The 144,179-nt window shown below is 29.4% G+C and overlaps 14 protein-coding genes and 1 long non-coding RNA gene across 27 annotated transcripts; 5 read left to right on the top strand and 10 right to left on the bottom strand.

The window, feature by feature from the left end:
• The first annotated feature begins 6,626 nt into the window (after window positions 1–6,626).
• LOC114170592 (glycosyl hydrolase 5 family protein-like) lies at window positions 6,627–10,237 on the top strand. The gene is made up of 4 exons (XM_028056102.1): window positions 6,627–7,094; window positions 8,144–8,391; window positions 8,531–9,051; window positions 9,128–10,237. Exons 1-4 carry the CDS (start codon window positions 6,696–6,698, stop codon window positions 9,550–9,552), a joined length of 1,593 nt encoding a protein of 530 aa, XP_027911903.1. The 5' UTR covers window positions 6,627–6,695; the 3' UTR covers window positions 9,553–10,237.
• Window positions 10,238–24,361: 14,124 nt separating this feature from the next.
• LOC114170073 (NDR1/HIN1-like protein 1) lies at window positions 24,362–25,247 on the top strand. The gene has a single exon (XM_028055554.1). The coding sequence runs from the start codon at window positions 24,443–24,445 to the stop codon at window positions 25,064–25,066; it is 624 nt and encodes a 207-aa protein (XP_027911355.1). The 5' UTR covers window positions 24,362–24,442; the 3' UTR covers window positions 25,067–25,247.
• Window positions 25,248–31,530: 6,283 nt separating this feature from the next.
• LOC114168252 lies at window positions 31,531–34,646 on the bottom strand. Its single transcript, XR_003600647.1, has 4 exons — window positions 34,412–34,646; window positions 34,058–34,284; window positions 33,302–33,476; window positions 31,531–31,832 (listed from the first exon to the last, which is right to left on the bottom strand). It is a non-coding gene; the product is annotated as an uncharacterized LOC114168252 (long non-coding RNA).
• On the top strand, window positions 34,113–40,791 carry LOC114168251 (5'-3' exoribonuclease 3-like). 4 transcript variants are annotated; one of them, XM_028053002.1, is made up of 24 exons: window positions 34,113–34,308; window positions 35,001–35,211; window positions 35,299–35,404; window positions 35,642–35,718; window positions 35,800–35,991; window positions 36,140–36,259; window positions 36,350–36,412; window positions 36,697–36,744; window positions 36,825–36,995; window positions 37,087–37,164; window positions 37,288–37,437; window positions 37,527–37,664; window positions 37,764–37,859; window positions 38,062–38,157; window positions 38,293–38,363; window positions 38,471–38,599; window positions 38,751–38,827; window positions 38,919–38,959; window positions 39,063–39,137; window positions 39,248–39,378; window positions 39,586–39,678; window positions 39,776–39,851; window positions 39,926–39,993; window positions 40,189–40,791. In XM_028053002.1, the coding sequence occupies exons 2-24, from the start codon at window positions 35,044–35,046 to the stop codon at window positions 40,580–40,582; spliced, it is 2,658 nt and encodes an 885-aa protein (XP_027908803.1). In that variant the 5' UTR covers window positions 34,113–34,308; window positions 35,001–35,043; the 3' UTR covers window positions 40,583–40,791. The 4 variants fall into 4 exon arrangements, with proteins under 4 accessions (XP_027908803.1, XP_027908801.1, XP_027908804.1 ...); XM_028053000.1 differs by lacking the exon at window positions 34,113–34,308 and adding an exon at window positions 34,498–34,767; XM_028053003.1 differs by lacking the exon at window positions 34,113–34,308 and adding an exon at window positions 34,498–34,767 and having other exon boundaries at window positions 39,589–39,678.
• A 2,002-nt stretch (window positions 40,792–42,793) lies between these two features.
• On the top strand, window positions 42,794–48,606 carry LOC114169500 (transcription factor E2FB-like). The gene is made up of 14 exons (XM_028054674.1): window positions 42,794–43,198; window positions 44,390–44,579; window positions 44,764–44,823; window positions 45,940–46,025; window positions 46,110–46,198; window positions 46,290–46,344; window positions 46,693–46,745; window positions 46,845–46,895; window positions 46,998–47,046; window positions 47,131–47,196; window positions 47,288–47,364; window positions 47,515–47,731; window positions 47,889–47,955; window positions 48,104–48,606. Exons 1-14 carry the CDS (start codon window positions 43,001–43,003, stop codon window positions 48,232–48,234), a joined length of 1,389 nt encoding a protein of 462 aa, XP_027910475.1. The 5' UTR covers window positions 42,794–43,000; the 3' UTR covers window positions 48,235–48,606.
• Window positions 48,607–48,785: 179 nt separating this feature from the next.
• LOC114169501 lies at window positions 48,786–50,437 on the bottom strand. The gene is made up of 3 exons (XM_028054675.1): window positions 50,009–50,437; window positions 49,205–49,396; window positions 48,786–49,112 (listed from the first exon to the last, which is right to left on the bottom strand). The coding sequence occupies exons 1-3, from the start codon at window positions 50,234–50,236 to the stop codon at window positions 48,954–48,956; spliced, it is 579 nt and encodes a 192-aa protein (XP_027910476.1). The 5' UTR covers window positions 50,237–50,437; the 3' UTR covers window positions 48,786–48,953.
• An 8,368-nt stretch (window positions 50,438–58,805) lies between these two features.
• LOC114169159 (transcription repressor OFP6-like) lies at window positions 58,806–60,143 on the top strand. The gene has a single exon (XM_028054198.1). The coding sequence runs from the start codon at window positions 59,388–59,390 to the stop codon at window positions 59,967–59,969; it is 582 nt and encodes a 193-aa protein (XP_027909999.1). The 5' UTR covers window positions 58,806–59,387; the 3' UTR covers window positions 59,970–60,143.
• Window positions 60,144–64,980: 4,837 nt separating this feature from the next.
• On the bottom strand, window positions 64,981–67,504 carry LOC114169437 (probable CCR4-associated factor 1 homolog 9). 10 transcript variants are annotated; one of them, XR_003600935.1, is made up of 4 exons: window positions 66,568–67,503; window positions 66,228–66,250; window positions 66,047–66,129; window positions 64,981–65,343 (listed from the first exon to the last, which is right to left on the bottom strand). XR_003600935.1 is itself a non-coding variant. In XM_028054582.1 (3 exons), the coding sequence occupies exons 1-2, from the start codon at window positions 67,373–67,375 to the stop codon at window positions 66,234–66,236; spliced, it is 825 nt and encodes a 274-aa protein (XP_027910383.1). In that variant the 5' UTR covers window positions 67,376–67,503; the 3' UTR covers window positions 64,981–66,129; window positions 66,228–66,233. The 10 variants fall into 10 exon arrangements, 5 of the variants coding, with proteins under 5 accessions (XP_027910383.1, XP_027910385.1, XP_027910381.1 ...); XR_003600936.1 differs by having other exon boundaries at window positions 66,228–66,265; XR_003600933.1 differs by lacking the exon at window positions 66,228–66,250 and having other exon boundaries at window positions 66,568–67,504.
• Window positions 67,505–81,150: 13,646 nt separating this feature from the next.
• Window positions 81,151–81,946, bottom strand: LOC114170635. Its single transcript, XM_028056157.1, has one exon. It carries the CDS (start codon window positions 81,675–81,677, stop codon window positions 81,360–81,362), a length of 318 nt encoding a protein of 105 aa, XP_027911958.1. The 5' UTR covers window positions 81,678–81,946; the 3' UTR covers window positions 81,151–81,359.
• A 20,303-nt stretch (window positions 81,947–102,249) lies between these two features.
• LOC114168982 (secoisolariciresinol dehydrogenase-like) lies at window positions 102,250–103,363 on the bottom strand. Its single transcript, XM_028053987.1, has 2 exons — window positions 103,249–103,363; window positions 102,250–103,144 (listed from the first exon to the last, which is right to left on the bottom strand). The coding sequence occupies exons 1-2, from the start codon at window positions 103,287–103,289 to the stop codon at window positions 102,373–102,375; spliced, it is 813 nt and encodes a 270-aa protein (XP_027909788.1). The 5' UTR covers window positions 103,290–103,363; the 3' UTR covers window positions 102,250–102,372.
• Window positions 103,364–108,104: 4,741 nt separating this feature from the next.
• Window positions 108,105–109,230, bottom strand: LOC114168984 (secoisolariciresinol dehydrogenase-like). Its single transcript, XM_028053988.1, has 2 exons — window positions 109,143–109,230; window positions 108,105–109,028 (listed from the first exon to the last, which is right to left on the bottom strand). Exons 1-2 carry the CDS (start codon window positions 109,181–109,183, stop codon window positions 108,257–108,259), a joined length of 813 nt encoding a protein of 270 aa, XP_027909789.1. The 5' UTR covers window positions 109,184–109,230; the 3' UTR covers window positions 108,105–108,256.
• Window positions 109,231–116,576: 7,346 nt separating this feature from the next.
• LOC114168608 (secoisolariciresinol dehydrogenase-like) lies at window positions 116,577–117,831 on the bottom strand. Its single transcript, XM_028053494.1, has 2 exons — window positions 117,620–117,831; window positions 116,577–117,505 (listed from the first exon to the last, which is right to left on the bottom strand). The coding sequence occupies exons 1-2, from the start codon at window positions 117,658–117,660 to the stop codon at window positions 116,734–116,736; spliced, it is 813 nt and encodes a 270-aa protein (XP_027909295.1). The 5' UTR covers window positions 117,661–117,831; the 3' UTR covers window positions 116,577–116,733.
• A 10,758-nt stretch (window positions 117,832–128,589) lies between these two features.
• LOC114168853 (secoisolariciresinol dehydrogenase-like) lies at window positions 128,590–129,889 on the bottom strand. The gene is made up of 2 exons (XM_028053820.1): window positions 129,579–129,889; window positions 128,590–129,501 (listed from the first exon to the last, which is right to left on the bottom strand). The coding sequence occupies exons 1-2, from the start codon at window positions 129,614–129,616 to the stop codon at window positions 128,730–128,732; spliced, it is 810 nt and encodes a 269-aa protein (XP_027909621.1). The 5' UTR covers window positions 129,617–129,889; the 3' UTR covers window positions 128,590–128,729.
• A 2,894-nt stretch (window positions 129,890–132,783) lies between these two features.
• Window positions 132,784–134,352, bottom strand: LOC114169054 (secoisolariciresinol dehydrogenase-like). Its single transcript, XM_028054071.1, has 2 exons — window positions 134,232–134,352; window positions 132,784–133,755 (listed from the first exon to the last, which is right to left on the bottom strand). The coding sequence occupies exons 1-2, from the start codon at window positions 134,267–134,269 to the stop codon at window positions 132,990–132,992; spliced, it is 804 nt and encodes a 267-aa protein (XP_027909872.1). The 5' UTR covers window positions 134,270–134,352; the 3' UTR covers window positions 132,784–132,989.
• A 6,147-nt stretch (window positions 134,353–140,499) lies between these two features.
• LOC114168943 (secoisolariciresinol dehydrogenase-like) lies at window positions 140,500–141,806 on the bottom strand. The gene is made up of 2 exons (XM_028053929.1): window positions 141,674–141,806; window positions 140,500–141,568 (listed from the first exon to the last, which is right to left on the bottom strand). The coding sequence occupies exons 1-2, from the start codon at window positions 141,709–141,711 to the stop codon at window positions 140,800–140,802; spliced, it is 807 nt and encodes a 268-aa protein (XP_027909730.1). The 5' UTR covers window positions 141,712–141,806; the 3' UTR covers window positions 140,500–140,799.
• Window positions 141,807–144,179: the final 2,373 nt, after the last annotated feature.

The following is a 144,179-nucleotide window of genomic DNA, read 5'->3' on the forward strand; positions in this document are numbered from 1 at the left end:
CTTCATTCTTGAAGAAAAAAAAATCGAAGCAAAGAGAAGAAGAAGATGAACAAACAAAAAGAAAAAAAAAAGAGAAAAGGAAAAAAATTAAAACTTTCAGAATTTGATAAATGATTTATGTCTCCTTGTTTTGAGCACAATTAGGTCTTATATGCACTCTAAAATCTAAAACAAACGTGGGCCTAATCATGGGTTCTATTCACGTCTAAAGGTCTAATTATAAAGGTTTAAGCTACCGCAAACAAAAAGTTAATCCATAGGATTCCTTTACAAGATTTTCAAATATGTCTAAACTTCTAAGAATAGTAGAAATAGTAAAGGAGTCTTAATCTAGAAAACCATATGTTTCTTTTGAAACTCTATAAATTTAGAATCCAATCCAACTATAATTAGCCAAAAATAATATCTACATAAAAAGTTATGACCAAAATGGTGAACAAAGGTTAAATAAGTTAAAAATACAAAATTAAAGCAAATATGTACAATGAATCCAATTGATTAACCAATGAAACAAAATGTCTTAAGAATTGAAAATAAAACATATGAAAAGTGAAAGTACTTTACAATAAAGTTATAAATATGTGTACAAAATGTGTCATCATTCATCACTATTAAAATGTCTAGTTAGATAACCCTTATAATCCGAAAACAACCTACTCTTAAGTAAGAGGTGGTAAAGTGAATTAAGTCCGATCTTACCGAATATCTTTCTTTTATGAAGTGGTGCAACAAAGAAATATTTGTCTTTAAATAAATATAAGCAGTAACTTCCTACCTTTTGGAATAGTATATAAATGAATAATTACCTTCTTTTCAAAATCTTCTAAAATGCAATGTGTTGTACATTGGGTTCAATAAAGCACCTTCCTTTTCGTCATTATCAACTCTCCATTTGCATTATAATTAGCAACATTGTATGTTAGAATTTGGATAATATTTTCCTCAACGACTTCTTTAATCATCCAATATATTACAAATGTTATCAACTATTTTTTATATGGTAAATGCATCAATAGATTTTAGAAAAGTTTTCTTTGGATTGTTAACTAAAAAGTTCAATATAGTCATTCCTTCTCCTCTTTTTGGTTCATCCTAAGGATGTCAAAAAAATATGTACCTACGGATATCTGCGGATAAAACCCATAATGGATAGGAAATAAATATTGTAAATGGATACCTACGGGTAACAGATACGAGTATTTTTAATACCTGCATGTTAATGGGGCAGGTACAGGTATCATAGTATCTGTACCGATACCCGTACTCCTGGATACCCGTACCCGCTATACATTAATTTACATTAAAAAAATAAATTAAAAAACATGGTTAAAATAATAACATATTGATTTTGAATGAGTCTTTTTTTTATCAATTAGTTTTAAAAAAAAATATTTCTTTGTAAATTATCATTCAACACTATTTAAATGGGTTAGTTGAACTTTGTTTAAAATTTATGGATATTATATATTGTATTTTATTTGAATTTACGATTAAAATATGTTGTTAAATATTTTTTTATTTTTTTGTAAATACTGCAGGTACCCGTAAATATCCGTGGATATTAAAAAATTAAGTTGGTATCCGCATAATGGATACCCGACAGTTATGGATACGGGTAAGTAGGATACGGGGGGAACTACTACCTGTACCCCACCCATTAATCATTATTATGCAACTTGTTTTCCTCCATGCAATTCTTTCAAGTTCCAAAGTATCTTTTGTTACCATAACTTATTCTTTCATGCACTTTACTCTTATATATGGTATGAAGGTGGCTTAAATCATGGGTCATAATTTGAAACTAAATTAAGAATTCTCCTAAATCTTTGCTTCTTGATACATTAAATGATATGGTATTTTCATAGAAAAACTTTAGTACATCTCTACAAATACTTCCTCTTTTATCCTTCTTGAATAATTAATTAATTGTGGTACGTGAGCCTATTGCCGCCCTCTTCTTAAAAAGATTTATGTATTGTTGTCCACATCCTCCTTTCCCATCTTATTCTTTTTTCTTAGATTTTACATATCGCCAAAAATCTCTTTAATTCAATGTTTGTCTTCGCTATTTTCAATTTTCAAATTCCTATCAACTAAACACACCTTTTACTTTTCCGTATTCCACAAAAACAGAGATAATTGGTAGTATCATACGTCCAAATTTCAAAAACTTATAACTTAAATGATAAAATTAACGTATTTATAAGAATTAAAATAACAATAAACAATTAAATTTAAAAATTAAAGTGCCTTCATATGAATTTATATAATTTTTCAGTTCTAAAGACTAATAATATTTTACACTTTTAAGAGCTAAAATATTATTTACACGTACTATTGACGCGAACTTGTTGATTTTCCATTTTGTCTTTCACCAATTGGTTTGGTGTATATGGACCTCCACAGAGTCTTTGAATACGTGTGGGGACAAGGGATTCAATTAATTATTAAATGGACTGGTCGACCCTCTCCCAATTTTTCTGTGAATAAAGCCCTTCTTTAAAGAGCCATTTCAGTAGGTTTTAAATTTAGTCATTAGAGGAAAGGAATAGCAGACCGTGGAAAGTAAGCTACTCTCTCTAAACTAAATGACTAAGTTATACTTTATTTTTTAAAATTAAATATGAGGAGCGATATGTTTGGTTACATGTTTTATATTAAATTATTGAGAATATTTTTTTGTTTATTTGATATTTTGTTTGAAATTTACTAAATTATAACTTTTATTATTATTTGCAACTAATTATTATATAATATATCTTTTGTAAACAATATTACTTGTTTTGTATTTTTGTTTTTTAAGAAAACTATTTAGTAAATATTTGAACAAGTACGAAAAATATGGGTGTCTGTTTTGTCCCAATCTGTCTTTGGTTCGTTAAAAATGGGTCGGGCCAAACTCACCCGTCAAATAGAAACGGATCAATAATCATAACTCGTTTCCTACAGGACGGGTTAACGGATTGGATCGGACTAGTCCGTCAGATATTTTCTTTTTTTAAAATCTTTTAATTTGTTATAATTTTTTAAAAAAATTTGTTTATATATACATTTAAATTAATATTAGAGGCATATTTAATCAAATAAAATAATTTTTAATTTTTAATTGATTAGTTAATGTTTTTAATTAGATAAATTAAAATAATTATTATATTTATACGTTAAATTACTCAATTATAACTATTAATTGAATCTTAATTTGTATGTATTAATTATTTAATTTACAATACTATTATATATTTACACATTAAAAGAATATAATATAAAAAATTAATTTTTTAATTATTTTTATTTTGTTTTGTTTTTTAAAAACTGGCCAATAGGTCTGGATGCACTAGCTCGTATTTTGACCTGTCAAATTGATGGATTGGACGGGACGGGTCAGAACGGGCTCACAGGTTGAAATCTTCAACTCAACCCGTCCCTTTTAACACAGGCTAATGGATTTGCCCGTTAGACCTAACCCATTTTGTCACCCCTAATGGAAATGAATATACTCAATAATTAAAAAAATGAAAAATAAAAAATTAATTTTATACTCGAATATAGGTATAGCTTTTTTGTTTTGGGATAAAAATGTATATAGTTGAACTCACATTTACATTGTATTGTCCTCATCAATGCGGGGAAGGCTTTTGGCCACAATTATTTTTTATGTTTGGCCTCGGTACCATATCTGAGGCATATTTAGTCGAGGTAAAAAAGGATGATCTTTTGGTCGTGATTGTCAACTAAAGTCAAAAAGTCAACTTTCTGCTTCAATTCACATGAAAATCGAAACCAAAAACTCAACCATCAATATTTTTCCATTGCATTGAATTAGCTAGATGACTAAGTAGTCTGTCACATCTTCTCTTATCTACATGTCATCTAAAGGTTTTAGCATCTTTTGAATTTGCATACAAACGCTTAAGTCTGGGCACGATTGGAAGGTACTAGACTACTTTCAAGGTGAGACTTTCCTTTTCTATTTTACCATTATCTTCACTGTTGGTTTTCTGCTTGTATCGTGATAAATCGCACTTTGGACATTTTTTCAAATCTTCAAATTGTTTCCTGTATAATATGCAATCATTAGGACATGCATGTATTCTTTTATACTCCATACCCATCAGACAAAGAATTTTCTTAGCATCATAATTACGAGTGGGTAGTGTATTTCCATATGGAAGCATTTCATTCAAGAATACCAACAATTATGTGAAACTCTTATTCGTTCACCTATTGGTCACTCTCAAATTCATAAATCTTAACATCATTGACAACTGCATGAACTTAGTTGAATCGACATACAACAGAGTCTTCGCATAAGTAAACATCGTCTGATACACATGCTCTTATGTAAAACCTTCTGCGCCAACATCTTGGATCACGTCCTTTAATTTGTCTTCTTTCAGTTGGTCTTCCATGGTGGAATCGACAATATGTTTTGTTCGGGAGGGAAAAAAAATTGCTTGAATCGTTATCATTGTTCAGTTCAATGTTGTAGATGTACGAAAAAAGAAAGTAGAAACGTGCACATATAATTTGAAAAGTGCACATGAGATTACGGTGCTCCAATCCAATCAATTAAGTTGCAATTTGAACATAAAAATTGAATAATTTCAATTTGGATTTTAAAGTATTTCAATACCTTCTTATTTAAAATGAGAAATGGGAATAATTGCATGAAGATACACTATAGAGGAGTTGAACAAGAGTCCAACAAGGAACTTAGATTGCAAGATAGTAGTTCAATATTTCATTTTATTTTTCATTTGAAAATGTGTTTATTATACTTTAATTTATTTTAAATCAAAAATAAAAAAAAATATATAATGTAATTAATTATTTAGATATGTTGCATTTTTAAATTTTACACAATTTTTTTATATCATTTCCAATTTTTTAAAATATTTTTTTCAAGTAATTATCTTTCATCTTTAATTTATATTCATTGTAATTAAAATTAAACGAGGAATATATGATAATTCATAATATTAGTTAATTAATTATAGTTTCTTCTTAGATTGCATCAATTAAATTTATTATAAATTATTTACTCATTTTTCTCCATTTGTAATATCTTTCTCCAATTCAAAAAAACAATATCACTTTTTTACTAACTTCTCTCTCTCTTCTTCCACCCTATGCAAAAGTATTATTAGTCTTCGATTCAGACTAATTTGTTATTCGCAGGTGACGGTGAAAACTGACTTGATCCCATGAATATTTGTGAAATGAATGGTATATGACCTATGATGCACATCGGATACAATACATATCTGATATGTCGATACGTTTATTTTTAAAATAATAGGATACGATACGTGATATATGAATAATAAAAAATGTAAAATAATTCTTACAAACATAATAAATGTATGACTGTTAATGTGTGAATCTAAATTTTCTAATTAAAGACCAATTATTTTGGTAGTCAAAACCTTGTAACTACTGTTAGTGACCAATTTAAAAATTAATTCATCATTGAAACTATTTTAACTATCAATTTAGAGACCAATTATAATTTTTTTGAAACTATTTTAGTTGTCAATTTGGTCACTATATAGTGACTAATTATTTGTTGTCACTAAAATTGGTCACTATTTAAAGATTTTATTGTAGTGTACTACTATTTTATAAATTAAATACTTCATTCATAAGTATCGTTAAAGTATCTTAAAGTATCGGACACAATACGTGTCAGATACGGATACGTGACCCAAATTGAAGTATCGGTGTATCATAGTATATGACAAAGAAGAGTAGTTGGAAATAATACCAACCATAGCTAATTAAAGAGCAAGAAATTAGTGTATATTCAGAAAAAAAAGAAAAAAGAAACATTACTGGGATAGATATTTATATACTGTGAAAGATTTTACTGTAGTATAAAAAAAAATATTTGAATCTGTCTTTTATTATCTATAACATTACTGAGATAGATATTTATATACGAAGAAGAAAGAATGTGTCCTAAAAATACTAATTAAGGAATTATTAATATGCATTAATATCATTATTTTTACATTGAAAATTAAAATAATTAAATACATTAATTAAAATAATATAATTACAAATTTTTTTAAAGACAAAAATATTGTGTTCTTAGGATAAAAATTTAGTTAATATCACACTTAATTATATATTTTTGTAGGATTATGTGTATATTAACTATCTTTAACCAATATTTTGAGGACACGGGTTAGTAAGAGTCTTTATATATAATAATATATCTAAATTAAAGAAGAAGATTTAATTACAGGAAAATTACAAAAAATTAATAAATTATAAAAAATTAATTAGCTTAATTTTAGTATAGTAATTTCAAATTTAATGACAATAAATTAGATTAATTACATAATAATTATTTTGATTTAGGACAATGATATGTTGATAACCAAATTTTGATAACTTTTTTTTACAATTTTAGATACCATTTTCTAATTGGTTTAGAAATATAAAAATTTGAGAATGAAAAATGAGAGATCACTTAAAAAATAACACACATCTAATTGTAAGAAAAAGTTGTCCAAATTTAATTGTTAAAAAATTATTTTCTTTTTATTTATGAGCTAGTTCTTTGGGAAAATAAAAGAGTCACGAGACACTTTTAATACACAATGTGTTCAGATTTGCAAAGAGAAAAACGGTGGTTCTGATACTTGTGAGTGCGGAAGATCTTTCACACCGATACATTGATATCAAAGAACATGAACCCAATGGTAACAACAATAGCAGTAACAGTGGTGCTATATGTGACAGTTCTTGAAAGTGTGAAGGGATTTCTGCTACACACGAATGATAGGTGGATTGTGGATGAAAATGGGAAGAGGGTGAAGCTAGCATGTGTGAACTGGGTGTCCCATTTGGATGCTGCTGTTGCAGAGGGTTTAAATCAGCAACCTTTGGATATGATTTCCAAGAGTATCAAGTCTATGGGCTTCAACTGTGTGAGACTCACATGGCCACTTCTCTTGCTCACCAATCACTCTCTTGCTTCTCTCACTGTCAGAAACTCTTTCCAAAACCTTGGCCTTCTTCAATCCATCAATGATGTTCAAGCCCTCAACCCCTCCATCATTGATCTTCCCATCATCAAAGCTTACCAGGTACTGCATTGCTATCTTATATGCTCTCTTACCTACTTCATTGTTGTTAGAAGAGTTATTGCTAGTTTCTCTATCATAAATGTTATACATTGATTTTGTTAAGAAGTTCTTAAAAACATTTTTAATAATTTGTGAACTGTTAAAATTGGTTAAAACTCGTTACTCAACTTGATTTATTATAAAGTATAATTGAGTTAAAAAAAATTACAAATTTTAATATGGGATAAAAATGGATCTGGTCTATTAAAAATCCGGCTCACCACACAGTTGATTTAGATTGAACTCGTAGTGTATCGAATTGACTCATCGACCCACCTATAATTATAAATATTAAATTATATTAGAAAAAGAAAACTCTAATGCTTTTGGTGGAGCTTTTAGATGGTAAATTTGTTGGGACTTTTAAATTGTATTAAATTCATATGGTGAATTTTGTTTGGATTTTAAATTCTAATGAAAGTTCATTTAGTACATAATGAATCAGAAATCTTTTCTATATATGATGTTTCATATTTATATGAATGAGATGAATAAATTTTGGACGGTCAAGATTAAATGTTAATCAATATATAGATGAATTTGTAAAAAAAGTTTATATTTTATTTTTTGGTATTAAAGAAAAAAATAATATATTTTTAATTAAATTAGATAGTTCATTTAACCCAACAACCTCTATTGTATCACATTAATATTAAATTTTTAGAACTCACTTTAATTAGGTTGGTTCACTAATTACTCAACAAGACAGGATAACTCGTTTTTACAGCTACGGCATCCGAACCAAAGACATTCTCAATTAATGTCTGAGGGTTTAAATATTATATTTAATTAAGCAACTAATGTCCCCTTTGTCATAATGATATTCATTAATTTCATCACCTAATTAACTCTGTCAAAGTAGAGTCTCCTTGGTGGTGGCCAAGTTAATTAAGTGTCTGAAATTGAATGCAAGTGCATTCAGTGGTTAGAAGTTGGAATCATGATGAAGGTTTGAATGCAGTTGCAGTAATTGTTATTAAAGCATAACGAGCATTATCTGTGTGGAGCAGGAAGTGGTGAAGAGCTTAGGAGACAACGATGTAATGGTGATCTTGGACAATCACGTGACACAACCAGGATGGTGCTGCGGTAACATGGATGGCAATGGCTTCTTTGGGGACCAATATTTTGATCCTGACCTTTGGATTATGGGTCTTACCAATATGGCTACACTTTTCAAAGGAGTGAGTAATGTGGTCGGCATGAGCTTGAGGAATGAGTTACGAGGTCCCAAACAAAATGTCAACCAATGGTACAGGTAAATTGGAACATCCCCCAAGAACTCTGCATTAATTCTTAATTGAAAAGAGTTTCCCTTTTCTTATTCTTTAATCATACGAATGTCTTTTTTGAAAAGTATCATTTGATTGAAAGCATAGCCTTGATTATATACATAGGTATATGCCAAAGGGAGCAGAAGCAGTGCATGCAGCAAATCCAGAAGTTCTTGTGATTCTTTCTGGTCTAAACTTTGACACTGACCTATCATTCATGAAAGAGGGAGCAGTGAAACTGAGCTTCAATGAAAAACTGGTGTTGGAACTGCACTGGTACAGCTTCAGTGAGGGTCAACCACGGGCCTCAAGGAATGCAAACCAAATGTGTGGGGAAGTCACAGCAAATGTGATGAGAAGGGCAGGCTTCTTATTGGGCCAAGGCCTGCCATTGTTTGTCAGTGAGTTTGGGCTGGACTTGAGAGGCTTAGATGCCAATGACAATACCTACCTAAACTGCTTCATGGCATTTGCAGCCCAATTTGACTTGGACTGGGCCTTGTGGACACTTGGTGGGAGTTACTACATAAGACAAGGAGTTGTTGGAATGAATGAGTATTATGGTGTTCTCAATTCAGATTGGAGTGAGGTTAGAAACCTCAGTTTCTTGCAGAGAATCTCAGCTATTCAAATCCCCTTTCAAGGTATCACAAAATCACAAACAATCATAGTCATTTTTCGTTTTTCATTTTCTAAACCATACAGTGTGACATATTTCAGGGCCAGGTTTATCAGAAGCAAAACCATACAAAGTGATTTTTCACCCTTTGACAGGTTTTTGCATCTTAAGAAAATCACAGGTTGAGGCTTTGAGGTTGGGATCTTGTTCTGATTCTGATGAATGGGAGTACACAGACCAAAACACACTATCGATAAAGGGTACCAATTTCTGTTTACAAGCAGAGGGAGAAGGGAAACAAGCGAAAATTGGGAATATATGTTCAACTCTTAATTCAAGATGGGAAATGCTCTCTGATTCAAAGATGCATCTATCAACTCAGATCAATAACTCTTCTGGAATGTGTCTTGATGTAGACACCAATAACATCATTGTCACCAACACTTGCAAATGTCTAACCAAAGATAACAACACTTGTGAACCTGCAAGCCAATGGTTCAAACTTGTTGACAGCACAAGGAATTAAGTCACAGACTCAACTACTTGTTCAGCTTCTTGCAAAACGATATTTCTAAAAATTAACCATTGTGTTCAAGTGCTCAACACAGAAAGTTGAACTTAGCAGTATTAAATGTAGATTGATTTATGATGTTGTGCATGTTCGTTCCTCTCCTTTGGCTAGTTCTTGTTCTTTTTAAAAAATTCAGTGAATTCACAAAGGGCAACTGAATCATGAAAGAATGCTATCGTTTTACTGAATCAAATGAAATGTACAAATAAAACTTTGATCGAGCTATTTACTGACATTGGAGGGTACCACGAGAATGGATACACACTAATTGAAACTTGAAATCCATGAGAAAATACAAAAACCATATACAAGAAAAGTTGAAAGTGGAATCAAGATTCAAAGCAAGAGAACTGCTCAACGAGTAGTGGAACTGGCGCTGCACTGACAAGAAGAAGGATCAACAACAGTAACACACCGAGCCTGATCTTGTGAACCAAGGCACTGTAAACATCACACGATGCAAGAAAGGATGGTGAGGCATTGGTGGCGTCGTAGGAACTGCATAGTTCAAACTTCACTTCACCACAATGGCCTTGCAGCTTGTCCCTCTCGGCATCAACGCTGAACCACAAGTCCAAGTACGAAAAACCACACGATGATGCTCCGACAGCACCACCCCATTCATCAACTGTCAACGACACATTGTGAAACTTGGCCTGTAGTGTTGGCGGTGGTGCGTGTTGGTGGAGAGAGAAAGTGGAGAGTCTTTTGTGGCGGTGGAAGAGGGAGGCGTTGAAAGAAGCGTAGTTGATGGTGCCACCTAAGGAGTTGGTGTTGTCGACGAAGAAACTCACTCCCAAGTTGGCTGTGAAGTTGTTTTGGAATGTTGTGGTTTTGAGAACGGAAATGGAGGTTGATTGAAGAGTGAAGGAAGAGGTGAGGGGAATGAAGAACAAGGCTATTGAAAAGGTGATGAACAAGATCATCCATTCGCCAAGAAATGCAAAGAAAGTAGTGGCTGCGGTGTAGCTGCTTTTGGACGTGAAATCTTCAAAGTAGTGTAGATTTGATTCATTTTTTTCATCGTCCATTAGAAAGATTGGTGCAAGAACCACAAGAGACGATAATTGCATACAAGAAGTTCTCAAAATGCAAGATGAAAGATGAAGATATATGCACTAAACTGTTTGAAATATACGGAAGTATTCAAATATATCATCTGGTGTTTTAAAATATCTCAAATGATATTTTAGAATTTTTTCTATTTTATATTTTGATTTGTTTACTTGTATATGAGTTATAAATTCCTAATATGCTTTTTTTTAAAAAATATTGCAATGTGTGTTTTTCTAAAGAACTGTATTGAGAATAAATTTTGTTTCAAATTGGTGACTCTTTGTAATTCGATGAGATTTTCATTGGAAAGAAGAATTTACACGCAAGAATTAGAATGGCTTGAGTAATTATCACATGACCATATCCCATATAGAGATTCAATGGTATCACTTAAAGTATTATATATATATATATATATATATATATATGTTTTTTTAAAATATATCTTTTAGTTTTTCAAAATTTTAATATAAAATTAAAATATATTTATGTTTCAAACTTTGATACAGTACTGTCTTTAACTTTAAAAATAAAATATAATTTTTTTAATCTATGCACTAGTGCAAAATTCCCATTTTACCTCGCCTTATATGTTTTGGTTGGCCAGGAACCGAAGCATATAATGGCGCGGTGGCATTTCTGCAATTAGAGCCAAGTTTTAGGCCTCGGTTCTCCAAATACCCGAAGCCAAAGAGGGGTATAGGCCGCGGTTCGCTCAAAACCGGTGCCAAAGAGGGGTATAGGCCTCGGTCCAGTAGGACCCGAAGCCAAAAAGTGGCTGGAAGTCAGGGTATAGGCCTCGGTCCAATAGGACCCGAAGCCAAAAGGGGGTCAATGGCTTTGGTTCTTCTAACAACCGAAGCCATATGGTTTATTTAGGGTTCGAAAATCACGAACCCTTCTTCCTCCCCTCGCCAGCCTCTGCAATTCCTCTCTCTTTCTCCGCTGCCTCTCTCTCTCCGCTGCACCCACTGCCACCACACCCTCCGGCCACCGTCGACCATCTCCGGCCACCTGCGACCACCTCCGGCCAGTGCAACCACCACGCGCGAGCCCCCTCCATTTCGCGTCTCTCTCTGTCGCTGTCTCTCTCAGGCGGTCTCTCTTCCTCCGTTGCACCCACTGCCACCACACCCTCCGGCCACCGTCGACCACCTCCGGCCACCTGCGACCACTTCTCAATTTTTTTCCGGCAATTGTAGTACTGCCATTCCTCCAAGGTAAGTTTCTAACTCGTTTTTGTTTCATTTTCTATTTTGTATATATTATTTTTGAATTTCGATTATTTCAAGTATTGATTTTCTTTGGAATTGAAATTGTTTGGATTGTTTGTATATACTATGAGTTAGCCTTAGTTTCCCGTTTGAGATTCAATACGAAAATTATGTATTGTCCCCAAATTTTCATTTTGACGAAACTACTTATTTTTTAATTAGATAAAAGGGGATACAATACTAATAATTTAAATGTATTGAATCTTGAATTGTCCAATTGGACAGTTTAAGAAGATAAATCACTTTTTAGTAGTTTATTAGTGCATATATATTTTAAAATACATATCTTAAAATTCATGAATATTTGTCAATTGTGTTTTGTATTGATCTTCAGGTGCATATTTGATTGTGGTTTATAATCACTTTCATTTCGTGTATCCTGAAGGCCAATGCGAAATGCTGACAAAATTTCGTGAAATTTAATATATGTATTTTAAAAATAATATGTACCAATAAAATAAAGAAAGTGAATCTTCTTAAATGGGATAGGGTCACACCTTGATTACGACGTGAGCATTGATTCAAAGATTACTGAAATTGTTCACGCGATTTCAGTATGGATCGAGATTGGATTAATTTACCACGTATCAGCGCTGAGTATGAGAATGGAGTAGAAGAATTTATAAAATTTGCGCAACGTTATGAGGGGAGAAGTGATGATGAGGTGAAGTTCAGATGTCCTTGTGTCAACTGTTTGAATGGAAGAAAATTGAATGCAACTCAAGTTAGGGAACATCTTATTTGTGATGGTTTCCTTAAAAGTTATACAATATGGACATGGCACGGCGAATTAATACACATTCCAACTGTTTCTCGAACTGAATATCTTGCCAATTCCTCATTGAAAGAGCGAAGAGAAGAGCTACGGGAAGAGCGATGTGAAGAGCGAGTAGAAGAAGACAATATGGAGGACATGATACGGGGTGTCGGCGCAGAAGCTTTTGCACAAGCGCATGTGTATGAGACGATGTCCGCTGATGCGGAAACTCCGTTGTATGTTGGTTCAACTAAGTTCACGCGATTATCAACGGTTTTAAGACTTATGAATTTGAAAGCAACCAATGGTTGGACAGATAAAAGCTTCACAGAATTGCTCGTGCTATTGAATGAAATGCTTCCCGAAGGAAATACTCTACCCACTCAAAACTATGACGCCAAGAAAATTCTTTGTCCGATGGGTATGGAGTATAAAAGGATACACGCATGTCCTAATGATTGCATATTATACAGAAAAGAATTTGAAGATTTGAAAAAATGTCCAAAGTGTGGGTCATCACGGTACAAGCAGAAAAGAAACAGTGAAGATAATGGTCAAATAGAGAAGGAATGATCTGCTTTGAAAGTAGTCTGGTACCTTCCAATCGTGCCAAGACTTAAGCGTTTGTTTGCAAATCCTAAAGACGCTAAAAACCTTAGATGGCATGCAACTGAGAGAAGATGTGACGGACTCCTTCGTCATCCAGCTGATTCAATGCAATGGAAAAATATTGATCAGGAATTTCCCAAGTTCGGTGAAGAATGTAGAAATATTCATTTTGGCTTAGCTACCGATGGAATGAATCCATTTGGTAATTTAAGTACAAACCACAGTTGTTGGCCTGTTATATTATTCATTTACAACTTATCTCCTGGACTCTGCATGAAGAGAAAATACATGATGTTGTCTATGATGATATCTGGTCCAAAGCAGCCTAGAAATGACATAGATGTATATCTTAATCCTCTAGTTGAAGACTTGAAGTTGTTGTGGGTTGATGGTGTTGAAGTATTTGATGTTGTTGCTTCTGAAACTTTCATGATGCATGCAATGTTATTTTGCACCATTAATGACTTTCCAGCTTATGGTAATTTGTCAGGGTACAGTGTCAAGGGTCATAAAGCATGTCCTATATGTGAAGAAAACACTGCATCTCATCAATTGAAAAACGGAAGGAAGACCGTGTATCTGCGCCATCGAAGGTTTTTACAAGCTAATCATCCTTATCAAAGGTTAAAGAAAGCATTCAATGGACATCAAGAGAATGACAAAGCACCGACTCCATTAACTGGCATTCAAATTCATGAAAAAGTTAATAAAGTACATCATGTATTTGGTAAAACGTCCAAGAAGTCATCTGCATCGAGCCCTTGGAAGAAAAAATAAATATTCTTTGACCTTCCATAACAATAAATTTATTTTCTTCTCAGACATCATTGGCAATTACTTGTGGTTTCCCTAAGGGAGAACCTTGCTGTGTGGTTTTGCTCTTTGCACCGCCCTCCCCCCAACCATCTTAGACAAGTGATAGATTGGTAAGAAACCTAATCTCAATCTTATGAAAATGACATGTTATATAAAAGTATCCTAACTTATTCCCTTTATCATAGTTCAATTATTGGACATAACATGTTGTCAGGGAGATCAACGGCTAAGGCAAAATGTCTTGCATGGTGTTCCCTCCAGGTTTGATATTTCTATCCATATATTTATAATTGTTTGATTTGATTTTCTTCATTAATTGATTTTAATGTTGTTGATATAATGCAGTGTAATAGACAAACCGGCTCATATGAGTGCGGTTACTATATAATGCAATGGATGACAACAATTGTGCGTGCTCATATTACAACTAATTGGGACACGGTAATATATTTTTGAATTAAAACAATTACTTTGCAATATTCTAAAGTTTGGTATACTAAAGTTGTCTTTCTATATACTAACTTAATGTCTTATTTTGCAGACATTCAAGAGTCTTTTGCCAATTCCCGCGAAGTCCATAAAGTTTGGTAGGATAGCATGTGCAAAATTCATAATTCAAATGTACAATAGTATTGATTAGGATATATGTATTTCGATTGTGTACATTTCAATTATCTTTTAAATGTTTTTGGATTATGGATGTTTGAGAAAATATTCTATTATGGTTGTGCTGTTGTCTGAAAATTATATGAATGTGGGAATATATATAAAACAGGAATTTTTTTTTTTTTAAAAAAAGCAGGGGAATATGCCTCGGTTCTTACCAAGACCGAGGCAAAAAACTCACATATGGCCTCAGTTCCAACCATAACCGAGGCCAAAAAGCCTGCGAAAATTTGAATTAAAAAAAATATTTATCACCTATGGCCTCGGTCCTAACTGACCCGAGGCAGAAAGCTGTGTATATGGCACCGGTTTCAAAACAACCGAGGCATAAAACTGGATCTATGGCTTTGGGTGACAACCGAGGCCAAAAGGTGTACCTTTTGGCCTCGCTCCAATATGCCTCGGTTCCAGACCCGAGGCAAATTGTGGAAAATAACCGGGACAAAAAGCCCTTACTGCACTGGTGATGTTAAAAAAAATTACGAGCTAAATAACGTCTTAAAGTGAAATTTGAGTTATTTACACTTTTTTACAAGTTACAGTTTTAATATTAGTATGAAATATTGTTTAACAAATAAAAAAATTAATGACATTGGATTTTTTTATTAAAATATATTAAAGTTTGAAATTATATTCTAATTTTCCATCAAACACAAATTTTAATAATACCTGTTTTAACATACAAATTTAGAATTATTTCTCTTGTTATATATTATTACAAGAAAATATCTTATTAACAATTATTTTTAATGAATAAAAGTCGTTAATCATTATAGTAACCAATTTAGATACCAATTTACAAAATAAAAAATATTAGTTACTAAAATAGTCATTGTTATGAATAAAAAATTATAATTGATCACTAATTAATTAGAAACTAATTTAGAAACCAATTTTTTTATACCAAAACAAAAATTTAGGTAATTAATGTTTAATGACAATTTTTCCTTTGGTAACTAAAGTTTGGATAAAGTTTGGATAACATTTAGTGTCAATTATAAATTTTTTATTTATAATAGTGTATATTTTAGTAATTAATAATTTTTTATTTTATAATTTAATTTTTAAATTGATCAATAATTTTTTATCATTAAAATTTATTATTTATAAAGGATTTTTTGTCCTGTACTGTTACGAGACAATCTTTCAAAGTCTAAATAATTCCAATACAGATAATTATAACTACATAAAATACCTTTTCTCTTAGATTCTATTGAGGACTTAACAACTAATGACTACTTGATCAGAGGGGTAAAGAAAAAAAAATATATTTCTGGTATTCTCTTTAATTTTAAGTTGCTACAGTTCAATCTCATATCCCATGGGTGCAATTACTTACCTCTGTTATTTATGATCCAACATCAACGTAATGTTCTTTCGATTTCTTCAAGACTATATTTGATGAAAGATATTTTTCTTTTCAAATGGAATAACATATATGTGATAAAAAAAAAGCTCTTCAAATATTAAACTCAAATTCAAACTCAAGACTATATATTAAATTGAAAATAGTAATTTTTTCAGTAGTTTTTTGAGAGTAGTAATTTTCTCCTTTGCTAAGGAATCCAAATATAAAACTTTTTTGTTTCATTAATTACAATTACGACAATGGTATTTTACTTAATTTCATTTATTAATATATTTCAATTTATTTTTATTTCATAGTTATTATTTATATATTTTTAACCTTTTCTATAGTTTAAAAATATAGTAATATATATATATATATATATATATATATATATATATATAAACCAAACAATATGTCAAAGTAAGATTATAAAATACCCATTTAGAAATATCTTTATTTTTATAAAGTTATCTTCACAAGTTATAATAAAAAGAATGTTTCAATGATTTTAGATGTTTATATATTTCGATATTGCTAATACTTAAATTTATTTCATATATAAGGTTAATAATCAAACTCTTTCAGATTTTCTTAAAAAATTAAATATTTATTTGATTTGATATATTTGAGTGTCCCATAAATGTATACTGATTTTTTATTTCCTTAATTATGTTAATTCCTCTTATTACAAACTTTGGTTCCTTCACAGTATACACCCAACATCGCATACAAATACAAAAATCTTAAAATGTTAAAGATTTTTGGATTGAAAATATTCTTTACCTTCTCTTTTATCATAAGCTTTTCCTTCCCTCCATTGGAATCTCACATGAATGAATGTGTGAGAAAGGGTATCATGTGACTGTGTTTTGCTTTATTCCAATATGGCTTTTGTATTTTGTCTGTTCCCTTTAATTTTGAATCATTTTGTGAAGAAAAAAAGATCCGTTATCTTTTTGTTGTGTTATGGGATATACAAAGTGTAGGATCCAAGAAAATTCCATTTCCCCTTTTCTTTATTTGTAAGATTGAAAGACATTCATAAACAAAAGAAAAAAAAAATAGGCACAAGAAGATAAATATGATGCATATATCAAAATATTGAACTTTGTTTGTTTGTTCTGGAGGCATATCCTTAGCTTGTGTGAGCCAAAAGGCCTTCATCTTTTTTTATTCGATATATAATGGAGTTAAAAAATAATAGTTTCCAAGAAATTGAGCGTATCTTAGGACACATGAGTGAATAAATGCTGCAGATACATGTTTGAGTTGCATGTTTATGGAAGTGACACTGGAAATATAGAAAATGTCGAAGCAGTGGGTGAAAATTTTTGAAGTCAGACAAAAGAGAAGTACTTGTTTGTTTTGTGATTTCTTTTGGAAGTTAAAACTTATACATTAAGGCAAAGAAATAGATTTAAAATAGTTGGAGATTTTGTTGAGTAATCTTATATTATCTCCTTGTCTTTTATTAATTTTATTTTATTTGATTTGACATTTAATTCTTACAAATTAAAGCACATGTGTACTTTGCACGTCTGCATACGTAGAAGTTTCTCGATGAACGTAATGGGTGTTGTGTCTGAGTGTGTGTGAGTGTCTAGGTACCGGTTATATAATTGATATTGGTGTTGTGAATGTGTCATACAGTGTTGTGTGTGCACGTGATGAGTATTAGGGATGTTAACGGAGTGGGTAGGGTATGAGTAGTAGCTTTTTTGCATTCTATTTGTTGGTTATCTCGTACCCGTACTCATTTTCGTCGGGTATCCGTTATATAGGTACCCGTCTATTTTTTTCATATCTGCGGGTATTCATGGGTACCCGAGGTATTTATAAAATTATTTAAAATATAAATATTTAATTATAAATTCAAATAAAATAAAATAAAATACATCACTATCATAAATCTTAAATAAAGTTCAAGCAAACTCAAGTTCATACAAGTCCAAATAATCATAAAAATAAATATAAGATGACATTCAATAAATTTTAAATAAAGTTCAAACAAACTCAAGTTCATACAAGTCCAAATAATCATAAAAATAAATATAAGATGACATTCAACGCAATGAAAATTTTTTAATTAATGCTTTGATCAACAAGCTCACTTTCTCCGATTGATTTTTGAGAAAAAATTAGGTCAAAATATTTTTACTAATATATATATAAAGGTATTTTTGTGAATTAAAGTTTAGCGGGTATGGGTATCCAGTGATACGAATACTTTAATACCCGTACCCGCCCCGTTAACATACGGGTATTAAAAATACTCATTCCCACGGATAACGAGTATCCATTTTTAATATCCGTTTCCTACCCATTGCGGGTTTTATCCGTGGATATCCGCGAGTATGGATGTAACGTCCCATTTAATTATTAAGCGAAATTAAAAGAAACGTCACACAAAGATAGTACAACAGCGCAGTCCTGGGATCCTTAACACAACCCCTACAAAACTAGGCACACCACGATGCCAACGGGAAACCAGATAAAAGTCTAACAGATGAGAGTAGAGTAGTAAAGCATAAGGAAATACATGGGTCATAGCCCTAAAGAAAACCCATTAAGAAAAAAATAAAGTCCAGCCCATGGAGACTATGCGGCGGAACCATCACCTCCCTGTTGCCCGCGGGTGTTCCTCGCATTTGCTCACATCAACAAGTTGATGATCATCGCAAAAGAGAGTACCACGTAGCAGAACACACACCAATAAAAGTAGGGTAAGCTAAAGCACAAAAGATTTCATTCATCCAATCAGATATAATTTCACAATATCATATACTCATATCAACCAAGCATGTTATGACTTTTCAAACAATACACTACGACACGACTCGACTCATCCGGATACGTATAACCTGGTCAGATTCAGCGGATGCTTGCATTTGTGGTGGATACCTCTGCTCACCCCCGAGCTGCTCACCCCCGAGCTGTGTTACAAGTGTTACAATGAATCAATTTCCCTCACCACAAGATTAGCCCTTAATGAATTTCAGACCTCCTGCTACTCTCACCACAGGAGTCAGTCAGCTCTAGGTGAGACTAACTGACTCCTTAGAGTGTCAGAATGCAACCTTACCTTGAATCCTTACCTAGTTATACAGATGGGGCACCACCATGGACACCCACTAACAGGGGCCATGGAATTACGTCCCGACCACTGAAGCGCGACCTTGAGACCCCACCTAAAGATCTCAAGGATTTACGCACTGACACGGACCAAGCATATCAGTCAATAAATTAATCATTTTCATGCACAGGACTCTCATGCCACTCTTCATAACAAAATTCCTCATTCACATTTCATGTCGAATACCATTCCAGCTCATCCATCCTTAATCATAAATATAGCATTTCACCTTACACTGATATCGTGCCATTTTGATACCAACCATCTCATGTTCATCACATTTCAAGCATTACTCAAAACTCATTATTCATAACCCATACACCCTCCCCCTCATGATACTCATTCCCCCTATGCCATCATATAATAGTATAATAAAATACAGATCAACCATCAAAGGACAAGAAGAACACCAAGTTGAAACGCATTCTCGCCCAGCTTCTCGCTCAGGCTAAAGAGCCTCGCTCAGGCTGAAGAGCCTCGCCCAGGCGAGAGACTCTCGCTCAGGCGAGCTCCCTTCGCCTAGGCGAGAGTTCGAGAATATGGAACAGTGGCCTCTGCACGTTCTCGCTTAGGCGAGACTCGCCTCGCCTGAGTGAGACGCTCGCTTGCTCAAAACTGAGCGGGTCGCCTGGGCGACCATTTGCGCGAAAAGGCCTGGGTGAGCCTCTGCTCACCTCGCCTAGGCGAGATAAGCTCGCTTGGACGAGTTTATCAGTCGCCTCCACTATCCGTACCTGCAGCAGTCGTATTTTTCACATACCAACGACAACACCAACCATTTCATGCATTCACAGGAACATACCAGTTCAAGGATCATAAAAATATGGCAAAACAACTCGCAATCACATTAAACAAAGAGGTTCTAGCTTCCCGTACCTGGAATAAGCTAGAGCAAGACCTCAATGGTAGACACGGACGCAACAGAACGAGGAGTACGCTTAGGAGCTGGAAAAACCACGGAACATAACACAAGGTAAGCTCATCACAGAGGCTTAGTTGGGTAAAACACGAAAAGATACCAAGAAATGGGTGGCACGAGATGTAGGAAGACTTACGTGGAGTAGGAACAGCTTGAGCGAACTTGAAAGCGGTGAGGAGGCAAACCCTAGCAGAGAGTGCGGCTGCTCAAAGAGGCACAAGGGTTTCTGTTTTACGAAAAAAGAGCACAGGATTAGGATTGAGACATATTAGGTCTGATCCTTCCCCTTTGGGCCTGCCCTTAGGCCCACAAGATGGGGCAGCCCTTAAAGTAAAAGGAACATAATGAAAAGTGGGCCTTACAATGGATATTTTTAACATCCTTAATGATTATTTTATTCGAGTTAAATTTATTATTTTTTATTATTTTTAATTTTATTTTTTTATCACATCAAATTATAAAAAAAAATTATCACAAAACTACTAATATTGTCTTAATTAGTATGTAATGCAATTTTGGAAGAGAAAGCTAGGGATTTTACAAATCCACCGACTGAATAGTTGAAATGAAGTCGCACGAAGTCCGGTCTATTCCAAATTATAACAATGGCTCTTTACTGTTCTCCAAATTTCTAAGTATAGTACTTCTATTAATGCACATCAACACATATGGCATAATAATTAATGAAACCATCTAACACCCTTATATCACATGCCACAGACAACTTCTGACAACTATTTACTCATAAATGTTCCAACAGTAAAACAATGCAACTCTCTAGTTATATCAACTTCACACAACTGAATCATATTTTCAGAATCTCTCTGGCTTATAGCATAGCCTATACCTATATTAATAATTTTCAAATACAATTATATTATATTTCTTTTAACCACCCATTGTTAAAAAAAATAATAATTAAAAGATAAAAAATTTATTTTAATTTTTTTAGGAACTTCTCATAGTCAAAAATACCTTCAAACAAATTTTAATAAATTGATTTGTCTAATATTATTCATCTTTTAGGTCTATTTATTTCTCAAATCTAATGATGTACAATTTTGACATTTTCATTATATTCTTTTGTACAAATTTATTGTGCAAAAGAATTAGGAAACGAAAAAATAACGTGTAAATTTTGTGTTTTTCTGGAAGTAAGAGAGGGTGATAACAAACGATGATTAGCGGAATTCTTTCTGAATGTCATTTCGTTAAATATGATGAGATCTGAGGGTGACGTAGTTAAATTTACTAAATTACTCTCATCATATGTTTTGTTTTCTTGCACATGGTGAAGAGACCATGTTGTTGTTGTGCTAGTGAAATGTGATGGAGTCCATATGAAGAAGACAGAGAAGACTAACCATGAAACGATTCTCTTAGAGCATTGGAACGATTCCATGTGGTGGCGCTTGAAATGATTTCACTACATTGGAACAATTTTATGTGTGTTGCATGTGTTGCTTAAAACAATTTCACGTTTGCTTCGAATGATTTCACATTGTTTGGAACAATTCCACCAACAATCACACATAGAGAGGAACCATTATGCATGAATGGAACGATTCCTCCACCACACTATAATACAAATTTATTACTTCTAAAATTAGTATTAAAAACAAAATTAAATATCCATGTAAATAAATTATTTCCAACCTAAACATATAAATATAAATGTTAAAATTAATTTCATACCAAATATATTGTATTATTTATTTTTTTATAAATATTTTTTTTATAATTTTATTCATTCAATAAAATAATTGTAAATTAGGTATACATCATTTTATATTACTTTTAACATCAGAGACAATATTGTAATTTAATTTTTTTATCCATTAATTTTTTTTAATATGTCACGAACTTCATTCCCTAATCCACTCCAAAATGATCTCCAAATTCCTTAAAAAGAAACAACCAACTTCACCCTCCAATCTATCCAATTTCTCCCTCTCCCTCTCCCCGAAATCAATCTATAAAAAAGAACACACAGTTTATGTGTTAGCAATAGAATTAACATATTTTATCCACTATAATTCTTTCATATTCAACAAAATCATAAAGAAGATCATTCTTCATTATGAACCCTTTAATCAATTTTTGCATTTCAAAATTTCCATCTTGGTTAATATTATTATTCATATTTAAATTTGCAATATTTTTGTATGCATAACATACCAATTTAAATAGGAAATATTTATTTATAATTTAGGATTTTTGCCAATTTTATAATACTAGTAGATAATCAAAATTGATATTTAAATCATAAAATCGTAAGATCTTACGATTTTACATCGTATTTACGAGTTAGATTTCATATATAATCTTAACATAGTAGTATGAGTAAGATTGTCGTACAAAATTGTAAGATTATATAAATTTAATTCAAATTTTCTATTACACTGCCTCTTACCTTTTCGAGTAAATGAATTCATCTTATGTATGTTGTTACCACATTTCATCCAATTAAACATTAATATAATTCTTGTTAAAATTCATTTTCCAGAAATTAATATAATTAATTATGTTTCCTTTATAATTTCATTTCAATTCTTTTCGTATCTCCATATTTTATTATCTAAATTTTAAAGATTAAAATGGGATTAACTTATACTCCCACTCAAAATAAATAATTGTTTTATTAGTAAAACATTAGTTATTTTTCACTCACAAAGTAAAAACAATTCTAACATAGTTTTTTCTCCTTGACTTTGTTTACTGAAAAACATTGTCTCTTCCATTTTTTTTCCTTCTCCATGTTTACTGAAAAACATTGTCTCTTCCATATTTGTCTCTTTGAATTCATTTGTGTCTCCTCCTTCAAACATTCATATATTCATTTTATTTACAAAACAAAATGCAAAATCACGGTTAATATTTGAATTGTGCATTTCCTATAATGTAAGTGCTTGAAATGGTAGATTATGATTATAAGCCAACCATTAATCTTAAATGGAGTGGATGAACATTTGGTTAAAGGTCAAACCTATAAGATCGTGAAGAATATGATGTTCTTGTTATCCCACCTTTAAATATAGACGAAGATAATGTTCTTATTAAGGTGATTCATGGAAGAGATGGAGCTAATGAAAATCCTTTTAGTTTTTGTTTTAATTTGAATGATTTATATGAGATGAATTAAGTTTAATGAAATATTGAGAGAGTAATGAATTTTATAATTTTAAGTTTGATTAAGTACTAGATTAATTTTATTTTCATGGATGTTTGTTGTGATATATATATATATATATATATATATATATATATATATATATATATATATATATTTTATGTCTGTGTAAGAACTAAAATCTATAATTCATTTTACGATCTCACAGTTTTATAATTATATGAACCTTTCACGATTATGATCTCGATTTTAACAACCTTATTTCACACTATTAACAAAAACATTTTCCAATGTCATTTTTTTTCTTTTGATTCTAAATATTTACTTATGTGGTAATTTCACATTATACAAGTTATTGCTCTTTTGAGTGAACCATAAAAATTTATTCTTATATAATCTTTTTTCTCTCAGGCACATCATTTATCTTTATCCATATATGCAAGTGAATCAAAATTTTAAGCAATATAGCAGAAAGTGTCCTCTTCACCTTATACCATCAGAATATCGAAGAATATCACTAATTTGAGATGGGTCAAACCCTTCTTCATGAGCTTACTCATGTTTTCCACCTCAAAAAGTAAGTAATTAAACATTGTGAGGAAAACATGTTCCGAGGAAATAAAACTAAATCTTCAAATCTAGCTACAAATACAAAGAGAGAAAGATACATCTTGTGAAGAAATCTTAAGCCAACTGGTGCCCTTCACAATTCTCTCTTTTTTTTTTTTCTTCTACTACTTTTGTTAGACAATTCAAACATTATTGGTCAGTATTAACTTTCATTAACTATACTTATTTAATATTTTATAGAAAAAAAAATACTAATGCAATAGTACTGAGTTTTAAGTTCTTACATACTCTTAGAACAGGTTACACACGTACTTCTCTTTCCTCACTCTTCTCTGGCTAGCTAGGTCTTCACCAATCAAAATAATTTCTCTTTCTCTGAAATCGGCATAGCAGAGTGTACCCCATAAGCAACACCTACATTTTGCATTATTATTATTATTATTATTATTATTATTATTATTATTATTATTATTATTTGCATTACATATATACTTACTCACTCATATTCTCACACACGTCCCCCTCCAACCCATTATTCCTCCAAGTAATTCTCCAACAACCACCATGTCCACCAAGGACTGCGGCCACCACCACTCTTCGAGCCGCCGTCTCCTCCGCCTCATTCTCATCGGCGTCGCCGCCTTCATCCTCCTTATCCTCTTCCTTGTCTTCCTCATATGGGTCATCCTCCGCCCAACCAAACCACGCTTCACGCTCCAAGACGCCACCCTCTTCACCTTCAACCTCTCTTCCCCCATCCCCAACACCCTCTCCCTCACCATGCAGGTCAGCCTCTCCGCCCACAACCCCAACTCCCGCATCGGCGTTTACTACCACGCGCTCCGCCTCCACGCCTCCTACCGTAGCCAGCAGATCTCCCTCCCCACCGCCCTCCCCGACACCTACCAGGGCCACCACGACTTCACCGTCTGGTCACCCTTCCTCTACGGTAACACCGTCCCCGTCGCGCCGTTTGTTCTCGCCTCCCTGCAGCAGGACCAGAATGCCGGCACCGTTATGGTCAACGTTAAGATCAACGGGAGGGTCAAGTGGAAGGTTGGAACTTGGGTCTCTGGAAGGTACCACATTTATGTTAACTGTCCCGCGTATATTAGCTTCGCCGGAGATCGGAGCAATGCCGCAGGAGTGAAGTTCCACCTCTTGCAAAGTTGCAGTGTTGATGTGTAGAAGAGGTTTTCAGGTTTTGCTCTGCTGCTTCAACCATCTTTTCACCAGTGTTTTATCTTTTTTTTTTTTTTTCTCTCTTCTCTTTGTTCTTAGTTTTGTATTTAAATTTTTTAGGAGTGATTACTTGGATAAAGTTTACTTAGGTTTTTTTATGAAATAACTATTCTATTTTCTACGTCAATTTCCACTATTTTTGTTTTCTTTTTTAGTGTCAAGAGAGAAAAAATTACATATGATTTCGGATCAAACATTTTAGTCAATTTTTACACTATACGCACACAAGTTTTTCTATTTAATAAAGTTAATAAGCGGCGTAATTATGGATAATAAACTTATTTTAGGTGTCTATGAGTGTTTAAACTTATTTAACTAATTAATTAATTAGTTAATCGTTGAGCTTAGTTTTGGATTCCCACGAGTTATTTTTGAGAATCCTATAGGAAAACCACGACCTAAAATGGATATTTTCTTATTTTAAATAAAATAATTAATTAATTTATAAGTAAGGTCTATTGACTTGAAATCCATGGAAATTTTTTGTCGTGTATTATATGTGCACTTGACCATGGTTCTCTTGAAGTTCGAGATTGCATCTTGGATCCTTCTACGATTCTGTTTTATGTCTATCGACAATAGATTAGAATTTCATGAAAATAAGAAAAAAAACAAGGGAGTACCCATTTTTCTGACATATTTAATTGTACTTCGAATTTGTTTCATCAATGTTTCCATAGCTTTAGGATCATGTCCTCTGTTTACGCAACACATAGAAAATGATCACATTCCATAACCTAGTATTTAATTTAAGTTTAGAGCGACAACACGTGCCTCACTAGTTCATTTTAATCTTTCTTTTTACTAATACCAAGTGTAGATCAAATTTCTTCATTTCCACCGTTTCCCAAGAATTCATTTCACGATCTTAATTTTCAGAAAAAGACAAACACAAAATTAATTTTTTTTCCTTTGGTGGACCTCATATGCATGTGGAAATAAAATAATGAAAGGAATCACTGTTGAAAGACAAGTGTTTTGTTTTTTATTTTTTATTTTTTCATTAATTTTTTCAAATCCATCATAGACTAATTATAACTTGTATGAGTGAAAGAAGTGTAAGCATGATTAAATGCATATGAAATGAAGGAAAAATAGTTATGGTGGGTTCAACTTTGTGGAAAGTAAGTTGAAGAGATTCTAAAAGGAAAAATGAATTAACCAGTTCCACCAACTTTCACTACCTCAAGGTGTGGTGGGTCTTAGTTGCAAAGATGGAGGTTGGAACTTTAAAGCATTCTCCATTCCCTTTTAAATGCATCATCATTTATTCATCATCTACCTCCCTCTTTTCATCTTAACTTCTTTTCAAATCTAAGTCTTTTCATTGTGAACATTCATAGAATAAACAACATCATTGTACATGGCACTAGAAGCTTGACAGTTACAAGTTATTCCAATAGTCTAATTATTGGATATAATCATATAAGACAAAGTGTTCTTTTGTTTTGCAGATGAATGCATTAGCTTCTTAGAATATATTCTATAAAATTGATAAAAAAAATTAGAGATAAATTCGTGTGTATACGAAGAAATTATATATATATATATATATATATATATATATATATATATTAGTAGATTAGTGTTTAGTCAAACATTGATTCAAACCACAGAAAATTGAGAGAATAAGAAATAAAAATTTGAAAATATTTGTAACTAGATAAGAGGTTAGAAGAAATTGAATTGATATAATTTAATAACTTGATATTATTTTTTCAAGATTGACCAAAGTAAGACCTGTAACCTGTTGAACCGGTTTTCGAATGACCGGTTACCTATAGTCTGGGTCACCTGGTGACGTGTCTGTATTTGGACGTTTTTTTATCAAAAAGAAAATTATATTAAACCGAATATTTAAGATATACACACCGCCGACCCGTGTATGACGAAGTTTTATTTTGTCCTTGTTATCGTATGCAATTACTTATACACCTCACACACTGTAATATTATATATAAATAAGGGTAAAGTTGGTAAAAAGTTATGTATTTTAGTAGTTAATACAAAGATGAATCCTCTTTCAATACTGAGATGAAAAATGAATTTTTCCTCCTAAGTTTAAGTTGGTCTTTATTTTAAAGAAGAATCTCATATTGATCCATTATAAGTATATATAAGTAGGGCTAATACTTGATTTTTTAAATTGGAAACGCAGACAGAAATGGATAGTACATATTTATCTTGTTTTCATACTTATTTAAATTTTTGTTTTGATTTAAATTATTAAAATATTTATAATTTATTATATATATATATATATATATATATATATATATATATATATATATATATATATATATATATATTTCTTTTAGTTCCTAGTTTCGTAATAATTCTTTTGTATGTTTTATATCTACTTCATATCACAAATATACTTTTCCTCCTAACACAATCGTGATTATAAATTTCTTCTTTGTATGCAATCATGTTAAAGTGGTGTATTTTTTTATATTTTTATTAAATCAAATAATTTCTTGGTCATATTTTTTTATTATATCTACTCATTTTTAATATTTTTATTTATGATTTATTTATTTTCACACGAAATTTTAAGTTTTCAATTGTATAAATTTTTTATTGACCAAGTAACTTTATTTATTATTATCCTTAATTTTTGTTTTATTTAAATAGTATTTGTTTTGCTAAAAAAATATTGTCTCTCAACATTTATCTAATTTTTTATTAGATCTTTAAAATACCTTTTCTCTTATTATATTATATATTTAATTATACATTTCTTTGTGCCAGTTCCTTCGGTGTGTAACAAATTGTATTTAGAAAATACATTTGATTTTTATAATTTTTTTAATAATTTTATTCTTTGTTTATTTTATGATGTAAAATATTATTTCAGTGATTTTTGATATATATTTTTTTATAATTTATTCTCATAAGTGTAATTTTGTCACCACAATTATATAAAAATGTTCATTTTATTATAATATAGTAATTAATTGTCATAAATATTTTTATCGGTATCCATCATTTATCAAAATTAATATTTATGTATAAATTTGAATTATTATTATTTTCCTATCTGGTGTCCAAATATGTTTCCAAAGTTTAGCTTTTAAATAAAAATAAAAATAAAAGTAATTATTTCATCAATACTATTTTTGAAGTGATCCTTTGTTTAAATTTGACCATTTTCTCAAATTTAACTACTTTTTAATTAAAAATTACTACAAATAAATAAATACTACTTACAATAAAATTATTTATATTTAATTTTATAATTATAATAATAACAATAATAATGATTTTATTATTATTTTTTATTATCATGAAAAAATAAACACATACACATGGTTAGTATAAAAAAGATTCTCGTGATAAAGGAAGTAACAAAAACATTTGAAATATTTTTAACTTTTTGTTCTATAATTTTTTAAAATTAAGTTTGACTTTATTAACTTTATTTGATTTGTTATTCTTTTATCTTTTATAATTTGGTGAGAAAATTAATATTGAAGATCAAGATTTACAACAACAAATTCTACAATCTTAACAACAATCAACTCCCTTCTAAGGTATTTGGAATCTATGTTGTTGATATTTGGAAGGATTAGAATGAGTACATGTGTGGATAAATATATAATGTTATCTGGTAGGATGAGAAAAATAATATATATCTATGTGTATAGAAATAATTTTTTGACAAGACGAAATAATCAAATATACTCAAATATACATCCACCTCATTCCATTGCTATCTTTAATTAATAGTTATAAACAACAAAATAGTTTTTATTACTATGTTGCGTTAATATGGCTGCGAGCCCATTTAAAAAAAAAAATAGATGTTTAGAACAAATAGTCCAATTCTACTTATACTTCCTTTTTTACCAATACACACCTCCCATTTTTTTTCAAAAACTATTCGTTAATATAACTTTTCCCATTGTTTAATTGTTCTTCCTCATGTTTAACCCTCTTCCAAAAATAAAACACAGTCATGAATATTTTTCTATGGCAATTATCTTCCAAAAATACTTCAATGTTTAATTATCATATGGTTAATTTTGGGACCCGTTCTTCAATACGCACGAAAAATATGATTTCTTTTATTTTTGGTAGAAAAACACACGTCAAAAGGATTAATTAATGAAAGAAGTTTATTTCATGGTGATAATTTGAGAAAAAGAAGTTTATTTATTAATGACCAAAATCACTTAATAATCATCAAAATTTGTTAAAAAATCATAATTACCATCGACTTATCGACAACAAAAATTTTTGTCAATAAAATACTCAATAAATTTTATCAACGATAGAAAAATATGTTAGTGAATACCAACAAATTTTGGTCGTCGATAAATATTACAATTTAGTCTTATTCTTATTCTTCTTTTTACTCATCCTCAACCGTCATCGTTAGTACTACATTTGTTATTGTGGTGTTGTACTTGTCATTGTTACCACACCATGTCTATCATTGCTCTTGTGTCATGTCCTTTTATCTTCGTGTTTGCTTCCACCATCCATCCTCCTCCTTCTCCTCCTTCATCATCATTGTCATTGTCACCGCCTCTCTTGCTATTGGCGTCACCGTCACCATCACCATCACCTCCTCTTCCTCTCCCTTTTTCTCATCCATCTTTAATTAATTTATAACAAATATATATTTTGTTAAATTTGAAAGGAAAATTGACGCTCATTTTACCAACGAAGTTACCAACAATATTTTTAAAAATATATTTAGAAATATATTAACCAATCATATTTAAAAAAATTGAATTACTTGCATATTTATCCATAAATTTTCAAAAAATTCAATACTGACAACTCTATTGACGAATCTAAAAAGAAACTCATTGTCATGAATTCACTAACAAATTTTACTATAACATGATAAAAGGTAAAAATAAGAACTTTGTCGTCAATTTTATCGATGAATATTTCATTTATAATCGATATCCACATTTTTTTAGTCAATAAAATTATGTAGTAATTATATATTTTTTTGGAGCAATTAATGTTGAATCTCTCTAATAAAATTCTCTTAAAAGCCATAAAATAATTAAAATTAAATGAAATATTGAAAAAAGAGTTACTTATCCTATCACTTTGTGACGTTTAGGTTGACTAAATGATAAATTTATCTCAATATTTAACTTCAATGGCCAAATCTTAAGAAACCTCGAATGTATTTTAAATGTTTCCTTGTTCTATTTTGTTATTTTGCATTATAAACTTAATATGCTTTGTTAAATAATGATTTATCCATAAGTTTAAATTTGACGTGATATTTTGTGAAATTTACATTTTTCTATTTTTCTTGGTTTTCTACGGACTGTTAATAGGTTATGGGATGATATATCGTTCATTCTCTTTTTCAATGATTATATTAGTCTTGCTTACAATTTTTAACCTATTAATTGTCTTTTGGGAAAACCTTTCTCATTGATTATGAACGAAAAACATGTTAGCACTGCATTTATCCTCACTAAATATATCAATAAATTAAACATAGTTAAATTAATGCCAATATTACCCTAATATCTGTCTATGCAATAACGTCCTCATCATTAATTTAACTTAAAAAATTACATTGCCTCGTTTATAAAAGAATCAAACAAAAAATGTTCAACGTAATGAGCTTTCTTATGGTAATAATAATTCTATTGTAATCAAGATTACAAAGGAAAATAATAAGTGGAGTAAAAAACACAATAAATTATTATCCTTTACTTATTTTTTTATTATGTTCACTTTATCTTACGCTTTTTTGGAACAAAATGGAAGTTGTAAGTACACTTCATTCTCATCATGGTTCTCGACTTTTCGGTAACTGTATCATAATAATGACAATGCTTCAGTTACCTTTCTCATTCTTTATTTTCTTTCTCATTTTTTTGCTTTGGTGGTTTCTGTAAAACAACACAGTGCAAGTCAAGATCGAAAGAGCCAATTTTATCTTTTTTTTCTTCCTTTGAAACTGTTTACGTCTTACAACTAATACATTTTTTTTATGTGTTTCTTTAATATTTTCTTAATTATTGGTGAAAATATCAGGATTAAAATTATATTCTTGAAGCTTTCTTGAAATTATATATAACTTGTTTCACTAAAAAAATTAATATTTAGTGGAGGTTTTTTTTTCGATCTGCGGGGGTTTTCACCCTCCACAAATTAATTTGCGGAGGTTTTTTAGACTTCTACAATTAGAGTCCCCACAAGTTATTTGCAGAGATTTTGAACAGTCCCTAGTATCCGAATTATATTGTGAAGGGTTTTAACCTCTTCTATTGCTAACTATTATTTTGTAAAGGTTTGAAACCTCCTTTATTTGTAATTACCCACCCGTATTTATAATTTATTAATTTAATGGAATTATTTTTATAATAAAAAATATAAAAAATATATAAATTCGTAAATTACACAAAAATTAACCAAAGTTACTTTTATTGATGATTTTATAAAGTATTATCAATTACAATGTAAATCTAAAAAACGAAAACACATGATGTTGAAAACTGTATGAGCACCAAGCTTTATTAGAAGCAGCAAGCTGAGATATGAAGGTACAATGCTTCATAGCTGCTGAGACAAACTCTTCATCAGAATTGTGTACTAGCCCATCTAATACAATCTTCATCAACAACTCAAACATGTGGACCAACTCTTTTGGCCCTCTGCTTTTATTGCCCCTCTGCTTCTATCTTGTTCAGTGCCTAGATAATTGTTAAATTCGAATAAATTCAAGAACCTGCAGAAAAACCAAATTAAAGTTTGAAAGATCTAACATTTATCACAATGTAGAACATCTTAATAATAGCATTAGCTTAATAGATTTCATAGATCAATCAATTGCAACAGCCACAAATTGGTATGCATATTGAAGAATTGCAATAAGATGCATGGGATGGTTCTCCTCTTAATTTAATTTTGACAAGACATGTAACAAAGTTCACTTAAATGATAGTCATCATTGCAGTTCAAGATTTAAAGATTATTCTCTCAATACTACACATCCATCATGGTTTCATCCTTCTTATCTCAACTATCCTTATTTGTTTTCAGAATTTCTTGTTGCTGCCAATTTTAATTTTCAGTTTTCATATGTTGCAGTAGCATTATTTTAGGCATATAGTGATTTGTTGCAATCAAATTTCCATTATGTAAATACTTGCTTAAGTAGTTTAGTTTGACGCATGAAAGCTTGTTTAGTTGTTAAATATAGTGATATAAGTAATGCTAGTTCTGTTTCAGTTTTGCATGGCTCCATAGTACTTTAGAGTTAGATAGATTTTAGGTTCATAGGTGAAAACTAGAATTCTACATAATTCTCTTCATTTCTCTTTATTGCTAGTCTTAGTTGTTTGAAACTTGTCAGAATTAGGTTAGGTAGTTTTTAATTGTTGTTTTAAGATTAGAGTAGACTATTGTCCTGTTTTTTCTATTTTTAGCTAAGTTTCTTAGGTTCATAGGGTCATATATTAGATTTCATGCTTTCTTAAGTAGATAGGAATATAGTTAGCTTAGTTTTATGATTTTAAAGTTGTGTGCAGAGTTACTTTTCAATTTTCGCTTTCTGTCTAATGTAGTCCATAGTTGTCCTTAGTCTAACATACATTTTAAGGTTTAAATATGTGGTTTTTGTTGTTTGTAGTAGATAGACCATTTTTTAGTGCTCTTTTATCATGTAAAACTTGTTGGCATAGTTAATTTTCTGTTTTCATAAGTTTTAGCTTGAGAATTCATATTAAGTTGCATGAAAACGTAATTCTGACAGTTTTGAACACCTTTGCTTGTCTGGGCCATAACGTCCTCCACAGTGATCCTATGAAGTTGATTCTTTTTGCATTGGATTCCTCATTCAATTACCTTTAATTTTAACGCAAGAACTTAATTTTTGACTTCTGTGGTGGTTGCAGTTTGGTTTCAAAGTTGGCAGACAGTTTGTGGAGTTGGTTCTTTAATGCATTATGAGGTCTGCATATATCAGATTGCAATTCTTCCACTGTTTTTGACTTTTAGCTTGGTTTTTGTCTTCCTTTTACCTTTTAGAAGATGTCTAAGTAATTGATTAGTATTTCTAATAGCTAGATTAGTACAGTTTTCTGTACTGTGTACAGTTTCATAAAGAATTCTTTTGCTAAAGTGCATAATATAGTTGAATACTCTGCACAAAAAAATTGAAAAACAATGCTTGATGAAAGGTAAATTGGAACTTACCGAAGTTGTTCAAAACAAGCTTTTCAAACAGTATCTGATCCATCATATCTTAAGCTGAAATCTGAGAATTTAGCCAAGATAAAACATACGGAGGGTAGCTTGCAAGGGTATAAACAGTGGCCAATAATGGCCCAACTGGAATAGCAGGAATGTTCAAAGCTTGAGCAGGTTCTACCTGCAAGAGAAGGCATGGTCTTACTTTTTTGGTATCTTACTGACATGGATCAAAACAAATAAAATTTGTCACCACACAATCAGTTTCCTTAAACACTTGCCAGGGGTAAAAGCAACTTGAGAGATGATTTTGAAGGGGTGTAGTCAAGTGATGATGCCAATAGCATAGGAAATATAACACCAATAGCATAGGAAATAATGAAAAAAACTAATGATGGATATAACCCTTATATATTACCTAAGCAGCAGCAGAAAGAAATTTAGAACTTACCATGACCTAGTCTCCATTCCAAATAGAAGGAATGTTGGTGCAAAACATGCAAGAAATATATTACCCTTATCTTAACTATGTAAACTTCAATTCTCATACTATCACTCTCATTTACCAATACATCTGGGTAACCACAATCTCTCAAAGAAGCATTTTATTTTGCACTAACAGTAAAAGTGTCTTTAACATTTTACTAAATTAGAATCATAATAATATCACATCAATATTAACCTCAACAACTTGTTCTAAACAACCAAATGAAAAAGTGATTGTAAAAGAAAGAAAGAGATAAAGAGAAAGTGAGAGGGAACCTAGTGATGGGACCATGAGGCTTGACTTTAACAACTCCTCTTACAGTGGCCAAATTCTCAATATTACCCAACACCAGCCTTGCGAATCTTTCCATCCGCTGCTTCGTTCTTCTTCTGCTGTTTTTCTCCCCCTATTACTGCCTTCCTCACCTAGGAAATCACAACCAAACGACTTGCGGACCACCACACACGATCCCCTCTCATCTCTTAGCTGATTTGAAATGGCTCTGCAATGAATAGATTCATATTATGTACGATTTTGATTTCCAATCATATTCTGTATTTTGCTTAATAGATTCATATTATGTACAACTTTGATTTCCAATCAAACAATAGAATGCTTAGAATGCTTACCTTTGCTCGCGGAATCCCTAGGTTTGATGACGAGATTGATCGATCCTAGGTGAAATGAAACCGATTTGGGAGACGAATCCTAAACTCACCAAAACGAAAATGAATGTGGCGCTTAGTTTTGGATTTGGGAATTTGGGGAAAACGTAAACTGAGTGTGAAACCTTTGGAGGGAAAGGATGAAAAGACGATGGCGCTTAGTTTCTCCAAGATAGTATATGATGAGTCGAACTTTGATTCGTACAACTAATGATTACTTTAATCTCAGTTCCGAAAAGACCATTTTAAGTCTCTTCATTTTCTTACTTAACTTCTTTGCTAAGTCATTGCTCCTACCTTTCCTTCTCGCTGCAACTCAGGTACGAGTTAATCTTATTGTCCACAAAATATCAGTTTTGTTTATTGTTACTTTTTTTTATATATAAAAAATAACCATGTCATTGAACTTTGTCTCTGAATCAAACACACCAACGTATGAATGTAACAAAATATATTTAGAAAGTGTTACTGATGATGACGTATAAAAACAAGAATGCCATCCCATTTTGAAAATTTGTCTTTACTCAAAGTGTTCTCTTTCTCTCTATTTAAGGTATTCATCCATCAGAAACTAAACTACTGGGAAATTAATAGCTATGGGGGTACCTTCGTTCTATAGATGGTTGACTGAGAAATATCCTAGGGTGGTGCAAGATGTGGACCACGCCATGCAAGACCCAAATGGAGTGAAATATGATAACTTGTATCTTGACATGAATGCCATCATCCACCCATGTTTTCACCCTGATACTGATCATGACAATGTTCGTTACTCACTTCTGTTCATGTACTTCGTTTTATTTATTCTTGTGCTGTTTTTAGGTTTTTGATGATGTTTGTGTTGTCACCAGATTCCATTTCCAACAACATTCGAAGATGTTTTCAGAAATGTCTTTGAATACATTGATAGACTAGTTGACACTGTTAGGCCTCGCAAGCTCGTTTACATGGCTATTGGTGAGTGAGACACCAGATTTTAACCAATTGACTCATCATTAACCCCATTTGATACTTATTTATTTTCTTGCCTTAGCAACTGAACTTTGTCTTAGAAATTGTATCAGCACAAACATCCTTCTGTTTTTAAGTGTCAAGTTGAGACCTTCACATGATTGCATAGTGTTTCACTATCTTTGCTTGTCTTCTAATGAAAAGTTGAACTAAAGAGGTTCTTTCTGTGTTTCTCATGCATAGACGGGGTTGCCCCACGTGCCAAAATGAACCAGCAACGTTCAAGACGTTTCCGAGCTTCTAAGGACAAAGAAATTCATGTGGGTTATTATTCATCAATTATCATTATTATCAAGGTATAGTTAAGACCTTCAATTTATTTATCTCTTGTATATGTGTAGGAAGCTGAGGAAGAGAGGTTGAGGGAACAATTTGAAATGGAAGGGAAACAAGTTCTTCCTAAAGAAGAATCTGAAGTGGCAGATTCCAATATTATAACACCAGGCACTGAGTTCATGCATGAACTCTCAAAGGCACTTAAGAACTATATCTCTTCAAGGATACTTTGCAACTCATCATGGAAGGATGTTATGGTAGACATGCATAGTCCACATTCCAGAAAATGCAACTACCATTAAGAATGCTTCAATTACCCTTGCTTAATGTTTTAAATCAGTGTTATTGTCTTTATTTATATCAACCTAAATATTATTGTTTTTTACCTTGTTAATATGAACTTAGGTGATTCTCTCCGATGCTAATGTTCCTGGGGAAGGGGAACATAAGATTATGTCATACATACGCAAACAGCGTACTCTGGAGGAGTATGATCCAAATACCTGTCATTGTTTATATGGCTTGGTAAGTAAATCATAGTAAAAGTTGTCCTTACAAAGTGATTTTTTCTTCTGATGTTCAATATAAAGACAAGATTTTGCATTTGGAATGCAGGATGCTGATCTTATAATGCTTGCAATGGCTACTCACGAGCCCCATTTTTCAATATTAAGAGAGGTGATGTTGCAGGATATATATATAACTTGTGCAGCTTAATGTGAAAATATCAATAAATAGTGTATACACCTATAATGTCTGTGATTTCAGTTCTAAATTTTATATTGTCATTTAGTTACAAACTGCTATGCATGATAATTTTGGTTATAACAATCTTGAGAGTTATGTCAAGAATGATTTCTTATTGGTTGAGACTATTCATAACAAAGGGAAATTAAACTCTTAAAGATATACTATTTTGCTTTTCTGCACAAAATAATTGCTCACATTCTAGGCTTGCACAGGATGTCTCTGTTCAGCAGCAGCCAAAAGTTGCTGCCAAGCCTTTCAAGGTATAAATAATAGTTGATTTACATTCTTCAACAGCTTTGTTGTTTATATGATCATGAGCCTTATGAATTTAACTGTGCAGCTTTTGCACATTTGGTTGTTGAGGGAGTATCTTGAGTTTGACCTGAAGATAGAAAATCCTCCCAAAACTTGTAGCATTGAGCTTGAGCGGATAATTGATGATTTCATCTTCATGTGCTTTTTTGCTGGAAATGATTTTCTGCCCCACATGCCATCTTTGGATATTCATGAGGTTTGTTGGAAAATTTTTGTTAGATATGGTGAATATGAAGTATTAATGCATGATCAGCAATATCATTACTTGTTTTGCCCTATCTTTTCAGGGGGCTATTGATTTGCTAATGACTGTTTACAAGGAAGAATTCAGTAATCTTGGAGGATATCTTGTGGACATGAGCAGGGTAACACTGTTACTGTCTCATTCCTTCTTCTGTTTGTTCATATCTTTTTCTTTTTTCTGTTACCCTTATATTCCATTGATCTTTTTTACGAACAATCGTTGTGTACCTATGATATGAAAGCAGGTTGGGGAGAAAAATGCTGCTTTTATGAAGTTATCTAGAGTTGAAAAATTTATACTTAAGGTTGGTACATATGAAGAGAAAATCTTTAAGAAAAGATCTGAAATACGAGAACGTAAATTGAAAAGGCTTATTCGAGATAAGGAGGATGCTGTAAGTTGAAGTATATTTGAAAAATGTACACATTCCTTCTTATTTTACTGTAAATTTGGGCTCATGGGTTTCCCTGATTTTCCATGCAGTGGAGGGAAGAAAAGAATGAAAAATGTTTCTTTAATGTTGACGATGAACATACTTCTGATTGTACTCTTCTGATTAAGAAGGCACCAGATGCAAGGTTGTCTGTTTTGGTGAATAATGTTTCTGCTACAGATGCTGAAGTAAGTTGTTGTGTACTGTAAATCAGGAGTTTCTGTCTTCATTTTTACAGCAGCATTTTGATGTTGAATTGCTAATACTTTTTTTCTCCTAATAATCAGATTGAGCAAAACACAAAGGATTTAAAAGATGAATTGAAGAGAAGTATCAGAAAAAATAGTGACTTACTTTTGAGTGAAGATTTCCAAATTGACAAGGTATGTATGTACTATATGAATCAGATTATAATATACATCTACAGTCTAATTAAATTAAAGATTTACATGTATAGTAAGTTTGTTGATATTTATTATAAGAATGATATTTGCTTGGTAAATCATGTATCAAATTATCTTGCCACTAACATTGCCATGAAAATTAAGCTCCTGAACATGCTCTTTTGGTTACCTTACATTACAGATAAAATTGGGATCACCTGGTTACAAAGAAAGATATTATAAAGCGAAGTTTTCTGTGGAAACTGCTGCTGACATTGAGGGAAAAATGAAAGAAATAGTATGTGTTTCCACATGTTGTCTTTTTGGGTTTGGAAAACTTTTGTTGTTTTACCTTAAATAAGTTGCACTAGCAGGGTCCCTTTTGCTATTCAACTTTCAATGGTGGTGGTGATAAATTGCAATTTATTTGTAGGTCCAGAAGTACACTGAAGGATTGGTATGGATTCTTCAATACTATTTTTCAGCAGTTGCTTCTTGGACATGGTAAGACAATATGATTTAATATATACATAACTTGAATTTTAATGTGTAATGCATTATACAAATATGGAAAAGTCCAAATATTTTGACATGAACGTTGCAATGTACAGGTTTTATCCGTTCCACTATGGTCCATTTGCTTCAGACTTAAAGGGCATGGGTCAAGTGAGAGTAAAATTTGAAAAGGGTGTCCCATTCTTACCACTTGATCAACTTTTAAGTGTTCTCCCTCCAGGAAGGTAACTTTCTTTTGTTTTCCTATTTGATACCATAGATTTTAAGCCTAATATATATATATATATATATATATATATATATATATATATATATATATATATATATATATCTATTTCCATTACCATGATAATATCTAATTTTACTCTTGTATAGTGCTAATGCTCTTCCAAAAGCCTATGCACAACTGATGCTAGATGAGAAATCTAGAATCCTTGACTTTTATCCTCAGGGTAAGCCAGTTTATATTCTTTGAAGCTTTTTATTCAATTTCTGATTCTACTTGTTTTCTGTTTCTTATCATTGCTGTTTTGTTTTTGTAAGATTTTGAAGTTGACACTGTAGGAAAGCGCTTCCTATGGCAGGTTATTTTACTCATGTTCCTTGTATTAATTAGTATTGTTCTTTTTGTCAAATTTTGAAGGGTAATAAGTACTGATGGAAACAAATGTTTGTGTCTTTTGTTAGGGAATTTGCAAACTTCCATGGATAGATGATACCCGGCTTGTGGCTGAAACCAAAGAACTCAAAAATGAATTATCTGTGTGAACTACTAACCTGATCTCTCTACCATAGCACACCACACAAATTTAACACTTCAATTGCTAATATTTCATGCATCTCCTCAAAATCTCTCTTATTGTGTTTTATAGGACAAGGACGCCATAAGAAATTCACCCAATGCAGATAACTTGTTTGTTAGAAGCTCCAGCAAATTAGCAGAAAAATTTGGCTCTCTATCTCTTGACCCAAATGTGCCTTGCAAGTTAGACACAAGAATAAGGTTTGTTAACACACTCTAATACAAAATCACAACTGAGACTGACTAAATAAACCTGCTAAATTTTTTGTTTTTTAGTAAATTTTTTCATGGCTTCTTCGTGTTTCTTCTTTGATTCAGCTACATTTCAACCTTGCATGTACTTTTCTGTGTTGGAAATAACCCATAGTTCAATGCTTCCTTTGTTTTGTGTGTTTTTGGTACTTTTAGCAGTGATGGCATTGGGGGTAGCATAGGTCTTTGCCATGAGTTTGTTAAGGAGCCTTGCTTGTCCGTTTGTGACAACAAAGAAGATTGTGTCTTGTATGCTATTCAAAATCTGAACACAGTTTTCATTTTCTTAATTGGCACTCAACGTTTGAGTAAACTTTCACTAACTGTGACATCGTTTATGTTTCAGATGTGTCTATTACGAGGTTCCTGCTGGTACTAATCATATTCCTCGTTTACTATCGGGTGTGAGCCTTCCAGAGAAGGTAAAACTTAAAAAACTTTCTTTTCTGATAAAGAAAAAAGTATGTATATTGTATAACATTTCAAATTTTTATAGACAATCTCTGAAGGTGATATTTTTGAAACCGAACTCTGGCATGAACGTCAATATAGTCGTTTTCTGAGGTACTTTCTTTTCTACATTAGAGCTTGTGTGTGGAAGCATGTTTTAGTTATATATATATATATATATATATATATATATATATATATATATATATATATATATATATATAAATGCTTACAAGCATGTTTTGGTTTCATATCTTCACATCTCAAACAAAATCACTTTTCTTTTAACTGGCCAACTTGGTAACTCAGTCTGCAAAACCAAGACAAACGGCGGAGTGAAAACACGAGCAATACTCCTCCAAGGTTTTTCTCAGATCCAAGTAGACAACATGAAAGAGGCTTTTCATCAAATGGAAGTAGCCAACATGCAAGAAGCTTTTCATCAAATGCACCTTCCTTTATTCACAAAGGTGCTGGTGTTGGATGGGGTGGTAGAGGGAGAAAAGTTAATACAGTGGAAAATGAAAGAATTCCTAGTCATGAACAACATAATGATGCAGGCTCTTATCATGTAACAACAGCTACTACTACTGAGAGGCATTTTGGTCGGGGACAAGGTAGGGGTGCATCTAGTAGCAGTTCATTGCGGCCTCAGTGGGGTGGTGCAAAATCTCAGCATGTGAAAGATCATAATCGTTGGTAAAATGTGGCTGCAATATGAAATAGAAGAAAAGAAACTAGGAGTTTTGACTTTTACTTTGACCTTGTGACATTGTTGATTACTTTTTTGGTTTTGGTATAGTTGCATATGACTATTTAAGGGTACACAACCTTTTACAGGGTGTACTGATTTTGTATGTCATGTTCCTCACTCTTTTCATAAGGTCAACTTTTTCTCTTTTTATGGTTACTTCATTTTTTGTGATTTTTGTACAAACATGCTTGCTTCATTTGTCTTGCACTGTTCTAGCACATGACAATTTCTCAGTATTATCTGGTTTTGTTATTTTTTTCTGTATTTTTTGTATTCTTAGAAAAGAGTTGGGTGTGCAACTTTTTCTTAAAAAAAAAAATAGTTGGACCAGAACTTGTAAAAGTTGCAACTTAGAAAAGTTTCAAACTAATTTTTAATTTTATTAAGAGTCACCAAACAAAAACAGAAGTGTAAAAGAAAAAACTCGTTTCGTTTTTATAGCAATTAACAACAGGTTTATGCAAAATAAACTCATTTTTATATTATCTATAACAACTAAACGAGGTTAGTTTTCTTAGTTTATGTCTTTTCTTATTCCATGCTTTTACCTTTGTTTTTCTTCTTGTCTCTTATTTTAACAAAATTATACTTCGACTTCCTGAATTCTTATCTTTTATTTTTTTTTGAAGTGGTTTAATGTAGATTATTAATTTTTTTGAAAAAAAATAGTACTACATTAATGAAAGTAAAAAATAAAAGTAAAAAAATAAGAATCATAATTTTATTGTCTCTTTTTATATTTATTATGTGAAACAGATAAAGCATTAAAGAGTGGGTTATTATCATAATTTATCTGGTATTTGAAATAAGTGTTAGATATATTTTTTAATCATTCTTTGCTTTGATTGAAAAGTCAACACAACAAATTTAATTTCAGTTTGTTACATAATCACCACTTTAATTATTTGCTATCTAACACGAGCTCCAATCTAGTTATTTTTTTATTAGAACTAAGTGGGAGATAATATTGAATATCTCTTTAAACATTAATTGTTTTAATCTAATAGCTGGGAAAGTTTCAGAGAACTCTTATTACAAAAGTGATAGTGTGATTAATTGATTAGAAGTGGTATAAGGTAATGACAAATTTCTTGCTCTTTTAAAATTAAAGATAATTAAGATAAAATTAGATTTTGGTTTAAACTGACTCATAGTGTGAATATTAAAATTGAATTTTGGAAGAAAAATAGTTATACACCGATCATATAAATTAATTTTACATTATTATTCAATTATAAATGATCATATGCAATAATGGTATTAACTTTTACTTTAATAATTCTAAAAGTGTACGAATAGTAAGTGTTTATTGGTATACCATATAAAAAATTTTACACTATTAATCTTAATATATAATGGTTGAACTTAAATTTTATTTCATTAATTGTCCAAATTTTAACGTTAGTGATATATAGGAATACTCTCTAATAGAAATAATACTTAATAAAAACTATCATATATTATACAAAATATTATTTATGTAAGACTCGCTATATTTTTCCAACATATTTAAATGAGTATATTGTCTCTTCCTTATTGATATATTATAGTTATAAATTATTTTTTCCTAAGAAAAAGTTATATATTAATTTTATTTTTGATTTAAGAAAATAGTGCACGTATTTATATATTTAATTGTAGATTTTATTGTATTTTTATTTTTATTTTTTGCATTTTGTTAAATTAAAATCAATTACTTCAGAAGTTCAATATTCTTAATACATTTCATTCGAATTATTGAATTTTATTATCAATTGGCCCAATCCAATTCGGTCTTTTTAACTCTAATCATAGTTTTTGGTATACAATGATTTTGTTAAGTTTTATAGTGATGATTTAAAAATATCATTGATATAATGATGATGAATATGCTTTTTAGTTAATTATTAAGGTAAAATTCTTGCATATTCTATACATGAAAATTAAACTCTTTTGTTTCCTCTTAAAAATAATGCTTACACTGCAGATCGATGATTGTAATCCTCTTTTGTTTCACTAAAAAAATAAAATTAAAATAGGAATGAGTAGACAAAACACAATATTAATAATAACAATAATAATTGGTCTGTTTTTCTCTGAAAAGAAATAGTAATAATTATAAATAATATATAATATATTTATTTGGGAATTTATTGTAGTAAGTGCTTCCCTCCACATCTATATCCGAACCAAATTCCCTCCCTTCTCTTCATCTTCTTCTTCTTCTCTCTCTTTTTTCTCTTTCCCTCGTTTTCTCCTTCATTTCTCTCTCCCGCTTTATTATTTTCCGACTCAACAATCGTTCAGATCTTTGTTTCCTCTCCCATTCCTTCCGATTCCCCCAATTATCACTCTCAAACCGCACCGATCCCCCCTTCCGTGAGGCGGATGTCGGCACCGCGCGCTCCTTCCGCTGCCGCCACCGCCACTGCCTCCTCCAACCCACCCGATCAGATCATGCACTCCATGAAACGCCAACTCCCCTTCTCTTCCATGAAACCGCCCTTCGCCGCCGCCGGAGACTACCACCGCTTCGCCCCTGACCACCGCCGCCTCGACGCTGAAGCCGTCGTCGTCAAGACTCCTGTCAGTGCTTCCCTAATTTTGTTTTTTATATTTTAGGCTTTTTTATTATTTTCGTGGCTGTTGAGTTGTTAGAGTGGGTGTTGTGGTTCAGTGCTCGTGGTGGCTCGGGGAATTTGTGGAGAACCAGAGATCTGCTCAATTAAAGGGTTTAATTAGTTACTGAGTTGCTAATTTGTTGGCGTTAGTCGTTGAATTAGTTTATAGGTGACACTGCAGCTAGATTGTAACTTGGTTGGGGTTTGTTAAGTGGTAGTTGTGATTGAATTTTGATTTCCCAAGTTAGGGTGTTTGAGAGTTGGAAATATAATGTGTGTGTGGCTTGTTTTTATACAGGGTATGGAATTAATTGGTTGATATCTTTGTATAGAAGGTTATAAACTGTTCCTTCTGTTTAGTCTCTTTGGTGATATTAAGTTCTTCAGTTTGTGACTAGAGCAATGAAGAACTTGAATGGATGTGGTTGTTGATTATCCAGAAGTTGAGTTCACAGTGTGATTGTAAATTGGTCAATTTCCGGAGGAAGTGGAAGGGGAATTTATTGGTTGTATTATCTGCTTTGAAGTACTTCTGGAAAGTCCCATTGACTTCATGTGAAATTATGTGTACTTTTTTAGCTCTGGCCTGCTTATGTTTTATTTGAATCATTTTACTCAACCAAATGTTGAAGTTGGAGTCTACCAAATTTATAGGTTATTGGGCATTTGATTTGACCACAGATCAGTCACTTTATCCATTTCCTTGACTACGAATTCTGAGTTTTTGTGACATTCTTTTGGGGGTGCCTTTCTTACTTTCATATGAAAGCAATTATACATATTTGTGCTTGTGTCATGCCTAGTCCTTTTGTCCTTGGGGCTCTGGGAAAAAAGGGTTTCAAATTAAAGGTTTCTCATTAAATGATTACAAACTAGCAATAGATTAGTTAGTGATCATGTGAAAGAATGAATTATGCATACTCTTGTGATGGACATCTCTATAATAGTATTGAATTATTCTTTCATTTGCTTTATGAACATTCTAATTAAATATTACTTTGCAATTAAATTCTTGCAATGCTTTGGACCCAAATATAGATTGTCCATTATGGTTTATAGTATGTGAATTATTTGTGAAAATGTAATTCTTACTATGCTAATTCTCCTGTCTATTGTCATTTCTATTGATTGCAATGAGTATATTTTCACATTTCAGCAATTGAAGCGGAAGAGTGAAGCAGCTGATTTTGAAGCTGATTCTGGTGATAGGATGACTCCTGGATCCACTGAACCAGCTAATAGTCCTTTTCGTACACCTGTATCAGGAAAGACAGGGAAGGGTGGCAAATCCTCTAGGATGACAAAATGCAACAGACTTGGAACTCAAACTCCAGGCTCAAATATTGGTGAATATCATCTTCCAAACATTGTATAATAGGTTTATATGTTTTTATTTTTAATAGATATCACAAGAAAATGCATGTAATTCGTATTTTGGTTCTTTGTCAACTAACATACACCACAATTACTTACCTGTGTTTTGGCATGCAAAAATTAAATACTTTTTTTTTTTTTTCTGTAAACTGGCAGGTTCTCCTTCTGGCAATAATCTAACTCCTGCTGGTCCATGTCGTTATGACAGCTCTTTAGGTATTATAGCTTTTTGTATTTCATTGTTGATCATCAAGGTTTATTGTTTATTCAATTTTTTATGGTTATATTATTACCCTTTGGTTTCTTGTAGTTTCATCCTTTCTCATTTAGTGGCCTCAACTTTCATTGTGTATTAAACCCTCTCAACCAAAAACTTGTAGTTTATACACTAACAAATTTTACAATCAACATTTACATTGGTTGTTTATTTTATCATTATTTCATTCTGGTTTAATATTTTCAAAACGTACCCTACCCTCCAAAGTTATTGTTTAGTTTATGCATTACCCTCTGGAAATAAAAGCCACTTTGGTGGGTCCAAAAGGATGGGTAAGGAACAACTCAAAACCAAACTGAATTGCAAACTTAACTGAACCACACCTAGAAGAATCAAATTGTATTTAGCTTTCTAATAGCCTAACCCATTTCTATCTAAAAAGCTGTTGAGATAATTACTTTCAAATCCGATTCAGTTAACCAGATTCAACTAATTTAAAATATAGAAAATGTTATTTCTGACACCCGCACTCACCTAGAAGCTGACTGACTCCTTGTTGTTGTCCATGCTTTCAATCTCTGTCACTTAACCAAAATCTCCTAAACCTACACATTCCTCTACCACTACCATGTACCAACAGAGGCACAACCTGCTCTGTTACGCTCCTTGTCATTGCTATCCTCCGTATCGAAGCGCATGCAGATCCATCAACATGATTGTTTTGCAGCATAAAGGATCACACCCTTGGGTTTAATTACAGTTTTGGAGAGCTGGTTTTTAAACGTGGTGTGGTTTGTATACTGATTCTTTAATTAGTTTTGATTACAGTTTGGTTTAGTTTTTTAAATCAAACCAACCAACCATGCCTTAGATGGATAGGATGAGTTAATGTTGAATTGACATTGAAGTTAACTGAAGCTAATGTTTTCAAGTTAAACTAAAGTCGAGGAGATTTCATTTACAAAAAAAAAAAAGTCTGGTGGGTTCATTTGAAAATGGTGAAACTACTGGTAGATTAACTGTAATTTTCCCTTCATTCAATATGTTTTACTGACGAAAGAAAATTGCTATACATTTTTTTTAATTACTGCATATATCATTTTCATAAAAAATAGGTCTGTTGACCAAGAAGTTCATCAATTTGATCAAACAAGCCGAGGATGGTATCCTTGATCTGAATAAAGCTGCAGACACGTTAGAGGTTAATATATTTTCATATGCTCTTGTGATTCCATATTGTAATGTTTGATAATTTGATGTTTCTTTTTTTTTTTGGTATCTACAGGTGCAAAAGAGAAGGATATATGATATAACAAACGTTCTTGAAGGGATTGGCCTTATAGAAAAGAAACTGAAGAACCGAATTCAGTGGAAGTAGGAATATCTATTCTCAATCCTTCTCATAATTGTTGAGTTATTGAAGTTTTAAACTATTTTACTGACCCCTTTGATGAATATTGATCAGGGGACTGGATGTTTCAAGACCGGGAGAGGCTGATGATAGTTTTGCCAGTTTACAGGTTAGAAATGATTCAATTTTCTGCTTGGGATTCACATGGAGATGTATCATTGGATTGGAACATATAAAGCCCGATTATGTATTCAATTTATGGTTTCCTGTCGAGAAACTTTCATTTTTTCTTGCTGGATCTAGCTGTTGTCAAATCATTTTATGTGCTAGCCTGTGAAACATTTTATTTTGATTGAAACAAATTACAGACCTTCTCTGACTTGAATTTCAGTAAGTTGCTTTGCAATGGGTATTGGGATTGAATTTTTGTATAATTTATTTTATATTATACTTCACAGATAATATTAATTCCTGAAATTTTGTTGGCATTTGATTTCTTTCTGTTTCTCATCTGCAGGCAGAAGTTGAAAATTTAACAATGGACGAGCGCCGGTTAGATGAACAAATAAGGTTTGGGAACCATCCTTGGCATATTTATCTTCATTGGCTTATTCAACTATAATGTTTTTGGACCATGCCTTGACCACTTAGTTTTCTATTTAATTGCAGGGAGATGCAAGAAAGACTGCGGGAGCTCAGTGAAGATGAAAACAATGAGAGGTAATATTCATTTTTCCTTTACTCATCTTTGTGTTGTTTGGCTGCCATTTTGTGTGCATAACTATATTTGATGTGTTTCTTTAATCTTTTCCACATTCATAGGTTGCTTTTTGTTACTGAGGAAGATATAAAAAATTTGCCCTGCTTCCAGGTAAATTTCTTCGTCTACATTCTTTGCGTCACAATATAAACTTTTTTTTTGGATGTTTATTGAACTCGTAGTCTTTACTGCCAGAACGAGACCTTGATAGCAATTAAAGCTCCTCATGGCACCACTTTGGAGGTCCCTGATCCTGACGAGGTAATTTGAGAGGGCATGAAGAATTAAGTAGAAGTTAAATATCAAATATCACTTGCATTTTTCTCATCTTAAACCCCCTTTTTTCTATTAGGCTGTTGATTATCCGCAGCGGAGATATAGGATAGTCCTCAGAAGCACAATGGGCCCCATAGATGTTTACCTTGTTAGGTATTTTTTTTTATGATTCTAAAATCAGTTACCTCAAGGGTTTATTGCAATGGAATGGGTAGATGACAGTGCCGGATGAGGCAATAATGCTTCTCATGCAACATGTAATACAGTTAGATTCCTGACCTCCCCTTCGTTTTGTCATTTTAGTCAATTTGAAGAGAAGTTTGAAGATATTAATGGTGTTGATGTTGCACCCAAACTTCCATCCAGTCCAGATGTTAACAAACATCAGTCAACAGTGGTTCCAGAGGATAGAGGGAAAGGCATAGATGTTCAAGGACCAGATGTTGGGCCAAGTTCTGAGTTTACTACCTCACAGGATTTCGTGAGTGGGATCATGAAGATTGTTCCTTCAGATGTTGCTGTGAGTATCACCTCATTCTGTGAGGCATTTGTTTTTCGTATCGCGCTTCAGATGTTTCTTTGTTGTAACTTGTAATCAAGAAGTCAGTATTGTTTCTGATAAAAGAAATAAAAGCGCAAGTGTAGGAGCTTATTTGAAACTTTTTTTCCCTTTGCAGAGTGAAGCTGATTACTGGCTTTTATCAGATGCTGATGTTAGCATAACTGACATGTGGAGAACAGAACGTATCCTCCCTAAACTTCTTATCCTCCATTTCATTCTTTAGATATCATGCACCCACACACACCAGGGGAGGGGTTTGGGATTTTCACAAAAAAGAAAAAAGGAATTCAGGCTTGGTGATATTCTAAATCTTCATTGTTACATTTACAGCTGGAGTTGAATGGAATGAATTGGATCCGCTTCAGGAAGATTACTGTATGACTCGCGAGAATACTTCGACCCCCAGTCATCCGTCAAATGTAGGTGAAGTGTCTTCTACATCTAAACCCTCTGGAGGTTGAAGCTTCCGATGCATTGTGAATATAAAAGTGAACGTGATGTTCCTTTTCCCGCTGAGAACCTATGACATCCATCCATATTCCTTTTGTATCCTCTCTACATTATTCTGGCGGTTGGATTGAAGGTTCCATGAAGATGCTTTCTCATGTTTCTCCAAGAAGCTAGTCCGAGGAACTGAGTGGCCAATCAATTGGCTCATTGTATAGTAAAATATTACATAACCCAAGGGACCTTAGTTCAAGAAAAAAATATCTTGATGCTTTGCTGAAACCATCCTTGTATATTATTTTTACTCTTGGCTTCGTAGTACTTAGCTCCATGTCTTATGTTTTGCAAGCAATAAAAAACTTCGGAATGCAAAATTGGAAGAGTGATGTTCCTAGGCGTATCATCTTTAACGGTTTTAGTGAGTTGGCAATTACCTTATCGCTATTCTGTCCCTCGATAATCCAATGATTCACTGACTATAACCAATAACTTATTAGTGGGTTATATTATAGCGATTCTACTAATCTGGTGGATGCAATCATGCAAGCGAATTATGATAACGTTATTGGCATACACAATGTATATTATTAAACATCATTTTCATTATTTTTTAGACATAATAAGAATGTACATGCCCATAAGTGTGGAAACTAATGTTCATCTGGTGATAAAATTCGAGATACTATGAAGAGAAGCGTGTTCATTGTTTAACATTTGAAGGTATCACTACAAGCTACTTATCTTTCTCAACTTTCTTTCCAATCCAACCAGCCACAATCGGGGTAAGAGCCACTGTGGGTGGAAACCTAATTGGAGATGCAGCTTTATGTGCGGCATATGCCAAAGCAAAGGTACCAACCTTTTCGCCAGTCTCATCAGCTGAGATTCCAATCTGAAGATAAACACGCAATTCATTAATCCAAAGCAATTATTTTGTTTTCAATTAAATTGCAATCTACATTAGGTTTTGTTTTAGTGTTGCACCTTCTGCAACAAAGATTGGACATCAATTCCAGCACTAATTAGTGCATAACAAAGTGCGAAAGAGATCAATGACAGTGTAATCGAGGTAGCCAGGTATGCTCCTCCATATTTTGCTAGCAATTCCTTGGCTTGATCAGCCTTTGATTTCTGTTCCTCAGAATTATCCTTTCCTTCCTCTTTCGAGCTGAAAATCTGCAAGACACCATTTTTATTTAATATTGAATATTGATTCATTACTTAACATTCCATGAAGGAAAAAATTCACCCAAAACCCCCCATCATGTGCTCCCCAAACTTGGTAAAATAAAACGAGGCCAAAGGAAGGGAATGGAAAGAAAATCTACAATTTAGGGATAAAAACAGAGGCTTCACAGGCTAACTAAAAAAATAAAATAAATTGATCAAGTGGCACATCTTTTTGTATTTAAAGGCAAATTTTGACAAGCAAAACTGGTCCTTTTTGCCTCACTGTTTTGAAACTATTTTTTTTTTCAAGGTTTCTGTTTTCTTTGTCGGAAAACCTCAGCAATAAAATCATATATCATGGCATATCCTTCGATCATACTTTTGACTTTTCTCCAAGTTCAATCCAAATTGAACTTCTATTTTGCAACATACTTAATTAAGTGGGAACCAATACACACTTAGCATTGAAGCCAAGAAAACGAGGCAGCTTATCAGCAATTACACACAAACACGAAACCACCCAAAACCAAGAAACCTACGATTCACGAAACCGGAATCTTCTAGCAACCTTAAACTCGTAGATAAGCCAAAATAGACGAGAAAAATTGAAAAGGGCACCTTCCAAAGTCCAGCTTCAAGGCCATACTTCTTTGTAACTTCCTCAGGTGAAGATGCCTGTGAAGGGTTTTCAATTTCCTCCGTTTTCTCTCTAAGAGCTTGCACTCTGAAGCCCTTCACACGATACTTGAGTCTGTGAAATGAAGCAGAACCAGAAATTCTGTGAGTTCCTCTGCTGAGTATAGAAGCACAAGAGGGCGATGGGAGAAGCAGCGATGTGGTCATCATTGGCCCTCACAAATCTTGTACCTAATGCTCGAACAATTTGCTATGAGATGATCAAAATCGAAAGCAGAAAAAAGAAAATGAGAAACAGAAAGTGTTATGTTATGTGAGTTCACTTGAGCCAACAAAGAGAAAAAGATAGTAAAATGATAACGATGACACAAAATATCAGTTCATAAATTAGTTGTTGAACTCAGTGGCATAGTTCTCTGTTCGTTGGAATGGGCTTCCAAAATAAGCCCAAGAGAAAGACACGTAGCAAGCAATACAAGCACAATTATTTCACCTTTTCTCAATTTCTGCATCTTCTTTTTTCATTCTTTAAGTTTTCTTTTAATGTTTATAAATGGGATTTATTAACGTGTATTTTTGGTTCTTTGGACAAATGGACTTTGTTGTAATTACCAGATAAATGATTATTTGATATTACGCAATTGGATATTCTTGCACATTTACGATATTATTATAGTTTTTTTTCTTTCATAAATTTCAAAAACATGTGTTAGAGGACACAATTTTGAATATATTTGTAGATCTGAAAATATATTTTAAATTAATTTAAAATGTATTTTTAATTATGTAATACATAAATACATTCTTAAAATATATTTTTACATATACAATTTAAAATATATTTTATTGTATAATTTAGGTTTTACTTTAGAATTCTAGAATAATTTTTTTATTCCAAAAATGTATGCAAATGCAGGAAGAGGATAGGGGTGTTAAAAGAAAATTCCAGAAATGACGCTTTGTCTCACAACCAATCATAGTACAGAAAAACTTTAATTTAGGAAAAATCCCCTGTTGGACTAACTTTTAAAAATTAAATTAGCGTAATCCTATTATATAACTATTTTAAGAATAATATTTAGATCAATTTTATTGATTAGTAAAGTAAAAGAAATTATAAACATAAAAATTAATTCAGTTTATATTATTTCTGAAATAAAGAGAACTTTTTATTTGAATGATTAATATTCTCAGACAATACTTTTTTTTTTTCAAATTTCAACTGTGAAATTTTATTTATATTTTAAAAATTTCAAAACAAGTGAAAATAAATTATTATCATTTTTTTCATTAAAATGTATACAAATTAAAAAAAAAACTTATTTAATACATAAACATTATTAACAAACACCTTAATTTTTTCATGTGTTTATCATTAACACTGTTCAGTCAAATAATTATAGTTTCAACGGATTCATTTTAGTTATTATTAAGAAATGGACTTTAAATATCATTTAATCTTATAAAAACTAAGAATATAAATTTATATCTATTTATATATTATAGATTTGTTTTATTGACGATTTTATCATCTCTTCACATGTAAACGTTTATGTATCTACTCATAAACTCAGATTTTATTTTGGTGCAAAATGGGAGATTTTAAAGAATAATACATGTAAGGATTTAGGTTTTATTAAAATGACAACAGATATTGGATTTATGTATTATATCGATAACAATACATAGAAATTAAAAAAAAAAATAGAAAAAGTGATGCAAGAGCACATGGGTGAGGTGAGCAGAGTACATCTTCAAGTACAATTTGACCATCACATCTTAAATTCTCCAAAGAGTTAGCTTAAGCCATGTGAAATTATTATAGTAATGTAAATTTACAATTTAATATATTTTATTTTCAAAATATACTTTATTTTAAGATCCATGATTAATAGAAAAAATAACAGTTTACTCTTGTTTAGTTTTTGGGTTTGGTTGTGTAGCTTTTTTATAGTCATGTTTATTTAGTTTTCATCAAGCCTGATTAAAAAAAAATTAGGCTTTTTTTTTCATCGTGTTGGATCAATGTGGTCATCATTTAGTTGTAGTATTCAATTAAGTTTTAATTTCGTTAATTTAATCTTTTTTCGCTAACAATGTTTAAAAAAATTAATATATGTGAAAGTTGTATTTCACATGTGAAGTTCATGTTATATAGAATTGTCCAATATCATGTTAGCATTGTTCTATGTGTTAAGTCAATATCATGATATGTGTCAATGTCTGTATCATGTATATCAATTTGAGGTTGTATTTTTTTTTTTCAAATCAATCCCTATATTTTATTTTTATTCAATTCATTATCAATTTTGGTTAAAATTGAACAATTTTGTCTCTCTCAAATTGACATCAAATTTAATTTTTATGTAAATATTATACTAATATTTTTATTAAAATTCACATTTTTATCAATTATTTCTGAAATTCAATTATTAGATCTAATTATAAATTGAATATAATTCTTAAATTCAATTATTAAATAGAATATAATAATTAATAAAACATAAAATTAATATTTGTAAAACATAAATTTGATATTTTTTAATATTTTTAGATTTCAAGTAAAACATAAATTTAATATTCCTAATTTTTTTAAATGTCAAGTAAAACATAAATTTAATATTTCTATATTTGTTAATATTTTTAAAATATTAAATTTGTGATTTACTAATAATTATATTCTATTTAATAATTTAATAGAAGGATTATACTCGATTTATAAATAAATCTTATAATTAATAATTGAATTTAAAATATATTCAATAAAAATGTCAATTTTAATAAAAATATCTGCATAACATTCATATAAAAATTAAATTTAGTCTCAATTTAGAAGTGACAAAATTGTTCAATATTAACAAAAATTAGGACAAGAAAAATAACGAATATATGAATTGAGTTTAACAAAAAACAATGACATAATCATGAACGATATGTAACACTGACATTGACACGTGATACAATACTAACTTGACATGTGGACAATTTTATTTTAAATTGAAAAAAATATATAAAAAAAAAAACTACGAACGAACAAGTGACTTGCACTGTTCACACGCGTCAACTATTTAAACGCTGTTAGTAAAAATACTAAATTAATCAAAATTAACAAAAATTGAAACCTAATTAAACACAAATATTAAATGAGAACCACGTTAAAAAATATGACAATAGTTAAAAAAAATATTTAAACCTTCAAATTATGATTGTAAGGAAATAGCCATAATTGACATTCTTTTTGCACTATGAAAACATTGAAACTTAAGAAAAAAATTGAATAGAAAAAGAAGTTAGAAGAAGACCAAATAGAAAAGAAAAAAAGTTGAAAGGACTATAATAATACTTTTTGGCATAGTTTTATGGTTAGATATACGAATGCACTGCCTTAACATTTTGAAATTAGAAACATCGATTGGTTTGACTTTCAATAATCATAATTTTTTTATCTTGTTATAACAAAAGGATCATGCTATTTTGACATTCAATTTTTTTTTTACATTCATTTTATACTTACTATTTTACTATTTTTTTTTACAAATACAATTTTTTTTAATGACTACTTACTTTTAAAAGTGGGTTATCAAATGACACTCATGATGTCAAAGAAGCATTTCTCTATAACCAAATAAAAGTTCTTTCTCTCTCTCTCTATATATATAGAGAGAATGATAAAGAAGATAAAATAATAATCAATTAGGAATGTTAATAAAAATAGATTGTCAAAATTAATAAATATTTTTATGAAGTTAATAAAAAATATCAATGTTTTTATGATTTTAAAGATTAAAAATAAGTTTTATGTTGGTTTGTGGTAATATTCATCTATCGTGAAATTTACAAGTCATGGTCATGGATGATTTTGCAAGGTTTCTACAAGAAAGGAAATATCAAAGTTAGAATGGGAAAATTGCACCAATATTTATTTCCTTTGGAATATGTAGAAATCTAGTCAGAACCTACGTTACTAATGCTAATGTCATCAGTATTATTCTATGATTATGTCTTCCAGGATAATAACAAGCCCAAGACAAGTGGTTCCAAACAATTATATTAGGGTAAAATAATAACTTAAACTACAAAGCATATTTTTCTTCACTTTATCAAGACTCTCTAAAGTGGTGGATTGTTCTTGAAAGAAACATCACAAATTATAAATACTGATATAGAGATATTGTAAACAAAATTAGTTCAATATCTTTTTCATATCATTTTTTTATCAGAATGAGATAATTAATTAAAATTTAGGGGTGAAAAAAATGGATTGGGTCGGGTTGACCCGTCACTGAAAAATTGGCTAGAAATTACAATCCATCGGTGGGTCGCGTGCTGACTTATCACTTTTTTATTTTTTTTTTTAATTTTAATTTTTTATTTATAAACTTTGTTTATATTTAGAGCATATTAACTATAAATATTTTTTAAGTTTTTAATCGATCGATTAATATCCTTAGTTGGAAACATTAAAATAATTAGTATATTTACATGTTAAATTATTCTATTATAACTAATAATTTGAACTTAATTTGTAAGTGTTAACGGTCTAAATTATAATAATATTGCATATTTACATTTATAAAAAAAATATAATATAGAAAAAAATTCTTTTAATTATTTTTAATTTTTAAAAATAAATAAAAATGGGTCAACAAGTTTGGGACAGACTGACTTGTCTTTGACCAGCCAATTTGATGGGTTAGACAGATCAAACCAAAACAGACTAACGGGTTGAAAATTGCAACCCAACCAGTCTTTTTTTTTGGCGGACTGACAGGCCGACGGACCGGCTTAGCGGGCTAGACCCGCTTTGACCAGACCCACTTTGACACCCTTATCAAAATCCCTTATGTGTTATGAAATTTGAATTGCAAATTGTGTTTGCTATACTATACTAAATGAAAAGCTTAACATTAAAGATAAAGTTGGTGACATAATTGAGATAGAGCTTTGCTTTCTAAAGCTCCTTGAACTAATGCTACATCATGTTTAAAAATTGATCTTCCAACAAGCACAATACGCTCCTTGCATGACCAAATTAATTAATTTATTGACCCACCAATTCAATTTTGAGATTTAGTGTGGTAAATCTTCCATATGCATGGACATCAAATATAGGTGTTATGGAATGATTTTAGCCCTAATGGCATAATCAATGAACAAGATGTTCATGCATCTAATAAAGAAAATAAGAAGTTAGTGAGACTTTAATGTCAAAACTCAAAGCTAGTTATGGATAAGACGGCAAGACTTATTATTTTGCCGTTAAAAAAGAGAGCAAAGGATGGAAGAAGGGCCACATGTAAACTTATCGATGACTAATGGTTTATATATTATAGATGTTGACCAACAAATAATCATCTTCTAAATTTTATACCAAACTTGATTTTTTTAAGCAATAGAAAAATAAGATTTCTGAATTTGCCTTTGAAAGTGTAAGAGAATTTTATGTTGATTTTTACATGTCAATAAATTTAAAATGAAGTTCTAAAAGTTTTTTTTTTCTCTTTTAAGATAGACTCTACAAGTCATCATTAAAAATATAACTTAATTATTAAATAAAATTTAAAATTTACATAAAAATATTACTTTATATTTTAATAATAATACAAAAATAATATGTTGATACAACTATTTTGAAACACTTTTTAGTTTATTGAAATATATAAACTCTTTTGAAGCCATCATGTACAATGATCTTTGAAAAAAAATTCTTCGGTAAAACTTTACTTACGAGTCTTATCAATGAATTTTAAAATTTTTATTGCTGACAAATATTTTTTTTAAATGAATTTTATTAATAGATTAACATTTTTATTATCGATTAATATTTTTTCAGTAATAATTTTTTTAATAAGTTCTATCGATAAAATGGACATCAAGTTTTCGTTTTAGATGATTTGTGATAAAATTTATTGATAAATCTGTTTTTAACTTTTCTTAAAATTCCGTTGATAATTGAAATTTTTTAATATTTATTTAAATTCACCAATAATTTAATTGTTCTAAAATTCTTTGTTAAAATTTGTTGATAATTAAATTTTTTAAAAAATCACTAACAATTTAATTTTTCAAAATTCTCTGATAATTAAATTTTTTTAAAATGTGTGTGTAATTTTTTTAAAATATATTGTTAAATTCTATTATATAATGGGTGTCAAAATTTTCACAACATTTGACGAAATATGTGTTACAAAATAATTAGAGACGAATGATAAGAATAAAGAGAAAGAGTAAAATAAAAAATCGTGGCAAAGACAACCACAACAATGTAGGAGGTGACAATGACGAAGGTTGTGTTAGAGGTGGAAGATAAAAAAAAATTACAGAATTTATTAAGAGATTGTGGTTATCAATAATTCTTGATGATTTTTTTCTATTCATAATAAAATATTTATAAGTAAAATTTATTAACAATTTTTTAACCATCACTTTTTCAACAATAATTTTGATTTATCGATGAAATATTATCGACAAAATTTACCTATTAATAATTATGCTTTTTTTTAGTATATTTTATTTTAGTTTTAAAGGTTAATAGTTGTAAAAACTTCATTTCTCACTTTTTTTTATCATTTTTGTTTTTCTGTATATAAGAAAAACTCTTTGGGTACTAATCATTTGGTTGAGAAAAAACTTCATACTATCAAAGTTTTGACTATGTAAATTGGTTCACTACAATAAATATTAAGTATTTTTTATTAATTTTTTTAAAATTAATTCTATATTAACATTAATTAATCTTTTTATATAAACACGTGACAATTATGAAAAGCTAAATAAGTATTCTATTACTTTAACTATAGAAGACATCCAAAAAAGAATTATCAAAATTTCAAAAATATTATTTTTTATTATACGAAAAATGAAATATTATTATACTAAACTGATTATTTATCCATTACAATATACCGTAGACTAAATGGACTAATTTTCAATCACACAATAGCATTAGTCTGTCCAAGTCCATCATATATAACCTTGATAGTATGCTTCTTTTTCTTTATTTACAATACAATATATAATTAATTCTAAATGTTTACTTTTAACTGTTTTATCTATAGGAAATCCTTACTTTATTTAGAAACTCAAATTTAAAACGTAAAAGTTGTTAATAATTTAAAATTTAAAATGTTTTATTTTTGTATGAAAATTGAAATTAGTCTATTTATAAAACTTTGAATCAATTTAGTTCATCATATTTAAGAATGGGTTTTTCAACAAATTTTAGTCTTTTTAACTAAATTTTATTAAGTTTATTTAACATTTTAAACGTATTTCTTAGCAAATACTGAAACAAACATGTTTTAAACAGTGTAAAAAACTCAAATACTATCATGAAATATGTTTTAAACGTCAAACAAACTTAACAAAATTTGATTAAAAAAATTAAATTTACACATTTATAAAATTGAAAGACTAAATTGAATCAAAATTTTGAAGAAAAATTAATTCAAAATTTTACTAAAAGTACAAAAATATATTTATCTCTAATTTTATTAGTTTTTTTCTCGTATATGTAAGATGGGCTGAGCATAGTAGCTTATGCGGGTTAGTCGTCCTTAACTTATTTTTAATAAACTAAATGAAAGACACACTATTTTAATTTTGGGGGAAAATTATGGTTTAGCACTTCTAAAACAATTACAACAACTTGATAATTATCATAATAATATATTTTGATTTTTAAAATTACAAAATAAAAGAAGTTTAATTAAAATATTAATTTTTAATGTTGCGATTTGGATGTATTTAACATTTAAAGTATCACCGCTCTATTTTTAAACATGGTTATACCATATATCGTTTATTATTTACTCAGTGCTTTACCCTTTTTTTGTTTTTGAAAAGGCTATAACTAAACAAACTAAATTCATTGCTAATATTTTCAATATTTTTAGTTTGAAGATTATTATCAAAAATAGAATTTTATTTATGTTATAATTGAATGCAAATACAAATATCAAATTACATGTTAGTGATAACATAAAAATAATTATTCGAAACAATAAATAAAGGGGGAAAATATAAACTATTTTTAGAGACCTTTTTTTTTATAGTTTTTAAAGTTTATTGAAATGTAGTGATTTTTTTAAACTATTCCATTTTAATTCCTAAATGTCAATACTTTAAAAGGAATAATTTATCTCTTTCTCCTTATATTTTTGTTTATTTTTCATGAAAAAAAAAACTTAATTTAGGTGTTAATGATTTAGTTGAGAAAAGACTTTGGAGTACTAAGCATAGTTATCTCATTTATTACTTAGGGATTGTATTTTACTTTTTCACAAAAGTTACAGCTAAACAAATTAAACTCATTGCTAATACTTTTAGCAAGGAATCTAGCTTGAAGATTAATTTGTCTAAATCCAGGGCTATGTTCTCTTTTAATGTCCCTTTGAGAAAGAAGAAAATGTTGCCTTGCTACATCTAGTTTTCTATATAAAATGTTATTTTTACTTATTTTCCAAAACTAACATAGAAAAACAGTCTATTCAATGTAATATATATTTATCAATTAATTCATCAATATATTATTCCAATAACTCACTTTTCATTTTTCTTTACATGCTTGTATCTGGTTGAAGCTATTTAAGTTGGTTATTAGTAACTTATTTTCTATTTTAACAAACAATTAGCTTAATTTTATGCTCCACAGTATCAGACAAGACAAAAAGACAAAGCTTGAGCGGCAAAAAAACAGAGAAGAAAACATATTGGAAGAAACCTGTTTTGTTTCCTTAGAAGACAACTTTATTAACAAAAGAGTGTTCCTTTTTAGTATAAAGTAATTTTCCTATTTTTATTACGCAACAAGATTATTGTAAATTCAACAACGCAAGGACGGCACCATTACCATTTCAAAATCTAGAGTTCTCTGTTCTGTTATTATTGAATCATCAAAGTGTAGCCATTGTTGAAAATATTTAACAACTTTCTCCCTCAAGATTCATCAAATGATTAAGCTCCTATAATTCTCCTACGTCAAGTCAAAATACCTTCATAAACACCTTCTTTAAACTCCACCCCCATTTTTTCACCAAACATTTCAGAAAGAGACTCACACACACTTGCAACCCCACCTTCCTCTTCAAGGACACTAATTTAATTCACCACTTTATCTACTTTGTACCTCACTTTTCTAACTCTCAGCACAAAGTTAGTTTGAAAAGGAATCCTACCAACACCCCATTTACCTTGGACTATCCAACTTAACTTACTTCCACTTTTGTCCATTCTCATACCTCAAACTAAGCAAAAACAGAGTCCTCTGTTACACTCTGTTTCACTCTGTTTCACTCTGTTTTCTTTTCTCCCTCTATATATTCTACCCCTCTTTCTTTACGTTAACCAACTTTCCAGGTTCATGTCTTCCACAAAGAAAAGCCTTCTCAGAACCGTGTTCACAGCAAACGGAAGCTGTGGTTGTAGCAAATCAAAAGCCTCTGAAGTGCATGAACCGACTCCCAAACCCAAAATCTCTCGTAACACTCATCAAAAGCCAAACAACCTTAGCAGTAAGGCCTCTTCCACCACTTCAATGGAACACGTAGATGAAGAAGAGTTCACCTCGACCACAGTATCCGAATCCGAGACTCTTCATGATCCCAACAACATCAACAACAACGACAACGTTGGACTCAAACGAAGCCCTCTTGTGGACAGTGTGGCCATCGAGAAGGACTCTTCCAACCCGTATCATGATTTCCGACACTCCATGCTCCAAATGATCTTTGAGAAAGAGATCGAGTCCGAGGACGATCTTCAAGATCTTCTGCAGTGCTTTCTTCACCTGAATGCACCATGTCACCACCACGTCATCGTCAAAGCCTTCAACGCCATCTGCGAAGAAGCTTTTCCTCGCAACGTTCGCACCACTCCGGCTGCGTCTGAACCTTCTCCCTCTCGCCGGAGCCCTCGCCGGAGCCCCCTTCAAAAGAGCAAGTGATCATGACCACACCGGAGTGAGAAAGAGTAAATCTAGATGACAGATTAAAAGTTATTTAATGATTATTGGATTCAAAAGCAGAACTGTTTCCGAAAGTTACTCTCGTGAAAACTTTCCACTTTGTATCCAATAGACTTCATAGTTCTTAAGAAAGTTACATGATTTGTGATTTAATCGCAACCTTTTATGATTTGATTTAACGAGGATGATATATTTGTGTCCCTTGTTCATGATTATGTTGATGTTGTATTGTTTTTTCATTGGTGGTGTCTATGGAGGTTGTTTGTGGTTGCATGAACACTCCTTCATGGCAATGGAAGCTTACGCTAGATAGGCCACACATGTGTCTAGGCCATGTGCAGGCATTGAATTCACACGTGGGATGAAGATGCATGTAAACATCATGGTTTTAATTTGGCTCCTTCGTTCTTTAATTAGTAATGCACGAAATTAGTATGTGGGGTTCAAGTTGGGGACTTGGTTGATGAGTATAAAAAGCCGGAGGAGCTTCAGAATCGCAGGTCTTTGTGTGTGCTACTTTTTAAATATGAAATGATCATTAATATATATATATATATATATATATATATATATATATATATATATATATATATATATATATATATATATATATATATATTTAATTAAACAAATTAAAGTATGGATTCAAAAGTTTCACGTTTGGGGTGGAGATGACGAAAATAAACAATATATAAAGAGAAATAAGTATGAATTTATTAGATTAAAGTTTTGGATTACTTGTGAATGTAATTCCATATTAGTTAGTTAAGAAATAGAAAAAGTTAAACATCTTAAAATTTTGCATCTTAATTTTGATTTAAAACTAGTATTTTATGTGAGTTAGATTTAAATTATTACTGATGTTCTGATCCAATCCAAGTTCGTCTAATAGGATCGATAGGAATAATTATTGTATTCTCAAGGTATTATCCATTTTGGAACGTAAAGCTCCGTCAAACTTTTGTCTTTAAAATATACTTTGGAGGGTGGAAGGAGGAAAAACTTGACTTCTAAACAATGTGAAATTGATTGAATGTATCAGAACAATTAATATTTTTTCTTAAAAAAATCTATTAAGGATATTAGAGTCAATTACTCATCTTAATAATCGATATAGATAAATATAATATAAATAAATCGTTAGTCTTCTTCACAAATTTTTCATGTAAACGTATCTGAAATGAAATTATGTTTAGGAGTAAAATTTTTGAAAATTCAAATGAAAAAGTTGAGTGAGTGTCGTTAATATTATATCTTTTTCCAAAGGTACCATCATATTCGATTCACTTCTCTCAAATTAGATAGTTAGGTCTTTTTATCTTTAACAATAAAACTTGATTAATATATTATAATTGTGGTAGTTATTTGTGAAAAGTAATCAATAGTTGGTTAAGGTATCTAATCAAATAGGGTAAGAGAATGATAGTTTAAAAGGGAAGGTGTTAATTCTAATTTCGTAGCTGCAACTACAAATGGCCAAACTTAACTAACACTGTACCTTTAATTTGATCTTTTGAGTGAAGAAAGCATTATTAGCAGATGGGTTGATTCGATTAGGACAACATTTCTCATCCAACAACAACGCTCATCATATTAATTAATTAACCGCAGCTTCCTGTTCTCCTTCTGAAACTTGGATTCTGAAATCTCATGAATATCAAATTTTATATATAATTAGTCTTCACTAGTTTTTATATGGAGAAAAATTGAATTACTAATTTTCACACTTTAAAATTTTTATGTGTCTGTTTCTGAAAATGGATTTGGAAGAGTAAACTTGAGTGTTTGTAAGAAAAAAAAGAAATAAATAAATAAATGTGAGATTATTTGAATTAAAAAATGATGAAAAATAAAAGAATTTGAAACAAAAGTTTATGAAAGTTTAAGAATTAAATGATAAATGTAATAGATTTAAAAAATATTTTAATGATAAAAATAAAAAATTATCATTTTACCTTGATTATAAAAAAATATTACTATTATAGTTATTATTATAAAAATAATAATAATAATTATAATAATGATTAGTATTATTATTATTTCTGAAAAATAATTATAGTTATTATTATAATAATAATTAGTATTATTATTATTTCTGAAATATAACATAGGTGTTTTTTTTTTCAGCGTAGCATAAGGACTTGAAAGAAGGGAGAAACATAAAAAACGAGGACACGAGAGTAATTTTATATGGTGATCTGACTTTCTCATCATTTCTTTTCATATATGCTAGTAGTTTAAACTTATCACCTTTCCCTTTTCTACGCGTACACTCCTTCCAAATTTATAAAGACAAACATAAATGACATTTGATTTTTTGTTTGTAAATAGTTCGAAACAAACAAAAGCTACGAGTACCATGATAAATTACACTATAAAACAATTTTGTTGGAACGTATAAAATAATATAATAGACATTGTAAATCTCCTTAAAATCTAGAGATAGTTAATATATATATATTTATTTATTTTAGTCTTTTAAAAGTTTTTATGTGGATTTATTTGATTACCAAGAGTAATGATCAGTTTTGATATTAGTAACTAATCTTTTAAGCTGCGAAGACATGACAAATAAAATATGAAGGGAAAGAGATTGATATAACATTTAAGTCAATTTTAATTTAGGTTAAAATACTCTCTTGGTTCATGTTTTTGTTGAAAAATCTCAAATAGATCTTAAGATTTTTTTTAGTCTCAATTAGGTCTATATTTTTGAAAATATGTAACAATTAAGACCATTCTGTTAGTATAGAGTTAAAGGTGTTAAAGATGTGTCACGTGTCAGCTCCACATTTTTTTGAATTTTTTTTGAATTTTTTTGAATTTTTTGAATTTTTTTTTTGAAATTTTTAATTTAGTTTTTGAAAATTATTCATGCCACGTGTCACGTCAATATTGTACCACGTGTCAAGTCAAGGTGACACGTGTTAAATCATTGTCTGAATCTCAATTTGGTCCATATATTTGTTATTTTTATTTCCCATTTTTTAAAATTTTTTTAAATATATTTATTTTAACTTTTTACAAAATTGTTTTAAAATTTTATATTTAAATTTATAAAATTGTTAATTTTAAACCAACTTTAACATTTGTATATAAATTATTTAAAACAATTTTGTAACAAGTTAAAATAAATATTTTAAAATTTTAAAACAAAATATAAAATAAACTTAATATTAATAAAATGTTTAATAAAAATATCATTATAAAATTTATATAAAAGTTAAATTTGATCTCAATTTGGAGAGGATGAAATTGAAAATTAAAAAAAAATGGACTGAAATATAATTAAAATAACAAATATATGGACCACATTGAGATTCAAACAATGACTTGACACGTGTCACCTTACTGAATTGGCACAATATTGATGTGACACGTGGCATGAATAATTTTCAAAAAAAAATTTAAAAAGTTTAAAAACAATTTAAAAAAATTTAAAAAATTTAAAAAAATGAGAAGTGAGACTGGCATATCCTTAACACCGTTAACACCATACTAACGGAATGGGCCTAATTGTTACACATTTTAAAAAATATGGATCTAATTGAGACTAAAAAAAATCTTAGGACCTATTTGAAATTTTTCAACAAAACATGGACCAATAAAGTATTTTAACCTTTAATTTAACATGTTTATGAATTTACTTTACAACACGTTTACAACACATTTTTCTGTCTGATCAAATGTGAAACTTAGAATACTTGAATTTCTATTTGTTAAAAAAGGAGTTCAATATATTTAATGAAGAAGTTTTAAGTCAAGAAAAATTATAAAAATACGAATTTTTTTTAACAAAGAAAATGAGTTTTTTTCTCCTATTTTATCCATAATTGAAAAAGTCAAAAAATTAAAGTAAAAAATAGTTCTTATAAACTAACCATTTAATTACAAATTATACGATAATATTTTTTTAATATTATTTTTGTATTTGTTCTGACCATCGCTATTTTAATCTGATTTTGATATGATTTCATCTTAAAAGAAAGTATTTTAGTAAGCTAGAAAAAGAATCTAAATATAAATTATTATTATTTTTAATCTCTACTTCTATATTCTTGTAAGATTGAAATATATCTTACAAAGTCTTATAAAGTCTTATAAACAGTTTCAAGGGTCCACAAACTTCGTTTCAAAGATAACTCAATTTTTTTAGTAAGGAACAAAAGAAATGAGAAAAGCCTATAAAAGATACTTGGAAGTATTAATGATTCAATGTTAGAGAAAACGTAATCATGCACTTTGTAGCTTTTATCATGAATCTTATCTAATTATACTTTAATTCAGTTGACCTAATTACCTACTAATTAAATTGAATAAATTAATCTAGGATTTTCTTTCTTTAGATGGTAATTATACTACTTGGCTTATTAGCATGATCTGAACATACATCATCTATAGAGTCGACATGTATTTATGTTACTCAGCTCATTATGTTCAGCTTATGGTGGTTTTTACAAATAAAATTTTAAATTTTTTTTGGCCGTATCACCTTATGGTACAGTAATATAAAACTTTTTGAATATAAAGCACTGGAATGACCTAAACTTCTTGTTTAAAATGTCAACAACCTAACGACAAATCTCTTGTTCTAAAATATCATTCTGGAATGCCAATAGCGGTGACTGATTCAATGAGGTGTTTGTTTATGGTTGGGTAACCTTGACCTTCATATCATCATTACCTGGTTTGAATGTTCAAACATGCCACAGGGATTAAGAAGCACGTGAAACTTGGACATGTTTAATAATATATTCAGGAATATCTACTTCACTAAAATAAGGTTAAATTATGTCTGGCCGCCACCAAATAAATATTATATCTACCATCCACGTTTACTCTTTGTTTTTTTGTTATTCAGATTCCGAGGTCCAAACATTCCACACATTGCTTGATTGATGCCTTTAAGTAATTTGATTCAATTTAAAAAAATTGATTTTCAATATAAAAAAAAAAACTGAATTATATAAATTGATTTGGAATAACTTGATTGAACCTTGTAGCCAAATTGTCAAACTTTGTATGTGAAAGTACACGAGAACAAGAGACGACGCGAAGTTGCAGTGTATAGGTGTGAAACAGGGCAAAACATATTTACAGACACCTAACCAATTTGACCACAAACTCGTGATGATCTGAATAGAAACTATGATTCATTTCCCCTGTCATGAACATCAAGTATAAGCATCAAAAGCGAATAACAAATGGAAGAACAATACCTCTTCGCACCATTCCTTAAGCATATCTTTTACTCCTTTAATCCAATTACGCAAGTAAAGAGAAAATGTCTTCAGAATGACACTGAAAACCAGACTAATCAGCGACTAATTTTTCGAACATCTGCAACAAATATCTGCAGCAAAATCGGATAGAAGATCCAAGAAACCATTATGTGGATATCAGAAAAGGAAGCAAAACTGATAGTACTAAATTTAGAAAATAAAATCCAGTTAAAAATAAACCAAAGTTACAAGTTGCAAAATTCAAGGAAGTAAGTGGTCAAACAACACAAGCATTAAACAAAAACATACATATTATGGCAACTTGTCTCGTATCTGAGTCCATGAAACTAGGAATTCTTTAAAGAAACCTTAAAAGTAACTTCAGAGCCCGCTCTTACAATCAGCAGATTCTTTGACTCATAAACATAATTTTCCTTAAGATCATAGAACAATCACAAGCATATTTGCTCAGTGCCACAACCATTTGAAATGAGGGGATAATCCTATACACAGAATATATCTTGAAAATAATAAACTTTTTTAATCTAATTTAACTTAACCAAAAGCTAAATATCATACCAGTTTGAAAAATCGACATACAACTTTAAAAACAAATTATGAGTCTGAGAAATGGCATGTCGGTAGAATTGTTTGTTTGTAAGAACTGTATCCAGAATTAAATCCAAAATAATCAAATGGGTATCTGCAAAGTGAATGGAGTTTACCACTATCATTCTACATTGAGAATATTTAACTGTTTACAATTTATCAAAGTAATGAGAAGAATTGCATTAAAAATGTAAGGACTTATAAACAAAAAACACAGCTACTTACAGCCACAGGCACCCTTGGATTCTGCGAAATCTACTAAGCAACACCAACTCACAATTATATCTCTGGCAATAGCCAACAGTAGGCTGAAACCAATGAAACAAGTAAAAACAATTTCCATCAGCAGCAGAGTTTTCTTCAGTTTATGTTCTGAAACATCCTAAATAGTTGAACATAAACTCACTTTCAATCACAAGGCTTCTGTTCCTGCACATGATCATGCTGAAATGAAAATCAAGCCCTTGAGAATAATAATATTCACCACTTTGCGTAACACTGTAATTTACTTCATTGTCAAGTTTTCATTGATTGGCAACTTCCCACATGCCATTATGCCATTTACAATACCTTGCTTAACACAGTAATAAGCTTAATAGTCAAGTTTTAATTTGCATTCAAGCAGCAAGTTAGATCATCATCAACAACAACAACAAATCAATAAATAATCAATCAATTGAATCTTTATTATTTATGTTTATAATATTTTTTTAATTAACAAAGAACTTCTAATCCAAACAACACACCAGCATGTTTTTGGTGTTCATCCTTGACAAAATAAAGATCCACAATCTTCTGGAACGCGTGCCAGGTCAGTAAGCTGTCTGACCCAGCCTGGTGGCACTTCCCTACGGCGCGGTCCACGTTAAGCGTCCGTGCAACCCGATCCAAACCACCGTAGAGTGTATCACAGAACCTCATCATGTGCTTCACATCATAAACATTATCTCCAAAGAACACTTTCACAACATTTAAAAATTCCTCCAACCGGGTCGGTAAATCCTGTCGGGTAAGGATCTTAACCAAATACCCGAAATCGTAAGCACTGTGAAAGGTGACCCAGCTCACCGCGTCGTTGCACACGAGTCCTGAAGACATCATCAGCTCTGCAAAGCGCGTGGAGTCTACACCGTTGGTGGCGTTGCGCTCGAAGTCAATCCCCTGGCGGCGGAGGAGCGCGATAGAGTCCGGCGCGTAGGCATCACGCGCCACATCAAAGTCACAGAAGTTAAACTCCCAGATGAAGCGATTCCTGTCGTCGCCGGGAAGGTTTCCAGCAGAGTCAGAGAGCGTGAGACCGACCTGGATCAGGTTGAGCGAATCAACGTTGGACTTGAGGAGGCGGTAGTGGTCAGCAGGGCGGCGCGTGCGGTGGTTGTAGGGTTTGGTAGGGTCCACATGCGGCCGGAAAATCACTCCAGGAAACTCAGTATCCATGGAGATGAAAGGGTAGCGATCGATCAGCTCCCGGATGAGTTCGAATTCAGATTCTATATTCGATGCCCATACTTCACGGATCACAATTGGATTGGGGTCTTCACTGAACACACCCATAATTCAAGATTTGAGCTTTGAGAATCACTAGCTTTGGAAGTGGGTTTTGAATTTTGTTTTGGTTAATGGGTTTGTAGAAGCGAGTGTGAAGAGTGAGGTTTTATACGAAGATGGGAGAAGGGTGTGAAGATGTTGCGTGGAAAGTGGTTTTTGGATTAAATAAAGAAAGGTGTGTGTAAGTTGAGTGTAAGAATGCGTGAATGTGGCAGAAAGGCGTCAAGGTTCAACGCGTGAGAAACCTTGACCGAACAAGGTAACGGATGCTGAGTCAATGCCAGACTCGGTCAGATTAGGCACCTCTTCTCATTATTATTTTCTTCCATTTTCTGTTTGGATTACAGCTAAAAGTCATCATCATCAAACCAATACAAAAAAACTGATGCTTTGTATAATGTAAACACAAATTTCAGCATTTTTTTGGTGTGTTAAAAATGTTCTTTACATCTTCACTGTCAAGTTTAACAGATCCCTCTTTTTGTTTAGTTTATCATTTTTATTCCTCTTAATAAATATATTTGTATAGATAATAAATGAATAATTAAATATTGACTACTTAAGAAAATTGAATGAACTGGATTTTATTTTTTTCATGTGTATCACTTCCACTAAAATCCAAAAGTTTGCATCTTCCTAGGCTACAGAGATGGTGGCGTTTAGAAACGTGTGATTATGATTAATATTTACTCGATCGATATTAAAAAAGACAAATATCAGGATGAGGCTTTTCAGAATACTTTTAAAAATATGAGACAGTAAATGAATGAATATGATAATGTGTTGTTGCTATCAATCTGAGAGAGAGAAACAGAACCATACCCATGGGTTTTCCCTTGCGCATGCAATTATTGATGAGAGAGGAACCACCATTTTTTTTTTCTATGGGCGGATCAATCCTCTGGTTTTATATACATGTCTTCGTGTGTAGTTTCTCTCAAGTTGTTTGAAGCTAATTTCTATGATCAATTAAATACATTCCAAAAAAAGAAAAATATCTGGTAAACTTCTTTTAATTTATGTTAAATGTAATTCTCTTAAGTAATGTATTAATGTTCTTATTTTACTTAAAATGGAATCTTTTATGCCACATTACTTTTTAAATAGTTTATATTAAATTTAGTACAAATTTTGTTCTAAGTGATAATCTTTCTAAACATTTATATTTTTATAATTATTTATTTATATTATTTTATTAAGTTCTGTAGAATAAATGTTACTAAAATTTCATAAACTCTTGAACTGAAGATGTAGATAAAAAAAAATATCTAATTTGAATACACACATTCTCACCTGTTTCAAATTATGAAGAAAAAAAAAAGCATAGAGCATGTAGAAATTGTGTAAAGTATCCTATTTAAGAAAAAAAGACCTGTGATCTTCTGCACAAAAGTTAAACAAAATATAAGATGTTGTTGTTATTATAAGTTTATTATATTATAAATATTTTATTATTTAATTAATATTTATTCATTTTATTATAATGAATCATACAGATTCAAATATTCAATAATAAAATTATATATATCTATATGTTTAGTTTCTTGAATATTTAAAGACTCCAATTATTTTTTTAACATTAAATATATATAATGATACAAATTCAAATATTCAATAATTAAATCACTAAAACTTTTTATCTCATGTAAAAAGAATATATAAAATATAAATATTTTATAATATATGTACATTCTCATATAAATGAAAATATAAAATACTTTATAGTATATGGACACATTATTTGTGGATTATGTAATGATTAATATAATTTAAGAAATAAGATGAAATATGGTAGTGTCCCTTAAATTGGAAGGAAAATTGCTCCAAAAGTAAGTTCAATATCTTTTTAATGTCGAAACGAATTTTATTTATTTTAAAATTATAATTTACAACTCTTGGATAAAAATATTTACATATTTTATTTTAATAAAAAATATGTAAAAACATATTTTTTAAAGCATACTACAAAATGTCATTTAACATGTTGATATTAAGTGTCCAGAGTTGATTCTTATGTTAATTGAAAGTTGATATAATTATTTATAACTTCTATTTTGACCATTCTTTTTTTAATTTACTACAAATCCCATTAATGACATTGAAACTTATAAAACTAAAATACACTTGACAATGTGCCACTCTAAAAGTAAATCTCTTTGCTTATGAGGAAGTAAACACATTTTTGTGAGAAAACTGTAATGCAAGATCTATATCACTCTGTTCTTTACATCTTTATTGGATTAACACAACTTCGTTTAAACAAGTTTTAATTAAAGATTATAAAATGAGTCTTCTAACCTATTTTGATATGTTATTATTGAATCACAAAATAATGGATTGTTTGAACCCGTCCCAATTTAACAGAAAATTTTCGCATTGACTAGGTATGGATATGGAGAATTCTCGATTTTTTCAATTGGATATGGAGATGGAGATGAGGATATACATATCCCCGCCATAACACACGTCCCCGCCATATCTCCATCTCGTTTAAATTATTAAAATATATACAATTAATTAAGTAACCCTATATATATATACATTCTATTTTTTATTTTTTCTAATTATTTTGTTTGTGAAACTCATTCGCATTTAAAATGATGTATGTCAATTAACAAAAATTTATGCCTAACATTTGAATATTTCTATTATTTTTTAATATTTTTATTTATTGTATATTTTTCTTTCACATGAGAATGTTTAATACTCTCAATTTAAGTGTTTAATAGCATAAACATTAATTTACTAGGTAATATAAAAAAAAATCTTTACTTATTATTATTATTATTATTAATTTTTGTTTCATTTGAAGAACTTTTTTATTTCGCTAAAACAAATTTTTGTTATTTCTCAACCATTGAGTATATATGTTGATATTTGAAAAGTTTACTTAGATCTCTAAGATATTTTTCATCTTATCATACTCTTAATTATACATTTTTTTTCTTCCTTCGTGCGATTCCTTTCAATAGTCTCCAAATTGTTTATAAGACACACATTTGTTAATTTTTTAATATTTTTATTTTTTGTTTATTTTCATCATGTAGAATACTATTTCGATAAATTTTATCTAATTATTTTTTATTTTCTAACTCATTACAATCATACTTTAATTTTTTTTCACTATAATTGTATAAATAATTTTTATTTACTACAATATAAAAATTTAATGTAATTTCTATGAATATTTTTTTATCACCATCCCACATATATTGGAGTTTAAAAGATACAATATCTATCTTAAAATTTTATTATTATGTTTCTTTTTTGTTCTTTGCGTCATTTTGATCAAGTGATGTATTATAATTTTTATTACTGTATAAAAAAGAGATTCATTATAATTTAAAAAATTGACGTAAACAAAAATTTAAAATATATTTTAATTTGAATATTTGTTTTCCTTTTATATTTTTAAAAAAATATTTTTAAATTTTATCAACTAGGTTTCATTAATGTTTGCAAACTTAACAAATGCTTTGTGTAAGACCCTAGAAAATGACATTTAAAAAGTGATAGTGGTTTAAAAATAGTGAGACTCGATTATTTTAATATTAAAAGGTTTTAGTATAAATGGAATCGTTATAAACGAGTTTCATTATTTTAAAACAGACTCTCTCTCTCTAGAAACCACTTTTCTAGAGTTCTCTGACTTCTCTCTAGAGGTTCTGTCTCTCTGGTTGTTTGATTGAAGAATTGAGACCGTATGATTAATCCTCTCGGCGAGCTCTTCAAATTGGACCGATTAGTTTCTCCGTTCGTGTAAGTTGAGTTTCCGCTCTCTTTTTAGTCTTTTCTGTTTTCTGTTGCATGCGAGTTCTCTTCCGCTTGCATGTGACGTTTTAATCATCAGTATGAGTCTTTGCTGATATGTGATCATAATGGTAGGTCCTAATCGTTCTTGTGATGTTTCTAAGTGTAGATAGAACATCTTATGGAGTTAGATGCATTTTGGTGTTCTTTGAGCGGTTTGGGTCTGCATAGTCACTTTGTTAGGTAAGAGAAGCTGATAATTGAATTTAATTAGAGGATACAATGAATGTAATTGTGTGTAATTAGAATTGATTGTTTGAAGTGTGATGGAATGTGAATTGTTTGATGTTTGGTATAAGTGAAATTGTGATTGCAATGTGTGAATTGAGGTTGAATTGGAAAATGAACACTTGAATCACGACTCTAATTGGTATCATCTCACTTTGCTTGAAAACCATTTTGAAAACTAGACAACACTACCATGGAGGTGCCAATTTGGGTCATGAAATCAAGTGAAACATCTCCCAATGAAAACCAGAATCTGTGTTGTTTTCTGGTGTGAGGCTGAGCCTCAGAATTCAAGGCTGAGCCTTGAAAAATGCGAGAGGATCATCGCTGAGCGCCAGCCCAGCAGTGCCTAGCGTTGAAAATGTGAGAAGAATGAGGCTGAGCGCCAGCCTAGCGGTGCCCCAACGTTGGGACCCCTGCATGTCTGGAACGAAATTTTAATGCTAAGCCTGAGCATTGGAATATGAGGCTGAGCGCTGGATGCCAATTTCATGTGTTTGTTGTTTTGATGTGTTTCATTGCATTAACTGATTTGACATGGATTATTTTGACTGTCTTGGTATGCTTTGAGTGAGATTGGGTGAATATGGACTTGTTGTATGTGATTTATGGAGGAATTTCACGGAGAAATTCCAAGTGTGGATGAGGTAGGGTATGCAAAGACATAATGACTCAGTTTTGGTTGGTATCCTGAAGCTCTAATAACCATTAAGGCTCATATAGGGTATAATGGGTTATGTCGTGAGGAGTAGCAAGAGGTCTTAGCCACTGGACTCGATCAAGTCTTTGGTGTGAAGGAGACTTACCTGGTGTGATGATTGGGTGATAACCCCTTGAGGCCAAACTCTGCAGAGTTTGGGAATCATACACGGTGCAAGCCACCAAGAGGTCCGATGTTAATTGCATATATCCGGATGATTGAGTTTAGAGTTGAATGGCGTGTGAGTATTGGAATGTTCCTATGTGAATTTGTGATAATTGATTGTTATTATGCTCTTACTCCAATGTAACCTTCTTTAAATCATTATTAGCTTACCCTTGCTTTCTGTGTTTCTGTCTCGTGTTGTATGTTTTCCTTTTGCAATGATCACCTTTTCGGTGGGAGTAGATGTGGTTGCAGTGTCAAGGGAACTTCTAGAGGATGAGGATCCATCGTTTTAGGTTGTGGAGGAGCTTTCCAGTGGGAGCTTTAGCAGGGGTCAGTTTAAGCATAGAGTTTACTAGTTTAGTTTAAGTGTATAATTGATATATTTTTATAGTCATATCTTTTGTAAGACTGTATTAATATATTGTGTACACTGGATTATCTGGTTTGAAACTATGATGAAACTCCCTATTTTTATTAGTTTCAAGCTACTAAAATTGGGATGTTACATTTTGGTTCTTATGAAATTTTATTTGGTATTCTAATCTAAAATGTAAACAATTATAATTTATTTCAAAGTATTTTATATTGAAGAAACAACCATCCTCCTAATATTAAATATTTGATAATATTATGTTTCCTTTACCGTATTTTTTATTATTTTATAAAAAATAATTAAAATTAATATTAAAGTAGTAAGAAAACGGGTACGGGTATGGACGAGATTATACCCGTTATCCGGTGGGGATGGGGATGGGACAAAAATTTGATACCCTTTGAGTTTGGGTGTGGGGATAGGGATGGGAATGAATTTTTTTTACAGGAATGGGTATAGGATAGCGAAACCCCTCCATGTTTTTCATACTAATTCAAAAAAATTATAATGTTCTTCTGTTATGTTATTTTGCAATATTTTGTATCCATATATATATATATATATATATATATATATATATATATATATATATATATATATATATATATATATATATATTCTCTTTTTCATACATCCTGTATTTTTTTGGGTGTATCTTATTAAGTCATTCCTAATTTTTTATTTTTTTCAATTAAATCACAATTTTTGTTTATTTTGTTAACGATGTTTAAATTGTAATATAGTGTACAGATTGAACAGTTCATATGATGTGGCCCGTTTTAATATTACATGACATGTTTAATGTCTTGTGTGAGTTGGATTTTTTAGTTTTAGTTTGAATTAAAATTATAGTGTATAGGGTCTTCTTCCTTGAACATAAATAATAGAATCAAAATTATTCTCCTATAATTAACCTTAATTACAAATAATTCTGATACTATCAAGAACAAAACTCTTCTTCTCCTTCTTTAGTGTTAGGTGAGTCATCAATCTATTGGGTCCATTCTGATTTAATTAAAAATAAATAAAAGGAAGGTATTTTTCTTTATGGGTTTCCAGTCCATTATGCAATTTAAAATATGCAATCCTTACATCATATATGTATGTGAAGAGAGAAGATAAAGTGGGAGACAGAGACATAAGTTCTGAGTAGGGATGGCAACGGGGCGGGGCGGGCACGGGTTTCGCTATCCCATACCCATCCCCGTAAAAAAAATTCATCCCCATCCCCATACCCAAACCCAACGGGTATTAAACTTTTGACCCATCCCCATCCCCACCGGGTAACGGGTATAATCTCGTACCCATACCCATACCCATTTTCTTACTACTTCAATATTAATTTTAATTAATTTTTATAAAATAATAAAATTGTTATGATAAAGGAAACATAATATTATCAAATATTCAATATTAGAATGATTTGTTTCTTCCATATCAAATACTTTAAAATAAATTATAATTGTTTACATTTTATATAATAATACCAAATAAAATTTCATGAGAACTAAAACAATTATTAAATTTGCAAATATTAATGAAACATAATTGATAAAATTTAAAAATATTTTTAAAAAATATAAAAGAAAAACAAATATTCAAATTAAAATATATTTTAAATGTTTGTTTACTTCAATCTTTTAAATTCTAATAAATCTTTTTTTATACACTAATAAAAGTTATAATACATCATTTGATCAAAATGATACAAAGAACATAATTGATATTTTAAATGTTTGTTTACTTCAATCTTTTAAATTCTAATAAATATCTTTTTTATACACTAATAAAAGTTATAATACATCATTTGATCAAAATGATACAAAGAACAAATAATAATCATAATAAAAGTTTAAAATAAATTATAATTATTTACATTTTAGATTATAATACCAAATAAAGTTTCATGAGAACCAACACATTTATTAAATTTACAAACATTAATGAAACCTAGTTGATAATATTTAAAAATATTTTTTAAAAAGTATAAGCGAAAAACAAATATTCAAATTAAAATATATTTTAAATTTTTGTTTACTTCAATCTTTTAAATTCTAATGAATATCTTTTTTATATACTAATAAAAGTTATAATACATCATTTGATCAAAATGATACAAAGAACAAATAATAATCATAATAAAAGTTTAAAATAAATTATAATTATTTACATTTTAGATTATAATACCAAATAAAATTTCATGAGAACCAACACATTTATTAAATTTGCAAACATTAATGAAACCTAGTTGATGAAATTTAAAAATACTTTTAAAAAAATATAAAAGGAAACAAATATTCAAATTAAAATATATTTTAAATGTTTGTTTACTTCAATATTTTAAATTCTAATGAATCTCTTTTTTATACACTAATAAAAGTTATAATACATACTTAATCAAAATGATACAAAGAACAAATAATAATCATAATAATAAAATTTTAACATAGATCTTGTATCTTTTGAACTTCAATTATGTTGGATGGTGATAAAAAATATTAATGACAATTACATTAAATTTTTATATTGTAGTAAATAAAATTTATTTATATAATTATAGTGAAAAAATTACAGTATGATTGATAATGAGTTAAAAAATAAAAATAATTAAATAAAATATATCGAAATAGTATTATACATAATGAAAATAAACAAGAAATAAAAATATTAAAAAGTTAACAAATGTTTACAAACAATTTAAGAGACTATTGAAAGAAATCGCACAAAAGAAAATAAATGTATAATTAAGGGTATGATAAGTTAAAAAATATCTTATAGATCCAAGAAAACTTTTCAAATATCAACATATATACTCAATAGTTGAGAAATAACAAAAAATGTTTTAGTGAAATAAAAAAGTTATTCAAATGAAACAAAAACTAATAATAAGAATAATAAGTAAATGATTTTTTTTATATTACCTAGTAAACGAAATGTTTGTGCTATTAAATACTTAATTGAGAGTATTAAACATTTTCATGTGAAAGAAAAATATACATTAAATAAAAATATTAAAAAATAATAGAAATATTCAAATGTGAGATATAAATTTTTTTAATTAACATACATATTTTGAACATAATTACATAAAGATTATGATAAGATGAAAAATATAATTGAAATGCAAATGAGTTTCATGACAACCCAAATAATTAGAATAAATAAAAAATAATATATATATATATATATATATATATATATATGTGGTTATTTAATTAATTAGTAATATTTTAATAATTTAAACGGGGACGGGTAATATGGCGGGGATATGTACATCCCCATACCCATCCCCATACCCAATTGAAAAAGTCGGGGATTCCCCATACCCATACCCATACCCAGTCAATGCGGGGATTCCCCGTCAAAACGGGGACGAGTTCGGGCAATACCCACGGGGACGGGTTTATTTGCCATCTCTAGTTCTGAGAGTGCTTCTAGTGAGAGAAGAAAAGAAGTCAAGCCATCAGAGAGAGTGAAAAAGAAGAAAAGAGTAATCGATTTACCTATGTAAGTATGTGCAGAGAAACTATTTTGGAGAAAAGATTTTATTCCTCATCTTATATATTAAGGTTCCCTGTGTATTTTTTTAAGTACCCATTGGAGTTTATTATCCACCTTTTTGGTGAAGGAAGTAGTGCTTTGTTGATCCTTAGAAGCTCCAAAAGAACTTATGGTGTATCCAATAATTATTATTAGTGGACGATTTTATTAGACTAGGGGTCATAAGAGTTTTTCCTTTATATTGAGTTTTTCCCATATTAAAAGTTGGTGTTTGCTTGTTCCTCTCTTATTTGTTTTATGCATTTTATTATTTTGCATATTATTTATTTAGAAAAGATTTGATATGGGTTTTAATTCGGCTTGTTTATCTGATAATTTTGCTATCTTTCCAACAACCAGTATCAAAGCTTCGATAAGGAGCTTTCATTTGTATTTGTGCTCTGAAAATAGGATATAGTGATGGTGCAAGAACCATGACTAAATTGTTTTCTACAAATTATACAATATGAAAATCTCGCATGAAGGATTTGCTATTTTGCAAAGATATGTATGTTTAATATGGAAATCTTGGAAGATTTATTATTTTGTAAAGACCTACTGAGGAAAAAGTGTTAAACTAGCAAATATCTTGTTGTTACAGAATAGGTTGTGTTGCTCCTGTATTCCAATGGAAAAATTAGTTCAAATAGACAACAAGAGGAAAAACAATGAACATGATTTGATTCCAATAAAATCACTTGTTACATATTTGTTGGTCAATGTGGTTGCAAATGTAACTTTTGAATCTTACATGAATCATTACAACATGAATGTATGTTATAGAGAATTTTTACATACTTCAAAAGATGACTTTATGTGGCAAAAAGTCTCCTTAGAGAAATTCCCATTACATTTCTGGTTATCTAAAGAAAAAGCATTGGTGTTTGATTCTTTTATTAAAAGTTGCAAGGAAGGTGAAATGTTGAGGCAATATTTAAAGAGGGATTCCATCAAATAATTAGATATGACAAAAATATAGAAAAAAGGCATCAATAACTTGAAGATGATTGCTAAAAAGGGTCACTTGGAAGAAAAATATGCATATGATTTAATTTTAATATGCTCCTATGATGGTAATTTGAAAAAAAAAAGGAGTTAAGCATTTACAACTTTTCAAAAATGTCAAGTGTACTGCAAGTTGTAGAAATAAAGTAGTAGCTTTGTTGGGTAACATATGGAGAAGACCTTATGGAACACAATATGCACTCCAACTCTTTTATGTTGCACAAAGTCAGCAAAGGTTGGAATATACATATATGTTCTTGGAAAATGATAGATAATGAAAATGATGATGATAGTATTAAGAATAATTCATGTGAAAATTGTAGGTGAAATGTTGAACCAATTTTTTTTTATGGTGTTTTCAAAAATATCAAATATTTTTGAAAGTTTAGACAAACAATTTAACAATAAATCAATTAGAATAATTACTTTGAAAAAATTATGGAAAATTTCATTATAATGACCTGTCTCTTCACATATTTTGACAAAAAGACAAAAGAAAATATGATTTTTTTACTAAACAAATTATAGCAAAGTTAGTGTTTACATGTTAATAAAACATGAAAAGAACTAATTTTCTATAAAAGAACATAATTGCAAATTTTTGAAGAAAAAAAATATAACAAAATTAACTATAGAAATTGTTGGTATTATACAGTTAATAGATTTGAAAGAAATAAAAAAAATTAAACCAATTCAAACTAGTCTTATCTAATTTTGTTTGGAGTTTTCAAAGCTTGTCTGCCTCCTCTGTTGTAAGTTTTGTGCCTCGACAACATTCATTGTACTAACATTCTTGTCTTATCAAATTTTGTTTGACGTTTTCAGAGTATGTGTGTCTCCTCTGTGGTAAGTTATGTGTCTCGACAACATTTATCATACCAACATTCTCCTACCAACGTCTTTCCATGCAAAAGGACAAAATGACATATTGACTTGGTAGGAATGCTGCAATTTTAGCTCCCAAATTGAAAAGGCGAATGCAAAATGGGCAGTGTCATTTTACATTGATCCTTACAACACGTTAGTATGTTGTAGAGAATTTTTGCATGCTTCAAAAGATAACTTCATATGGCAAAAAGTCTTCTTAGAGAAATTCCCTTTATATTCTTGATTACCTAAAGAAAAAATATTGGAGTTTGATTCTTTTTTGAAAAGTTGCAATGAAGGTTGAAATTTTGAGACATTTTTTAAAGAGGGATTCCAACAAGTAATTAGATATGACCGAAATATAGAAAAGGACATCAATGACTTGAAAATGGTAACTAAAAAGGGTCACTTGGAAGCAAAATATGTATATAGTTTAATTTTATTATGCTCCTATGATGATAATTTCAAAAAAGAGTTAAGCATTTACAATTTTTGAGAAATTCTAAGTGTATTATAGGTTGTAGAAATAAGATAGTTGTTTTTGTTGGGTAACTAATGGACATACCTTATGGAACACTATAGTATGTAATTCAACCCTTTTTATCTTGCACAAATTCATGCAAAGATGTATGGAGAGCTTGTTCTTGGAAAATGAAAGATTATAAACACGATGATGGTAGTATTAACAATTTATGTGAAAAATTGTAGATGACGTGTTGAACTAAACTAGTCTCTTATTACAATTTTATAATAATTAAGGTAATTTATTACACAGAAAAAAATTAAAAACGGGTAGATTATTCTTAATTTGGGACGAAAGTTTAACAAAAGAAATTTAGTCTTTGTTTATTTATTAGATACACCGGAATGAAATAAGAAAAAGAAAAAAAACGAATCCATCCATTAAAAGTATTATTTAACATAATTTAAAAGTAAATTATTTTCCCAAAGTAACCCTTAATTAAAATTAGAATGGGAACTTGGTATAAGAATAAAAAAAGGTCATATTTTGGAAATAAATTCCATAGTATAAATGAAATAAAATTTAGAAATAATCTCATTGTAAAATAAGTTGACATTTTTCTTATGTTTAAAATAAACACAATTTTTTAGTTATATTCGAGCGGGAAGGAAGCAAGAGGTAGTTAACAAAAGTATTTTATAAAGTTAAAATTGACTTCTATATCTTAATTTGAAGTTTTGGTATAAAACTTGTTTGAATAGGGTGATCATGGATTGAATTTTGAATGATCCAATCCACATCTATTTTGGATCCAAATAATTGGATTAGATTTTTGATCCAAATTCATTTTTTCAGAAAAAGTAGATTGAATTTTTTTAAATCCAGATCAAAATATTTGGATCAAGTTTAAATCCAGATCCAAATATTTGAATCAAGTTCAAAATCAAAAGTCCATTTTTCATAAAATAAATTTAAATTGAATTTTCTAAAACTTTTTTCCATAGGGCCGATACCATAGAATTTGACAGATTTTTTGTCGGGGCCAACGAGGCCAAATTTCAGCATGGGACGAACTCGACTGACTTTCGGTCGGGGCCGACCGAATTTTGGTCGAGCCCGACCAAATTTTGGTCGAGCTCGACCTGGTCGAATTCAGCCAAATTTTGGCTGGGGTCGACTCGGCCGAATTTTGGCTAGGGTTAACTCGGTCAAATTTGAACGAATTTTGGTTGGGGATGACGTGACCAAATTTGGGCCAGGGCCGACTCGACAAAATTTGATTCGAGATCGACTTGACTAGATTCGGCCGAATTTCGGCCAGGGCTGATTTTGCCTAATACAACCAAATTTCCGCCATAGCCGACTTGGCCAACTATGGCCACACTTGGGCCAGGGCCTGATCAGTCAAATTTCGGTCAGGGTTGACTCCACTAAATTTGTTGGTCGGGACCGACTCAATTGAATATGGCCAATTTTCGATCACGACCGACTTGACCAAATTTTGGTCATGGCCAACTGGACTAAATTTGGCCAAATTTAGGTCATCGACTCATCTGAATACGACCAAATTTGGGCCAGAACCAACTTGGCTAAATTTCGGTCATGGATGACTCGGTTGAATACGGCCAAATTTTGATTGTGACTGACTCATTTGAATATGGCCTAATTTCATCCTAAGCCGTCTTAGCCAAATACGACCAAATTTGGGTCAGGACCGACTCGGCCAAATCTCAATCGAGGCCAACTCAATTGAATTCGATCGAATTTTGACTAGAGTCAACTAGGCTGAATACGGCCAAATTTTGCTTGTAGTCGTTTTGACTGAATACGGTCAAATTTTGTCCAGGTCGATTCAACCTGATGCAGTCAAATTTAGGTCGGGGTCAACTCGATTGAATACTTCCAATTTTTGTCCAGGACCGGTTGGGCCAAATTTCGATCAGGACCGACTTGACTAAATTCGGCCGAATTTTGTATAGGGTCACACCAACTCAGTCAAATATGACTAAATTTAGGCTAGTTCGTTTTGATCTTTAGCCTAACCTAATCAAAAATATAAATTGAAAATTTGAATTTAATATTTTGGATTATTTATTTTGAAAATCTAGGTTTAGAGAATAGATATTCAATCTATAAATTATATAAAATGTAGATCAGATTGAAATTCAAATCCAATAAAATGGATTTTAAATAGATTAAATTTTTAATAAAATAAATATTAAATGGATTGGATCAGAGAAAAAATAGATTAGATCATGAAAATTAGATTTTTTGTCCCCCGTTTTTTAAGATCATTTTAATTCATATTGGAATTAGTTTTAGCTTAAATTGTGAAAGAAACATTAAATTTTATTTTTTTTATTTCTCGTTTATATGCTTAGAGTGAAATTACATAAATAGACCCCAATTAAATTTATTTTTCCATTCAATTTTATTCCCCCAACTTCCCTTCTATGTCATATATCAATTGCACAAAATTGTCAATAAATATTAAAAAGAAGAGAAAATTAAATGGTAGAATAATGATAAAGTCATGAAGTTTTTGAGAAGTTAAATAAGAAAACCTATAGAATTTAAATTGCATGAGTGAATTTTCAATTCATAGAAAATCTTATTCAAAGCTCAAATATATAACAAGTAGAACAAAACTGAAAAAGAAATCTTCCCTGCATATAACTCAAACTCAAATTCTCTTCCCATAATTAATCTTGTACAGGAATAGCAGCAAAGCCCAAATTCACAAGAAAACTGAGAGGAAAATGGCAATTCTGTTCTAGTAATTAACGACCAAAGAAAACCTAATTAACAACAACAAAAACCTCTTTCGGTGCAGTGGTTAATGAATCTTCTTATTGTTTTCTTCATTGTTGAGGAAGTCAAGCAACACAGTACTCTTGCACTTTGGGCATTTGGGATCAACCTCAGACAACATAACATACATGAGACAGCGAGGACAACCTACGAGAAGCATGGCCCTTGTTTCTTCAGCTTCACAAGACACGCACGAACTCTCCAACGATTGGACAGAAACCTGCGACGAAGTGGAAGAAGAATCCGATGAGAGATCCGAAGAAGACACCACCGAGGTTGCTGCCCTTGGAGGGGACAGGTTCAGCGTCACTTCCAACCTTGGACTCCTTGCTCTTTTGCTCATCTTTCTTCACAATTAGTCACTGTTTCTGAGTTTTTAACCTAAGAAAAAGTGGGGTTATTGTTGAGTTTGAGCACACATATATATATAGCAGAGTGAAGTTAAAGGGATAGGAAGGAATATTGAAGAGAGGAGAAGGGTGCAGAGGGAGGTGATTGATGGTAATTGAATGAGAAATTTAATGGTGTGTAGAAGTGGAATAGCGTAGAACAGTGGAGAAGATAAAGAAGAGACATGTAGAACACAGTGTCATCATACATGGATGACACCCTGCAAACTTCCTATGCAGTTAACTCCTAAAATCGTAGCTATGGCTATTATCCACATAGACACTATTTTTTTATTATAAATTATACGTACAATCAAATAATTCGTGAAAGTTTGTTTTACATTGTCTTTTAATTAATTGTATATTGTTGAATAAATAATGGGTTAATACAGTAAATAATTACATATTTAAATTTAGTGTAATTCAATCGAAGAGAAATGTTTTATCATATTTAGGTTCAGATTAAGAAAATGTTTCGTTAAGAATTAATTGTAGTGACGAAAAGTTATTAGTTATGATAGTAACTAATTTAAATATCAAATTATAAAATAAAAAGTTATCGATTACTAAAATAGTCACAAATAAAAAATTATAATTGGTTGTTAAATTGGTCATTAATTAATTAGAGACCAATCTAGAAATTAATTTCTTTGATGGCAAAAATCTTGATGGCTAGTGTTTAGTGACCAATTTTTCTTTTTGTAGCTAAATTTTATAAACCAATTTAAAGATCGATTATAATTTTTTATTCATAATAGTGACTATTTTAGTAACAATAAATTTTAATTTTGTAAATTGGTATCTAAATTGACCAAAATCTAACAAGTTTTGGTCGGTAAAATTGATTGTTAATCAGACACTTTCTTATAACGATTAAGTAGTATTTACTCATTACAACTTAACTTGATTGATTTTTTGAAATAATAATTAATTGAATTTTTGAATTGAAATAATAATTAATTGAATTTTTGAAATAAGTCTCAAATAATTCACCCTATCTAAACTAAAGAGAGAACCAACAAGAAGTTTTTCATTAAACAATATTCTGAGTTCGAGTTCTAGAAATGAAAAAACATTTTATTAAAGATAATAGTTATTAATAGTTAATGCTTTATTTGAATAACATGATTTAACAAAACTTTAAAAGGTGGGTGAACGATGAAGATGGAACCCTAAAAAGGGTGAAACACTTGAAAATAAAGAAACTACACCTAACAATTGGCACCCAACTCACCAGGAGAAAGAATTATGGTTCATTAAAACCGATGAGAAAAGAAGATACTTAACTTTCTCCACCAGATTCCATTAAGAAGGTGATTTAGGTGCATGAACAAACCAACCAAAAAAACCATATCTATCTTGAACACCTCACCTTCATATTTTATTTTAGCTCACCATTTTCAAAATCAGTTGGTCTTCGTCATATTTATTCAACGATGGATAGCATTGATTTGCAGAACGAATTTGGCCAAGAGCATAAACAGATACTTTATTGTCTTGTAAACATCAACTTAATTTAGACAATATTTTACATTAATTGAAATTGTGTAAATTTTTCATCAAAGGTTAAAAATGTCCCCTCTAATGCATTCTTTTTAACATGGATAATGATATTTTAATTCACTTTTTTTATCTACTTTTAACTCACTACTTTAATCATTCTTAGATTATCACAGATTGAAGGGTAATTCAAGTGGTAGGTTAAAAGTGAGTCAAAATATCATTATCTTTTTAACATATATGTTTTGTCAAAATCTATTGAAATTTATAAAAGTAATGATCCATTAAACAAGACATGCAACATAAAAAAAATGACATTTTTTAACTAATATAATTAGTGTTTTCAAAGGAGTGTGTAACTATCTTTATATTTTGTTTGATTTAAGTTATTTTTAATATTTACTTTATTTGCATTAAAAAGGATAAATTCTAACAAATATTTAAGAACATTGGTTAAAGAAGTAAACCTATTTTATTTTAATTAGGATATGTAAAAATGCATACTTCTTATGATTTTTAATGCGTATATAATTTTCGATAAAAGGTGCATTCTTCTTAATTTTGTAACTAGTATCTCAATTGGCTACGCAAACCAAAAAAATTGCTTTATTATTTTATGAGAGTAGGTAAATGTTATTATAATTCTCCAAAGAAACACATAGTAGTTTGCTTGGTAGGTTTAGATGTGAACAAAATATATATAATATGTAATTTTTTTTTAAATGTAAGCGGAATAAAATAAATATTTTTTTGTAAATATTACAAGGTAAATTAAAAAAAGAATTGAGAGCATTTCCAAGGCATCACAATCATTACTTTTCTTAAAAGCTAAAAAAGAATAGTAAGCCGGAATAAGACGAATACAAAAAAATTATTTCTAGTATTCATAAAGTTTTTTTTGGGTTTTAATTTTCAGTTATCTAAAATTTCAAATAACTATTTATAGTTTCTAATATCCATTCCAAAACATATAAATAATTTTATTTTACTAATTAAAAAAATTATGTATTACATATTAATATTATATCATAATACTATTATATATTGATTTAACACATATACAATTAAAAAGTGCCATTTAATACTAAATCTGAAAAAAAAAAATTAAAGAAACAAAAAGCAGAAAGTTTTACCAGTATTCAATCATTTTATCTTAAATATATTTAAGCTTTAATTCAATAATGATTTGCAATAAACTAAAATGTCATAAACTACTCAACACACACTGCTTAAAGAAATTTAAAATCACAATTTTCACATGCGATAGACGTAAAAAAAAAACAATTTCATATTTTACATTTTAAGAGATTAAAATTGAAATTCTCTACACTTAGAAGTAAGTACTAGAAAAAAAAATACTTAATTTATATATCCATATATCTCTCTAATTATTTAGATAAGTGTATGTTAGGGTTTTATACAGCAGAAAAGGACCAGATTGTTGTATGAAGAATAAACTACCAAACCAACCTAACGACATCAAAATTCCCATGATGGGAGGATGAATTTGCAGCCACATAGAAATGGAGAAATGGTACATTAATGGTATAATAAATAAAGTGAAAGTAATTACCAAAACAATTTTATTTTAATTGATGATAAATAGTATACACTTGCAGTTTGAGACCCTCTGAATTTGGTTATCTACCACATATTAAACAACAAACAGAAAGAGAAAGCTGCTTCTGTCATTGAATTCTAAACCCTATTTGTTGACGATGATACAAATGCACATTATTATACAGATATTGTGTTGTTGCTCTTCCAAACCATAAAATTTAGGTAATAATAAAGTACAACCATAAAATTCATATTAGTTGGAAAACAATTGTGTATGTTTCAGTGACCCATCTACTGTAACTGCAAGTTCAAGATTTGGTTACATATCTAATATGTATTTTAAAAAATTTACCATTCTAGGGAGAAATTAAATAGGAAAGTTGTAAATTTAATATGGGAATGGTAAAACATTACTTTATATTGAAAAACTTTTGTTATTATTATTTTCTTACCTCTTTTAATTTTTTATATTGAAGTTGTGTAAGATAAGTATGATTTTTATTTTTATTTTTAAGGTTAAATTACTCTTTTGGTTCTTCTATTTGTCAAGTAATATCAATTTGTTCTTCAAGTTTTTTTTGTCTCAATTTGATCCTCATTTTCTTAAGAATGATTCAATTTAGTTCGTTAGTTTGACAAGATAGTGTTAAAATCAACGCTACGTGTCAATTTCTGTTTTTTTATTTTATTTTAATTTTAATTTTTGAATTTTTTGAATTTATTTTGAATTTGTTTTTAATTTTTTACACGTGTCACTTCATAGTTGTGTCACGTGTCAAAATAATTTAATTTGGTCCCTATATTTGTTTTTAGTTTCAATTCAGTCTCATGTCTCATTTTTTGTAAAAATGAAGTAATATTGTCCCTCCTTAATTTGACACTCAATTTACATACATTTTTATAAATCTTATGGTGATATTCTTACTAAAATTAACGTTTTTGTTAAATATTTCTTAATAAAGATATCAATTTTAGTAAGAATATCATCATAAGATTTATACAAAAACTAAATTGAGTGTCAATTTAAGGAGGGACAATATTGCTTCATTTTTACAAAAATTAGGACTAAACTAAAACTAAAAATAAATATAGGGAATAAATTGAATCATTTTGACACGTGACACAACTGTGGAGTGACACATGTAAATAATTCAAAAAATTAAAAAAAAATAGAAATTGACACGTGACTTTGACTTTAACACCGTTTGGTCAAAATTAACGGTAATAACCAAATTGAATCATTTTTAAGAAAACAAGATCAAATTGAAACAAAAAAAAACTTCAGGACCAAACTGATATTACTTGACAAGTAGAAGGATCAAAAGAGTAATTTAACTTTTTTTTCAATTATTGATGATTATGTTGATAATATAAGATTTTTTATTAATGTGGTATTGAAGTTGTGCATGTATATGTAGTTTTTAAATTTTTGTTGTTTTTTTTATCGTTTTAAGAAAATAAAAGATGAAGATAATCCATAACTTAATAAAGGAGATTGATTTTGACTGTTCATTAACCATTTTCTAGTGTACATGTTTCATTATTGATTTTACGTTTATGAATAATTAATATAAATTATTTTATTAATTATTTTATTATTTAAATAGTATAACTATTTTTATAATTATTTTTTAAAAATATATATAACATATATGTTTCATTTTAATGATAATTAGAAAACTTTATTTTTTATTTTTTATTATAATAAAGTAAAAGTGGGCAGATATAAACACGTGTTTTCACTTAATAATAATGATAACATACAATTAGAAATCGTAATTCCATCTATTAAACATTAAGCGTAAAAAAGTTTTGGAAGATAAAAAAGATCACCTGATATACCAACTGTAATAAATAATTACTTTTACCATTACATAATGTTGTTGCGCAAATTTAATGTTTATGTGCATTTATTTTATTTACCCTATGAGTTTTATTTCTCATATTTACTCCTACTTTTTATACAATAAAAATCATAATTGCATCTTTATATTTTTCAACACACATAATATATATTTTAACAAAATAAAATACAGACAAAAATATAAATATATACATCCTTAAGTAAATATTAACATAAAAAATAAATACTTGAATAAATTATTAGAAAATCATTCGTTCTAAAATCATAACAATATATATATATATATATATATATATATATATATATATATATATATATATAAACAATAATGAAATTGGAACAAGTGTCATGATTATAATTAAACCATTTTAATTGAAAAAAATATAAATTATATTTATTATATATGGCTTTAGTACTACTTTTAAACTTGTACGTCAGTGTAATATTATCTTGTTTAAATTTGATAAAAAAGTAATAATAATGATATTTTGACAATTTTTTTTTCTATATTTAATTTATTATTCTAAATTACTCTTTTATTATTTATTTTTATTTTTTTAATAGTGTGATGTGATAATTTAAAAATATTAAAATGGCAAATTAAAAATAAATTAAAAAAAATCAAAATATCATTATCTGAAAATAAAAAACAAAGGTTTCGTAGAACATATTAACATACTTTATTTACCAAACGTTTATTTATAGGAGAATTTGAAATAGTAATTTGATTTATCTTTTTACATACTTTTTTCCCAATAAAACAAAGTTAATAATAATTAGGGGTTTGTTTCGAAAAATTAAAAGTTGTCCTATAATGATCAAAATAACTTATCAAATTTAACTCTTTAAAAAAATGAATAAATATACAAAAGATAAAAGAAAAAGAATATATTGAATGAGAACTTTAAATAAATCCCCTAGAGCACCTAGAAAATCTTTAACCAACCCACCGATCTGTTTTTAAGATTGTGCTGTTACAGAACATTCCAAACAAAACAAAACAAAACAAAAACTATAGTGTATTACAATTTGAAGCAATTTGGGTTGTTTAGAAGAAGGAGTTTTATTTGATGTGTACCAACAAGGACAAAGTTCACAATTACACGTAAAAGATATAATTGATGAAAAGCAGAATGCAGGACCCATTCTCAGCTTTAAACAGAGAAACTGAATCTCTGCTAAATACAGTTTTATCATTAATAGCAATAACAGAACCTGTCTTCGTCCTCAGTTGCTCCTTCACCAGCTTTCCAGAAATAACATTGGATTTTTTTTATATATATAATAAATGCTAAGTGAGACTTTCACCCATCTCCCTAACATTAAATATAAATATAAATATAAATATATATTTGAACCGATGATAATGATCTAATTTAATATTATAAAATTGATGTATAAATAAATTTTATATTCATTTAAATATTTTAAATTAATTTTATTGCTACTTGATTATACATTCTAAATATCTCAACTCTTTTTTTATCACAAAAGAAAAAAATTATGTAAATATTATTTATTAAAATAGACCTGGATGGGGTTCATATGAAAATTTAGTTGGTAAGAAAACTAATTTTGCAACATAGAATGATGTTATTGCTTTAAAAAAACCCGACCAAAGTTAAATTTTTGAGGGCTGATTTTTGTCATATTTGTTTTGAATTAATATTTTGTTCTAAATTTTTTATCCTTTTTCATTAATTTTTGGACAAGTTGAAAAACCTCACTAGAATTAGACTATCAAATCCCTGGTGGGTGTTTGATGTTCGGCGGCATTATTCAAGTTGAAAATTTGGCTTTCCGATAATTATTTGGTATGTGACGGTATTTTTTTGTAGTTGAGAATTTTACTTTCTGAATATTGAATTTTAACTGATTTTCTAATCTTAGTGACGCTATTTCGCATTATGAATTTAAATCCTTAATATTTGTTCAGATATGAGATATAGAAAAAGTAAGAATAAAAGAATTAAAAGTAAAATTATTTAAACTGAGAGAAAATTTTACAAAAATTTGATTAATATGATATAATAAATTTAATTGTATATTAATATATTTTAAAAATAATATGATATATAATTTTTTAAAATATAAGTTAAAGTTAATATATGTAAAGTTCACTATTTTAAGTTTTGTTCCAGCTTTGGTAAAAATTCTTAGTTCAGTCCATTTGTTTCTATTTCAGAAAATCCTATCAGTTTCTATGTGGTTATATGACATTAGTCTTACACATATAAGACCTTAGACACCACTTTAACCCCAAAACCTTAAGGTAGTGTTGTTATGGGTCTTTATTCTTATATAGTGTTTAACTTTGTCTTTTTTATCCAATGTGGGACTTTGACTCACATTTGGACTATTCCCAATACTACTCTGGTGTTTGGCTTTGCATGTGTGAGCGTAGGTGGGTATCTTCTCGCCTAAGCGAGGAGTTTTTTGCCCAAACGAGAAGCTCTCACCTAAAAAAGAATAGCATAAACTCGTTCCTGCTCTCTGTCTCAAGTTGTTGCCTTAACGAGGACCTTTTGCCTGAGTGAGAGTAATCTTGCCTAAACGAAATGGGTTAGCTTAAGCGAGAACTCGTAGATGTTTCAGTACTCTCTGTTTGCAATCTCGTCCAAGCGAGGTTTTTAGCTTGAGCGAGAGACTTCTGTCGCTTGAGTAAGAGCTCTTTAGCTTGAGCAAAATTGATAGCAGAATTATTTTAATTATGTGATTGCTTCAATTATCAAGTGATTTATCCCTTTTTAGCATGAAGTTTGGTGCCATGTATGTTTTATGTACTATAATGAGACTGAAATTATTGTACTTGGTATGAAATGATAATGGATTTGTGAGAATATGTATATGGTATGAGCTTGACGTAATTCCATGAGTTTCTTGGAGAGACTATAGTGGTGTTTTAGTAATGTATGTAATGAAATAAGGATTAAAGTAAGGCTGCATCCTGACACTCTGATGAATCAGTCAGACTCACATAAGTATATTGGTTCATGTGGTGAGAGTAGCAGGAGGTCTAGTCTTTGGTAGGATAATGGAGGTCCTAGATGATCATGGACTAGTCTTGTGTGTGGTAGGGTGAAACCCATTAAAAATGGCTCTACAGAGTAGTAGAGGCCACCACAAGTGCAAGCAACAAGTGAATCCGATCTCATTACATGTATCGGATAATTGAGTTAGAGGGTCTGTCATGATTGCTATCACATGTTACTTGTGTTTAATAATTTGCTTGCTCATTTATATGTTAAAATCATTTTCACTAGCTTACCATTTCTCTCTGTTAGTTTTTTTGTTTAGTTTTTCCTTTTGCAATGATCACAAATGTTGGTGTGAGCAGATGTGTGAACTCTTGGTGATCACCATGAAGATGAAGATGTTGTTCAGTTAGGCATGTTGGATCTTGCTCATTAATGTAAACTTCTTTTGAAGTACATTTTTAGTTTAAATTCCTTGTTTTGTTGAACAATCATTTTGCCAAGTTGTTTCATGTTTAAGTTTTGTTTATAACAATATTTTATGCCTTAATATTATTCCTTTTCTTCATTTTGCCAAGTTGTTTCATGTTTAAGTTTTGTTTATAACATTATTTTATGCCTTAATATTCCTTTTTTAGTATAATTTGGGATAACTGTAATAACAAATCCTCTTGTACTTTATGTTGCATGCTCTATTTTATTATAGTATGTGATATTTTATTTATTAAAATTTATCTATTAAATAAGATGTCATAATATCAAATTTAAATTCAAATTCAAATACACAATTACTATAAAATTTTAATAAATAAAAAATTATATTTCATAATAAAAATATATTAAAATTAATTATCAAAGTTAAAATATATTTATTATTATTTTTATTTAATTATTTTAGTATAAAACATATATTAACGTGTATCAGTCTAGGTTTCTTCCCATAATAGTTATGGGTTTGGTGATAAAACTTTTCTAACATATTTGTAAAAAGTTTAAAAGAAAGTGTTTATTTCATTTTTCGTACATTTTAGTTAGATTATTTGAATTTTCTCCGCTTTTGTTTCCAGCCACGTATGAAAAATCCAGGGCTTAAATAGTGAATTCTCAGCACGAACATTAAATATGTCTGTTGTGATAAGTAATGAAGAATTTTTTGAGATGGGTTTATCGGCGAAACACAACCCAAGAATGGACCTTACACTGAAATTGTTTGCAAAATCTTTGGAAATCTTGCTTTTACACAGTTGCAGTATCAGACATGGATCAGATGAAGAATTCTTTAAGACACAGTACTACTGTAAGTCGAAGTCGTAGGTTGTATAAAACAAGTTAAATCATAAATAAAATGTTTTAAGTTGAATGTACCACTAATACTAAAAGATATTTTGCAGATATTTTGCATATAAAAGATTAATAGAAAGCATTAATGATGTGTTCTATTTTTTTGAAGCTTAGGGGATGCACAATTTGTAGGCTATTGTATCCTCTGCCTGTACTTTTGGTTTAACTCACTGTCATCAGTAACAAATGATGTCTCCATTGCAGGTCTTCAGTCCCTTCACGTGCCAATATCACTTTATACAAAATATTACACGTTACTATGAACTAAATATGAGTTTTATATATATATATATATATATATATATATATATATATATATATATATATATATTTATATAAAAGACATTATATATTTAATATTGATTCCTAAGATTTTGTGTTAAAGATATTATCATATCTATTGGAAGAACAACTCACCCCTTAATATTATTGTGTTCTTTTAAGAAGATTTGTTGTTTATGCAGAATGAAAAAAAGATAATTAGTCGGTAATTATTTTTGTTTTTTTAGTATCGATAAAAGGTAGAAGATGATGACGAGCATTAGAAAGATTCATTCCAAATATAATCTTTTTATTTATTATGAGATTAGAGGATGATAGACTCCAATTTACGAAATTATCCATTCATATTTCAGTTTTGTTACACATAATTTATTCATTTCTTCCTATTATGAAAATAACATAATAAAAAATTAATAACACAAATAAAAATTTATTATGATTATAATAAAAATTTATTACTTCTAAAATTACTATTAAAAATAAAATAAAATTTCATGTAAATAAATTATTTCCTACCTTACATATTAAATTTACTTTCATAACAAATATATTGTATTAGTCATTTTTTTATAAATAGTTTTTTTATAATTTCAACCATTCAATAAAATTTATATAAATAATATTAAATCATTTATATATTATTTTATATTACTTTTAATAATAAAGATATTTTGATAATCTAACTTTTTTATCTATTAATTTTTTTTTAATATATCACATCCGTCTATCTTATCACAAACTTAAGTCTTTAATTTACTCCAAATTTCTTAAAAGAAACAACACTTACTTTATCTTTTAATCTTTTCAATCTCTTTCTCTCTCTCAAATCATTCATCTCAAGAACACACAGTCTAAAAGTAATAATTTCTTCAATTTTTCTTAACTAAAATTCTCAAAAGTAGTATAAAAGTTAAGTTTGTCTTAGACAAATGATATGGAGAGAAATATGTCTTATTAGACTCAACAACAATTTGACTTATAAAAATATATTGAGAAAAATAAGTGGACAAGTATATTGAAACCATAATCCTATCTAATTCTATTTTGAGGAGAAATAATTAGAATTCAAATATGAGCTAGAAGTTTTATATCATTCTACAGGTCAAATTCATGTTTTTTTTTTTCTTTCTAATTGTCATTCTATAAGTAAAATTCTTATTTTCCAATTTTTGAAAATTTAGTGTTCATAAGTGATATATCATCATGTAAATCTTCTTATTTGTTCATCAAATTTCTATAAATCATAAATCGAGTTTTACAAAGTCTTTCTAAATGATTTAGGGGTCTAAATTAAATGTCAAATCATGATCTTTCACCTCATTTTGAAATCATCCAATTTTGAGTTTTGTAGAATGACATATGTCCATATCTTATTAAAATAATAATAATATTTTGACTTAATTTTTTTATTCACTTTTAATTCATAATTTCAATTACCCTTTAATTATTTATTTTGATTTTTTTAATAGTGTGATGTAATAATTTAAGAATAATTAAAGTGATTGGTTAAAAATGAGTTAAAAAAAGTGAATCAAAATATCAAGATATAAAGTTATTGAAAGTTATTGAAGTTAATAACGAAATTCATCAACTTCTTTAATCATATTTTGTTATCATAACTTTAAAAATCAACTTATACACTTCATTATGAATTATACTGTCTAATAAAAAAACAAAATCGCAGTATAAACTAGTATACTTAATAAGTTCCCAAAAAAGAGATGAATCACTAATTGAAAAATTTAAACATTAAGTTTTTCTTTGCAAGTAGATATGCTCTTTTACACTACCCTCCATGTATAATTTCTTTTTAATATGAGAGATCAAACTAGCGGCAATATATAAGATTTTTCAACAACACTGTTTGTTCCATTGTCAACAAGAGCAAAATACAACCAACAACCAAGCTTTTGATAGGCTTTTTTGTAAAAAGGGGTCACTTTGACAAAAATTTTGTAAAAAAGGGTCGTTTGAATTTTTTTTTGCAAAATAGGGTCAAGTCGTCGTGGTGGAGGACGACATTAAAGGTGAAGTCGTCCTCCAGTACGGTTTTTTTTTTTTTTTTCAAAAAGCGAAACCGTGCTCTCAGAAGCCGGTTTCTATATATTTTAAAAGTGAAGTCGTCCTTGGGCCTGACGACTTCACTTTTTGGTTTTTTTTTTTTTTTTTTACACCAGCTTTATATATATATATATATATATATATATATATTTTTTAATTATATATTATTTAGTTTTTGTTAAATATTTATTTAAGTAAAAATATGAAAAAAAGTTTAAAAAAAATTCTAAAATACTTAATCGTTAAACCTTAATATAAAATTAAGAAGATAAAATGATACAAATTAAAAAAATATTAAAAAATCCTTCGATAATTATATTTGAATATTTAATTTGTTAATGTTTATTTTATTTGTGGTTTAGTTAGTCTACTAACTATCAAGTATCATTTAATAAAATACTAAATTTATAAAATCAAACGAAGAAGTAAAGAACGTTTTGACCAAATCAGAAGAAACTGGCGAAAAAATCGCCATTGAGGATGTCACTTTATTTCTCTACTGTAAACAAATATTTAAAAAAAAACTAAATAATATATAATTAAATATATATATATATATATATATATATATATATATATATATATATATATATATATATATATATATATAAAGCTGAATGTGTAAAAAAAAAAAAACCAAAAAGTGAAGTCGTCAGGCCCAAGGACGACTTCACTTTCAAAATATATAGAAACCGGCTTCTGAGAGCACGGTTTCGCTTTTTGAAAAAAAAAAAAGAAACCGGCACGGTGGAGTACGACTTCACCTTTAATGTCGTCCTCCACCACGACGACTTGACCCTATTTTGCAAAAAAAATTTTAACGGACCCATTTTTACAAATTATTGATCAAAGTGACCCCTTTTTACAAAAAAGCCCTTTTGATAACAATGTTATGCATTGGATTAACAACAAAAAACCTCAGCCAAAATTAAAGATGAAAAGAGAAACAAAAGTGACAATAAAGAATAATGTAATTTTAGCTAAGAGAAAGAAAATCATACTACTCCTCTCTCATTTCAACAAGAAAACATTATACTCTCGATTAAAATAGGAAAAATAACTACTAAGAGAATTTTCAAAGAGAAATTATTTTCACTCTCTTAAGCACTAAATTAAGTGAGTTTCATGTGTTTTACTTGTAAAACGTTGTGTACCTTTTATAATAAGAAAAGTAAACATGAAATTAAACAGAGAGTGAGGTGGAACCAAATATCATTGTATGATATTTGGATCTGCAACATGAGAAAACTATTGATGACAGTGGAGTGAAATTACTTGTTAGTTGTTTAGCAGAAAATGTATTAACAGAGATTTATGATTTATCTTGGTGACACTAATACATGATTGTTTTGAAGGGACCAAGCGTTGTGCAAGAATTATCCTACTCCAAAGCATGCAGCCACAACAATATATACACGATAAAGAAAGAAACTGAATTGGACAATGGGGTTCTTGGGCACTTAGTTTGGTGGGCTACTGCTGCACTATTTAAAAGCAAGCATATTGTTGATGTATAGGTAACTTGGACTACTCAAAATACTCTATTATACACTTATAAAATACCTTTCGTGATAAAGAACAACCACAATGGCATACAGAGAAGAGTTACCTAAAGAAGAAATTCTTATTTTTATTTATCTCGCGTTTGAATAAGGAATTTTAACCATTATAAGAAATTGATATACATTTTATTTGAATTATTTACGATTGAATTTTCTGTATTATTTAAATAGTTTTTTCGGATTGAAATATTTTGAATTTCAATTTTTTTTGGATAAAGCAAAATAATTTCTCTTTTAAGACAAAATTTTAGTTAAAAATATTTGGCTTGACCTTTGAATCAGACTGATTCAGCTCGACCTTCGGCTCAAGCCAACTCGTCTAGACCCTCGCCCATGGTTGATTCTGCTCATCCTTCAGCCCAAGCTAAGCAAAGTCAACTTGGCTGAAGCTCTAGCCGATTCGACTTGATCGAAGGTTGAGACGAGTTGACCCTGACTGAAGTTTGAGATGATTTAGTCCTGACCGAAGCTATACAAATGAGTTGACCATAATCAAAAGTCGAGACAGGTCAACCCAGGTTGAAAATTGAGATGAGTCGATCTTAATCGAAATTTAGAACGAGTCGGTGCAGGTCAAAGGTCAAGTTGAGTAAGGCAAAGTCAAAGGTCGAGTTGACTAAGGTTGGACCAATGGTCAAGCTAAGTGGGCCTAAGTCGAAAGTTGACTCGAGTCACCCAGACTGAAGGTTGAGTCATGTTGGTCTATGCTAAAGGTCGAGCACAATTGGTCCAAGTCAAAGGGGCAATTCGAGCTAACATGGGCAGAAGGTCGACCTGAGTTGGTCATACCCAAATCTCAAGACGAGGCAACCATGACCAAAGGTCAAGACAAGTCGAACCTGGTTGAAGTTTGACACAAGTGAACCTTGGTTGAGGTTCAAGATGAGTCAACACGGGTCGAAGGTCGAGTCGAATAGGTCCACGCTGAAGGTCATGTTGCATAGGCCCGAATCGAAGGTTAAGACAAGTTGGTCTGGGTCAGAGGTTTAGTCAAGTTAGTCTTGGTCGGAAGTCAAGCGAATTTGAGACCATCAACCGTGGTTGAAGTTTGAGACAATTTTGCATTAGTTGAATGTCAAGTTGAGTATACCCAAGCCAAAGGTCTTGAGTAGGTTTGGGATGAAAGTAGAGCCAAGCCACTAGGGATGAAGGTCCAACTTAGTTGGCTCGAATAAAAGGGTTGAGCTGAGTAAACTTAGATGGAAGGTCGAGCTGAGTCGGCTAGATAGAAGACTAAGATGAGTCGTTCTTGATCATAGATAGAGACGAGTCGGGGTTGAAGGTTGAGCCAAGTCAGTCCGAGCTTATAGTTGAGCCAAGTCGGCATGAGCTAGATGTTGACATTGCTCGACTCGAGCTAAAGGTTGATATGAGTCTTCTTTTTAAACTCATGGACTTTTTTAATCTTGGCTAATGTAGAATTTCATAATTTTTGTGAAATTTAAATTTCTTATTTTGACGTCAATTTCAAATTCTATTATTTTAATTATTTGAAAGTACTAACTTAAAACTCTTCAATTTCAATTTCTTTTTAATTTTTGCTTCCAAACAAATCATTTTATTTTAAAAAAAGTTTAAATTCTTCAAATAAATAAATTATTTTTATAGATTACTTCATATCCAAATACAACATTATGCTATTTATATAATGTTAAGATATGATAAGATTTATGTAGCCTTGCAAGTGGTGAATATCTTAAGAATCCTTCTCTTAAACATGGTTTTCACAAATTTCAACTTTTTTTTTTTTGTGTTTCTTAACTTATTGCTACTAAAAACATAATTACCTTACTCAAATTACTTAATAAGCTAATAAATAAAAAAATAACTGTTTCTACTTCTTTAACTTTTCAATATTTATTGCTTATTTGATATGGTAAGTTAAAAATTTCTTTCATTTGATACTTTAATAATCACCGAAGAAAGATTTGATGGTAGGTTAGATTTCATTGTCACAGGTTTGATTGTTTGCTTACATGTCTACATGATGGCCACATTTTTTAATTATTGCTCTTCAAGATTTAATGATGCTTATGGTTTGTTTACTGTATGTGCATGAACCGACAAGACCACTTTATATATAATATTCTTGTATATTAATATTTATATATTATGCTCCGAACATAATTTTTTCAAGATTATTATTATTTTTTAAATACTCAAACATACCTTTCTAACTATTTATTCAAGACCTATTCATCGATAGCACGATGAGAATTTGTTATTCGCAAAGTTAAATTATTAACGGTGAATCATAGTATTAAATTTTTCTTTCATTTTTTCACTCATTTTTTTTAAGGAATCCAAAAAATCATGTCAGAATTCGGTTCTTTCAAATTTACGATTTTGTAATACGGAGATGAGAGAACTATTTCGCGTCGAGAATTTCATTCTTAATTCAATAGTTTAGAAAATCTTCGACGTAAATACTAAATGGCAGATTTTAATTAATAATTTTAGGAGAACCAAAATAATATATACTAAAATTTTCATTTATTCATTTTTTAATGTAAATAATCATATTGTGAGAAAATTATTTTTTATTTTATTTCACAATCTTATTTTGAGAATCTTCATTGTAAAAAATGATACATGAAGAATTAAAATAAGATAAATTAGATGATCAATCAAGTAAAATTTCTTTAATTTGTTTATTCTTTCTAATAATTGTCATAATTCAATAATAGTTGATAAATTCTTCATATTTGAATGGTTGGGAGCATCAAGAATGAAATATTTGAGTGAAAATTTAAATTAATCATCTCTTTATCAATATACCTGTTTTCTTTTTTTAAGTTTAAGACAAAAAATAATTTATCATAATCTAGTAAAAAATTGAGTTGTAATTAATAATATATATATATATATATATATATATATATATATATATATATATATATATATATATATATATATGATAATCAAGTCATAATTAAAAATTGATGGGGAAAACAACAACAAACAATATACCAGAGAATGCAGCGGATATAATTTCCCCTAGCTTGCAAGAATCTATGAGAAGCAATAATCAAAGAGCAGTAATAATAAATCACCAAAAACACAAATAAAGGCACCAAGATTTTTAACGTGGAAAACCCCTCAAATCAAGGATAAAAACCACGAGTCGTCCGGACCAAAGAAATAGTTTCACTATGATCAACAAGAGTACAAAAGAGTCTCAATCAATAGCACAAATTAGTGCCAACACCCAACCAAATAACAAAGCAACAAAGCTTTCAAATAGAGAAGAACAAGAGAGGAAAACCTCTAAAAATCACTGTTGTTGTGCGAAATTAATATCTCCCAACTCAGACCTCGTATCAAAGATCCGACCGATCAGAATGAAGAGCAATGAGTTCCGAACCTGCTGTAAAAATTTCAGCCCAATCCAACGGTGGACGAATCCGAATCCGCAGCACCGATTCTACTGTGACAGCTCTGTGAAAAACGTGAACAAAATTTTCTCTCTAGCTCTCCCTCTATGTGTTAGGGCTTTCAGTGTGTTCTGACTCTATTGTTATGCCTCTCTCTTTATTTTATAGTCCCTTCTCTAATAGGTTAAGTGAGACATGGGCTTCTCAAATTTTGGGTCTTTTCTCCACATAGGAAGGGAGCCCAATACCCAACAAAAATCGATTATAGAAAACACATAATACATTATTTTTTCTCCTATATTCATACACAATGAATATACAAAAGACTCATGACATAAAAGAATAATGTTAACTATTAAACAAATATTTGAATATCAAGTGAGACAAGAAATAATTTGTTTTTCAAGAATAAAAGAGAACAAATGAGAGCAAAAATAATTGGTGTGTATCTAACTTCCATCTCTTTTCTTAGAAACAAAAAAGGAAACATCTAACAATAGGACATGAATACAATTCGTGAGAAATATAAAAAACAATAAAAAAATATATTAATAAATAATTTTATTCTTTGTTGTATTTGATTTTATGTTTTGTTATTTATTAACATTAAATATTGTACTCTATAAAACATATAGAAAGATACTTAATTTGATTTTTATCAATTATCAGTATAAACTACATATAATTTAAAAAAAATTAAAAAAGTTTAAAAATTTTAATATGCATACATATAGTTTTAAAAATTAAAAAAAAAAAAGAAATTGGAGGCTATGGCCCCTTGTAAGATCCGTCTGTAAACACTACACCAATTTAGTTTAAATATTAAGGTAAAGGTAGTTTATATCGGTAATCTTTTTAAATGAATTTAGTTTTTACAAAATATTCAACCGAATATAGGAGAACATTTGGTGGAAAGAACATATATCAAATTGAACAAATATAGTAATATTATTGATGATAGGCCAGAGAAAGGCAAATAATTCCTACCATTGATTTTTCCTTCGAAGTTTGTTTTTGGGACGATTAGTTTGATTAGTTTGAAAGTAAGAAGGATAAATCAATTCATTTTTTTCTGTATTTTTTGAGTATATATATATATATATATATATATATATATATATATATATATATATATATATATATATATATATATATATATATATATATATATATATATATATATATATATATATATATATATATATATATATATATAACATACTATAAAGTCAACATGTTTGACGTTTGATATGAAAATAAAGTCGTTAATTTTATATTTTTTAATTTTTATATTTATTTAAGTTAGAAACAACTTCGCTAATTTTTATATTTTAAATTCTCGGGATTCTTTGTAATGATTATCATTCATAGATTATTTTTAATTTAAATCTCTTCACTCGAAATTTTTTTCTTTCACTTTCTATATAAATCTCAGTACACTCATTCTTCATTCAAATTTTTAAATCTCTTCATCTTTCATCCACACTCATCTCCTTTTCACATTCATCTCCATCCTCACTCATCTTTTTCATTCACACACATTTCCATCATCCTCATTCTTCTCCTAATCATCTCCTTTATTCATACTCATCCTTCATCGACATTCATATTTCATCTACACTCATCTTCTTAATTCGTTATAATTATTTATTTAATTTCATCGTTTACATTATTTGAACATGAAGGTGTTGATTTTTTTAAAAGTTATTGTCATTAGTGTCGACCAAGTCAATACAAAATTCTTAAAATAAAAACGTCTAAGCATTAATCAAACTGACATTAAAAGGTTTGAAGTAAAAAATTCATTTAAAAACTAGTGATAACTTAGTATCGGTTAAGTTGACACTAGTTAGAATTAGTATTCAAAAGTTGAGCTAAAAAGAATTGATGTTTATAGTTTTAATGTCTCATACACGTGTGCTACAAAGTCGACATTAAATATATTTGCTATTTAGCTTCGGTTTTTGGCCTATGCTAAATATATTTTTTCTAGCAATATAATTATTTTATTTTTGAATTACTAAAACGCCTTTAACTTCTTAAGTAGTATACAAATATTGCATTAACTTTTATTTGTCATTTATGCTTTCTTTTTGCTTATAGGTTTTACTTTTCTTATTGCTTCAAAAATTTGTTTTTCATTGGATTACCGTAGTGAGATTAATGTATAATTGTTGTGTCTCGATGTACTGTGTTGCGTGTGCATGCATATGTGTGATGTGTGAATTTTTTTATCCATATGGTGTACTCTTTTGGGTAAAGTACCAAAATGGGTAAATTTTTATTTTATTATGGATCTTGATGTAAGCCGTGGTCTCATGAAGCGACTTCATAATAGTCATAATAGAAATCATGTGTTCTGGCAACGACATGCTCAAAAAATTAAAAAATATTGGGAGTGACTTTCCTTTGAAGTCCTGGCATTCGAGGATGACTTTCAACTTTTAATTTCTAATTAAGAGTCGTGACTTGAATACACGTTTTTTGTTGGATAAAAGTTGTGATCATTGGACCAACTTCTCCTTTGTTATTTTTTTTTTTAAAAGAAGATGTGTGATATGTAGTGGGTATCCAACAAAGCTACAATCCATCTCATGTATAGTCAATTTATTCTCCAAAATCTATCATACACAATTCAATTACCCACAAATTTGGCATCTTAGTCCTACATAGATGGTGTATCTACATATGAACTTCTCCATAAGTATTTATTAAAAAACAAATTATAGAAAAAAGATAATAATGAGTTTTTAAAATTAATATTACTTATATAAATTAAAAATAAAATCAAATAATATAAAAATTTAACTTTCACTTTACTTGTTTTTATCCAACAATCTCCATTTTATAATTTTTTTTTTCTTTTCCCTCCCTCGTACATATTTCTGGTCCATTTCAACTTTTCTTCATCAATTTTTAATGAGCTTTAAGTTTTTTTTCGTGTTTGTAAGAGAGACAATAAAGAAGAAATAAAAGACAAAGATAATAAACAAAAAATATTTGGAAGATAATAAATAATTGTTTTGTAGTTGTGTCGTATATCCATCGACTATCACACATCCTTATTTAAAAAATGATAACAAAACAAAAGTTGTATCCATTTATCACGACTTCCATACAACCAAATATGTGTTCTCCATCTTGACTTTCAAATAGAAATTAAAAATGGAAAGTCATCTCTAATGGCAATGGCTTCATCCAGTTGTGCACAATTTGTGTCCACAACACATGACTTGTGATATAAAAAAACAAATTGCAACTTGTGCATAGGGTCCACAACTTCAAAGGAAAGTTGTGTCCTTGGTACACTATTTTTTATTTTATGAGCATGTCGTGTTATAGCATATGACATTTATTATGATTATTATGAAGTCGCTTCCTAGGACCACGACTTATACAAAGACATGTAATGAAATAAAAAGGCACAATAAATGAGTGAAAAACCTGTTATGTGTGTGCATGTGGGATATGTGAGTCTTGGGTGGTTGCATACGTGAATACACAAATATCTTAGGGGAAAAAAATTATATTTAAAGATAATTTTGAAATTAAATAAGAGACTTTTCAATATATATATTATTATTAAATGGATAAAACAAATTAAATTTGGTTTGCATCTGCTTGGTGACCCAATCACGTTTATAGGATAATCGCATAAATCAATGATCCATGACTTATAAGTATGGTTGAATAATGATGCGTATTTTAAATTTTTATATATATGTTCAACTTCATACTAAATCAATTATAAAAGAAACTTAAGAGTGATTTTTTGAATGATATTCATATATAAAAGTTTTTAGAAAGAATCATTTTGAGTATGCTTAGGTTAAAAGATTCAAGTTGATCAAGTTGATGCCCTAAGGGACAAGTTGATTTCGTACTTTATTCAATATAAAAGGTAGTAACGTTGTCAAATAACGTTTTTCATCGTTGTTTTTTTGTTTTGTTTTTACTATAAAAGTAATCACCATGTGTTGTAGTAGTCAAAGGACACAAACATATTAATAAGAAGACAAAGCAGGCTTACCCTCAATCACTTTCAGCACCATTACAACCACAACTTAATGAAGTATGCTGGTGAATGTTATTCAACACAACGATTGAACAACCAAAACCACAAAAAAGCTCTACACAGATGACCCAAACGCACACAAACCAGCATTCATCACACTGAAGCCTCCATCGACAACAAGGTCATGCCCACTAACATACTTTGACTCATCACTCGCCAAGTAAACCACAGCTTCAGCCACATCTTGGGCTTTCAGAGTAACACCTTTCAGATTGGAATAGAGTGCAGCAATCCCCTCATCATCGGTGTTCAGAAAATTCCTACTCATCGGCGTCGGAACCGCGTAAGGAGACACACAATTCACACGTATTCCCAAGGGTCCAAGCTCCACTGCAGCGTTTCGCACCAGTCCCACAATGCCATGCTTCGAGCACGTGTAAGCGTGCGAAGCCACGCCACCTAAGCGGCCAGACACGCTCGCGGTGGCGATTATGCTGCCACGTCGAAAAGGGGCCATTACCCTCGCCGCATGTTTCATTCCGAGGAAGGCACCGACCAAGTTGACGTTAATAACCTCCTCGAAATCGGACTTTTTGTTGTGCATAATGCTGGGGTTCCACGCTCCTATGGTCCCTGCGTTGTTATGCATGATGTCTAGTTTCCCGAACCTAGAAACGGCGGTGTCCACGGCACGTTCCACGTGTTCCTCTTTTGTGACGTCGCAGTGAACGTAGATGGAGGAGTCTATATCCTTGGAAACTGAGTGACCTAACTCGTCTTGGATATCGGCGATCACTACTTTGGCTCCATGTTTGGCCAAGAGTCTCGCCGTACTCTCCCCTATGCCACTTGCTCCACCTGTGATCAACGCCACCTTCCCTTCTAATCTGTTTCCCAAATTGTGTTTAACAAATCAAATCACAGTAATGATGGATAATTGGTTTCAATATATCAAAAAAGAAAATGGTGAAGGGATTTTGGGTTGAGATACCTTCTGGCAACTGCAGCGAAGACTAATGAAGCACTTCCCATGACTCTCCCCGTTCTCTGTTTTTCAACCTTCTTCTGTGAAGTGTGGTACGTTTTCCTTTCTTCCCGTTCTCATATTTATACAAAAGAGATTTATGATATTTAAATAAATTGTAATTAAATTTTCATCATGTTTTAAATATTTTATTTAAATAAAGTAATTGAATTTCGTTTTAAGATAATTTTGTTTAAATATTATGTGTACAGAACGTAGAATTGTCACTTTTGGCTTGATCTATATATAGATAGGACTCGGTATACATGAATCCGAGCCAAAAAAAAAACGTGATGAAAAAACTCTTGTAAGAAAAGTTTCACAAGCTCAAAACGGTAACAAAAGTAAAAATAGTCGATCATGTTGATAATTGAGTCGAGTCGATCCAAGTCGAAAATCAAGTTGATTCAGTCAAAGAATCAAGTCATCCTAGACTAGGAAGAAGGTCCAAGTAGTGCCAGTTTGATGCCAAGTATGAGCCAAATTAGTTAGATTAAAGAATTGATAGAAGGTCTAAATAGACTATCAGAAGTTTCAAACAAAATCCAAATAAACTCATATTCATACAAGTCCAAATAAAATAATAATAGTAAATATTAAATCACGTTCAACAGAATATATAAGTTCTTTAACTAGTGTTTGGATCAACAAACTCACTTTGTTCGATTGATTCCTGAAAAATAAACAAATAAAAAAACTAACAATTCACATTGTTGTTAATTATATATATATATATATATATATATATATATATATATATATATATATATATATATATATATATATATATATATATATATATATATATATATATATAAGGGTATTTTGGTAAATTATAGTTTAGCGTGTTATAGATATCTAAGGGTAGAGATACTATGATACCATACCCACCCCATTAACATATGAATATAAAAAATATCTATATCTGTTACCTACAGGTACCAATTTATAATATCTATTTCGTACTTGTTATGAGTTTTATCTACGAATACCCACAGGTACAAATTTTATTGACATCCTTAGTTTGACTTTTTCGAGTTGAATGTCTTGTATTTAGGAGTCAATTATAGTATGACCAAATACACTTTGATCATTTTTTCTGCCCTTCATTTAGTGGGCTAATAAAATTAGAGTTGTCAAAGTGGGTCAATAATAACGTTGTTTTCTACATTTTATTGATGTTAAGTTTCGTGAATAAAATCAACTCCTACTAACTTTTATCTTGTTTAATCCTCTAGTTTATGTTGTTTTTGCATTGTTTCGTATTTTAGTTGTTTTATAATTTTTTACTTTTAATCTCTATTATGAGTGTATGAAATAAAACAATAGGAAGCAATTCTGGTGGAGGAAAACAAGCTGAAACTCAAGGAAGAATGAATGGACATAAAAAATTGACTTTTACACAAATACCTATGTCGAGGGGTGCCGAGATCAAGTCCAACACTGCAAACATGGAGAAAGGACTCACTTTTATGTATATACTGCCTTGGACCACCCTTGGAAGGCCAAAAAATGACCAATGGGCTCTAGGATCACTCGTTGGGCGAACTGGTGGCTCGTTGGGCGAAAATGACAGACCAGAGCTGCAGTATTCGAGTCGTTAGGCGAAAATATGGCTCGCCCAGCGAGTTACATGTCTGAGAACGTTGATTTTATGCCTCACTAGGTGAGTATGAAGCCGCTAGGCGAGAATATCGACCCCTAATACACGAATATGGTTATTTAATCATGTTTCTACTATAGTATTAAGGGATTCCTCATTTTTCACAAATAGAAACACCTTGAGTGCTTGGGAGAGACTCTTTGAGGCTATTAAGGGTGTTGGGAAACTCTCCCTTCTCCTTCTTGGGTCTCCTTCTTCATCCATGGAGATTTTACCCTTTTTGGGTTGGAGAGGATGATGGACTACGAAATTGGAGGCGGAGATGCGAATGAGAGGCGCAATTGGAGCATGGGGCAGCATTCAAGAACCTTGGGAGAGGAATTGTTTCTACTTTATGGTTCCAATTTCTTCCCTATTCTTCAATTTTGTAAAATCCTAGGTTCTCCATCATGGAGAGCAATTTCTATTTGTTGAGATTAGATGTAAAACATTGAATTCTTGTGTAAAATTGTGTTGTTAATTTATATGTTTTTCCAATTCATGTTAGTATTTGATTTCTATGCTTAATGCTTGATGTGGATTGTTCCCATGCTTGATTTGTGATTCTTGAGGTGTTGGGAAACATCTTTAGAATCTAGATTTGAAATTAAATACCTAATGGATCCTTGCATCTAGGAATAGAACTTGGTTCATTAGTAATCTTAGATTCTTGAAACTAATGCATGATTTCACTTGTTCAAGGAATTGAAACTTGATGAGTGATCATAAGCTCAAAGGCTTTAGGAATAGGATTTGAGTATTCTTGTGAATTGATTTTAACATGAATATGGAATTGGTATAATTTAGAATGCATGAGAATGAAATGATTGAAGTCTAATCTTGACAAATTGTAAATACACTATGTTAATTTCTTGTTGCACACCAACTGTTTGATAAAAATACAAAAAGAGTTTTCATTGTGTTTTTGTGAACTTTGTGTCTAATTGAGTCATGAATTGTGAGAGTTGTCATGTATTGCACTTATTACTTGCTATGTGCGATCGATGCACTTGTCATGTTGGTTTTTTACTAACAGTCAGAACTCATGGGCCAACCCTACCCACCACGAGTTCGGACTAAGTTGGATTGAAAATTTTTAACAAATTTCAGTATGAGTCAATTTTTTACTTGGCCCACCAAAAACCTGGTTCACCCGAATTGAACCTGTGGTGAGCCAGGTTGGCTCACCAACCCACTCGCAAATAAAGGCCCACATATTTTTTTTTTTGTAATTGGGTTGGGCTGGGTTGGTTTTTTTAGCCAACATATTGGATTGACAAATGCAAACCTAATATTTTTGTGATTTTGGTTTGTATTTGGGGTTGAACATTATTTTTTATTGTACTTGGATTGTATTGAAATGTATTTATATTTCAATCACAACTATAATTTAGTTTGTTTGGGACTGAAGAAAAAAATAGTATCTTTTTTTAATTAAGTGAGCAAGTGAGTTAACCCATTTAACCCACCAACTCGGGATGGACCAGAATGAGTTCAAATTTTTTTGGCTTGTTAATAAGTAAACCGGGTTGGATTGACTCACTACGTGACCAACCCGTTGTGGGTCAGACCGGGTGACCCGTTTTGACAACTATAAATAAAATGGAGGCATACTTAAGAATGAGTTAATGCTAACCCATGGACCATTTGTCAAATTGACACCTCTAACAATATGAGAGTAATTAGTTTGTGAAATTTCAATTTCCTTTTTTTTAATAAATTTCAAACTCTATTAATTTAGATATTTGAAACATCTTTAAATTTTCTAAATTTCAATTTTCTTATTTAAACAACTTATTTTATTTAAAGAATTTCAATTTTATCAAATAAATGATTAATTCTCTTTAATTATCTTATCCAAACCTATTTTAAATCTGGATAATAATATAAAAAATAAAGAATCGAGTCGTCTAAGCCTTTTATCCAAGCACACGGGTATAAATCATGCCATTTCTTAATTAATTATGTTTTAATTCGACACTGGAAACTACTTATTACATTACCTTACCTAGATTTCTGATCAATCGATTGACATGAATATTAAATTTTCCTGACTTCTAAGTATTCTTGAATGTGGATACGTATTTTAAATTTTTATGTTCAACATACTAGAACAATTATAAAAGAAACTTGAGAGTGCTCTTTTGAATGAGATATTCATAGAAGTTTTTAGAAAGAATCATTTTGATGTGCTCAGGTTAAAGATTCAAGTCGGTGAAGTTGATATCCCAAGGGACTAGTTGCTTGCGTATTTTCCATTCATATACAGACCCCAATCACCCACATCTTAATCTATATTTCTTGTTTGGTAGGTATCAGGCTCCGGGAAAAAAGGTTCAAAACTTGAAACTCATACATTTAATCTAGTAGAGAGAGAATCACAAAATAAATAGAGTGGCAGAACAAGAGTCACAACATACTAACCATAACACATAGAGGGAAAGGTAGAAAAAAATTTTGTTCACGCTTTTTACAGAGTTTGCCACTGTAGAATCGGCGCTGCGGATTCGTTCACCGTTCGATCGTAGATACGAGATCTGAGTTGAGAGATATTAATTTCGCACTGCAGCAGTGATTTTATAGGTTTTTTTTGTATTATTCTTCTCTATTTTGAAAGTTTTATTGTTTTATTATTTGGTTGAGTGTTAACACTAAAACTTTTTATTATTTAACTATGACAATGACCTAAAAAATAATAGTAGAAAGTAAGAGTCTAGAAAACATGATAAAAATAATTACTTGAAAACATTATAAATTTGATGAGAGAACACTATTATTATATTTTACTAATATATTTAGATGAAATTGTTCTGTATATACAAATTAAAAGTTACACGTAATACAAAAAAAAATCAATAAGCAAAAATAATTCATTGAAGTTTGTATAATTTAAAATATTATATTATTGTTTTTAAATTTTAAAATCTCAATTAAAATGACTCTTTTGTATTCTTATTGATTATATTTGGAACTATTTCTTTGATATTTTTATCCTTTATGAGGTTTTTCACGTTATAAATCTGCCTTTATTTATGCTTTATTATTGTTGCTCCTCCTCGTATATTATTGAATGTTCCGATGGATTTAGTATATTGTTTCTGTTGTTTTCCCATCATTGGTCCCATAGAATGTGATCGCAATAAAAACAGACTCAATCATATTGTTTTTTGTCATTGTAAAAGTGATCACCACGTGCTACAGTACTCAAAGGACACAAACATAAAGCAGTTACCCTCAATCACTTTTCAGCACCATTACAACCAGAGCATAACGAAGCAGCTGATGCATGTCATTCAACATAGCGATTGAAACAATGAAAACCACCAAAAGGCCCTACACTAACGACTCAAACACACACAAACCAGCGTTCACAACAGTGAAGCCTCCATCTACAACGAGGTCATGCCCAGTAACATACCTGGACTCATCACTCCCCAAGTAAACCACAGCTTCAGCCACATCCTCGGGTTTCACAGTAACACCTTTCAGATTCGAATAAAGTGCAGCAACCCCCTCATCATCAGTGTTCAGAAACTTCTTACTCAACGGCGTTGGAACTCCGTAAGGAGACACACAATTCACACGTATTCCCAAGGGTCCAAGCTCCACTGCAGCGTTTCGCACCAGCCCCACAACGCCATGCTTCGAGCACGTGTAAGCGTGTGAAGCCGCGCCACCTATGCGTCCACACACGCTTGAGGTGGCGATTATGCTGCCACGCCGAGAAGGCGCCATTACCCTCGCCGCATGTTTCATTCCGAGGAAGACACCGACCAAGTTGACGTTAATGACCTCATCGAAATCGGACTTTTTGTTGTGCATAATGCTGGGGTTCCACACTTCTATGGTCCCTGCGTTGTTGTGCATGATGTCCAGTTTCCCGAACCTAGAAACGGCGGTGTCCACGGCACGTTCCACGTGTTCCTCTTTTGTGACGTCGCAGTGGACGTAGATGGAGGAGTCTATGTCCTTGGAAACCGAGTGACCTAACTCGTCTTGGATATCTGCGATCACTACTTTGGCTCCATGTTTCGCCATTAGTCTCGCCGTACTCTCCCCAATGCCACTTGCTGCACCTGTGATCAACGCCACCTTCCCTTCTAACCTGTCTTTCAAATTGTGTTTAATAACTCAAATCACAGTTATGAAGGATAATTGCTTTTACTTTAACAAAAAAGAAAATGGTGAAGAGATTTTGGGTTGGTTTGGGTTGAGATACCTTCTGGCAACTGCAGAGGAAACTACTGAAACACTTCCCATGATTCTCCCCGTTCTTGTTTCTCAACCACAGCTTTTGTGAAGTGTGGTACGCACGTTTTTCTTTCTTCCCTTTCTCATATTTATACAAAAGAGATTCATGATATTTAAATTATTTGTAATTAAATTTTCATCATCTTTTGAAGATTTTGTTTAGATAAAATAATTAAAATATTGTATATTTCAATTTTTTTTAGATAAAGTAATTGAAATTCTCTTTTAAGATAATTTTTCATTTTAAAATTTGTATATTTATATTAAAATTTACAAAAACTATTACTTAAATTTAAATATTAAAATAATATTGAACAATTTAGTTTTTCACTATGTATAACGTGTAATGAGAGTAGAATTGTCACTTTCACTTTGTCTGTGGGATAGGATTTGGTCTTCATCTACATGGATCAGAGCAAAATAAAAATTCACATCATAAAAAGCTCTTGTAAAGAAAAGGCCTGGGTCCTGACTTACATGGATCAGAGCAAAATAAAAATTCACATCATAAAAAGTTCTCATAAAGAAAAGGCATGCAAGCTCAAAATGGTAACGAAAGCAAAAATCGTTGATCAGGTTGAAGATTGAAGATTGAAGATTGATCCGATTCAACTCAAGTTGAAAATCAAATTGGAATGATCCAGATTAATAATCGAGCTAAGTTGGTTTGATCAAAGAATCGAGCAAACTTAGATTAGGAAGGAGGTCCGAGTAAAACTGACTTAAATCGGTTGGATCGAAAAATTGAGTTGAATTGATTTGAGTAGAAGGTTGAGTCGTGTTGGTCCAAGCTGAACAGACCAAGCTGGAGGTCGAATTGAACTAGTTAGGATTGAAGGTTGACCCGAGTCGATCTAACCAAAAGTTAACCCAAGAGTGCTCGATCGCAAGTCGATCACAGTTGAAAAGTCTTGTGACTATTTGGCTCAAGCCAACACGTCTCAAACTCTTTCTCGAATTGAATATATTGTGTTTAGTAGTTAATTATTTTGTAAGAGAGTGAAATCCACTTTGGTCGTTTTTTTTTTTGCCCTTTATTTAATGGACTAATAAATTTAAGGCTTATTTAAGAGTGGATGGAGGTATTCCATAGGACATTTATCAAATTGATATCTTTAATTATAGAAATTGATTCGTTATGAAATTTCAATTTTTTTTTTCCTTTTATGAATAATTTCAAAATCTATTTTTTATTTAATGGGCTAATACAATGAAGGTTTATTTAGTGGATTGAAGTTAGTCCGTATATTATTTGTCAAATTGACACATCTAATATTAAGAAAATGACTCGTTATAAAATTTCAATTTTTTTATTTTTTTGAGTAAATTTTAAATTCTATTACTTTTGTTATTTGAAATATATTTTTTAATTTCTAAATTTTAATTTTTTAATCCAAACAATTCATTTCGTTTCAAAAAATTTTAAATTTATTAATGATTTTTTTTTAAATTACTTTGTCTAAATACATTATATTAATTTTATTTTTAATTTGCGTAATGATCATGAAACATAAGGAAATGAACGAGGTCCTACTAGTTGTTATCAATCCATTGGTATAAATCATGTCATTTCTTAATTAATTATGTTTTAATTCAACGGTGGAAACTACTTATTATATCATATTTACCTAGAATTCTGATCAATTAACAATAAACTAGAAAGTTTTCTGACTTGAATATTACTGTAATAGCACATCAGTTTTGACATGAAGATCGTGTGGTTGTGAATATTATTTTCAATTTCTTAGATATATTAGTAGAGTCAGGGAAACATTGGTACTAAATATTATTCTTCACAGGTGAAACGGGATGTATATTGTTTCGTAAATGACTTTATTTTATAAAATATTTTTATATTTTTATTCCAGCCTTTCCACCGACTGAAACATGAAAAAAAAGCTTTTTGACTACGTTTTATTATCATTTGATAATTTTTATATATATAAAATAGTTTTAATAAAAGTTAAATTTTACATTTTTAATAAAAGTTAAATTTTATATTTTTAATGAAAAAAATAATGAAAGGTAATGAGAGATAATGTCAAATGCAAAAAATCATTGATCTCAACATGTAAAAATTAAAATTATTCATTTTTTAAAATTTTGACTTAATTTAGTCTCCAATTTTATTTTATAAATGTATGAATTTAGTTTTAACCAAATTTTATTAAGTTTGTTTGACGTTTCAAACACATTTCTCAGTCAAACATTAAGATGAAAGAATGTCAAATAGTATAAACAACTCAAAAAATAAATTTAACAAGAAAATTGATTAAAAATACTGAATCCTCGAATTTTTAAAGTTGAGAAACTAAATTGGTCAAATATACGTAATAATGTTCTTTTTTCGTATTTACAATATAATGTTTTTATACCTTTTATTTTTTATTATTATTCTAAAAATAAGAGTTAGAAAATTTTATATTGTAACTCATGTAATTAAATTTATATTTTAAAAATATTTTTAATTATATATAGATAAAGTCTAAATATTGAAAAACAAATTAAATAGTTTTTAGAAAATGAGAATAATAATAATAAGAAAATAAAATAAATTAAAAGATTATCTAATATATATATATATATATATATATATATATATTAATAAATTATTATTTAAAAGAATCTTCTAAAATATAAAAAGGAAAATAAAAAAAATATAAGAAGATAAAATTAAATTAAATTCATGTAATCATGATAAAAATAAAGGAAATAAATTTTAACTTATAAATAGACGTGAAAAAGAAGATGCAAAAGAAAATTAAGAGGAGATAACATACAATGAAAGAGCGAGAGAGTAAATATAATTAAGAAAATTTTAATCATCTAAAAATATTTATATCGAAAGTATTTATAGTGTGTCAGTCAATTAATAAATTAATAAAGTAAACGGGTTGCTGTTAAATTCTTTTATATTAATCTTAATACATTTGTATAAATATTTTATTAAATTTTTATTTATTTTGAATTATATATCACTTTATTAACTTTTATTTTTTATTTATTTATATTATTTAATTTATTTATAGTTATTTATTTATTTTATTTAATTTATATTCAATTATGTATCAATCTTGTTTATTTCTGGCTACATCCTAATTTTATTTATCTATTCATGATTATATCATTTAATTTATTTTTAGGCACGAATTTTTAATTTATATTTATACTATTTAATTTGTATCCAGTTACACATTAATTGTCATTACGTGATTATGATTATGTTATTTAATTGATTTCAAGTTAGGCATTAATCCTATGTATTAATTTATACTTTTATTATTTTATTTTTCTATGATACTATGAGTTATTTGTTTAAAGTTTTTACTTTGATTTTTATTTTATTTTGTATCATTTTAAATATAAATCTTTTATAATTTGAGAAAAATACATATAAAATAATACTAAAAATAAAAGTAAAATTAATTTTTTTTATTCAGTGAATTTTGATATAAAAGATAGTTATATATATGCTCTATATTATTTTTATACTTTTTTTGTATATGTTTGGATGGTGTATAAAGTATTAATTAAGAAAAATATGACATCTTGATAGTAATTACGTTATACATTCAAGAGTATGTCGATTAAAAAATAAACTTAGCTTGTTACAATCGATCTAAACTAAACTAGCGTTTTTGCAGCTGTTAGTGCGAGGGATGAACGGCGGTGGTTTGCGTTTTTGCAACTGTTAGTGCGAGGGATGAACAATGGTGGTTTGCGTTTTTGCAGCAGCGATAATGGCTTCCTATCAGGATATTCTCTCCGACAGGCCTTCACCATAACGATTTCTTGAAATTTGCAGAGAAACCGTTAATGCACCTGACGACATCACTTTTTTTAAAAAAAAAATGACACCGGTTTGGTAGAGGACGACTTCACCTTTATTGTCGTCCTCTCCCACGACGACTTAACCTTATTTCACAAAAAAAAATTCAAACAATCCTATTTTATAAATAAGTGTCGAAAAGAACCCCAAAATACAAAAAAACCATATAAGTGTTTGTGTTTCAGAAGTTAAAATATTTACAAAATAAGTATATATATATATATATATATATATATATATATGAAGAGTTCAAAATAGCACCCTAGACTAAAATATTCATAAGGCAATTGAAATTATATAATACTTCTTATAATCACCAATGTTAGATAGATTTTATATATATATAATTACATCGGTATTTTTAAAAAATACTCAACTACTTAATCAATTTCTAAAATAATTTTGATATTCATAATAAATCATTGAAAGTGAAATATAAATTCATATGCATGATAAAATAATATTAAATCTTATAATTGTATGGCAAATCCTAAATCCACATTGTTTATATTGTATGTTTCATATGTTAAGATTGATAGATACACTCTAATTTTGAAGACGAAGACTTTACCATCAATGCAACACTTTGCGTGGAAAATAATATTAAACAAAGTGGTAACAAAAGAAAACCTAATTTGCAAGAAAATAATGATTGAAAATATTCCATATATGTACTATGTGTAGTTTGAAGGAGGAAACAACTAATCATATATTCTTTTGTTGTAATGTGGTTGAACGAGTGCGACATGTGCGATTGGTGGATGTAAGAGAGCAATACATCATAACCAAGCACAATGATCATTTTCAACAATTTTGTCTAGTAACTTAATATCAAAGGAAATAGGAACTTAATATCGATTTGTCATATCCTTAACCTGGAGCCTGACAAAGTAGGTAGAGACAATATCATGGGAAGGTTGGAAGCTGTAAATTGAAATGATGAACTTAGTATAATCCTGAAAGGGAATGTGGAACATTACTTATAATAACAAACTACCATCCAAATGTTATTAGGAAGTAAGAGGTATCAGAATGATATAAAGAGTTACTTATGAAAGAATAAATGGGTCTTTCGAGCTAAATTTAATATAGAGATATAATACTAATGAAACATGAAACTAACTTACATATAAGAGAGATTGACACCACATGCAACCCAGTACTTCAAGAAAATGAGTTTTTATTTCAACGGGATACACTTGTTGACCTTCCACTAAGAAGACTTTCGATATAGATACTCGTCTGAATCGATCACCAAGATTAATCATCAACTCTGATACCACTGATGGGTGTTTCGAGAAAGGGTTACCAAGGAGAGAACACCAATGAGACATGAACTCAATCCATATATAAAAATCGACACCATCTCCAACTCAAAATCTTAAAACAACAAATTTATGAGTCTTCATTAGAGATGTCAATGGGTCAGGTTGCGCATGGATAGTACCTAATCGTTACTTGCAATAGAAAACTCAACCTATTATTTGTCTTGTTACTCACCGGATACCCATTTAGAAAATACCCGCATGTATTTTAAAACCCACAAGTACCAATGGATACCCGTAGATATTTAAAAAAATATATTTTCTAATATTTTAAAATGATAAAATTACCAAAATGTATAATAAATGTAAATTAAAGTAAATTAAATATAAATTAAATCAAATTTAAATTAAATTAAATTTAAACTAATAACATATAAATTAAAATTTAATTTGAATTAAATTTAATCTAGTAAACTTGCCGGTTACAGGTAGTATGATATCCGCACTTGACCTATTTATATGTAAGTATTAAATTATTCATTATCCATTACTTACGGATATCCGTTTAAAGTATATACTTACTATATATAACGTATTTTATTCGTATATACTCGTGAAAATGAATATTTTTGCCATCTTTAAATAATACTTAATTTTCTAATTTTTATTTAATACAAAACTTAAATTCATTCTTAGATACCCAATAAATAAATAAATATATATATATATATATATATATATATATATATTTTGTTAAGAATGGAGGAAAATATAGGTAATACAAATTTTGTGCTGCAAGTAAGTAAACCCAAAATCAGGGGAGGTAGCGAAGATTAATAATACACAAAGCTGCATAATTGAAAGATAAATGAAAACTAAAAAGTAGAATAAAAAGATCACATGAATGTATAATTGAAGCGTTTGAAAAAGAATGAATAGTGTGTGACTTGTGAATTTTTTGTATTTTGTTTTATTCTATTATAAAATGTCCAATTATTTTAGGATCATTCAAATACGACGATAAATAAAATATTTGGTATTCTAGTATTCATCTTTAATTACATTAGTCACCATTTTAATTCTGTATTTTATATAATTGCATATTCATATATAGGCCCCAATCACCACCAACTCTTAATCCAGATTCGTTAAATATCGCTAAAATCCGTGGCTAGTGCAACTGCTTTTTTTTGTTAGCACAGAAAAAGAGGACATTGTGGGAGTGAGTGGAGCTTTGTTATTTAACATAAAAAATTAAGAATTATGGTTGGATGTTTCAAAAGTTATACAAAAGGATATGAGTAATGCAAATGTGAAAAAGAGAAGTATGATATAATAAATTGTTAATACTTTTTTATCTAGGATATAATAAATTATATAAAAGACAGATATAATGATACACTAGAATAAAAGTCACATGTTTCATAATAAAGGAAATAAAAGTTTGATATCTTAAAATATATATTTAATAAATTATTTTAATAATATAATAACTTGTGTTAGTGTTTTAAGTTAAAAGTGAAATAGAGTCGATGACTTTTCTTCGTATAAATAATAGCCCATTTAATCATTCTAATCAAAAGACGCAAATATGTTAAATTTAATTAGTAATTTAATTATTATATTTAAGTTTTTATTCGTTTTCTTCTTATAATTTAGTAATTTAGTTTTTATATTTATTTTTATATTTATTTTTATTTGTATATATCTTTTCATAATTTAGTTTTTATATTATTTAAATAGATAATATGGTTCATTATGTGAAATCAACATTAATACAATTAGAAGGTAATTACGCGTAAGTCTAAATTATCTTTTCTTTCTTCAATCCATTTTTCTCATACAACACAATTCTACAGAAATCGCTTCCTTCATATTTCAAGGTCATCTCCTTCTAATCTTTGATTACTTAATTAAGATTTTTTTATTTTTGTTAGTACATCGTGAAAAATGGACACATAAACTTACTTGTAACTTTTAGATTAGTTTCCAAAATTCATGAAAACGAAATTGATTGAAAAGAAACAACATTAAGCTTTCTAAGAAACCACAATGTTTCTATATAAAAAATGCAGAAACTCAATTATGTTGAAAAAAATATAAAAATCAAATTACTAAATAAGTAAATAAGCCTTCTATTGTATTAAGACAAGATCACCTTGAAAGTGTATGTTAATGTTAACAAATATTAGTACTGAATTCACCTGGACACAACCATAAAAAGCAAAACAAATCAAAATCTTAAATATAAAAAACAAATTACTAACTAAACTATATTTTTGAGTGTAAAATTATCACCGTTGTGCTATAGTAGTCAAAGAGGAACACAAACATAATATTCATCGTAAAGGAGACAAGGTAGTTACCCTCGATCACTTTATGTTCCATTACAACCATAACTTAACGAAGTACGGTGATGAATGTTATTCAATGCAAACAACAAAATCCACAAGAATAAAAGAACCCTACACCGATTGCCCAAACGAACACAAACCAGCATTCATCACACTGAAGCCTCCATCGACAACAAGGTCATGCCCACTGATATACTTTGACTCATCACTCGCCAAGTAAACCACAGCTTCAGCCACGTCTTCAGGTTTCAGAGTAACACCTTTCAGATTGGAATAAAGTGCAGCAATCCCCTCATCATCAGTGTTCAGAAAATTCTTACTCATCGCCGTTGGAACCGCGTAAGGAGACACACAATTCACACGTATTCCCAAGGGTCCAAGCTCCACTGCAGCGTTTCGCACCAGCCCCACAACGCCATGCTTCGAGCACGTGTAAGCGTGCGAAGCCATGCCACCTATGCGACCACACACGCTCGCGGTGGCGATTATGCTGCCACGTCGGGAAGGCGCCATTACCCTCGCCGCATGCTTCATTCCGAGGAAGACGCCGACCAAGTTGACGTTAATTACTTCCTCAAAATCGGACTTTTTGTTGTGCATAATGCTGGGGTTCCACACTCCTGTGATCCCTGCATTGCTGTGCATGATGTCTAGTTTCCCGAACCTAGAAACGGCGGTGTCCACGGCTCGTTCCACGTGTTCCTCTTTTGTGACGTCGCAGTGAACGTAGATGGAAGAGTCTATGTCCTTGGAAACTGAGTGACCTAACTCGTCTTGGATATCGGCGATCACTACTCTGGCTCCATGTTTGGCCAAGAGTCTCGCCGTACACTCCCCTATGCCACTTGCTCCACCTGTGATCAACGCCACCTTCCCTTCTAACCTGTTTTTCAAATTGTGTTTGATAACTCAAATCACAGTTATGAAGGATAATTGCTTTTACCATAACTAAAAAGAAAATGGTGAAGAGATTTTGGGTCGGTTTGTGTTGTGATACCTTCTGGCAACTGCAGAGGAGAGTTGTGAAAAACTTCCCATGACTCTTCTATCTGCTGCTGAAGCTTATAGCTTTTACTGTTCTTTGTTTTCAACCACACAGAGACTTGCTCTCACACTTGTTTTTTCTCTCAGATTTGGAAGGTTGCATGTTCCTGCGCCAGACGAAGACGAAGAGAGTGGCTTTGCCTATTTATGATGACACTGACAATGGGTAATGCTTAGATGACAATGCTGAAAATGACAGCACGTTCAAGAAAAAAATCAAATCGAAACAAAATTGTAAATAAAAAATTAAAATTTTCAACATGCAAATAAATTATGTTTATATATTTTTATGGTACATTTTAGTAATTTTATTTCTGATTTTTCAATGGCGATTATTTTGTCACCCCTTTCGAGGTATCTCTTTTGATAATACAAAGTTTTGAACTTTATCACCGCCTTCACATTCTAGTGGCTATTCGGTAGAGGCTGTCGTCACTTAATCACCGTCTTTAGTATGTTAGGACTAGAAAGTCTCTTCACCGTTAGCTCTATTTCTAGTAAGAGAGGCGCCCATGCCAGAGTTTCTTATTAGAATTCTCTTACACAAGATAAATTATTAGATATTATTTTATAAAATAAAAATATTAGATTTTAATATATATATGTATTATATTTATTTCTGTGAGGGTCTAAATTAGTTTATAATATTAATAACCAAAAGTTTAGATATGTTTTTTATCTTAATTTTCGTTAAAAAATTTTAAATTGAAAAAAAATGTAATTTGGTTATTTTTGTTCAAATTGTATAAAAATATTAAAAATATATTGTTTTTAATTTATTTTTATTTTTTTCTTAATTTTTTAAAACTGTCTATGTGTTACTCATGGGTCACATGTCATCACAAAATGTAGTTGTCTTATATTTAATTTAACCTTTGTATTTGTTATTTTCATTTATTTCAGTCCTAATTTTTTTATTGAACAATTTTGTCTCTTTTAAAATTGAAACTAAATATCTTCATTTAAAAAAAAAGAAATGATTGAATTAAATAAAAATAATAAATATAGAGACTGAATTAAATATAAGATAATGACGGGTGCCACTAATACTGATATGTGACACTATCATAATCATATTACATTAGACAGTGTCATGTGACACAACACTAACTTAATACGTGAATATTTTGTTAAATTAAAAATAAATAATAAAAAAGCAAAAAAATCATGAATTAATACCTTACATATCCTTATAATTGGGTATGTATTAACATAAATTACATCAATTTTATAACTGAAAAAAAAATAATTAAAATCGTTCCTACAGCACTTTCTCAATAAATAATAATTTTTTAGGGAAAAAAAGATCCGTCTTTCTTAATAACGTTTTTAAGATGGTTGTTCATAATATGATTTAATAAATTAAGAAGTAAAAAATATGTCGGTGAAATCCACTCTTGTGAAGGAATTCAGTCCCCAAACCCTCCATTTACACTAGTTAAACATTATCTATTTTGAATCTCTGTCTTAGTTTCAAATCGTGTCACGAGTCACTATCTTATTAAAAAAAATTAAAAATGTGTCGAGAAACAGGTTTTTGAACCAATAATAATTAATGGATATACGATAAATTTTTTAAAAGTTTTTAAAGATCAATATAGCACTGTTCTTTTATTCAAGAAGGTGGATAACAATACAAGTTAATCTTCCTCTTCTCTCTCAAGGTTTCTTTTCTTTTCTCACCACATACTAGTTTTTATCTTTGTGTCTCTCCCACTCTATTTTTTTTAATGAAAGAGTTGCATATTTTAAATTACATAATAAATTAGTCCATAAAAGAATACTTATTTTATTTTTTTAAAATAAATTTGTGGGATTAATAAATTGGTAATCTACCTAAAATAAAGTCATATTTCTTAATACAAAATAATTTTTTAAAGTTTACCCATTTCTAGATATTTTATACATAACTACACCATTCTTATAAATTTGTCTTAAAAATTATCATTTTGATTCTTAATTAAGATATTAGTGTGGTAACATAATATTAGACATTACTTATCAATAAATAATAGAATTTAAAAACAATTATGTAATATTTTTACAAATAAAAAATTAAAGAATTTTTTGAAATTAAAAACAAAATCTACATATTTTACAAGAATTAAGAAAATGGTTTTAAGTTTCATGAGAATGAAAAAAGCTTGGCCAGTTCTGTGTTTGCTTTTAATGATAGATTTGAGTAAAAGTAAATGAATGAAGTCAAAGGAATATAGAGAAAAAAGTGAGATTTGAAGAAGAGGGAGTTAATAGATTAAGATATACAGATGGGAAGTCAGAAGATGAATAGTGTGATGATTTATTGACTAGAGTTCATCGATAATGTACATAAAAGCAATTGTTTCATGATATATATATATATATATATATATATATATATATATATATATATATATATATATATATATATATATATATATATATATATATATATATATATGAGTTACCAATATATTTAGGATTAAATATATTTTTATCTCTTAATTTTTAGTAAATTTTGATATCTTATTATTTTTTTATTATATTTTTTAAATAATAATATATTGTCTGTTTTGGAGAATTTTAATTCCGTCACGATTTTTTTGTAAAAGGCGTTTTTGACTCCTAAGTGATGTGAGATTTATTGGATGTACCGGAACACTTAATAAATTAAAAAAAAGTAGAAATAAAATATAAAATAAAGTATTTTAGGACCTAAGAATAAAAGTTTGTTTAAGGTATAAATTCTTACAATATATTCAAAAAGAAAATTCTGAAAATACAAAAATTATGACAATATATTTAAATCATGATCAATTATTTATTTTTTTTGTACTCTAGTGGGAATAGTCAGGGAGTAGTGTGAAAAGGGAAATCCAAGGTATCTAGATTTATAATTAAAATTGAATGGAATAATGAGTATTATTCTTGCACGATGCATTCATTTTTTGCGTGGCATTGATAGGATATTATTAAGATAAAGTAATTGAAAAAATAGTACACTATTTTAACATCTAGTGACAAATGATAAAATGTGTCGGCCAAAACACTGTTTAAAACGAGATATATGGCATTAGTGGTTTCGGGTGGGTAAAGCACAAACATATATAATAGAAGAGAAATCAATCAATACATGATAACATTTTCTTTCTTTTGATATAAATATTTATTAATTTTAATTTATTTGAAATAAAAACGTTTTTAGAGGATATAATATAATTTTTCCGTTGTCAATTCCCAATACATCTTGGACATAGTTGCGGTATCCCACCGCTATTACTACTACTAATTTTATATATATATATATATATATATATATATATATATATAGTGGCGGACCTACGCTATGACAGAGGGAACCACGGCTCCCCCAATTTTTATTTTTGAAATTTAGTATATATATATATATATTTCTTTTTTCTTTTTTAAATTATAATAAAATATTATGATTTTTAAAATTATTTATATTAAATTTATATTATGAAAATTATAATAAAAGATAAAATAAAAAATTTAATACAAAGCGTAAATTATCGTGAAAGTTTGTGAAGAGAAATAAAATAAATACAAAGAGATAGATTGGGAAACAAAGATTGGGGAACACATAGATTGAAATTGAAGTTAATATCTTATTATGATTTATGTACGTTAGATTTATAATTCTTTAGAATGTTTCTACAAATTAATTTTATTCGAAATTAGTATAAACCTAATTATGATTTTAGGGATTCTTTTATGAAATTGGTATGAATCGTAATTATACTTTTTTCAAAATTATTATAACCCTTAATTATGAAATTTAGAGATTTTGTGTTTTCCGCTGCCTATTGGTATTTTTTTTTTTAAGTTTTGAATTTATACCGTGTTGCTTATTTAATTAAAGTGGTATGAGTTTTGTTATGTTTTGCATTGTGATAATTGTAATTTGTGAATATAAATTTTATCTTTTTCTAAATAGGTGAGATGTGATAAATTTATATTAGAAAGATTATAAAGAGTAAAAAAATTGATTCTTTTTTTATAAAGAAGGTTTGTGATAAAGATGAAAAAAATGCATATACGTTAATTACACTTTTCATGAGAAATTTCATGAGAACAAAGAATTCAAGATAATGAAAAACAAATCTCTAAAGTTTGTAGAGTTATATATAATAAATTTAAAAATTCATTAGAATGCGATCCGGAAAAGCGTCCTAAAATTTGACAATACGCACCAAATCAAATTCATGAGGTACAAATGACTTATCTAAAATAATATTTATGGTTTGGTATCATGATTTAATAACATGATATAATAGTGAATTTTTTTAAATTCTACTATTTTATGTGTTTGTTTTAAACAGGGAAAATAAAAAGAAAAAATGAAAAACTTTTTTTTTCTAACTAAATAAAATTATATATAACAAATCTAATTTGGCACCTCTAAAGATTTTGTCCAAGTTCCGCCACTATATATATATATATATATATATATATATATATATATATATATGAAATCTAAATCTAACAAGAAATTTTAAAGTTTATTATTAACAAAACGATTAATATCCCTGTTTAAAATACTATAAACTGATTTCTTCTAAAAGGAAAAGAAATATATGTTCATCAGAGTGATAGTAGCCTATTATATTATATCACGTCGAAAAAACTTATATTTTTTATTAATTTTGTTTTGAAATTTTCTTTTAAGAAATACTTATAAATTTTATTATGAAAAGAATTATAGAAAATTACTGTCAATATTTTGCAAAATATCTTGTATAAAATATTTTTGCAATAAATTTTGTAAGAAATATTTACAAATTTTATATTTTTGTAGGAAATAATTACCTACGAAGAAATTATCTGCCAATTAAGATTCTTAGGAAAAACAGCAGGAAAAAGTCTTTTCCTGCAAATTTTTTTAACAAATTTGCAAGAAAATTTCCATGTAATATGAGAATTTTTAGTAGTGAATATGAATTTAACATTTAAATAGGGTTGGTTAACTTATATTATTTATTAATATTAATTATATTGTAATGGATAATATATATTGAGTTTCTGAGGACCGGTTTGTAATGCGTTGGACTATTCAACAATAGTCTTTGATGAATTTGACTATTCAACAATATGTAGAGAAGTTCTTGGTATCGGTAGATAAAGATATAGGGCTGATACTCGTTAATCAGTTTTAAATAAAGAAATAAGACAAATCATAAGATACTTTCTTTTGAGATTAAGTCTTTTGACATATCTTATCATTAAGAGAGCAGTATAATCTCACATGTTGATCAAGAATGAGAGATGGATCCTTCGATGACTCGATACATAATTCCTTTTAAACATATACTTGAATATACTTGAATATTATATCTTAGGTTATCTATTATATTATTTAAAAAAAAATCTATTGTATCGTTATTGTATGAATATTTCAATAATTGTATCTTGGGTTATTCATTGTATTGTTATTGATATGAATATTTCAACAATTGGTATCAAAGCCTTTTGAAATACATATTATAGCATTTTATGATACATATTATAGTTGTTCAAATTTCAGAATATGTATCCTATTAATCTCATAACTATTTATTGTTTGTGCATAGAATAAGTAAGGATTTTATTTGGTTGAACAATACACATATTGTGCATATAGAACTATTTCTATGTCATCGGTTCGAATTTGGGATCTAAAATTTCTTGTTTGGATTCAAAAATTGATGGAGAGATTTTATTAGTGAATGTACTAGGAATATACTATCCATTTTTTTTTGTGCGTTTTTGTTCTATATTTTGAGACAATCGAACAAATTTCTTCTTCCTCGCTTTTGGACCGATAATCGTTGAAATTGTTTTTAGGTTTTGACCACTACATGACGGCGATCATGTGGCCAGAAAATCGCGCTATTCCGTTGCGTAAATCGCTGAGATAATATATTTTTTGTAATTTTTTTAGGATACCTTTAATTATTTCATGCATAATATAATTGTATTATATTTTGTTAAACATGAATATACAATTTTATATGACTTTGAACTCACCCATCGTGACTATAGTTGTATGAAATTTTTGTGAATGAAATAATTTAATTTTAATTATTTCATGAATAAAACTTAATTTTATAAATTGTACTCTCATATTTTTTTTGTCTGAATTTTTTTGGGTACAAGTTCTCTGTTATTTTCATGACTTGTTAGTATGTTATACTCTCTCTAATAGCATGTTTATACTTGAATTAAAAATTTTGACTCTTATTTGCATCTATGTTTACATGTTTTATTTGTTCATGTGATGTTCATGCATACATAATATAATTTTTTTTAAGCATGGATAAGTAATATAATTTTATATGATTGTGTGAACTCATCTATCGTGTCGTGAGTACAGTTGTATGACAATTTTGTGTGTAAGAGATAATTTAATTATTTCATTAATTAATTTTTATTACATTCATGTTAATCATGTCCTATCGATATTTTGTTGTTAATGTATTTAATTTATTTCTTGATATAATGTAATTTGCATTTTATCTTATGTCAATTATTTGTTCTGTACCCTATCAATATCATATTTCTTTATGACAAGAGTTGCTTTGCATTGTATTTTATTTCTTAATTATATTTCTGATTGATCATGATTCTGGACCTAAGGCGGAATCACAATGGATGAAAAATTGGGTACTATAGCCATGTTTTACTGTATTAAAAAACAATTAACTTTTATCGCACAATAATTGTGCATATTAAATGTTTCCTTGTTGTTATGATACTGGTTTCTTTGCCTATGCAATTGACTTCGGTCAAAACTTTAAGACTTTAAGTGAGACAAATTTTGAGGGCTGAAGAGAATCTCTGTATTTGTATACGACAATTACTAATATGCACCACTCTTCTTTAGGAGAAGAAGAGCTTCAAGCTCCTACTCCTGAGTCCACGGCTGTCTAGAAAGCTTCTCGTGAGAAGTGAGAACACTTAAACAGAATGTGTCTGATGATGTTGAAATACACTATAAAGAAGTCTATATGGTTCAACCTAATGATTTTGTTGGAGAAGGCAAAGAGCATTTGATTTGTAGGTTGAAGAAGTCTATTTATGATTGAAACTTCTAGAGAGTAGTGTTTGAAATTTGATCAATGTGGTCATTTTTTCCAACTTCAAGGAAAATGTCTGAGATTAGTGTATTTTCTTGAAGAAATTTTGAACAATTAAACTTTGTAAGCAAATTTATTGTATACACCATTTAATTTTGTAAGCAATCTAATTTTGTATGCAAATTGTTTAATAGATTTCTACATGGTCTTTCATTGATGATATTCTTTTGGCTAGAAGCAGTGTTGAACTCTAGACTAAGACAAAATTTATGTTAAAATAACTATTTTTATATGATGGACCTTGATGATGTCTTTATTCTTATAGACATTCAGATCTTTCGTGACAGGTCACTTGACATTCTTGAAAGTGTTTTCTTTTATTTAATTCATTTATTTTTTGCCAATAGAAAATATCAATTAACTTTGATATTATTAATGCTAATTTAATTAATTTTAATGTGACATAAAAAGTTGAAAATATAAATTTATTTGTAAAGGACAATGATATTATGACTCCAATTTTTTGACTCACATCCTTTAGACTTTAGAGTCAAAGTATAATTTTTCAATTTTTAAATAATTTGGTTTTTAAGTAGTAGCATACATTGAATGTTTAGATATTGAAAAAAATTCATTAATATTAATTTTTTTCAAATGAATAAATGGTTGTATTAGTATCAACCTTAATTGATATTAATATAATCTACTTAATTTAATTTTGGACACTAATAAAATATATTTAATTAACTAGAAGTTGACATTAACTTTAACTCCACATCAATATTAATTATTTATAATTTTCTCAATAAACAAAATATTTATGTTAATATTGGTTAAGTTGATGTTAACTATTTTTTATTTTTTAATAAATACGAATATTTTTGTTGGTGTTGATTAAGTTAATGTTGATTGAAATAATTCTTAAAAATGGATAAGAAGATCAGTTTAATTTAAACTAATTTTATTTATTTTTAGTCTTTATATATATATATATATATATATATATATATTTATTTATTTAAGTTAGCATAACTTAAATTGATACCAATTTTATTTATTTTAGTGTTGATCAGACTATTAATATATCTTTATAATTTTTAGTGAGTTAGAATGTGAGCAATAGATTATGTTTAATCCAAAAAATTCATATTTAACTAATCAAAATATATAAAATTAATATTTCACTTACCTACACAAAACTTCTCATCGTGTCTTTATATTTATCTTATTCATCTAAATCGATCTCCTTCGTCTAGTCATTGTCTCCTCACATTCATCTCATTCTCTTAATTCAATTTATTAGTTTTTTTTTTGTCAGTTGTTTTTAGTTTTGTTGATAAATAGAACAAAAGTATTGTATGAGAATATTTTATTTTTTTACAATAATGTCAGTAGTATTGTTTACACCCACACAAATTAAATTAATATTGAAAATATGTTTCATTTAACATAAACTAAGTCATAGTAAATTAAATAAACTTAAAAATATATTAGTGTCAGCTTAATAACATTAACTAATTGGGTAGCTTCTAAATATTTATTTTCTTGTGTTAGTCAAACCACTTCTAGCAAAGTAAGGTGGAAAATCAGTGTATTAGAATTTAAATTACTTTTCATTTGAGTAACAAAATTTGCCATTATTTTTTTCATTTACTCGCGCATTTTGAAGGGCATGCTATGTATGATGCATAGTTATCCTAACCCAAAGTCTTAATAAGTTGCAAGATTAACAATTACCTGTTCCAAATTCTAGAGAAATTAATTGATGACCTAGGTAGGATCCATGTTAGCAATTCATAAAAATAATTAATTAGTCTTGTTTTAGAGATAAGAAAACCGGTTTTATCAATGTCTAATAGATTCTATTATTTTTAATTTATTCATAAACTTAAACCGATATTAATCTAATATTAATACAAATATTTATTTATTAAAAAATAAAAATAAAAAATAGTTAACAACAACCTAAAATTAACTACTAGATTCTACTACACCATCTAAAAATAATTTTATATTTTCTAATTATTTTAAAAAAATATTCTGCATCATATTAAGGTTAGTTAAATTTACCCTAGTAGTCTCAAGGTTTAACAGATATTAATATTGCTAGAGATATAAGTAATTGATTTTAAATCTTACGCTAACAAAAGTTTTACATTTTCAATTAATATTTGTGAAGAAAGAAAAAACGTACATAGAGATGTCACTTTATATGAACGGAAAAGGATGAATGTGAAGTCACAATTGCGTACAAAATCATTCTTGTTCTCAAATGTTCAATATAGCTTGATAAGAAAACAATGGAAAGAAGATAATCGCAATGTTGTAGCCAAGTGAGGATAAACGTGTCGCAATGTTCATGAACTTGCTCTAATTTTTGCAATTTGAAAAGTCCACACATCTAAATTTATTCTCTACCTTAATAGAGCATCTTCAAACCTCAGTCACATATTTTGCCATACAGGTCTACATTACCATCAACAAACATATATAACATTGTGTGGGCCAATTCAGTGCTTCAAAATATCATTTTATTAATATTAACATAAGTTTATTAAACACTAAATAGAAGAAATAAATAGAAAACAAAAACAATAATAAAAGAATGGACCAAGTCCACTCTAAACAAAGGTAAAATAATTTTCTATGTTTTTAGTTCTTGAATTTGGATGCGAAACTAAAATTTATCCTTCTTTTAAATTTTGATATATTTCGGTCTCTAAACTTAAAAATTTATTGGATGTAGTTATTTTAATCACATGACATAGATTTTGTTGAGTTTATTAAACGAAGTTCTAGGTGACATTTGAGTTTAAATGTGACAAACAATGTAAACAGTTTAAATGTCAATATATAATGTGTTTAATACATCAACAAAATTTAGCAAGATTTGACTAAAATGATTATATCGACTAATTTTTCAGGTTTAGAGACCAAATTGTACAAAAGTTTAAAATAAAAAAAAATTCCAATTTTGTATCACGTTTAAAGACTAAAAAACCTTTTATAATAATATAAGTGTTGGTTCATCTAATGTTAAGTAGAGGAGATAAAAAACTAAAAATATTAATGAAAGAGTGGGCCAAATTCACTCTTAGCAGACACAAAAATAATTTTTTATTACTCTAAACGTCAGTCTTGGATACGTTAAGTAGAGTGGGTGAAATGCAAAGGGGAGCTGCAACGCGGGATCTGCCGGAGATACCTTACCGGTTGGTGGAGGGAAAGATCCATAAACCTATTGCCTTAAGATTTTGGGTTGAGAGTGGTGTCAGTGCCTTATATAGTTGGGCTCAAGTCTCATTGGTGTTGTATCTCCCCAGTGAAATCCTCTCCTTAAAAACCTATCATTATCATCGTTTATAATTTTCAAACACCACCACCAATCACTTCCTTTCTTTTTTTTTCTCATCCTTCTATTTTTATGCATTAAAACATTTATGTAAAAAGGAACACTTTGTAGATTTTGGTAATGATTAAATAATATGTGATGCTCTTTATATATATATAACAATAATTTTACTTGTAAGTCTATCAACATTTAAATCTAAGGACTAAATAAATATTAAAGGCAAATTACATTGCATACATCTTGTTATCAATAGTTTTCTTCATTTCTGCTAAAACAAATTTCATGAGTATTATTGCAAAGAATGGCTAAAGTTTTGCATGTTATGAGACACGCTAAACTATAGGATAAATGGTTACAGCGACTCTGACATTGGATGAAAATAAATCAAAGGGTAGGGGTTTTTAGGAACTAAAGTATATGAGTCTACGTAAAAATCAGAGAAAGATTCATGAATTCATTTTTTTTTGTTCTTGAAGATGATATTAGTTCCTTAAGTAAATTTTACTCATTACAAAATTAATTTTCATAACCTATCTTTATTCTTTGCACACAAATGAGCAAAATGGAGGATTACAATACCACTAAATACGCTGGCAGCTACAGTTTCTGAACTGTTCGTCAAAACACCAACAATTATTTAAAGACAAAAAACATGTTTACACAGATTTCTCAAACATAGGAAATCCTACATTTGAATTGGTCAACCCTCCGTCTAACACAAGATTGTGAGCACTAACATACTTAGACTCATCACCTGCCAAGTAAAGAGCAGCTTCGGCCACATCGTTGGGCACAAGATAAGAACCTTTTAGGTTGGAATAAGCCTCACGAACTCCTTCTTCATCAAGATTGAAATATTTACTCAACAACGGTGTTGCAACCGCAAAAGGGGACACACAGTTCACACGAATACCGAACTGTCCAAGCTCCACCGCAGTGTTTTTCATCAGCCCCACAAGGCCATGCTTTGAACTGGTGTAGGCATGTGTAGCTCCTCCACCTATGCATCCCGCAACACTCGCTGTGTTAATTATGCACCCTCTTCTAGCAGGAATCATGACTCTTGCAGCGTGCTTTGTTCCCAGAAATGGACCAACCAGGTTCACACTTATCACTCTCTCAAAATCAGATTTTGTGTTGTCGAGTATGCTTCGTTTGAACTCGTCACCTGTACCAGCGTTATTAAACATGATGTCGAGCTTCCCGTACTTGGAAACTGCTGTGTCCACGCACTTTTCAACGTCTTCTTCCTTTGTCACATCGCAATGAACATATATTGCTGATTCCAACTCATTGCTGAGAGAAAGTCCCACATCGTCTTGAATATCAGCTATCACCACATGAGCTCCATGCTTAGAGAAGAGTCTTGCAGTGGCCTCACCTATGCCGCTGGCTCCACCGGTGATAATGGCTACTTTCCCCTCAAGCCTGCATGTCATGTTATGTTATCAAGATAACAATTCTCTGTTAATTTTTGGGTGTTTGATTGGTTTTAGAATCCTTACCTTTTAACTGCAACTGAGAGCACAGAACCATTCGCCATGAGTGAGGTTTTGGAATATATATAAAACCTGGAAAAGTTGTTTTGAAGTGTTCAACTTGATGTTCTTCTGAGCTTTCTTCTGTTCTAGCTTGGGTCTTATATAGACTACCTCCCATGCAAGAATCGAACATCATGTGTTTATCAGAACTTTTAACTCATTTAAATTTTTAATAATCTTTTTTTGTAACTTTAAGTTGGATTTTATAATAATTTTTACTAAAATATAATATTGTTGCATCCATTCATGTCAATACAATTTATGAGACTTTAAAAAATTGTTGGTTTGTAGCACAATAATCTCATCAAAATGAAATATATTTGTCTCAGTTTGAATCGAATACTATGGGCTATGAGATACCACTGATATAAAATCTTTTCTTTTTTTAATATTTCATTCAGAATTATGGAGAATCTTAAATTAGCATATTGCAAAATCCGTAAATGTTATAAAAAGCAACAAAGAGCCTTTTAAACTAAAAATGCATTTTTTATATATATTTAAATTAAAAAATAATATATTAAGTATTTAAAATAGTAATATATTACAAATTAAAAATTTTTTTAGCTCATTTAAGAAACATGTCACTTTACATGATCCCAAAAGGATGAATGCTTGCGTACAAATGCATTCACTCATTTTCAACTGGTAATTTAACAATTACTTTGTAGATTTATAATATAGGAATATTAATAGTCTTAATTTCATTCAAAATTAAATATATAAAGTATCCAATAAAGATGGTATATAAAAAATAGTAATGAATATAGTGACACGCTAAATGTAACTTTTAGAATTATTTCTAATCAAGACAACTGAAAAATATGTATAAAAAGGTAGGTATTTGATAATAAAAAAATAAATTACACAATAGTATATAATATCTAAAAACAATAATGATAAAATTTTAAAACTCAAATTAAAAAAAAAAACTAAAATAATTAATATAAAAAAATTAATTATATAACTTTTTAAAATTCTTCGACTTTAAAATTCTTATACATGGTTTTATGCATTCCCACATGACACGCCTCACTCCCCAATTGGTTCATTCATATATTAGATAAGATAAGAAGTTCCAATCAATTATGAACTTAGGGATTTTAATGAGAAGTCCCAACAATACAGACTCTGCTTCTCACCTCATAAAATGAGAAAATAAGTGTCCATTTAAAAATGCAAGATTTCTTTCAAAAATAGAGATAAGATAAAGTATGCTTAAAAACATATGATTCTTTTCGTAATAAAGTCGTTTTCTTAATCACTACTTTTCCATTATAAAAATTTATAAATAAAAAAGAAATTGAATTGGATATTTTCATAAAAGACCCATAAAAAAATGTCAATTGTATCATTTTTTTTAAGGAAAAGTATATATTATAAGTGGTGACTATCTTCTTTCATGAGAAAAACATAATTAGTGTGCAAATAATTCAAAGGACAGTTGTTGTCATGCATAGTTGCCCTAAAAACTTAGGGTGGTGCAAACTCTATAAAGAGGTTGTTCTAGATACATCAACAATAATGATTTATATACTATATTTTTTTTTATAGATATAAGGATCAAAACCAACGATTCAACAAAAAATGCATAGCAAAATCCATGAGAAAGGTGTGGTAATTTTATATAGGAAAATGATAGGTTAACAATTTTTTCTTTTATAAATGACAAACTACCTATTTAGGTAAAAAATACTAATTTATTACTTTATTTTAGTTAAAAAATAAAATATAAATCTATTTTAATTTTATTTATGGAAATTTTATCAAATTTGTCAAAAAATAATTTTTTTTATATATCGAAACGTGTGGATGAAAGAATATAAAATCAATAATTTCATCCAACGTGGCTTTAGTTTGCAATCAAATGCCAAAATAGGCCAGCTCATATTAAGATTACTACCTCTATGGAACTTGAACAAAAAATTTAGAAGTATTAAATTAAACTTTTTTATATATAAATTAATTTTTTTAATTAAATAATAAAAACTTTTCTTTTTCTTTGCTTAAACATTTTTCTAAGAGTGATTAGAGTTCATACTAATTTGGAAAAAATTTAATTTCAAAGAAACATTGTAGTAAGAAAATCATAAATCTAAAATACATAAATCATAATAAAATATTAATCTCATGAAAGATATTATAATCTTATATTTATATCTTTACTTTTCTTTCTATTTTCATAAATGGCTTACTAAAAAAATAATCTTATAATCAGAGACAGAATCATAATTCTTTTGATTAACCCACATCCAAAAGAAAATAAAATGGGAGGAGTGTGGACATTAAACATGTCACTAGAAACATGTACTTGGTCCAAAGTGGTGTAAAAATGAAAATGGTACCGTGTAGATAGCAAAAAGAATTGGGCTTAGTTGGTCCGTTGAAAGGAAGGGTAAAAATTAAAAAATGAAGGATGAGGTTTGAAAATGGTGAAAATAAGAGTTGCAAACAGCAAAAAAAAAAAAATATATATATATATATATATATATATATATATATATAATTTTTCTTTTCATGCACTAAGGTCTGCTTCCTATCCTCGTATCCTTCCCCCATAGTAATGCGAAAAGTCATTGTTCTTCATGAGTGCCACAAAGTATTTTCACTTCTATTTTCCATAGCATTTTTCTTATACTTCAATTAAAAGGTTATAGTTTTTTATTACCAGTTTATTTTTAGTGGCTGTTAACGGTTAATAATATAATTTCCTTATATTATTTGTCACTATAATTTATATATTATTTTAATATTTTTATTTTAATTGCCTTGTAAAAGGTTCTTTTTTATAGGTAAGTCCTTTTCATTTTTGTGTGAAAGGAAGAATCAGATTTTTAGCTTACTCAAAGCACACGGATATTTTACTACTTCACAGCCATTTATTTGTTTAAAAAAAAAAATCAAATACGTTTGTACATGTCATTATATTTTTAAATTTTGCACACATAATTATGAATTTTCCTTCTTAGTGCAACCTTTTTCTTTGTAAAACCGGATCTTTTTACTAAAATTGTTTTCCATCATTTTGTTACTTTTAGGTATATTAAGTGCAGTTGACAACCTATTGATTTAATTTATGCCACTGATATTTTTCATTCCCTCCGCCTCCTGTGTTCTCCACTAAAAAATATAAAACAAAATATACTATTATTTTATCACTCAATAAATCTTTATAATATAAAACACATTTCCATCGTAACACATGTTTATTTTTTTTCACAAGAATGAGCAAAATGGCTAGATTTGAGTGAGGATTGTAATATCCACCAAATCTATTGCCTTCTTTCTTCACATATGTCGGAAGCTACGGTTTCTGAACTGTCCTCAAAGCCAAATAACACCAACAATATAACTATTTAAGGAACCAGAACATATTTACATCTCAAACATAGGAAATCCTACGTTTGAATTGATCAAACCTCCGTCTATGACAAGATTATGAGAACTAACAAACTTAGACTCATCACTTGCTAAGTAAAGAGCAGCTTCTGCCACATCGTTAGGCACAGGATACCAACCTTTTAGGTTCATATAAGTCTTGCGAACTCCTTCTTCATCAAGATTGAAATATTTGTTCAACAACGGTGTCACAATGGCAAAAGGGGACACACAGTTCACACGAATACCGAATTGTCCAAGCTCCACCGCAGTGTTTTTGGTGAGTCCCACTAGGGCATGCTTTGAACTGGTGTAGGCATGTGTAGCTCCTCCACCTATGCATCCTGCAACACTCGCTGTGTTAATTATGCACCCTCTTCTAGCAGGAATCATGACTCTTGCAGCGTGCTTTGTTCCCAGAAATGGACCAACCAGGTTCACACTTATCACTCTCTCAAAATCAGATTTTGTGTTGTCGAGTATGCTTTTTTTGAACTCATCACCTGTACCGGCGTTATTAAACATGATGTCTAGCTTCCCGAACTTGGAAACTGCTGTGTCCACGCACTTTTCGATGTCTTCTTCCTTTGTCACATCGCAATGAACATATATGGCTGATTTCAACTCATTGCAGAGAGAAAGTCCCACATCGTCTTGAATATCAGCCACCACCACGTGAGCTCCATGCTGTGAGAAGAGTCTTGCAGTGGCCTCACCTATGCCGCTGGCACCGCCGGTGATAATCGCCACTTTCCCCTCAAGCCTGCATGTCATGTTATGTTATCAAGCTAATAATTCTCTAATAGATTTTTATATTAAAATAAAGTCCAAACAAGTTTACGGTTAAGTGAAAAGCTATAATTATAATTATTAGTTAGAATCAAACTTTTTCTATTTAACAACGTAAGAATTCAATCATCATATCGGCCTATTTAATCTATGTCACAAAATAATTGATGTCACATATAACAATATTTCCTTCAACAATTATTGTATTAGGATTATTTGATTGTAACTCAAATCACCTGTCTAATAATTGAACAATTATTTTATAGTGGAGATGAGATGAACCGAGTCATAATCCAAAAAAAAGAGTTGTGTCCTAAATAATAGTTATAACTTTGTTTTTACCTAGTGATAAATATTTGATCAATATAAAGATTAATTACACATTACACCATTCCAAAAAAAAATAAAAAATGGGAAGCATTTGTGTTTCGTAGGTTAGAGTCTCCTTACCTTTTAACAACAGGTGAGAGAACAGAACCATTTGCCATGAGTGAGCGTTTGGGATATATATAAAACCTGGAAAAAGGGTTTTTGAAGTGTTCAACTTAATTGTTCTTCTGAGCGTGAAACATGTGTGTTTTCATCTGAAGCTGCTTAGGTCTTATATAGAGGTATCTCTCATGCAAGAGACGTACATAGGGAGATATAAGATTTTTTTGGGGTAAAAGTGAAAATGGGTATGGATAAGAGGCTGCTTAAAATCTTCCTAACAAAAAAACCAACATAATTTGTAATATGTCATATATGGTATATATCATTATAGGGTACAAAATATATATTTATTATTATAATACAAAACAAATTAAAAGATAAAAATGAAATTTAAAAATATTTTAAAGAACAATTTAATATGAAACATAAAGCTAAAAATACAATATAAATAAATAATTTTGTAGAAAATTAAACTAAAAACTTTAAAAATAGTTTATTTAGTACTTGAAAGAGTCGTATGCTAAAAATTAAAACGTTTATTTTAACTCATTGTAAAAGAAAACGTAGTAGATAGAGATGTCACTTTAGGTGGTCCCGAATTGATGAATGTTTGTGTGCAAAATCATTCAGAAATTCTCAACTGCTTAGTGGCGTGTTTGGCCAAAAAAATAGAAGACAAATGAGAAATGCATTCATGAAGTCATTGTGTTCCATTACTAGTAGAACTATTATAGCTTAATTAGGGAAGAAACTGTGGGTATGACCTGACATTGGTGTCATAAAAAATTAACTTAACAATTACTTGTAGATAAATAATATAGAAATATATGTAAATACGATTAAGTAGATATAGTATATAAAAATAGTATTGAATGTTATGTAATTTTTAAAATGATTTATGAAATTGAAATATATGTACAAAAAAGGTATTGGCTATGATGCACAGATACAATACGTGTATCGGATACGACACGTATACGCGATATTTGAAAAATATTGAAAAATGTACAATAATTCTTAAAAACATAATAAATATATGATTGTTATTATATAAATCCAAATTAAAACTATATAGTACCTTATAATATATTTTCTTCTTCGTCACATAATATATTTTCTTCTTAATCACATATATTGTTCAAACAACAGCAATATTAATATTTAAAGACACAATATTTTTACCTAGACTATTTAATCATAAGAAATCTATCCTTTGCATTTTAAGAGATCATGTATTCTTTAAGAAGTCATTTAGAAGTCTTTCAACGACAATTTTTATTAGGAGTGCTTAGAATCAAACTCATATAATTAGTGTAAACAAAAATTAATCTGAAAAATCAATAATGGATTAAAATAAAATATTTGTTTACCGATTTGAATATTTTTTTTTTTTAGAATCAAACATATTAATTCGATTGACGATTTGATACTTCTGAATCAATCCAAAATGAATTGAATAAAAAATAATTATTTAAATGTTAGTATATTATTTATTATTTCAATCATATAATAAATATGTGTCTATGAAAAAAAAAAAATCTAATGTACGTATCTAACTTAATTCATGATTACATATGATAAAAGAGTAATACAATATTTTTAATATATGATATTGAGGATGAATTCTCCTAATAATGTAATGTAAGTGATACATTATTAGTTTCGGGGTAAAAGTAATAAAGTAAAATAAAAAAGTATCGGAAGGAAACAATACAGAAGAACCCATCTCCATGTTTATGTTTTTAATTTCTGGTAATACATATGCTAATTTGGGAAATCAACATGCTTCACATCTTCTTGAAGAACGAGGAATGCTCATAAATTAAGTAATTCTCTTACGATCATATAAAAAAAAAACTTATTATATTAAGTATTTGTATCTTTCTAAAATACGATCATAAAGAATGCTAAAAATCCTAAATAACACATAAATAAAAGAAAATGTGATCTCAATTAATTCTTTACAATGAAATAACATTAATAACACATTTTCTCAATTTAAAAATGAATTGAGAAATAAAAATGAACCAGCTACATATAAAATCAATCCATTTTGTAATTTTAGCATTAATCATTCATGACCTATTTTTCTAATAATTTATTACTTACCGTGAAGAACAAACTATCTGATTAGTGATTACAATTATCATTGCTCTCGTTGGTCCAAGGCAACGAGGAGATTGATTGAAGATTTATTATATACAAAATATCTTTTACGTATATCTTCAAAATGAAGCACAATTAATGAGTAAAAGCAAAATCAAATTTTCTTGTATCCCTTTAGAAAATTTACTGGTATTTTCACTAAAAGAATTACTACAAATATCATATCTGTCCTCTTTTAATTTGTTTCTTTTTTTTCTTTGTTTATTGTAAAAAAAATATTTAAAAAGGCGAGAATGAATTGCTGAGTGACAAATGTGAAAACAGTGTGGACAGAAAATTGGTCAAAATTGTCATTTGGTGATTATATTTCCGTGGAGAAGAGTGATATATAGAATACCACTTGGAAACGTGATCGTGACAGAACTTGTGCTGCAATTATTTTTCATGCAAATAAGGTTTTATGTCAAAACGCACTCCAATTCATAAGTCATTTTCGTTTATGTTCTGGTCAACAACTACTGTTACCACTCCCTCAAAAGCACTTAAAAGCGATGTCTTGAGTCTCCTTTTATTTTATTTTCACATATATCCCCCAAATTCCTCTCACTTTAGAATTTTCAAAATCATAAAATATTCCTTAATAAAGTAGGGATACAAGACAATATGAGATGAAGAATCATAAGTTTCATAGTATCTAAGATACAATTCCGATAATACTTATGTGGAGAATATTGGTAGAATCTTGCCTTTGGTTGGTTGGGCTTGTGTGGAGAAGATTTACATTTGAGGGTATTGTTTTCTGCACCCTATCTTTTTTTCTTCTTACACCATATCAAAATGCGAAATACCACAAAATGACCTTTTTAAAATTTTTACTTTAACCCTGAGCTTTTGATACTTTAATCTTCACAATTAACCATTTAGAGACAATAACTTTTAAATCCATTTACAGACACTAAAAGCAATAAGTATCTTATACTATAAAAAAGAAAATATGAGATAATTACTTATCTATAATTAAAACTATTTTTATCCATAACACTATTAAATGAATAAATTAATTAATCAAAAAAGAATTAGAACAATAGTAAAATTTAAATATTTTTTTATGACTAAAATTATGTTAATGAATAAAATTTAATTTAATTGAATTAATTAGTTAATTAATATGAAAGTTACAAGAATAATAAAATTAAAAAAAATCTTATATTATAAAATAAAGAAAATTTAAAACAAATTTTTTCGATAACTAAAATTATTTTTATTAAAAAGATTTAAATACATGAATTAGTTAATTAACACAAAAATTAAAAGAACACTAAAAAATCAATAACTAAGAGTGATAAAAATCGTATACTGTACACAAAGAAAGTTTAAATATGTTTTTGTTCCATTAACTTTGGTGAAAAATTGGAATTAGTCCTTTTATGAAACTTTAACTCAGTTTAGTTTTCCAACTTTAGAAATACATGGATCTAGTCCTGTTAAGCAAATTTTGTTAAGTTTATCTGACGTTTCAAACAATTTTCATGATAGTATTTTAGTTCACATTAAAGCGAAAATGTATCAAACAGTGAAAATATCTCAAATACAACCATGGAATGCGTTTGAAACATCAAATAAATTAAACAAAATTTGGATAAAAAGATTAAATCTACGTGTTTCTAAAGATGAATTACTAAATTGGTTCAAAGATTCGAAGAGGTGATAATTCCAAATTTTACTGAAAGTGAAAGTGAAGGGAGAAAAACATATTTAACCAAAAACAAAATAGGATAAATATTTATCTCTAACTAAATTTTTTTTCTCAATAAAATTTAAATAACTTAATTAATTAATTAAAAAAAACTAAATATTTTTCTATAACTAAACTTATTTTTATGAATAAAATTTAACATAATTAATTAACACAAAAATTAAAAAACAAAAAAAAAATAAATTTTAAGGTGTGTATTTACTATGAATTTTATCAAAAAAAATGTGGGTAATTAAAATTTGTATTACCAATGGATTTATCAACAAATTTTATCAACAAAAATAAATTTTTCAATAAAATGCGTAATTGGAATTTTAAAATCTGTCAATAAATCAAATTTGGGATTAATTTATTTTCGTCGATAATTTTAGAAATTTTTTTGTAGTTTTAGAATATGGATGACAAAATAAATTGGACCTAACGAGTCGGTCCACAAAACAGGATGAGTCGGATTGACATTTTCACCTGTCAAAGAGATATGTTGTCTTCCTTTAAAAATGCACTACTTTGCCATTGAAAGCAGAATTCGAGATGGGTCTGAATCATGAAGGAGAAAAGACAACATAAAAACGAGATTCATGAATGGCTGTTGAAAACACCATTACTTTTTTCGGTGGTAATTATACTTATTGTTTAGATCATTTATTAATCACTTATGAATGCATTCTGGTATAATACTTTGGTCCACCAGAAACAATTTTTCGAATTTTATTTCCCACTCCACAACCATCTCAAAATAACTTTACCAGACATAGTTTTTCAGATTCCGTTTTCTGGTAATCAAAAATTCACCATTCCACCCCAACAAACCATGAAACTCACATCTCATACTTAAATATTACCTTCCACCACTCGCCACCCTCTTCAAATCACCAACATCGATCCTTACTAGACCTCAATAATATCAAAACACAACCAATAATGGAACTCATCCGGGAGAGCTCCACTCACTACTAAAAAAACTCATATTTCCTGCTAAGTTTGTTTTGAAATTTTTTTCGTAGAAAATATTTACAAATTTTGTTGAGAAAAAAAAATTGCAAGAAATTGCTACCAATTTTCTTGTAAAATATTTTGTATAAAACACTTTTCGCAACAAATTTTGTAGGAAATACTTGCAAATTTTATAATTTTGTAGGAAATGATCACCCATGAAGGAATTACTTGTCAATTAAAATTCTTAAAAAAAATGGCAAAAAAAAGTCTTTTCCTGTAAATTTTTTTAACAAATTTGCAAGAAAAATCCCATGTAATATGAGAATTTCTAGTAGTGACTTTATGTGTCCTTCATACTAACTTATTAACAACATCTATTGTTTATGCATGTCAAAGATGATGGATCAAGTTTTGGGAATGCTGTTAGATCAGAATAGCTACTATGCATCTAAACGCTTAACCAAAATAGTAACTAAAATAAATGTTGGACGATTGATCTTTACTTGTATTTGTCCCTTTGTTTTTATTGGTACAATGTTGTAGTATGAGTTTTATTTTTAAAATTATGTACATATCTTTTGTGTAAGAGTTTATACAACCGGAGTATTTCATTATTTTAATATATATATATATATATATATATATATATATATATATATATATATATAAATTGCCGATAAAAAAAATGTATCCTTCAAAGACAACTTTCAAATAAAACTAAAGGGCAACATAGGAATTAAATAAAATGACAGAATGAAGAAAGAAAATGATAGAATGCAAGAAACAAAAGCATACAATTGATCCGGCTCTAATCACCAAAGGCAACTTCTTCCTATATAACTTTCATATATTTGGTATAAAGAAACTTCTCATATTGTTATTTTTTAAATTGTACAATCTGAAAATAAACAATTCTTTCATAGAAGCTTATACATTTAGACTATTAGTTTTTCTAATATGACAAATGCATTATTACTTCTATTATCAATTTCGAAAATAATTTACATAAAATAAATTATTTAAATATTGATCATAAAATTATTGAAGTAATTAATAAATAACTTTTGAAATTTTTAAAAAACTTAAAAAACTAAATAATTTTTTTCTACGATTATAAATCTTGCATAAGTGTTAAATAATGTTAAGATATAATATATTTTGTGGTGTAGTGATTATCTTCTTCCTTCAACAAATACAACACTTATAAAGTGAGTGTAAATAAAATTGTCAATTCACTTCGCGGGATAATGTTTTTCTCGATTTCGAAATGAGTTTGCTCTTGTCGACCTTTGGAATCATCCTTTGATTCCATTATAGTCTTACAATCGTATAATTTCATAATCTTATAATTTTATTATTATTTTATAATTTTATAGTTTTATAATTAAAAAATAATGTATGTGACAACAACAAACACATTCCTCGTTTAAAAAAAAAAAACGTAGTCGAAAATTTTAAAATATTTTAATACTCAATAAACCTTGGAAATTTATTAAACTTATATAATTATTCGTAGCCAAGACGTGGATTCAACAATGTTTTCATCCCCTCCTCTCTATAATTTCTCCACCTTTAATCACTGGAGGAATAACAAAACAAATTCCTAAAGCTCTATATGTCGCGTGTATGAAAAATAAAACATCATTCAACGTATCTTTAGTTTTGCGTACAAATACGAAAACGGCTTATCTATTGCCTTCTCCCTTCACACATGTTGTTGGCTGGTATAGTTTCTGAACAGTCACCAACCCAAAACACCGACAACATAGTTCTTTAAAGACAATACTTTTACTGAGACTGCCAAGGAGAAAATCCTGCATTTGTAATGGAGAATCCCCCATCCAACACAAGATTGTGACCACTAACATACTTAGACTCATCACCTGCCAAATAAAGAACAGCTTCGGCCACATCGTTGGTCACAAGATAAGAACCTTTTAGGTTGGAATAAGCCTCACGAACTCCTTCTTCATTAAGATTGAAGTATTTATCCAACATCGGTGTCGCAACCACATAAGGGGACACACAGTTCACACGAATACCGAATTGTCCAAGCTCCACTGCAGTGTTTTTGGTAAGTCCCACAAGGCCATGCTTTGAACTGGTGTAGGCATGTGTAGCGCCTCCACCTATGCATCCTGCAACACTCGCTGTGTTTATTATGCAGCCACTTTTAGCAGGAATCATGACCCTTGCAGCGTGCTTTGTTCCCAGAAATGGACCAACCATGTTCACTCTTATCACTCTCTCGAACTCAGACTTTGTGTTGTCCAGAATGCTTCGTTTGAACTCGTTGCATTGACCTGCGTTATTGAGCATGATGTCGAGCTTCCCGTACTTGGAAACTGCCATGTTCACGCAGTTTTCAACGTCTTCTTCATTTGTGACATCGCAATGAACATATATAGCGGATTCCAACTCCTTGCAGAGAGAAAGTCCCACATCGTCTTGAATATCAGCTATCACCACATGAGCTCCATGCTGTGAGAAGAGTCTTGCAATGGCCTCACCTATGCCGCTGGCAGCACCAGTGATAATCGCCACCTTCCCCTCAAGCCTATTACATTGTAATCATTCATTATTGATGAAAGAATTAAGAATGATTATGAGATTAGAGGGGTGATTAACAGCTAACAATAACAGGTTTTAATAACAACTTTACCTTCTGATAGTGGCAGCAGCTGAGTTGACACTTGCCATGATGGATGAGTTTTTTTTTTTCTCTGAATTGCAGAAGAAAGATGAATATATGTATATGTATGTTTATATATAGCTCTGTACTAAGATGAACTTGCTCCTCTCTTTATATAGCTGCGTCGTTCCCTGCAAAATGTAAGGTACGTAAAGATTTTTGCTACGGAAGTGTTAAAGTTGTAAACCACTCGATATTATAAAGTTTTATGATCTTTTGTATTTTATGAGATTTCTTTTACGCATATTTTGTTTCTAGGGTTTTACAAAACTTGCGAAAATTTTATGGAAAACTCGTTTCTCATAGATGTTTATAAAAAATAAAAAAAATCTTACAAAAGTTGAAGAATTATAGTAATAAATCTTCCTTGTGAAAAACAATTCTTGAATCGGATTAATTACATCATAGAATTCGTTTAAGATTTCTTTTTTAACTTTTTCTACTTTTGTTCCAACATAAATGAAGAATAAAAAAACCTACTTATTGTATATACCTTTTTAGACTTTTGGATCTCTAGTTTCTTTCACACCGAAAAGTTAGATTCGAATTAAAAGTTACAACTAAGTCAAACTGAAAAAATTTAGTTATTATATTTGAATACAATATTGTTTATTTAGAATTATTTGATAACCAACATGTATATATATTAGATGTTTCTTGAAACCTGTTTTATATTTTGATTGTATTTTATTTATAATATATTTATATTTATTTAAATAAGAAATAAACTTTGTATTATAATTTTTATTAGCAATCATACAAAATTCATGGCATATCTGATAACATTTTATTATAAAATATTTAACAACTTTTTTTGTAAAAAATATTTTAAATTCTTTTGTAAAATTATGTTTAAAATTCCTTTGTAAAATTATTTTTACAATGGTAAAACTTCAAAATCTTTTTGAAGTGAAAAATATTGGTTTTTTACAAACAAGATTAGTCAAAGTTTCCTTTCATACATTGGATTGTCAATCTTGTAAGGTATAGTTGGTTAAGATCCTTTATGATCTTTGATGACAATTATATATCAAAGATTTTTCATAAGCTTTCTCAGAAACTATACTCACCTGAAAGATCCTTGGGGTCTATTTATTTTCCTAACATCATTTAGATTTACACCATATGCATTACTTTTCTTGTTAACTTTGATTAATGTTTATTTTTCCTTCAAATAATATAGATATTGCAAACTCTCAAAATAAGAGTTTATTCAAGAAACTGCAAATGGAGTGTTCAGATACGATTGAGAAGGAGAAAAGGAAAGATTTACAAAATTGGAATATGGTGAAAGTGAAGAGATATATCAGTCAAAAAGGTCACCATCGAATCAATTTGTGAAGAAATATTAATAGATATTCCTACAAATAAGTACAAGTTCACCCTATAAATTTGTGAAGAAATATAAATAAATGATGTACACAGCCACATGTTAATCAAAATCAATGTTTCACTATAATAGTCTATATATTGTGGTTTTCGAGTCTGAAAAAAAAAAAAGTAGATTCCCTAATCTCATTCGTAAAATTATATCAATGAGACCCTTCTACGCTATTAGTGAAGTGTGGCCAAAAATATCAAATTTAGTTCTTTTATGTAAATTATTTGAGTCATGTCACTTCACGATTAAACTTAAATATAGATGATATAAAAATAACTTATTTTACATTGGTTAATCACATATCATAAAAAGACCATTATATGTTTATTGTGATCATGACAATATATAATAGAAAATTATTATATTTTATTTACTCTCACAACCAACATTAATGTTCTCTATGTTTCAATCTACGTAAAAAAAAATCAAAATCAAAATATTTTAAGTTGATTAACTCAAAATTCAAAATAAAATATATGAAACGGTATAAACAATTCAAATGTTATTATGAAACATATTTAAAACGTCAAATAAATTTAATAAAATTTGGTTAAAATGACTAAATTTACATATTTACAAAGTTGAAAGACTAAATTTGGTTAAAATTTAAAAAAGAAATTGATTCTAACCTAAAAGTTAAAGAAAAAAAATATACTTAATCCGATTTTATTTGAAATTTTCTAATAAAATTTTATCAGCCTAAATCAAGTGTTCAAATTGTCTAATAGAAAGTCTAAGATTTTTAAAAGAAAAACTTTTTTTATTATTAAATTTTAACAATTTTCTTTTATAACATGATGTGTCATTTTTTAAGTAATTTTTTATTTTTTTATTTTGTTATTCTGAATATTCTAATATCACTTAAAAGATGTATAAAAAAAATTATCAAAATTTAATAAATCACGCATGTAGAGATCTCTGTCAAGGATAACTTGTTTATGTTTTCTACAACTTCTCTCGCTTAGTTACTATTTTTTCATTATAAAAAAGTATTACGAAAAAGAAGTGCAAATGCATTACTCAATGTGAAATACCAAATAATGAGTGTAGAACCCCAATTTTTCAAAATTGCCATTTGTAGATTATATTTCCGTG

The sequence above is a fragment of the Vigna unguiculata genome, chromosome 11 (assembly GCF_004118075.2).
Source record: "Vigna unguiculata cultivar IT97K-499-35 chromosome 11, ASM411807v1, whole genome shotgun sequence".
Taxonomy (NCBI): Eukaryota; Viridiplantae; Streptophyta; class Magnoliopsida; order Fabales; family Fabaceae; genus Vigna; species Vigna unguiculata.

Excerpts from the sequence above, each read along its gene's own strand:
- LOC114170592 (XM_028056102.1), top strand. The coding sequence starts at position 6,696 with ATGAACCCAATGGTAACAACAATAGCAGTAACAGTGGTGCTATATGTG. Across the intron at positions 8,392-8,530 it reads AATGTCAACCAATGGTACAG|GTATATGCCAAAGGGAGCAG; the intron begins GTAAATTGGAAC and ends TTATATACATAG. Across the intron at positions 9,052-9,127 it reads TATTCAAATCCCCTTTCAAG|GGCCAGGTTTATCAGAAGCA; the intron begins GTATCACAAAAT and ends GACATATTTCAG.
- LOC114170073 (XM_028055554.1), top strand. The coding sequence starts at position 24,443 with ATGTCCACCAAGGACTGCGGCCACCACCACTCTTCGAGCCGCCGTCTC.
- LOC114168251 (XM_028053002.1), top strand. The coding sequence starts at position 35,044 with ATGGGGGTACCTTCGTTCTATAGATGGTTGACTGAGAAATATCCTAGG. Across the intron at positions 38,158-38,292 it reads AGGGAAAAATGAAAGAAATA|GTCCAGAAGTACACTGAAGG; the intron begins GTATGTGTTTCC and ends ATTTATTTGTAG. Across the intron at positions 38,828-38,918 it reads CCTTGACTTTTATCCTCAGG|ATTTTGAAGTTGACACTGTA; the intron begins GTAAGCCAGTTT and ends TGTTTTTGTAAG.
- LOC114169500 (XM_028054674.1), top strand. The coding sequence starts at position 43,001 with ATGTCGGCACCGCGCGCTCCTTCCGCTGCCGCCACCGCCACTGCCTCC. Across the intron at positions 46,746-46,844 it reads CGGTTAGATGAACAAATAAG|GGAGATGCAAGAAAGACTGC; the intron begins GTTTGGGAACCA and ends ATTTAATTGCAG. Across the intron at positions 47,732-47,888 it reads TTGTTCCTTCAGATGTTGCT|AGTGAAGCTGATTACTGGCT; the intron begins GTGAGTATCACC and ends TTCCCTTTGCAG.
- LOC114169501 (XM_028054675.1), bottom strand. The coding sequence starts at position 50,236 with ATGATGACCACATCGCTGCTTCTCCCATCGCCCTCTTGTGCTTCTATA. Across the intron at positions 49,397-50,008 it reads TTGAAGCTGGACTTTGGAAG|ATTTTCAGCTCGAAAGAGGA; the intron begins GTGCCCTTTTCA and ends GGTGTCTTGCAG. Across the intron at positions 49,113-49,204 it reads TCCAATCTTTGTTGCAGAAG|ATTGGAATCTCAGCTGATGA; the intron begins GTGCAACACTAA and ends GTTTATCTTCAG.
- LOC114169159 (XM_028054198.1), top strand. The coding sequence starts at position 59,388 with ATGTCTTCCACAAAGAAAAGCCTTCTCAGAACCGTGTTCACAGCAAAC.
- LOC114169437 (XM_028054579.1), bottom strand. The coding sequence starts at position 67,375 with ATGGGTGTGTTCAGTGAAGACCCCAATCCAATTGTGATCCGTGAAGTA. Across the intron at positions 66,396-66,567 it reads TGAACACCAAAAACATGCTG|CAAGGTATTGTAAATGGCAT; the intron begins GTGTGTTGTTTG and ends TACTGTGTTAAG.
- LOC114170635 (XM_028056157.1), bottom strand. The coding sequence starts at position 81,677 with ATGAGCAAAAGAGCAAGGAGTCCAAGGTTGGAAGTGACGCTGAACCTG.
- LOC114168982 (XM_028053987.1), bottom strand. The coding sequence starts at position 103,289 with ATGGGAAGTGCTTCATTAGTCTTCGCTGCAGTTGCCAGAAG. Across the intron at positions 103,145-103,248 it reads TTCGCTGCAGTTGCCAGAAG|ATTAGAAGGGAAGGTGGCGT; the intron begins GTATCTCAACCC and ends TTTGGGAAACAG.
- LOC114168984 (XM_028053988.1), bottom strand. The coding sequence starts at position 109,183 with ATGGGAAGTGTTTCAGTAGTTTCCTCTGCAGTTGCCAGAAG. Across the intron at positions 109,029-109,142 it reads TCCTCTGCAGTTGCCAGAAG|GTTAGAAGGGAAGGTGGCGT; the intron begins GTATCTCAACCC and ends TTTGAAAGACAG.
- LOC114168608 (XM_028053494.1), bottom strand. The coding sequence starts at position 117,660 with ATGGGAAGTTTTTCACAACTCTCCTCTGCAGTTGCCAGAAG. Across the intron at positions 117,506-117,619 it reads TCCTCTGCAGTTGCCAGAAG|GTTAGAAGGGAAGGTGGCGT; the intron begins GTATCACAACAC and ends TTTGAAAAACAG.
- LOC114168853 (XM_028053820.1), bottom strand. The coding sequence starts at position 129,616 with ATGGCGAATGGTTCTGTGCTCTCAGTTGCAGTTAAAAG. Across the intron at positions 129,502-129,578 it reads CTCTCAGTTGCAGTTAAAAG|GCTTGAGGGGAAAGTAGCCA; the intron begins GTAAGGATTCTA and ends CATGACATGCAG.
- LOC114169054 (XM_028054071.1), bottom strand. The coding sequence starts at position 134,269 with ATGGCAAATGGTTCTGTTCTCTCACCTGTTGTTAAAAG. Across the intron at positions 133,756-134,231 it reads CTCTCACCTGTTGTTAAAAG|GCTTGAGGGGAAAGTGGCGA; the intron begins GTAAGGAGACTC and ends CATGACATGCAG.
- LOC114168943 (XM_028053929.1), bottom strand. The coding sequence starts at position 141,711 with ATGGCAAGTGTCAACTCAGCTGCTGCCACTATCAGAAG. Across the intron at positions 141,569-141,673 it reads GCTGCTGCCACTATCAGAAG|GCTTGAGGGGAAGGTGGCGA; the intron begins GTAAAGTTGTTA and ends ACAATGTAATAG.